This window comes from Nycticebus coucang, chromosome 3, assembly GCF_027406575.1.
Source record: "Nycticebus coucang isolate mNycCou1 chromosome 3, mNycCou1.pri, whole genome shotgun sequence".
Lineage (NCBI taxonomy): Eukaryota > Metazoa > Chordata > Mammalia > Primates > Lorisidae > Nycticebus > Nycticebus coucang.
In genome coordinates, this window is record NC_069782.1 from 62763147 (window position 1) to 62907325 (window position 144179).

The following is a 144179-nucleotide window of genomic DNA, read 5'->3' on the forward strand; positions in this document are numbered from 1 at the left end:
TTTTTCTAGAAATCTACATCTCTGTTTTTGTGCCAGTATCATGCTGTTTTGATCACTATTGATTTGTAGTATAGTCTGAGATCCGGTAGCATGATTCCTCCTGCTTTGTTTTTATTTCTGAGTAATGTCTTGGCTATTCAAGGTTTTTTCTGATTCCATATAAAATGAAGTATTATTTTTTAAGATTATCAAAGTATGACAGTAGAGATTTAATACAGATTGCATTAAAATTATATATTGCTTTGAGTATTATGGACATTTTAACAATGTTGATTCTTCCCAGCCATGAGAATGGTATGTTTTTCCATTTCTTAACATTTTCAGCTATTTCTTTTCTTAGAGTTTCATAGTTCTCTTTATAGAGACCTTTCACGTCCTTTGTTAGATAAACTCCCAAATATTTCATCTTCTTTGGCACTACTGTGAATGAAAGAGTCCTTCACTGTTTTTTCAGCTTGACTATTGTTGGTATACATAAAGGCTACTGATTTATGAGTGTTGATTTTGTAACCTGAGATGCTGCTGTATTCCTTGATCATTTCTAAGAGTTTTGTAATAGAAACGCTGGTGTTTTCAAGATATACAATTATATTATCTGCAAACAGCGAAAGTTTGATCTCTTCTGACCCTATATTGATACACTTGATCACCTTTTCTTTCCTAATTGCAATGGCTAAAACTTCCATTACAATGTTAAAGAGCAGTGGAGAGAATGGGAAGCCTTGTCTGGTTCCTGACATGAGTGGAAATGATTTCAGTTTAACTCCATTCAATATGATACTGGCTGTGGGTTTGCTGTAGATAGCCTCTATCATTTTAAGAATTGTCCCTTCTATACCAATTTTCTTAAGTGTTCTGATCATGAAGGGATGCTGGGTATTATTAAAAGCCTTTTCTCCATCAATTGAGAAAATCATATGGTCTTTGGTTTATAATTTGTTTATGTGGTGAATTATACTTATAGATTTATGTATATTGAACCAGCCTTGAGACCCTGGGATAAAACCGAGTTAATCATGATGTATAATTTGTTTGATATGTTACTGGATTCTGTTTGTTAGGATCTTGTTGAATATTTTTGCATCTATATGTATTAGTGAAATTGGTGTATAATTTTCTTTTCTTGCTGGATCTTTTCTGGGTTTGGGGATCAGGGTGATGTTTGCTTCATAGAATGTGTTGGGTAGTCTTTATTCTTTTTCTACCTTTTGGAACAGGTTGTGTAATATAGGTACTAGTTCCTCTTTAAAGGATTGGGGCAATTCTGATGTGAAGCCATCTGGTCCTGGGCTTTTCTTTTTAGGGAGATTTCATATGGTTGATGCTATTGTTCAACATTTCCACCTGATTCCGGCTAAGTCTTGGAAAGTCACATGCTACCAAGTATTGGTCAATTTCCTTCAGATTTTCATATTTCTGAGAATAAATTTTCTTGTAACATTCATTAAGGATTTTTTGAATTTCTGAGGAGTGGGTTGTGAGTTTGTCTTTGTTGTTTTTGATTGATGAGTTTAGAGATTTTTTTTTTTTTTTTAATGTTGGGGTTTCATTGAGGGTTCAATAAGCCAGTTACACTGATTGCAATTGCTAGGTAAAGTCCCCCTTGCAATCATGTCCTGCCCCCATAAAGTGTGACACACACTAAGGCCCCACCCCATTCCCTCCCTCTCTCTTTCTGCTTCCCCCCCCATAACCTTAATTGTCATTAATTGTCCTCATATCAAGATTGAGTACATAGGATTCATGCTTCTCCATTCTTGTGATGCTTTACTAAGAATAATGTCTTCCACTTCCATCCAGGTTAATACGAAGGATGTAAAGTCTCCATTTTTTTTAATGGCTGAATAGTATTCCATGGTATACATATACCACAGCTTGTTAATCCATTCCTGGGTTGGTGGGCATTTAGGCTGTTTCCACATTTTGGCGATTGTAAATTGAGCTGCAATAAACAGTCTAGTACAAGTGTCCTTATGATAAAAGGATTTTTTTCCTTCTGGGTAGATGCCCAGTAATGGGATTGCAGGATCGAATGGGAGGTCTAGGTTGAGTGCTTTGAGGTTTCTCCATACTTCCTTCCAGAAAGGTTGTACTAGTTTGCAGTCCCACCAGCAGTGTAAAAGTGTTCCCTTCTCTCCACATCCACGCCAGCATCTGCAGTTTTGAGATTTTGTGATGTGGGCCATTCTCTCTGGGGTTAGATGATATCTCAGGGATGTTTTGATTTGCATTTCTCTAATACATAGAGATGATGAACATTTTTTCATGTGTTTGTTAGCCATTCGTCTGTCGTCTTTAGAGAAAGTTCTATTCATGTCTCTTGCCCATTGATATAAGGGATTGTTGGCTTTTTTCATGTGGATTAATTTGAGTTCTCTATAGATCCTGGTTATCAAGCTTTTGTCTGATTGAAAATATGCAAATATCCTTTCCCATTGTGTGGGTTGTCTCTTTGCTTTGGTTATCGTCACCTTAGCTGTACAGAAGCTTTTCAGTTTAATGAAGTCCCATTTGTTTATTTTTGTTGTTGTTGCAATTGCCATGGCAGTCTTCTTCATGAAGTCTTCCCCCAGGCCAATATCTTCCAGTGTTTTTCCTATGCTTTCTTTGAGGATTTTTATTGTTTCGTGCCTTAAATTTAAGTCCTTTATCCATCTTGAATCAATTTTTGTGAGTGGGGAAAGGTGTGGGTCCAGTTTCAGTCTTTTACACGCAGACATCCAATTCTCCCAACACCATTTATTGAATAGGGAGTCTTTCCCCCAAGGTAAGTTCTTGTTTGGTTTATCGAAGATTAGGTGGTTGTAAGATGTTAGTTTCATTTCTTGGTGTTCAATTCGATTCCAAGTGTCTATGTCTCTGTTTTTGTGCCAGTACCAAGCTGTCTTGAGCACTATGGCTTTGTAGTACAGACTAAAATCTGGTATGCTGATGCCCCCAGCTTTATTTTTGTTACTAAGAACTGCCTTAGCTATACGGGGTTTTTTCCGGTTCCATACAAAACGCAGAATCATTTTTTCCAAATCTTGAATGTACGATGTAGGTACTTTGATAGGAATGGCATTGAATAGGTAGATTGCTTTGGGAAGTATAGACATTTTAACAATGTTGATTCTTCCCATCCATGAGCATGGTATGTTCTTCCATTTGTTAATATCCTCTGCTATTTCCTTTCTGAGGAGTTCATAGTTTTCTTTATAGAGGTCCTTCACCTCCTTCGTTAGGTATATTCCTAGGTATTTCATTTTCTTTGAAACTATGGTGAAGGGAGTTGTGTCCTTAATTAGCTTCTCCTCTTGACTGTTATTGGTGTATACAAAGGCTACTGACTTGTGGACATTGATTTTATATCCTGAAACATTACTGTATTTTTTGATGACTTCTAGGAGTCTTGTGGTTGAGTCTTTGGGGTTCTCTAAGTATAAGATCATGTCGTCAGCAAAGAGGGAGAGTTTGACCTCCTCTGCTCCCATTTGGATTCCCTTTATTTCCTTGTCTTGCCTAATTGTATTGGCTAGAACTTCCAGCACTATGTTGAATAGTAAAGGTGACAGAGGACAACCTTGTCTGGTTCCAGTTCTAAGAGGAAAAGCTTTGAGTTTTACTCCATTCAGTAAAATATTGGCTGTGGGTTTGTCATAGATAGCTTCAATCAGTTTTAGAAATGTGCCACCTATGCCTATACTCTTCAGTGTTCTAATTAGAAAAGGATGCTGGATTTTATCAAATGCTTTTTCTGCATCTATTGAGAGGATCATGTGATCTTTATTTTTGCCTCTGTTAATATGGTGGATAACGTTTATGGACTTGCGTATGTTGAACCAGCCTTGCATCCCTGGGATGAAGCCTGCTTGATCATGATGAATGACTTTTTTGATGATAAGCTGTAATCCATTGGCTAGGATTTTGTTGAGAATTTTTCCATCTATATTCATGAGTGAGATTGGTCTGAAATTCTCCTTTTTGTTTGGGTCTTTTCCTGGTTTTGGTATCAGGGTGATGTTTGCTTCATAGAATGTGTTGGGGAAGATTCCTTCTTCCTCAATTTTTTGGAATAATTTCTGCAGTACAGGAATAAGCTCTTCCTTGAAGGTTTGATAGAATTCTGGAGTGAAGCCATCTGGACCAGGGCATTTTTTAGTTGGAAGCTTTTTTATTGTTTCTTTGATCTCAGTGCTTGAAATTGGTCTGTTCAGGAGGTCTATTTCTTCCTGGCCAAGTCTAGGGAGAGGGTGTGATTCCAAATATTGATCCATTTCCTTCACATTGTCAAATTTCTGGGCATAGAGTTTCTGGTAGTATTCAGAGATGATCTCTTGTATCTCTGTGGGATCAGTTGTTATTTCCCCTTTATCATTTCTGATTGAGGTTACTAGAGATTTTACTTTTCTATTTCTAGTTAGTCTGGCCAATGGTTTATCTATTTTATTTATTTTTTCAAAAAACCAACTCCTTGTTTCATTAATTTTCTGAATGATTCTTTTGTTTTCAATTTCATTGATCTCTGATTTGATTTTGGAGATTTCTTTTCTTCTACTGAGTTTAGGCTTAGATTGTTCTTCTTTTTCCAATTCCATAAGGTCTCTTGTGAGATTGTTGATGTGCTCTCTGTCTGTTTTTCGAATGTAGGCATCTAAAGCGATGAATTTTCCTCTCAAAACTGCTTTTGCAGTATCCCACAGGTTTTGGTAGCTTGTGTCTTCATTGTTGTTATGCTTAAGGAAGTTAGTGATTTCCTGTTTGATTTCTTCCTTCACCCATCTGTTATTCAACAGAAGATTGTTTAATTTCCATGCCTTTGGATGGGGTCGAGCATTTTTGTTAGAGTTGAGTTCCACCTTTAGTGCCTTATGGTCTGAAAAGATACAAGGTAAAATTTCAATTCTTTTGATTCTGTTGATATTTGTTTTGTGTCCCAGGATATGATCAATTTTGGAGAATGTTCCATGGGGTGATGAGAAGAATGTATATTCTTTATCTTTGGGGTGGAGTGTTCTATATGCATCTATCAAGCATAATTGTTCTAGGGTCTCATTTAAATCTCTTATATCTTTGTTTAATTTCTGATTAGAGGATCTGTCCAGCTCTGTAAGAGGTGTGTTAAAGTCCCCTGTTATGATGGTATTATCAGATATCATATTGCTCAGACTGAGTAAGGTCTGTTTCAAGAATCTGGGAGCATTTAAATTTGGTGCATAGATATTTAGAATTGAAATGTCTTCTTGTTGTAGTTTTCCCTTGACCAATATAAAGTGACCATCTTTGTCTTTTTTGACTTTAGTTGCTTTAAATCCACATGTATCTGAAAATAAGATTGCAACTCCTCTTTTCTTCTGAATTCCATTTGCCTGAAAAATTGTCTTCCAACCCTTGACTCGGAGCTTTAATTTGTCTTTTGAAGCCAGGTGTGTTTCTTGCAGACAGCAAATGGATGGCTTGTGTTTTTTAATCCAGTCAGCCAATCTATGTCTCTTCAGTGGGGAATTCAAGCCATTAACATTTATGGAGATAATTGATAAGTGTGGTAGTATTCTATTCGTCTTATTTGGTGAGAGTCCATTGCTTAGTTTTATCTTTTGCATCAGTGTGGAGGTTAGGTTCTGTCCTTTGATTTCTGAGTTCTTACTTTGCTGCTGATCCATTGTGGTGATCAGTGTGCAGAACAGGTTGAAGTATTCCCTGTAGAGCTGGTCTTGTTGTGGTGAATTTCCTCAATGTTTGTATATCCGTAAATGATTTGATTTCTCCATCAATTTTGAAGCTTAGCTTAGCAGGGTACAGAATTCTGGGCTGAAAATTGTTCTGTTTAAGTAGATTAAATGTAGATGACCATTGTCTTCTTGCTTGGAAAGTTTCATTAGAGAAGTCTGAGGTCACTCTGATGGATTTGCCCCTGTAGGTCAACTGGCGCTTACTCCTGGCAGCTTGCAGAATCTTTTCTTTTGTCTTGACTTTGGACAGGTTCATCACAATGTGTCTTGGAGAAGCTCGGTTAGAGTTGAGGCGACCTGGGGTCCGATAGCCCTCTGAAAGCAGTGTGTCAGAATCTTTGGTGATGTTTGGGAAATTTTCTTTTATAATATTCTCTAGTATGGCTTCCATTCCTCTGGGGCATTCTTCTTCCCCTTCTGGAATTCCTATAACTCGTATGTTGGAATGTTTCATAAAGTCCCATAATTCTGACAGTGAACGTTCTGCTTTCTCTCTCTTCTTTTCTGCCTCTTTTACTATCTGAGTTATCTCAAAAACTTTGTCTTCTACCTCTGAAATTCTTTCTTCTGCATGGTCTAACCTGTTGCTGATACTTTCCATTGCATCTTTAAGTTCCCTGATTGACTGTTTCATTTCCTTCAGCTCTGCTATATCCTTTTTATATTGTTCATATCGTTCATCTCTGATTTGATTCTGTTTTTGGATTTCCTTTTGGTTATTTTCCACTTTATTAGCAGTTTCCTTCATTGTTTCCATCATTTCTTTCATTGTTTTCAACATGTCTATTCTAAATTCCCTTTCTGTCATTCCTAACATTTCTGTATAGGTGGAATCCTCTGCAGTAGCTACCTCATGGTCCCTTGGCGGGGTTGTTCTGGACTGGTTCTTCATGTTGCCTGGAGTTTTCTGCTGATTCTTCCTCATGAGTGATTTCTTTTATCTGTTTCCTTGCCCTAATTTTCCTTTCACTTCCTCTTGCTCTTTAAGTTCTTGTGCCTGTGGACTAAGGGTTACAGGACCAGAAGGGTGAGAAGGTTGAAGAGCAAAAAAGGGATGAAAGAAAGGATGACCGAGTGATAAGAAAAAAAAGACAGATAGAGAAAGGAGAGGGGGTAGGGATAAGGAATATTGACAAGAAGAAGAGAGGCACAGAAAGAGGGAGACAGGGCAATATAGGTGTACAGTAGGGTACTTTGACACAACCTTAAAAAACCCCACCTTCTGGGGGTTGAGTGCCCAGTTGGGTGGTTCCCTTGAGGTCAGCAGCTCTTTGCTAACCTGGTCAGACACAGTACCCCACCTCCACCAAGTAGAGAGGAAAGACAAAAATGCTATAAATCAAACCAAAACAAGCAAACAGAAAACTTTATGGCGATAAAATTCGGTGAAAAACCAAGTGATAGCGGTAGAAACACTAGCAAAAATGAAGTTGTAGTTATTAAAAAAGGCAGCAATGGGAAATTATAATTAAACTAGAAAAATTGAGAAAGAAAAAGGGATCTGTATGGAAAAGATTGAAATTAAGAAACAAAAGAACATCAACAACGTCAAAATAAACAAACAAAAAAACCCAACGAAACAAAAAAAAAAAAAAGAAAAAAAAATACACAACCAAAAACAAAGCAGTTTGTATATGTTGTTGAATATTGTCTGGGCAACACGTGGTCTTTTGGGGTATGAGATGTTAGTCACAGTTCTGATACGACTGGAGGCTGCTGATTTCTCAAACCCCAGCAGGTAGACACCCTAAATCTCTCTTCAGCCCACTTAAAAGGCACTTTGAACTTGTAAACTTGCTGAGCAGAAGCTTTCCCAGCTTTCTCGCTGGAATCACTGCTGAAGTGGCTATCCACTTACTCAGTGTGCCAAAACCGGTCTCACTCTGCCCCTGAGGGTTAGGGCTGCAAGGCGGCTCAGACCCCACCCTTAGGCTACTTGGTTGCTGGGTTACCAGCTCTCACCCGTTTCTAGCTCTGCTACCCTGAGGGCGGAGCTTGCCGGGGCAGATCCATGACAATGGATCCGTGTGACCCACCGCCAAACACTATTAGCTCCGTCTGGCTCAGCGGCTCAGACTGGGGCCCTAGACAACGGCCAAAGCTCTCCGCACTCCCACTCAGGCCTTCCCCAAGGCAGTTCAACTCAGTGCCAAGTCCAAGGACATCAAAAGAGTTCACAGGTAAGGCCTTTCTGGTTTGCAGTCTCGCTGCTACTGAACTTACAGTTGTGGGCGGGTTTAGACGGGTTGAACACACGCGACCACTTGCCGGTTTTCCACTGTTTTAGTCCTCCTCTTGGGGTCCAGAAGTCTCTCGCTGACTCCCTGTATCCTCATAGGAGTGATGTTAGGCAGTTCCCACCAGCCAGAGATGCCTGGAGTCCTATCTCCCCAGACTCATGGTGCCCAGATGCAAGGAAGCTGTTACTCGGCTGCCATCTTGCTCCACCCCCCCTGAGTTTAGAGATTTTACTCTTTTTTTCCTTGTTAGGTTAGCCAGAGGTTTATCTATTTTATTGACCTTTTCAAAAGACCAACTTTTTGATTTACTGATCTCTTGTAAAATTCTTTTGTTTTCAATTTCATTTAATTCTGTTCTAATTTTGGTTATTTCTTTTCTTCTACTTGCTTTGGTGTTGAAATGTACTTCATTTTCCAGTTGCTTGAGTGTCCCATTAAGTTGTTAACTTCCTCTCTTTCTCTTCTTTTGATGAAGGCTTGCAGAGCTATAAGTTTCCCTCTTAGGACTGCCTTTGTGCTATGCAGAGGTTCTGATAATTCATGTCTTCATTTTCACTTTGTTCCAAAAATTTGTCGATTTCCTTTTTGATCTCATCTCTGACCGAGCTATCATTCGTCATAAGGTTATTTAACTTCCATGTTTTTGTATGAGTATGCAGATTCCTGTTGTTACTGAGTTCAACTTTTATTCCATGGTGGTCCGAGAAGATGCAAGGAATAATTTCTATTCCTTTAAATTAACTGAGGTTAGACTTGTGACCTAAGATGTGATCGATATTTGAGTATGTTCCGTGGGCTGATGAGGAGTATGTGTATTCAGTTTTGTTGGGATGACATGTTCTGTAGATGTCTGCTAAATCCAAATGTTGAATGGTTAGGTTTAAACCTAAAATTTCTTTGCTCAGCTTCTTATTGGAGTATCTATCGAACACTGCCAAAGGAGTGTTGAAATCTCCGACTATTATGGAGCTGGAGGAAATCAAGTTGCTCATGTGTGTTAGAGTTTCTCTTATAAATTGAGGCACATTCTGGTTGCGTGCATAAATATTCATAATTGAAATCTCATCATATTGAGTATTACCCTTAACAAATATGAAGTTACCATTTTATCCTTCCTTAATTTTGTTGGTTTAAAGCCTACTGTGTCTGCAAATAGAATTGCAATGCCTGCTTTTTTCTGGCTACCATTTGCCTGAAATATGGATGACCATCCTTTCACCCTGAGTCTATATCTATCTTTTAAGTTAAGATGTGACTCTGTATGCAACAAATATCTGGCCTGAGATTTTTTATCCAGTCAGCTAACCTGTGCCTCTTTAGTGGACAGTTTAAGCTGTTCACATTAATGGAGAATATTGATAAGTCTGGTAAAATTTTGGCTATTGAGTTTTTAGAAACTCCAGTGGACATTTTTAATCCTTTTGCCACTGTGGAAGTTGGAGTTTGATCAAAAGTTTCTGAGCAAGTTTATTTTTGTGGTAGTGGATTGGGCTGGTCGTTATGGAGCATAGGTCTGAGAATATCCTAAAGAGTTGGTTTGGTTATGGCAAATTTCTTCAACATATGAATGTCATTAAAGTATTCAATTTCTTCATCATAAATGAAACTCAGTTTAGCTGGATAAAGGATCCGGGGTTGAAAGTTATTTTGTTTTAGGAGATTAAAACTCGATGACCATCCTGTTCTGGCTTGAAAAGTTTCAGCAGAGAGCTCTGCAGTCATTCTAATATTCTTCCATTTGTAGGTAATGGATGTCTTACTTCTGGCTGCTTTCAGAATATTCTCTTTCATATTAATACTAGTGAAGTTAATTATGATATGTCTGGGGGATGTCTTATTCAGATTGAGTTATGCTGGGGTTCTGAAACTGTCTGCTATCCGAATTTCAGAATCTCTTGGCATGTATGGAAAATTCTCTTTCATGATTGCATGGAGAAGGGCTTCTGTGCCTTGAGAGGACACTTCATCACTTTCAGGGATTCCAATGAGGCGGATATAAGACTTCTTCGAATTATCCCAGAACTTTCTGAGAGAATGATCCATTTTTGCTCTCCATTTCTCTTCCTCTTTCAGAGTTTGGGTGCGTTCAAAGGCTTTGTTTTCAAAGTCAGAAATCCTTTCTTCTGCTTGCTCCACTCTGTTACTGAGGGATTCTACTGTATTTCTCAGATCTTTGAGGGCTGCAAATTCTTGCTTCAGTGCATCAAAATCTTTGGGGGTTTTGTCTTTAAATTCATTAAATTCTTGAGACAACTTCTGAAATTCTCCTTGAATTTCTAATTCTGACTTTTGAATTGCTCTTCGAATTTCTACCTCCAAATTTTCCTCCATTCTATTAATCTTGTTTGCAATCCAAATTCTATATTTGATTTCTGACATCTTGGGCAGCTGTTTATGAATGGGGTCTTCAGTTACATCTGCTACATCTTTCTTTTCGGGGTGATCTATTCTGGTTATTCATGTTACCAAAGTTTTCCTGCAGATTCCGCCCCATGATTATTTTACACCATTTGACTTTTCTCCTGGAGCTTTGTGGAGGACCCGTACAGTGCTATGGCCTGAGAAACTGGGGACCTGTTTGGTGTGGTGGGGCTAAGTGGTTTTGTCTTGTTTTCAGCTGGTCTCTATTTGACCCTAGTGGAACAATTACTCTGGGTTGAATTCTCAGCTGTGGAGAAATATCAGCAATTATGTCACCTTGAACCCCACAGGCAACAATTCGAAAAGTAAAATTAAACCTTCCTACAACCGCACATCCAGGGCACCATTTGAATAGTCCTCAGGCAATTGTCTCAGTTCAAAAGGTCCAAATCAATTGTCTCAGTCAGCACCTGTCTCAGGTTTGAGCGTTTCAAAGGTCTGTGGGAACTGTTTTGCAGGAGTCTGGTGAAACCTCAAATATGACTTGCTCCGGTGCTCCTGGAAGTCAAGAGGACCCAACCAGCAAACAGAGTAGTCTCGGAAGGTTGATGCCTCCTCCCTCACCTTGCTCCTCTGTCACATCCACTCACTGATAGCTCCTCAGGGCTGTGACTCAGTTGCCTCCAGTGAGCAGATACTCCAGGGGTTTGCACCTGCCTGTATCACAGGAAATGTGTATCTGCTCAGCCAGGCCACTGCTCTCTGCCTCTATCCAGCAGGGGGTGGTGAGGCGTGATAACCTCGAGTGCTTGATGGAGGCTGGGGTGTTCACTCAGTTCCATTCTTACCCATGATTGATATTACTGACAGAACAGAACAACTTTGTGGGAATCTGTGTCTGTCTTTTCTAAATTCCTCTGCAGAAGAGAAGCTGTTTTGAGTTCCTAGAACCTGTGCCTCAGGCCCTATCTTTACTCCTACAGGTTTGTATTCACAGTGCAGTCAGCTCTAGCCCACTGCTTTCCTTTGTCGATAGGCTGATGATCCCCTGAGGGCTGGGTGCATCTTAAGCTCAGTAAAGTGGTCCTCTGGGTCAGCCTCACCCTGGGAATTTCCCGGTTCTGCATGTGTGTTTTCTAGTCCCTGCACTCCACCAAGGTTGGTACCGTCACAGGCAAACCCTTTACTCAGGGGGCCTGTTTTTCAATCCCAGATCTGTTCCACGGTGGTTGACATCTGAGAAGATGCCTGGCCTCCTCTGGTTGCCCAGGGAGACAGGAGTTGTGGCTTCAGAATATCCGGGGGTGGGCCCTATTGTTGCCAAAAATGGCTGTTGCTCTGCACCTCAGGGCACTGCCGTCCTGGTGTGGTTCTCTCTCAGCCAACTGTCATCTCCTCACTCTTGTGTTGCAGAATCAGCACTAACCAGCTGCAGTCAAGGCCATGTCCACACACCTCAAGAAATAACCCAAGCATCTTGTCTCCTGAGGGACAGGCCTCCAGACCTCAGAGTGAGAGTGGATGGGAGTGCTGGGAGCTCAGAATTGTAGGTTGAAACACCAAGCTCACTGAGAACAAATGAGCAAATAAACAGATAAAAAGGCTACCAGACACACAAGCCCACAGATTCACAAACGATCAGAAACAGATAGACATACAGACAACGACAAAAAATCCAACTACAATAAAAATAATGATAATCATAAAATAATTGAGAGAAAAAAAGGTAAAAAACATACAAGCAAAATGAACAAACAAAAGTAACCCTCTAGAAATCTGAGGTTAGCACTGTCAGAACCCATAAGAATGGAAGAAGAGGAAGAGGAAGAGAGAAAAAAAAGTGTTGTTCATAAAAATTTTAAAAAAGAAGAAAGAAAAAATTAAAAATAGAAAAAATTAAAAAAATATATAAAAAATAATAAAAATTAACGATAGTTACTCCAAGAAAATAATGAGGAAAACAAAGAAGAAAAAAGAGAAAAAGGCACCAACCACAAAAATATTATTCTTGTATATATTTAGAAATATGCATCTATATGTATGATGTAGCGATCAACTTTTGTAGGAATATATTTATAATGCAACGTACCTTCTGGACACCAGGTGGCACTGTGTGGTTCCCAGGCTTATACCTGAGTCACAGTTTATACTGTTACCACGGTAACCACCCCACCTGGCCGATGACCATTTTGGAGTTTCTGTAAAAGTTTTTTACCAGGAGGCAGAGCAAGATGACAGCCGAGTAACAGCTTCCTTGCATCTGGGCACCGTGAGTCTGCGGAGATAGGACTCCAGGCATCTCTGGCTGCTGGGATCTGCCTATCATCACCCCTGAGAGGATACAGGGAGTCAGCAAGAGACTTCTGGATCCCAAGAGGAGGACTAAAACAGTGGAAAACCAGCAAGTGGTCGCGTGTGTTCAATCCGTCTAAACCCGCCCGCAACTGTAAGGTCAGTAGCAGCGAGACTGCAACCCAGAAAGGCCTTACCTGTGAACTGTTTTGGTGTCTTTGGACTTGGCACTCAGCTGAACTGCCTTGGGGAGAGCCTGAGCAGGAGTGCAGAGAACTTTAGCCTTTGTCTAGGGCCCCAGTCTGAGCCGCTGAGCCAGACGGAGCTAATAGTGTTTGGCTCTGGGTCACAGGCAGCCATTGCCAGTGATCTGCCATGAAAAGCTCCGCCCTCAGGGTCGCAGGGCTGGAATTGGGTGGGAGCTGGTAACCCAGTGACAAAGTAGCCTAAGGGCGGGGTCTGAGCCGCCTTGCAGCCCTAACCCTCGGGGGCAGAGGGAGACCAGTTTTGGCACACAGGGTAAGTGGACAGCCACTTCAGCAGTGATTCCAGCGACAAGCACTTCCCTGGGAAAGCTTCTGCTCAGCAAGTGAACAAGTTCAAAGTGCCTTTTAAGTGGGCTAAAGAGAGATTTATGGTGTCTACCTGCTGGGGTTTGAGAAACTAGCAGCCTCCAGTCATATCAGAACTGTGATTAACATCTCATACCCCAGAAGACCACGTGTTGCCCAGACAATATTCCATAACATATACATACTGCTTTGTTTTTGGTTGTGTTTTTTTTTTGGGGGGTGGCGGGGTTGGGTTGGGGTTTTTTGTTTATTTTGATGTTGTTGATTGTTGTTTTGTTTTTTAAGTTCAACCTTTTCCATACAGATCCTTTTTCTTTCTCAATTTTTCTAGTTTAATTATAATTTCCCATTGCTATCTATTTCAATAATTAGAACTTCATTTTTGTTAGTGTTTCTACCGCTATTATTTGGTATTCCACCCAATTTTATCCCGTAAAGTTTTCTGTTTGCTTGTTTTGGTTTGATTTATAGCATTTTTGTCTTTCCTCTCTACTTGGTGGAAGTGGGGTACTGTGTCTGATCAGGTTAGCAAAGAGCTGCTGACCTCAAGGGAACCACCCAACTGGGCACCCCCAGAAGGTGGTTGTTTTTTAAGGTTGTATCAAAGTAGCCTACTATACACCTATATTGCTCTGTCTCAATCTTTCTGTGCCTCTCTTCTTTTTGTCAATATTCCTTTTACCCACCCCCACCCCTTTCTCTATTTTTCTTTTTTTTTCTTATCACTCGGTCCTCCTTTCTTTCATCCCTTTTTTCCTCTTCAACCTTCTCACCCTTCTGGTCCTGTAACCCTTAGTCCACAGGAACGAGAATTTAAAGAGCAAGAGGAAGTGAAAGGAAAATTAGGGCAAGGAAACAGATAAAAGAAATCACTCATGAGGAAGAATCAGCAGAAAACTCCAGGCAACATGAAGAATCAGTCCAGAACAACCCCACCAAGGGACCATGAGGTAGCTACTGCAGAGGATTCCACCTATAAAGAAATGTTAGGAATGACAGAAAGGGAATTTAGAATACACATGTTGAAAACAATGAAAGAAATGATGGAAACAATGAAGGAAACTGCTAATAAAGTGGAAAATAACCAAAAGGAAATTCAAAAACAGAATCAAATAAGAGATGAACGATATGAAGAATATAAAAAAGATATAGCAGAGCTGAAGGAACTGGAACAGTCAATTAGGGAACTTAAAGATTCAATGGAAATTATCAGCAACAGGTTAGACCATGCAGAAGAAAGAATTTCAGAGGTAGAAGACAAAGTTTTTGAGATAACTCAGATAGTAAAAGAGGCAGAAAAGAAGAGAGAGAAAGCAGAACATTCACTGTCAGAATTATGGGACTTTATGAAGTGTTCCAACATACGAGTTATAGGAATTCCAGAAGGTGAAGAAGAATGCCCCAGAGGAATGGAAGCTATACTAGAGAATATTATAAAAGAAAATTTCCCAAATATCACCAAAGATTCTGACACACTGCTTTAAGAGGGATATCGGACCCCAGGTCGCCTCAACTCTAACCAAGCTTCTCCAAGACACATTGTGATGAACCTGTCCAAAGTCAAGACAAAAGAAAAGATTCTGCAAGCTGACAGGAGTAAGCGCCAGTTAACCTACAGGGGCAAATCTATCAGAGGGACTGCAGACTTCTCTAATGAAATTTTCCAAGCAAGAAGACAATGGTCATCTACCTTTAATCTACTTAAACAGAACAATTTCCAGCCCAGAATTCTGTACCCTGCTAAGCTAAGGTTCAAAATTGACGGAGAAATCAAATCATTTACAGATATACAAACATTGAGGAAATTCGCCACAACAAGACCAGCTCTACAGGAAATACTTCAACCTGTTCTGCACACTGACCACCACAATGGGTCAGCAGCAAAGTAAGAACTCAGAAATCAAAGGACAGAACCTAACCTCCACACTGATGCAAAAGATAAAACTAAGCAATGGACTCTCACCAAATAAGACGAATAGAATACTACCACACTTATCAATTATCTCAATAAATGTTAATGGCTTGAATTCCCCACTGAAGAGACATAGATTGGTTGACTGTATTGAAAAAAACAAGCCATCCATTTGTTGTGTGCAAGAAACACACCTGGCTTCAAAAGACAAATTAAAGCTCCAAGTCAAGGGTTGGAAGACAATTTTTCAGGCAAATGGAATTCAGAAGAAAAGAGGAGTTGCAATTTTATTTTCAGATACATGTGGATTTAAAGCAACTGAAGTAAAAAAAGACAAAGATGGTCACTTTATATTGGCCAAGGGAAAAATACAACAAGAAAACATTTCAATTCTAAATATTTATGCACCCAATTTAAATGCTCCCAGATTCTTGAAACAGACCTTACTCAGTCTGAGCAATATGATATCTGATAATACCATCATAACAGGGGACTTTAACACTCCTGTTACAGAGCTGGACAGATCCTCTAAACAGAAATTAAACAAGGATATAAGAGATTTAAATGAGACCCTAGAATAACTGTGCTTGCATATAGAACACTCCATCCCAAAGATAAAAAATATACATTCTTCTCATCACCCCATGGAACATTCTCCAAAATTGATCATATCCTGGGACACAAAACAAATATCAACAGAATCAAAAGAATTGAAATTTTACCTTGTATCTTTTCAGACAATAAGGCACTAAAGGTGAACCTCAACTCTAACAAAAGCGCTCGACCCCACCCAAATGCATGGAAATTAAACAATCTTCTGTTGAATAACAGATGGGTACAGGAAGAAATAAAACAGGAAATCATTAACTTCCTTGAGCATAACAACAATGAAGACACAAGCTACCAAAACCTGTGGGATACTGCAAAAGCAGTTTTGAGAGGAAAATTCATCGCTTTAGATGCCTACATTCGAAAAACAGAAAGAGAGCACATCACCAATCTCACAAGCGATCTTATGGAATTGGGAAAAGAAGAACAATCTAAGTCTAAACTCGGTAGAAGAAAAGAAATATCCAAAATCAAATCAGAGATCAATGAAATTGAAAACAAAAGAATCATTCTGAAAATTAATGAAACAAGGAGTTGGTTTTTTGAAAAAATAAATAAAATAGATAAACCATTGGCCAACTAACGAGGAATAGAAAAGTAAAATCTCTAGTAACCTCAATCAGAAATGATAAAGGGGAAATAACAACTGATCCCACAGAGATACAAGAGATCATCTCTGAATACTACCAGAAACTCTATGCCCAGAAATTTGACAATGTGAAGGAAATGGATAAATATTTGGAATCACACCCTCTCCCTAGACTTAGCCAGGAATAAATAGAACTCCTGAACAGACAAATTTCAAGCACCGAGATCAAAGAAACAATAAAAAATCTTCCAACAAAAAAGTGCCCTGGTCCAGATGGCTTCACTCCAGAATTCTATCAAACCTTCAAGGAAGAGCTTATTCCTGTACTGCAGAAATTATTCCAAAAAACTGAGGAAGAAGGAATCTTCCCCAACACATTCTATGAAGCAAACATCACCCTGATACCAAAACCAGGAAAAGAGCCAAACAGAAAGGAGAATTTCAGACCAATCTCACTCATGAATATAGTTGCAAAAATTCTCAACAAAATCCTAGCCAATAGATTACAGCTTATCATCAAAAAAGTCATTCACCATGATCAAGTAGGCTTCATCTCAGGGATGCAAGGCTGGTTTAACATACCCAAGTGTATAAATGTTATCCACAATATTAACAGAGGCAAAAATAAAGATCACATGATCCTCTCAATAGATGCAGAAAAAGCATTTGATAAAATCCAGCATCCTTTTCTAATTAGAACACTGAAGAGTATAGTCATAGGTGGCACATTTCTAAAACTGATCGAAGCTATCTATGACAAACCCACAGCCAATATTTTACTGAATGGAGTAAAACTGAAAGCTTTTCCTCTTAGAACTGGAACCAGACAAGGTTGTCCTCTGTCACCTTTACTATTCAACATAGTGCTGGAAGTTCTAGCCAATACAATTAGGCAAGACAAGGAAATAAAGGGAATCCAAATGGGAGCAGAGGAGGTCAAACTCTCCCTCTTTGCTGACGACATGATCTTATACTTAGAGAACCCCAAAGACTCAACCACAAGACTCCTAGAAGTCATCAAAAAATACAGTAATGTTTCAGGATATAAAATCAATGTCCACAAGTCAGTAGCCTTTGTGTACACCAATAACAGTCAAGATGAGAAGCTAATTAAGGACACAACTCCCTTCACCATAGTTTCAAAGAAAATGAAATACCTAGGAATATATGTAACGAAGGAGGTGAAGGACCTCTATAAAGAAAACTATGAAATCCTCAGAAAGGAAATAGCAGGGATATAAACAAATGGAAGAACATACCATGCTCATGGATGGGAAGAATCAACATTGTTAAAATGTCTATACATCCCAAAGCAATCTACCTATTCAATGCCATTACTACCAAAATACCAACATCGTACTTTCAAGATTTGGAAAATATGCTTCTGCGTTGTGTATGGAACCGGAAAAAACCCCGTATAGCTAAGGCAGTTCTCTGCAACAAAAATAAAGCTGGGGGCATCAGCATACCAGATTTTAGTCTGTACTACAAAGCCATAATGCTCAAGACAGCATGGTACTGGCACAAAAACAGAGACATAGACACTTGGAATTGAATTGAAAACCAAGAAATGAAACTAACATTTTACAACCACCCAATTTTTGATAAACCAAACAAGAACATACCTTGGGGGAAAGACTCCGTATTCAATAAATGGTGTTGGGAGAACTGGATGTCTACATGCAAAAGACTTAAACTGGGCCCACTCACAAAAATTAATTCAAGTTGGTAAAGGACTTAAATTTAAGGCATGAAACAATAAAAATCCTCAAAGAAAGCATAGGAAAAACACTGGAAGATATTGGCCTGGGGAAAGACTTCATGAAGAAGACTGCCATGGCAATTGCAACAACAAAAATAAACAAATGGGACTTCATTAAACTGAAAAGCTTCTACAGCTAAGGAGACAATAACCAAAGCAAAGAGACAACCTACACAATGGGAAAGGATATTTGCATATTTTCAATCAGACAAAAGCTTGATAACTAGGATCTATAGAGAACTCAAATTAATCCACATGAAAAAAGCCAACAATCCCTTATATCAGTGGGCAAGAGACATGAACAGAACTTTCTCTAAAGACGACAGACGAATGGTAACAAACACATGAAAAAATGTTCATCATCTCTATATATTAGAGCAATGCAAATCAAAACAACCCTGAGATATCATCTCACCCCAGTGAGAATGGCCCACATCACAAAATCTCAAAACTGCAGATGCTTGTGTGGATTTGGAGAGAAGGGAACACTTTTACACTGCTGGTGGGACTGCAAACTAGTACAACCTTTTTGGAAGGAAGTATGGAGAATCCTCAAAGCACTCAAGCTAGACCTCCCATTTGGTCCTGCAATCCCATTACTGGGCATCTACCCAGAAGGAAAATAATCCTTTTATCATAAGGACACTTGTACTAGACTGTTTATTGCAGCTCAATTTAGAATCCCCAAAATGTGGAAACAGCCTAAATGCTCACCAACCCAGGAATGGATTAACAAGCTGTGGTATATGTATACCATGGAATACTATTCAGCCATTAAAAAAAAAATGGAGACTTTACATCGTTCGTATTAACCTGGATGGACGTGGAAGACATTATTCTTAGTAAAGCATCACAAGAATGGAGAAGCATGAATCCTATGTACTCAATTTTGATATGAGGACAATTAATGACAATTATGGTTATGGGGGGGGAAGCAGAAAGAGGGAGGGAGGGGGGTGGGGCCTTGGTGTGTGCCACACTTTATGGGGTGAAGACATGATTGCAAGAGGGACTTTACCTAATATTTGCAATCAGTGTAACCTGGCTTATTGTACCCTCAATGAATCCCCAACAATAACAAAAAAAAAATAAACTTAAGAAAAAAAAAGTTTTTCACCTAATTGTTGTGCTACATCAGCTGCTCTGTTCCAGACAGCACTCCTATCTGATCTTCCAACTCAGTGCAGGAGTCCATGCTTCACAAATCTTTCCTTTATGCTCCCATGTTCTGCAAGCTGGCAACTATAATTGGCTGTTGGGGAGGATGCTGGCTATCACTGGGTCTCTCTGCTGCAGCTGTGGCCCACGGAGACCTTATACTCAGTTTTTGTGGCTCAGAGACTCACTTTTGAATCTGGACTTTTGAGTCCAGCCCCTGCCAGTTCGCTGCACAGCCTGAACTGCCAGCCCACACCAATATTCCCCACCAGGAATGGTCCGGTCTATTTAATCACTCCTGTTGTTCTGGGGGAAGGTGTCGCCATTTTGGATAATTCAAAATGTCTGTTTCCCGGGCGGGATCCCTTCCCTTCAATTTTCCATTGGGTTGCTTAGCTCCTTGTGATTCTGAGTGGCTCCCCTTTCGGGTGCCCAACTCTGGTCAGGAATAAATTTTCATCAGTTGGGTTTTGCCAGGAATTGCAAGCTGCTGTCCTCTGTGAGGGAGGGGCCTGCTGGCCAGCATGGCCAATCAGGGAAAATCTCTACAACAGAGTCTGTGGTTTTAAATTACACCTCATATACAACAGAGTCCGTGGTTTTAAATTACACCTCATATACAGCAATCCACCAATTCACTGTACATCTCCAGCTGTCTGTCCACACCAATAATCCACATGGGGAAAATGTCTAGACCCCCCTTCCTCTCACGTGATGACTCAGGAAAGGTGGGCTACACTTCTGTCCCATCCGCCATCATGCTCCGCCTCCTGTACTGATATGTATATGTGGTGCATGTCTGGTCTATAAAAATTGGGTCAACTTAAAGAGGTGGTCAATGTATGGAGGGGGTCAGCTATGGAGGTTCTAGTGAATTAGAAAAGAAATGAAGTTAAAAATTAGTGATTGAAGTTTCCAACTGAAGAAGTTAAAGAAGGAATAAGCAAAAAGAGTATGATGAACTAGAAAACAATAACAGGATTAGTAAAGCAAAAAATTAGTCCTTTAAAAACTAACAGGAAAATAATCAAGCAAAATTCTTTAAGGACAAAAGGCAGAAAAAGAAAATATGTTGCAGAGATTAAACGAATAAGATATTAGAAATAATATTATGTCAACCAAATTTAAAACTCACGAGATAAGCTAATTGCTATGGAAATACAACTTACCAAAACTGACTACATAGGAATAAACAGAATAGTCCTATAATAATTACAAAAAAATGAACTAGATGGTGATGGCTGCATAACTTAAATACAATTAATGACATTGAATTGTACATTTAAAATGCAAATTTTACTTTATGTATTGCTACCACAATTTAAAAAAATATTGAAAAAAGATTATGAGCTGTTGCTGATCCCTTCAGAGAAAATCTAGGTCTCCCCATCCTCAATAACTTAACTGCTCAAATTCCTTAAAAATACCCCAAACTAGATGTTTAAATTTTCTACACATATATATACACAACAAAAAAAAATACACCAGGCTCAAAAGTTTTATTGTTCACTCATGCCATACAAAGAAAGAATTCCACTCTGAATGAAAATCTTTTAGAGATTAGACACATTTATGAAGACCCTGGTTACTTAAACTGTACTTCAATGTAGTTGATTACTTGGGTTTGAATTACACTAAGCATAAGTGTAGTTAATAAAAACTTATCCAATCTATAAGGCAAGAGTTAGGTATTTCAAAGGCTTAATTTAGTCTTTATGTAGAACCCCAGAATTGGGGTTCATGACTGAAAATGACTCAAAATGTTACATTTGTAGTTTTGATTATTCCATTACAGTATTACACCATTGTTCCCCCCTGTGGTAATATTGTATGTATGTATATTGTATGTGGTAATATTGTATGTATGTATTACAATACAATATTACCACAGGGGGAACAAACATGGTCACTTTTACAATAATTTCACAAAATAGTGTGGCTTTCTAAAATGATTATACTGATTAAGAGTATGAAGGGAAGAAGGTTTTTGAAATTGGCATATTGATATCAAACATGACAAAGCCATTGTAAGAAAACAAAACTAAAGGCAAATTTCAATAGACATTTAGATATTTTAAGAAAAATAAGTCCAAACAAAACACACGAATAAACAGGCAAGATAATACAACAGAATCAAGTTGGGCTTACCCCAAGAATGCAAGAGAATTACTATTAAAAAATCAATTACTATAATTTGCTTTGTTAACAGTTGCTAAAGACCACTCAATGATAGAGTAAAAATGATAATATCATGATTTCAAAAATAACTTAAATTTTTTCAACCTGAAAAATTTTAGGCTGCATTCATTAACAATTCAGCCAACTGAATTAAAAAAAGACAGTTCAAAAGACAGGGAAATGGTTTAAGTGAACATTTTCCTAAAGAAGATATGAAGGAGAAAAAAAAAAAAGAAGATATAGGGTGGCGCCTGTGACTCAAAGGAGTAGGGCGCCGGCCCCATATGCCAGAGGTGGCAGGTTCAAACCCAGCCCTGGTCAAAAACTGAAAAAAAAAAAAAAAAAAGGACATAAAGGAAAATAGCTGGGTGTTGTGTGTTGTGGAAGGCCCAGCTACTTGGGAGGCTGAGGCAAGAGAATCACTTAAGCCCAAGAGTTAGAGGTTGCTGTGAGCTGTGACACCACAGCACTTTCTACTGAGGGTGACACAATGATACTCTGTCTCAAAAAAAAAAAAGGTCTCGGTGTCTGTAGCTCAGTGGCTAGGGCACTAGCCACATACACAAGAGCTGGCAGGTTCAAACTTGGCCTGGGCCTGCCAAACAACAATGACAACTATAGCAAAAAAATAGCCAGGCATTATGGCTGGTGCCTATAGTTCCAGCTACTCAGAGGCTGAGGCAAGAGAATCACTTAAGACCAGGAGTTTGAGGTTGCTGTGAGCTGTGATGCCACAGCACTCTACCCAGGGCAACATAGTAAGACTGTCTCAAAAAAACCCAAAACAAAACAAAAAACCCACAAAGGTCAGCAGCACATGAAAAGATACTCAACACAATTAGCAATCAGAGAAATGTATATCAAAACCACAATAAGATACTTCACACCCATTAAGATGGCCATAATTAAAAAGACAAGTAAATCTTTTTTTTTTTTTTTGAGACACAAAAATTGCCTTTATTCAAGGATGCTTGGGGTACTTGGGGGTATAACTTCCTCCCTGCTTCTCAATGGTTCCGAATGGTATATTTTCTTCTTCTGCACTCACAGGTCCACACTCACCCCCTCATACCAGGAGGCATGGATTCTCCAGAATACTCCCATTTCAGTTCACAATGTGAGTTGGGTATTTCTTTAAGTGTGTGTATGTAAAATGCTTTATGATGACCAGAGAGCTCTCTCCAACAGTAGGTTGTTATTTTTTTTTATTTTTGTAGACACAGAGTCTCACTTTGTGGCCCTCAGTAGAGTGCCGTGGCCTCACACAGCTCACAGCAACCTCCAACTCCTGGGCTTAAGCGATTCTCTTGCCTCAGCCTTCCAAGTAGCTGGGACTACAGGCGCCTGCCACAACACTCAGCTATTTTTTTCCTTTTTTAAATTTTTATTAAATCATAGCTGTGTACATTAATATGATCATGGGGCACCATACACTTGGTTCACAGCTCGTTTGACACATTTTTATCACACTAGTTAACATAGCTTTCATAGCATTTTCTTAGTTATTTTACTGAGACCCTTACATTCCACATTTACTAGGATTCACATATACCCTTGTAAGGTGCACCGCAGGTGTAATCCCTTTAATCCCCCTCCCTCCACCTCCTTCCCCCCTCCCTCCCCTCCCTTTTCCCCTTCTCCCTATTCTTAGGTTGTAACTGGGTTATAGCTTTCATGTGAAGGTCCTACATTAGTTTCATAATAAGGGTGAGTACATTGGGTACTTTTTCTTCCATTCTTGAGACACTTTACTAAGAAGAATATGTTCCAGCTCCATCCATGTAAACATGAAAGAGGTAAAGTCTCCATCTTTTTTAAGGCTGCATAATATTCCATGGTGTACATATACCACAATTTATTAATCCATTCGTGGATCGATGGGCACTTGGGCTTCTTCCATGACTTAGCAATTATGAATTGGGCTTCAATAAACATTCTGGTACAAATATCTTTGTTATGGTGTGATTTTTGGTCTTCTGGGTATATGACCAGTAGGGGATTACAGGATTGAATGGCAGATTTATTTTTAGATCTCGAAGTGTTCTCCATATCTCTTTCCAAAAGGAATGTATTAATTTGCATTCCCACCAGCAGTGCAGAAGTGTTCCCTTTTCTCAACATCCATGCCAACATCTCTGGTCTTGGGATTTTGTGATATAGGCTAGTCTCACTGGAGTTAGATGATATCTCAAAGTAGTTTTGATGTGCATTTCTCTGATGATTAAAGATAATGAGCATTTTTTCATATGTCTGAAGGCCGTGCACCTGTGTTCTTCAGAGAAGTTTCTCTTCCAGTCCCTTGCCCAGCCTGCGATGGGATCCCTTGTTCTTTTCTTGCTAATGCGTTTGAGTTCTCTGTGGATTCTGGTTATTAAACCTTTGTCGGAGACATAACCTGCAAATATCTTCTCACACTCTGAGGGCTGTTTGCTTGCTTTACTTACTGTGTTCTTGGCTGTGCAGAAGCTTTTTAGTTTGATCAAGTCCCAATAGTGTATTTTTGAAGCAGCTTCAATTGCCTGGGGGGTCCTTCTCATAAAAACTCGTCCAACCCAATTTCTTCAAGGGTTTTCCCTGCACTCTCTTCTAGTTTTTTTTATAGTTTCATGTCTGAAGTTTAAATCTTCAATCCAGTAAGAGTCTATCTTAGTTAATGGTGAGAGGTGTGGGTCCAATTTCAGTCTTCTACAGGTTGCCAGCCAGTTCACCCAGTACCATTTGTTAAATAGGGAATCTTTTCCCCACTGAATGTTTTTAATTGGGTTGTCAAAGATTAAATAACGGTAATTAGCTGGATTCATCTCTTGGTTCTCTATTCTGTTCCAGACATCTACTTCCCTGTTTTTGTGACAGTACCATGCTGTTTTGATCACTATTGATTTGTACTATAGTCTGAGGTTTGGTAGCGTGATTTCTCCTGCTTTGTTTTTATTTTTGAGTAATGTCTTGGCTATTCGAGGTTTTTTTCTGATTCCATATAAAATGAAGTATTGTTTTTTCAAGATCTTTAAAGTATGACAGTGGAGCTTTAATAGGGATTGCATTGAAATTATATATTGCTTTGGGTAGTATGGATATTTTAACAATGTTGATTCTTCCCAACCATGAGCATAGTATATTTTTCCATTTGTTAACATTCTCAGCTATCTTTTTTCTTAGAGTTTCATAGTTCTCTTTATATAGATCTTTCACGTCCTTCATTAGATAAACTCCCAAGTATTTCATCTTCTTTGGCACTACTGTGAATGGGATAGAGTCCTTAATTGTTTTTTCAACTTGACTATTGTTGGTATATATAAAGGCTACCGATTTATGAATGTTGATTTTGTAACCTGAGACGCTGCTGTATTCCTTGATAACTTCTAAGAGTTTTGTAGTAGAGTCCCTAGTATTTTCCAGATATATAATCATATCATCTGCGAAGAGTGAAAGTTTGATCTCTTCTGACCCTATGTGCATACCCTTGATCGCCTTTTCTTCCCTAATTGCTGTGGCTAAAACTTCCATTACAATGTTAAAGAGCAATGGAGACAATGGGCAGCCTTGTCTGATTCCTGGTCTGAGTGGAAATGATTCCAATTCAATTCCATTCAATATGATATTGGCTGTGGGTTTTCTGTAGATGGTCTCTATCAGTTTAAGAAATGTCCCTTCTATACCAATTGTCTTAAGTGTTCTGATCATGAAGTATATTGGATGTTATCAAAAGCTTTTTTTGCATCGATTGAGAGAATCATATGGTCTTTGTTTTTTAATTTATGTGCTGAATTACATTTATAGATTTACGTATATTGAACCAGCCTTGAGATCCTGGGATAAAACTGACTTGGTCATGATGTATGATTTGTTTGATATGTTGCTGGATTCTGTTTGTTAGGATCTCGTTGAATATTTTTGCATCTATATTCATTAGTGATACTGGTCTATAATTTTCTTTTCCTGTTGGGTCTCTTCCTGCTTTGGGGATCAGGGTGATGTTTCCTTCATATAACGTGTTGGGGAGTCTTCCTTCTTTTTCTACCTTTTGGAACAGGTTGAGTAATATAGGTACTAATTCCTCTTTAAAGGTTTGGTAGAATTCTGACGTAAAACCATCTGGTCCCAGGCTTTTCTTTTGGGGGAGATTTTGTATGGTTGATGTTATTTCTGAAATTGATATGGGCCTGTTCAACATTTCCACTTGATTTTGGTTAAGTCTTGAAGGTGACATGCTTCCAAGTAATGGTCAATTTCCTTCAGATTTTCGTATTTCTGAGAGTAAAGTTTCTTGTAATATTCATTAAGGATTTTTTGGATTTCTGAGGAGTCTGTTGTTATTTCGTCTTTGTTATTTCTGACTTATGAGATTAGAGATTTTACTCTTTTTTCCTGATTAGGTTGGCCAAAGGTTTATCAATTTTGTTGACCTTTTCAAAAAACCAGCTTTTTGATTTATTGATCTGTTGTATTATTCTTTTGTTTTCAATTTCATTTAGTTCTGCTCTGATTTTGGTTGTTTCTTTTCTTCTACTGGATTTGGGGTTGGAGTGTTCTTCCATTTCCATTTTCTTGAGATGTCCCATTAAGTTGCTTACTTCCTCTCTTTCCCTTCTCCTGAGGAAGGCTTGCAGTGGTATAAATTTCCCTGTTAGAACTGCCTTTGTGGTGTCCCAGTGGTTCTGATAGTTCGTGTCTTCACTGTTGTTTTGTTCCAGAAATTTGGTAATTTCCTTCTTGATCTCATCTCTGACCCAGCTATCATTCAACATAAGGTTATTTAACTTCCATGTTTTTGCATGTGTATGCAGATTCCTGTTGTTACTCATCTCAAGTTTTATTCCATGATGGTCCGAGAAGATGCATGGAATAATTTCTATCCCTTTAAATTTACTGAGGTTAGACTTGTGACCTAAGATGTGATCGATTGTGGAGTAAGTTCCATGGGCTGATGAGAAGTATGTGTATTCAGTTTTGTTGGGAGGAAATGTTCTGTAGATGTCTGCTAAATCTAAATGCTGGATGGTTAGATTTAAATCTAGAATTTCTTTACTCAGCTTTTTGTTGGACGATCGATCTATCACTGCCAAAGGAGTGTTAAAATCTCCAACTGTTATACAGTTGGTGGAAATCAAGTTGCTCATGTCTGTTAGAGTTTCTCTATAAATTGAGGTGCATTCTGGTTGGGTGCATAGATATTAATAATTGAGATCTCATCATATTGAGTCTTACCTTAACAAATATGAAGCGAACATTCTTGTCCTTCCTTACTTTTGCTGGTTTAAAGCCTATTGTATCCACAAATAAAATTGCAACTCCTGCTTTTTTCTGGTTACCATTTGCCTGAAATATGGATGACCATCCTTTCACCCTGAGTCTGTATTTGTCTTTTAAGTTAAGATGTGACTCTTGTATGCAACAAATGTCTGGCCTGAGTTTTTGTATCCAGTCAGCTAACCTATGTCTCTTTAGAGGGCAGTTTAAGCCATTCACATTAATGGAGAGTATTGATAAGTTTGGTGAAATTTTGGATATTGAGTTTTTCGAAAGTCCAGTGGGTATTTTTAATCCTTTTGCCATTGTGGAAGTTGGAGTTTGATCAGAAGTTTCTGAGTGAGTTTACTTTTGTAGTAGAGGATTGGGTTTGTTATTATGGAGGATAGGTCTGAGAATATCCTGAAGAGCTGTTTTGGTTATCGCAAATTTCTTTAGCATATGTATGTCATTAAAGTATTTAATTTCTCCGTCGTAAATGAAACTCAGTTAAGCTGGGTACAAGATCTGGGGTTGAAAGTTATTTTGCTTGAGGAGATTAAACGTTGATGACCACCCTCTTCTGGCTTGAAAAGTTTCAGCAAAGAGATCTGCACTCATTCTAATGTTCTTCCCTTTGAAGGTAATAGATTTCTTTCGCCTGGCCGCTTTCAGAATTTTCTCCTTCATATTAACTTTAGTGAAGTTAATTATGATATGCCTGGGGGATGTCTTATTGGGGTTGAGTCGTGCTGGGGTTCTGAAGCTATCTGCTATCTGAATTTCAGGTTCTCTAGGGATGTCTGGAAAGTTCTCTTTCATAATTTCATGCAGAAGGACCTCTGCGCCCAGTGAGGCCACTTCATCTGTTTCAGGAATTTCTCTGAGATGGATATATGCCTGCTTCGAGTTATGCCAGAGCTCTCTGAGTGAGTGATCCATTTTTGCTCTCCATTTCTCTTCCTCTTTAAGAGTTTGGGAGCGTTCAAAGGCTTTATCTTCGATGTCGGAGATCCTTTCTTCTGCTTGGTCCATTCTGTTGTTAAGGGATTCTACTGTATTTATCATATGTTTGAGGGCTGCAAATTCTTGCTTCAGTGTGTCTAAGTCTTTGGTGGTTTTGTCTTTAAATTCGTTAAATTCTTGAGACAGCTTTTGAATTTCTCCACGAATTCCTAATTCCATTTTGTTAATCTTGTTTGCCATCCAAATTCTGAATTGGATTTCTGACATCTCAGCCAGTTGTTTGTGAATGAGATCTTCAATTACATCGTATCTTTCCTTGGGGGGGTTGATCTATTCTGGTTATTCATGTTACCAGAGTTTTTCCGCTGATTCTGCCCCATGATTGTTTTACTCCCTTTGATTTTCCTCTGGTGTTTTGTTGAGGACCCGTACAGTGCTGGGGCCCTGTTTGGTGTATAGGGGCTAAGTGGTTCTGTCTTGTTTTCAGCTCATTTCTATGTGACCCTAGTGAATCAGTTCCTCTGGGTTGAAGTCTCAGCTGTGGAGAAATACCAGCAATTAAGTCACCGTATCCACCACAGGCAACAAATGGAAAAGGAAAATCAAACCTTCCTACAACCACACACCCAGGGCACCACCTGGATAGTCCCCAGGTGAGTGACTCAGTTCAAAAGTTCCAAGTCAATTGCCTCAGTCAGCAGCTGCCTCGGGTGGGAGAGTTCAAGAGGTCCCTGGGAACTGGATCACAGGGGTCTGGTGATTGCTGTAAAATGGCTTGCTCCAGTGCTGCCTGGAGTCAGGAAGAGCCACCAGTAAATAGATCAGTCTGGGAAGATTGATGCCTCCTTCCCCACCTTGCAGCTCTGTCACACCCTGTCGCTGCTAGCCCCACAGGGCTGTGACCCAGTCAGTTGTCTGCAGTAAGCAGATACTCCAGGGGTTTGCACCTGCCTAAGTCACTGGGTAGTCTGTGTCTGCTCGACTAGGCTGCTATTCTCTGTCTTTATCCAGCAGAGTGTGGTGTGGCCTGTCAACCTCAGGCACATGATGGAGGCTGGAGGTGTTCACTCAGTTCCAGCCCCACCCTTACCAGCTGCAGTCCAGGTCCTGTCTACACGTCTCAAGAGTTCACCCAAGAATCTGGACTCTTGGGGGGGCAGGTCTCCAGATCACGGAGTGAGAGTGGAGGGGAGTGTTATGAGCTCAGATTTGCAGGTCGTAACACAAAGCTCATTGAGACCAAATGAACAAATAAACAGATACAAAGGTTACCAGGCACATGGGCCCATAGATACAGAGACAGACGGAGACACATAGACATACAGGCAACAGCACAAATACAGCAATATAAGAACAACTGCAATAAAAATAGTGATAATCATAAAATAATTGAAAGAAAGGAAAAAAAGAGAGAAAAAAGTGGTGTTAGAAGGAATGTTAAATGAGAAGAAAGAAGAAATTAAAATTAGAAGACATAGAAATAAAAGATACATCTATATATAAAGTAATAATAAAAAATTATTGAAATCTCCTCTAAGAAAATGGTGAGGAAAAAAGCCAAAAACAAAACAAAACAAAACCCCCCCCACGAAAACCAAACCAAACCAAAACAAAACAAAACAAAAAAAGGGCACCAACTACAAAAATATTGTTGTGTGTAGAAATATACCTATAAATATCTATATGTCTGCTGTAGGGATCAACTTTCACAGGAATATATTCATACTGCGATATACTTTCTGGACACCAGGTGGGGCTGTGAGTGGTTCGGAGACTTATACCTGATTCACAGTTTATACCGTTACCATGGTAACCACCTTCCAGGGCCAATCACCATTTTGGAGTTTCCGAAAAAGACTGTCGCCTAAGAATTGTGCAACCTCGGCTGTTCTTTTCCAGACAGCACTTGCCACCGACTTTCCCACTCAGTGCAGATGTCCACGCTTCCTAAGTCCCTCTACTCTGTTCCCAGGTTCCCCTGCAAACTGGCGACTGCAATCAGCCATAAGGGGAGTGGTGCTGAGTTAGCGCTTTTGTTGGCGGGCTCCCGGCTCTATCTCCTGTAGCTGGTTCCCGCGGTTTCAGCAGCCAAAGCCGGTCAGCGGCTTCAGTAGCTTCACGGCTCCAGAAGCTAAAGCCGGGTCCTAGGCTTCAAGCCGGTTCCCGTGGTTGGAGCGCTTGGGGGACTTATTCTGAGTTTTATGGATCAGAGTTTCCCATTTGGATGGGTGCCCGCCAGTTCGCTGGGCAGCCTGAACCGCCAGCCCCCTCCAACACCTGGGGGAAAGGTGCCCGCCCTTTTTGGTAGTTCAAAATGTCTGTTTCCCAGGCAGGATCCCTTCCCTTCAATTGTCCCAACAGTTTGCCCAGCTCCCTGTGGTTTTGAGTGGCTCTCCTTTCGGAAGCCTCCCTCAGTTCAGGATTAATTATTTGTCAATTGGATTTTGTCAGCATTTACAAGCTGCTGACCTCCGTAGGGGAGGGGCCTGCTGGCTGGCACGGCCGAGCAGGGAAGAATCTCTACAACAGAGTTTGTGATTTTAAATTACTCCTCATATATAGCAAACTGCTAGTTCGCTGGGTGTCTCCAGCTGTCTGTCCACTTCAATAATCCACACACAGGGAAGGTCCAGACCGCCTTTCCTCTCACCTGGTGGCTTGGGAGAGGTGGGCTACATGTCCGTCCTGTCTGCCATCATGCTTCGCCTCCGAGACAAGTAAATCTTGGTGAGTATGAGGGAAAATTGAAATGGTGCAGCCACTTCAGAAAGCAGGCTGGCAATTTGTTAAAAGGTTAATTACAGTTTTATGAACAAGCCATTCCACTCCTAAGTATATACTCAAGAGAAATGAAAACACATATCAACTTAAAAACTTACACAAATATGCTATGGCATCATTATTTATAACAGCCCCAAAGAGGAACCAACCCAGATGTCCATAGAATGATGAATGGATAAATAAAACATGGTACATCCATACAATGGAATATGATTTTTTTAAGCAATTATACAGAACATGTAGGTTTATTTTTAAAAATTACTTTCTTAAAAAACCAGGATTATGGATGCAGTTGATATAACAGTATCTTCTGCAAAAATAGGTTACATAGTACAGCTGCGTGGTAGTGGTGTAATCTGCAGCCTTAGCTCTGTGGGTTTCTGGCTCTAGACTTACTTTTTACCACCAAGCAATTCCAGCCTCCATTTTGAAGGCTGTTTAAGCTTTAAAAGTCTGCTGTCTAATTTTTAGAAAATAAAATCGTTCCTTGCATTTGTAAGTATTATGTAACCTATTTTTGCCTGTCGTGAAGGATCACTGCTATCCTTTCATCTTGCGCCCCTTATACATCTTGCCTGTCTGATTCTCTAAGTTCATTTCTTGGTGCAGAGGCTAATTTCTTCTGGAGTCACTGAAATTTTGGGGATACCTTTCAAAGCTTGGATCTTCTTGTTGTGTAGTAGGTAGTGCCCTTTCCCCTTCTCTTCGACCAATAAAGTGTTTCCTCCTTTCAAAAGATGAAGACTGTACTGCTTAACTTTCAGGAAACCTGGCCCTCTCTCAGTGATCAAAGTCACTAAATCTGTTCTGTTGGCCAGAGTAGTCAGATCCATGGCTGAATCATGCATCTGTATCTAGAGACAATTTTTTTCTTCTCACTCCAGGAAGAATCATCTCTCCTATGATCTACATCACCTGGGTGTATCAAAGAACTCCTTTCCTCTTGTTTATAATGAAGCTGCTGCTGTTGCCTTCTGAGTTCCTCTTGCTCTTAAGCAATCTGTTCAGCTTTCTTACAATATTCCTGTTCCATATGAATGTTTCCCTTTCCAAGGATTCATGTTCCATTCTGTCTTTCTCTAGTTTTTGCCTTTCAATTTCTAGACATGGGCTCTCTCTATATAAACGTTTACATTCTTCCCATTCATGAATTATTCTAATATCTTCTTACTCTTGACACTTTCTGCAATCTTTGTCTCTGAAGTTCCATTGTCTTTCAAAATGAACTAAATGGTGTCTCAAACTTTGTTCCTTCAACTTTTCAAAAGGTAAAATCTCTTTCCTTCTGTAGTCTTTGTTCCATTTTTGTCTAAATTAGCTCTCTCTTTTTCCTTGCTTTTCCTATGAATTTTCTCATATCTTCCTCTTCAGGGCCTACTATGATCTCCTTTAGTTTGGTCTAAAGTTACCATATACCCTAGGCTCTTTGAACTTACTCCCTTTTCCTTTTTCCATATATATATATTTTCCATATATATATTTATTATATAATAAATATATAATAAATTAATATATATATATTAATATATATATTAATTTTTAAAAACAAATGTATGATGAATACATGTTAATGTGTTAATGTGGTTGATAAACGATTCTTACAAATAAAAAATCAGCAACACTTGTCCGAAGTTCGAGCTTGCTGGGAGATGGCCTTTCATCTCAGAAAGCACACAGGGGTTTCGCAAGTAAACCTGCATCTCCTCGGCAGATATTCAGGGATCCAGTCTTCAGAACAGTCATTTCATCCTTTATGTAATTGATTCCAGAAGTTTTTGAATTTGTTATTATTTTATAAACTTGAGATTTCATTAAACCTATTGGCATCTTCATGCTTATCATACATAGCCTAGTATACTGACAACTACACAACAGGTCAATTGTTGAAATGGGCAAAGGACAATTCCCAGTATAATATGAATCACCACTCACAATATGGTTGGTCAAACTTTTTTGTCTCTCAAGAAACTGTGTTTCAGAGAAAATAAAAATGAGAAACTTGGGCAGTGCCTGTGGCTCAGTGGTTGGGGAGCTGGCCCTATATACCCAGGGTGGTGGGTTCAAACTCGGCCCTGGCCAAACTGCAACAAAACAATAGCTGGGCATTGTGGTGGGCGCCTGTAGTCCCAGCTTCTTGGGAGGCTAAGGCAAGAGAATCGCCTAAGCCCAGGAGTTGGAGGTTGCTGTGAGCAGTGTGATGCTACAGCACTCTACCGAGGGCAATAAAGTGATACTCTGTCTCTATAAATAAAATTTTTTAAAAATGAGAATCTTAGTTTTCCCCAGGACCTATTTCTCTCTTTCTGAAATTTTATGCCTTATCAAAGCATCTTGCATTGGTTCTAGCTGATTCTTCGTCCACAGACGACTTATCAGACATTCCACAAAAAAGCCATAAAATAAAAAACAGTTTTTCCACAAAATCTAGTATCTACTTAACTCAAAACCTATTACTCTCTATTGATGATTTGCTAGAAATGTTACTACAGTGATATCTCTAATCATGATAGCTATTTGACTGAGATGTAATTATCCCAACTTACAGACTAGAAAACCAAGGCTTCATGTGCTTCATAACATTCCCAAATATCTCAGTTATTTACCTACAAGCCTAAAATATTTACCATAAACAAATCTATATCACTGTTGCTATAGTGTCTACAAAATGCACTTAACAATATTTGACACTGCAGCACACTGTCTGGTCCTTGATTATTCTGACATTTTCAGGCCAAAGATCTCTTTGACTTCTCTGCAAAGCTCCTAGGAAGAGTTCAATTTCTCGTGGGCAGATTCTCAGGACACCACCATCATCTTGTCCTGGCCGGTCAAGAAGGAAAAACTGACAAAACAGCTCCAGAGATGAGACAGGACTATATATATATAAATGAGGGCATGATTTCCAACATCAAAAAACTGGATTTCTTCCATCTCAACATCCAGGAAAATTCCCACACACCCACGTCCAGGGCTTGCAGGAATCCTACTTTCTGAGATGAAGTTGGCACAGATTGCTCCTGCCTTCATGCTGATGATCTAGAAGCCATGTTCAGAGAATAAATCACTCTGCCTTCTGTCAACTGACTCCTTGCAGACACCCAGAGACCACTCCTTCACCTCTCCCACATCCACCTCCCAGTAATGTCGGCCAGTGGAGAAGCTCAGTGTACCCAGGACACAAGCCAGGTGGGTGAATCTCTTGGGATCTTCCAGCATGTACTGATGGCTCTTTGCATGCTGCACGCTCCTTAGGTCCTCGGACACAATAAGAAGGGAGCTGGCAGTGGCTGAATCCAGGCTCATATCTTCCCAGAACCACTGGAGCTCACTGCTCATGTGCTCTAGGAGGGGCCCATGCTTCTTGATGAGAGGGGTCTGCCATTCTTCCATGAGAGGTTTCTCTGTTGATGCTCAGCACATGGGGCAGATCAATTTTGAACCCTGCCTTTCTGATGCCCAACTTCAGATGCAATCAACACAGAAGGTGTGCCCACAATACAAGGAGACAGGATTGGTGAAGACATCCAGGCAAACTGGGGAGGTCACCTCTGCATACAGACTTTTGGCCATGGTTCCCAGGGGTCACTCCTTGGCAGGCAACTGAGCTGAAATGATCCTTTATGTGTTTCTTGGGAGTTCTTAGAAATCTTCAATACACAATCTAATCCTCAATATCAGGATGTAGTTGTCTGCAGACTTCCAGATGTGTTTGCTGGGACCAAAGCTTCTCCTTATGAAAGCCAAGCCCAGCTGGGTCTCTAACAGGATCTGGGAGTGAAGTTATACCCCTAATTCATACTTCTTTGAAAGTCACCTTGAGTTGGAGATTTCCAGTGGAGGTCTTGGAGATCCCAAGGCTGCAGCTCTTTGGTTCCTGGCTGGTTGTGTCTGTCTGTCTGTCTGTCTGTCTGTCTCTCCCTTTATATATGTATAAAGAATATATATATTCTTTTTTTTTAATTGAGTCTGAATTTTGGCCACTTGCTTCACTGTCATTTGTCTCATCTTTACCTTGTATTTTCTCAATATCCTTACTTTCTTTTTTTCAGATTTCTCAGACCATCTTTTCTTTTTTGACACAGGCTTGTGTCTTGCTACTTTTATCACTCATATATATATATTGTTTTCTCCAGAACTTCATGAACTACTCTTTTCATTATTTTCTTTCTTCATTTCTTTCCTAGAAAGGTTATCTTTTTCTTTCTTTCTTTTTTTTTTTTTTTTTACAGACAGAGTCTCACTTTGTTGCCTTCGGTAGAGTGCTGTGGTGTCACAGCTCATGGCAACCTCCAGCTCTTGGGCTTAGGCAATTCTCTTGCCTCAGCTTCCTAAGTAGCTGGGACTACAGGTGCCCACCACAATGCCTGGCTATTTTTTTTTTTTTGAGACAGAGCCTCAAACTGTCACCCTGGGTAGAGTGCTGTGGCATCACAGCTCACAGCAATGTCCAACTCCTTGGCTTAAGCAATTCTCTTGCCTCAGCCTCCCAAGTAGCTGTGACTTGCAGATGCCCGCCACAATGCCCAGCTGTTTTTTGGTTGTAGTTGTCATGGTTGTTTAGCAGGTCCGGGCTGGATTTGAACCCTCCAGCTCTGGTGTATGTGGCTGGTGCCTTAGCCACTTGAGCTACAGATGCCAAGCCAATGCCTGGCTATTTTTTTGTTGCAGTTTGGCTGGGGCTGGCTTTGAACCTACTACCCTTGGTATATGCCGCCCTACTCACTGAGCCACAGGCACCACCCTTTCTTTCTCTCTCTCTCTCTTTTTTTTTTTTGAGAAAGAGTCTCACTTTGTCACCCCTGGTAGAGTGCTGTGGTGTGACAGCTCACAGCAACTTCAGACTCTTGGGCTCAAGCAATTCTCTTGCCTCAGTCTCCTGAGTAGCTGGGATTACAGGCATCCCACAACATGCGGCTATTTTTAGAGGCAAGGTCTAGCTCTTGCTCAGGCTGGTCTCAAACCTGTGAGCTCAAGCCAGCCACCTGCCTCGGCCTCCCAGAGTGCTAGGATTACAGGCGTGAGTCACCGTGCCCAGCCTACCTTGTACTTTTTCAACAGAAATCAGTTGTCCATGAAGCTCAGTGTGATGAAGATATGCGATACATCTGGACACCTCTGTGCTGGAAGATATAGTTACAATGCCATAGCATTTTGCCCCAGGACTTTGAGCATCTGTAACTATCTTTGCTCTTAGAACCTTTCCATATTTACCAAAGAGGTTATTCAAATCAGCAGTTTTGGTATTAGATGAAAGTCCACTAATCCTGATATTTTTATTTATTTATTTATTTATTTTTTGACACAGAGTTTCATTATGTCACCCTTGGCAGAGTGGCGTGGTGTCACAGCTCACAGCAACCTCAAATTCTTGGGCTTAAGTGATTATCTTGCCTCAGCCTCCCTTGTAGCTGGGACTATAGGTGCCTGCCACAATGCCTGGCTACTAAAAAAAAAATACACATATCTACTTTATACTCCCAACAAGAAGTACATGAAAATTCCAGTTTCTCCACCTTGTCTTTAACACTTGGTATTGTTACTCTTTTAGCATTTAGCCATTCTGATATGTGTGCAGTGGCAGATTTAATTTTTATTTGTCTGATTGGATAAAAAAAACTTTATTTTTCATGTTTATTGTCCATTAGTACAGTTTTGTAAAGAGTTTGGTCAAGCCTCTTACTATTTTTTATTATTTTAATTTTTGGAATTAATTTATAAGAGTTTTCAATATATTCTGGATACCATAAAAACTTCTGTCAATTAATGTTTCTTCTAAGAAGAGAATGAGAAGAATTACTCATTATAAGGCTTTCTTACAGGTATGTTCTGATGAACAAATTTTCAATTTTAACCTAGTCTAGTTTATATATCTTTCTTTATAATTAGTCATAGTCATACTTATGTCTTATTTAAGAAAGTATTTCCCAACCCCTAAAGCCATGAAAATATTCTTCTATGTTATTTTAAGTTTGATTGAATCCATTTAACTTTTATGAAGGATGTGAAGTTGGGGGTCAAGTTACCTATTTGAGTAGAAAAAAATATCATTCAGTGATGTTTCCTCACTGAACTGTTGTAATATGATTGCCAAATGGTGATTTCTTAATTTCCTCACTCCTACATTTACTGGCTGGCAATCTACCCTGTTAGTTGTAGGCAATGTGAATTTTAAAAATCATATTATTATGGAGAAAGGACCCCTTTAAGTTTGTCACCCCCCCTCAGCTTTATGTTGACTCCTCAAAAGGCAAAATCAAGACCTAAATAAGACAACTTTTTCTCAAGCTGCCTGAAACAAGGACACTCATGCCTCATTCTCTGGATTGTTTACAAAGCCTGACAATTAAGTTGACAAACTTGTCCTAGAAAGAGTGCTACATACCTCACTGCTGCATGTCACTACAGTCACTTTCAAAGAACTCCCCTGGGGTGGTTATGCACCAATGCCAGCACCTAGGCCACCTTTCAAAGTAATTCTGGAACTCTTTTTCAGGAATGGCCATCAAAGCTGTTATCATATTACCCTTGATGTTCTGAATGTCATCAAAACGTCTTTCTTGTACTACTTTCTTTATCTTTAGGGAAAGAAAAAAATCACTGGGGACCAGACAAGGTGAGTAGGGAGAATGCTCCAATACAATTATTTGTTTACTGGCTAAAAACTTCCCCACAGACAGAGCTATGTGAATTGGTACATTACCATGATGCAAGAGCCATGAGTTGTTAGCCCAGATTTTCAGTAAAGATGTTGCTTTTCACGGAGGAGGCGGAGCAAGATGGCGGCCGAGTAACAGCTTCCTTGCATCTGGGCACCATGAGTCTGGGGAGATAGGACGCCAGGCATCTCTGGCTGGTGGGATCTGACTATCATCACTCCTATGAGGATACAGGGAGTCAGGAGAGACTTCTGGACCCCAAGAGGAGGACTAAAACAGTGGAAAACCGGCAAGTGGTCGCGTGTGTTCAATCCATCTAAACCCGCCCACAACTGTAAGTTCAGTAGCAGCGAGACTGCAAACCAGAAAGGCCTTACCTGTGAACTGTTTTGATGTCCTTGGACTTGGCACTGAGATGAACTGCCTTGGGGAAGGCCTGAGCGGGAGTGCAGAGAACTTTGGCTGTTGTCTAGGGCCCCATTCTGAGCCGCTGAGCCAGACGGAGCTAATAGTGTTTGGCGGTAGGTCACACGGAACCATTGTCAGTGATCTGCCCCAGCAAGCTCTGCCCTCAGGGTCACAGAGCTAGAAATGGGTGGGAGCTGGTAACCCAGCAACCAAGTAGCCTAAGGGTGGGGTCTGAGCCGCCTTGCAGCCCTAACCCTCAGGGGCAGAGTGAGACCGGTTTTGGCACACTGGGTAAGTGGATAGCCACTTCAGCAGTGATTCCAGCGAGAAAGCTGGGAAAGCTTCTGCTCAGCAAGTTTACAAGTTCAAAGTGCCTTTTAAGTAGGCTGAAGAGAGATTTAGGGTGTCTACCTGCTGGGGTTTGAGAAATCGGAAGCCTCCAGTTGTATCAGAACTGTGATTAACATCTCATACCCCAGAAGACCACGTGTTGCCCAGACAATATTCAATAACATATACAAACTGCTTTGTTTTTGGTTGTGTATTTTTTTCTTTTTTTTTGTTTGGTTGTTTTCTTTTGTTTATTTTGATGTAGTTGATTTTTTTTGTTTTTTAATTTCAATCTTTTCCATACAGATCCCTTTTTCTTTCTCAATATTTCTAGTTTAATTATAATTTCCCATTGCTGCCTTTTTTAATAACTAGAACTTCATTTTTGCTAGTGTTTCTACCGCTATCATTTGGTTTTTCACCCAATTTTATCCCCGTAAAGTTTTCTGTTTGCTTGTTTTGGTTTGATTTATACCATTTTTGTCTTTCTTCTCTACTTGGTGGAGGTGGGGTACTGTGTCTGATCAGGTAAGCAAAGAGCTGCTGACCTCAAGGGAACCACCCAACTGGGCACCCCCAGAAGGTGGGGTTTTTTAAGGTTGTGTGAAAGTACCCCCCTGTACACCTATATTGCCTTGTCTCCCTCTTTCTGTGCCTCTCTTCTTTTTGTCAATATTCCTTATACCCACCCCCTCTCCTTTCTCTATCTTTCTTTTTTTTCTTATCACTCGGTTCTCCTTTCTTTCATCCCTTTTTAGCTCTTCAACCTTCTCACCCTTCTGGTCCTGTAACCCTTAGTCCACAGGCACAAGAACTTAAAGAGCAAGAGGAAGTGAAAGGAAAATTTAGGTCAAGGAAACAGATAAAATAAATCACTCATGAGGAAGAACCAGCAGAAAACTCCAGGCAACATGAAGAACCAGTCCAGAACAACCCCGCCAAGGGACCATGAGGTAGCTACTGCAGATGATTCCACCTGTAAACAAATGTTAGGAATGACAGAAAGGGAATTTAAAATACACATGTTGAAAACAATGAAAGAAATGATGGAAACAATGAAGGAAATTGCTAATAAAGTGGAAAATAACCAAAAGGAAATCCAAAAACAGAATCAAATAAGAGATGAACGATATGAAGAATATAAAAAGGATATAGCAGAGCTGAAGGAACTGAAACAGTCAATTAGGGAACTTAAAGATGCAATGGAAAGTATCAGCAACAGGTTAGACCATGCAGAAGAAAGAATTTCACAGGTAGAAGACAAAGTTCTTGAGATAACTCAGACAGTAAAAGAGGCAGAAAAGAAGAGAGAGAAAGCAGAACGTTCACTGTCAGAATTACGGGACTTTATGAAGCGTTCCAACACACGAGTTATAGGAATTCCAGAAGGGGAAGAAGAATGCCCAAGACGAATGGAAGCCATACTAGAGAATATTATAAAAGAAAATTTCCCAAACATCATCAAAGATTCTGACACACTGCTTTCAGAGGGCTATCGGACCCCAGGTCGCCTCAACTCTAACCAAGCTTCTCCAAGACACATTGTGATGAACCTGTCCAAAGTCAAGACAAAAGAAAAGATTCTGCAAGCTGCCAGGAGTAAGTGCCAGTTGACTTACAGGGGCAAATCCATCAGAGTGACGGCAGACTTCTCTAATGAAACTTTCCAAGCAAGAAGACAATGGTCATCTACCTTTAATCTACTTAAACAGAACAATTTTCAGCCCAGAATTCTGTACCCTGCTAAGCTAAGCTTAAAAACTGATGGAGAAATCAAATCATTTACGGATATACAAACATTGAGGAAATTCGCCACAACAAGACCAGCTCTACAGGAAATACTTCAACCTGTTCTGCACACTGACCACCACAATGGATCAGCAGCAAAGTAAGAACTCAGAAATCAAAGGACAGAACCTAACCTCCACACTGATGCAAAAGATAAAACTAAGCAATGGACTCTCACCAAATAAGACGAATAGAATACTATCACACTTATCAATTATCTCAATAAATGTTAATGGCTTGAATTCCCCACTGAAGAGACATAGATTGGCTGACTGGATTAAAAAACACAAGCCATCCATTTGCTGTCTGCAAGAAACACACCTGGCTTCAAAAGACAAATTAAAGCTCCGAGTCAAGGGTTGGAAGACAATTTTTCAGGCAAATGGAATTCAGAAGAAAAGAGGAGTTGCAATCTTATTTTCAGATACATGTGGATTTAAAGCAACTAAAGTCAAAAAAGACAAAGATGGTCACTTTATATTGGTCAAGGGAAAAATACAACAAGAAGACATTTCAATTCTAAATATTTATGCACCCAATTTAAATGCTCCCAGATTCTTGAAGCAGACCTTACTCAGTCTGAGCAATATGATATCTGATAATACCATCATAACAGGGGACTTTAACACTCCTCTTACAGAGCTGGACAGATCCTCTAAACAGAAATTAAACAAAGATATAAGAGATTTAAATGAGACCCTAGAACAACTATGCTTGATAGACGCATATAGAACACTCCACCCCAAAGATAAAGAATATACATTCTTCTCATCACCCCATGGAACATTCTCCAAAATTGATCATATCCTGGGACACAAAACAAATATCAACAGAATCAAAAGAATTGAAATTTTACCTTGTATCTTTTCAGACCATAAGGCAGTAAAGGTGGAACTCAACTCTAATAAAAATGCTCAACCCCACCCAAAGGCATGGAAATTAAACAATCTTCTGTTGAATAACAGATTGGTGCAGGAAGAAATAAAACAGGAAATCATTAACTTCCTTGAGCATAACAACAATGAAGACACAAGCTACCAAAACCTGTGGGATACTGCAAAAGCAGTTTTGAGAGGAAAATTCATCGCTTTAGATGCCTACATTCGAAAAACAGAAAGAGAGCACATCAACAATCTCACAAGAGATCTTATGGAATTGGAAAAAGAGGAACAATCGAAGCCTAAACTCAGTAGAAGAAAAGAAATATCCAAAATCAAATCAGAGATCAATGAAATTGAAAACAAAAGAATCATTCAGAAAATTCATGAAACAAGGAGTTGGTTTTTTGAAAAAATAAATAAAATAGATAAACCATTGGCCAGAATAACTAGAAATAGAAAAGTAAAATCTCTAGTAACCTCAATCGGAAACGATAAATGGGAAATAACAACTGATCCCACAGAGATACAAGAGATCATCTCTGAATACTACCAGAAACTCTATGCCCAGAAATTTGACAATGTGAAGGAAATGGATCAATATTTAGAATCACACCCTCTCCCTGGACTTAGCCAGGAAGAAACAGACCTCCTGAAAAGACGAATTTTAAGCACTAAGATCAAAGAAACAATAAAAAAGCTTCCAACTAAAAAATGCCCTGGTCCAGATGGCTTGACTCCAGAATTCTATCAAACCTTCAAGGAAGAGCTTATTCCTGTACTGCAGAAATTATTCCAAAAAACTGAGGAAGAAGGAATCTTCCCCAACACATTCTATGAAGCAAACATCACCCTGATACCAAAACCAGGAAAAGACCCAACCAAAAAGGAGAATTTCAGACCAATCTCACTCATGAATATACATGGAAAAATTCTCAACAAAATCCTAGCCAATAGATTACAGCTTATCATCAAAAAAGTCATTCATCATGATCAAGGAGGCTTCATCCCAGGAATGCAAGGCTGGTTTAACATACGCAAGTCCATAAACGTTATCCACCATATTAATAGAGGCAAAAATAAAGATCACATGATCCTCTCAATAGATGCAGAAAAAGCATTTGATAAAATCTAGCATCCTTTTCTAATTAGAACACTGAAGAGTATAGGCATAGGTGGCACATTTCTAAAACTGATCGAAGCTATCTATGACAAACCCACAGCCAATATTTTACTGAATGGAGTAAAACTCAAAGCTTTTCCTCTTAGAACTGGAACCAGACAAGGTTGTCCTCTGTCACCTTTACTATTCAACATAGTGCTGGAAGTTCTAGCCAATACAATTAGGCAAGACAAGGAAATAAAGGGAATCCAAATGGGAGCAGAGGAGGTCAAACTCTCCCTCTTTGCTGATGACATGATCTTATACTTAGAGAACCCCAAAGACTCAACCACAAGACTCCTAGAAGTCATCAAAAAATACAGTAATGTCTCAGGATATAAAATCAATGTCCACAAGTCAGTAGCCTTTGTGTACACCAATAACAGTCAAGATGAGAAGCTAATTAAGGACACAACTCCCTTCCCCATAGTTTCAAAGAAAATGAAATACCTAGGAATATACCTAACGAAGGAGGTGAAGGACCTCTATAAAGAAAACTATGAAATCCTCAGAAAGGAAATAGCAGGGATATTAACAAATGGAAGAACATACCATGCTCATGGATGGGAAGAATCAACATTGTTAAAATGTCTATACTTCCCAAAGCAATCTACCTATTCAACGCCATTCCTATCAAAGTACCTACATCGTACTTTCAAGATTTGGAAAAAATGATTCTGCGTTTTGTATGGAACCGGAAAAAAACCCGTATAGCTAAGGCAGTTCTTAGTAACAAAAATAAAGCTGGGGGCATCAGCATACCAGATTTTAGTCTGTACTACAAAGCCATAGTGCTCAAGACAGCATGGTACTGGCACAAAAACAGAGACTTAGACACTTGGAATCGAATTGAACACCAAGAAATGAAACTAACATCTTACAACCACCTAATCTTCGATAAACCAAACAAGAACTTACCTTAGGGGAAAGACTCTCTATTCAATAAATGGTGTTGGGAGAACTGGATGTCTACATGTAAAAGACTGAAACTGGACCCACACCTTTCCCCACTCACAAAAATTGATTCAAGATGGATAAAGGACTTAAATTTAAGGCATGAAACAATAAAAATCCTCAAAGAAAGCATAGGAAAAACACTGGAAGATATTGGCCTGGGGGAAGACTTCATGAAGAAGACTGCCATGGCAATTGCAACAACAACAAAAATAAACAAATGGGACTTCATTAAACTGGAAAGCTTCTGTACAGCTAAGGAGACAATAACCAAAGCAAAGAGACAACCTACACAATGGGAAAGGATATTTGCATATTTTCAATCAGACAAAAGCTTGATAACTAGGATCTATAGAGAACTCAAATTAATCCACATGAAAAAAGCCAGCAATCCCATATATCAATGGGCAAGAGACATGAATAGAACTTTCTCTAAAGACGACAGACGAATGGCTAACAAACACATGAAAAAATGTTCATCATCTCTATATATTAGAGAAATGCAGATCAAAACAACCCTGAGATATCATTTAACCCCAGTGAGAATGGCCCACATCACAAAATCTCAAAACTGCAGATGCTGGCGTGGATGTGGAGAGAAGGGAACACTTTTACACTGCTGGTGGGACTGCAAACTACTACAACCTTTCTGGAAGGAAGTATGGAGAAACCTCAAAGCACTCAAGCTAGACCTCCCATTTGATCCTGCAATCCCATTACTGGGTATCTACCCAGAAGGAAAGAAATCCTTTTATCATAAGGACACTTGTACTAGACTGTTTATTGCAGCTTAATTTACAATCGCCAAAATGTGGAAACAGCCTAAATGCCCACCAACCCAGGAATGGATGAACAAGCTGTGGTATATGTATACCATGGAATACTATTCAGCCATTAAAAAAAATGGAGACTTTACATCTTTCGTATTAACCTGGATGGACGTGGAAGACATTATTCTTAGTAAAGCATCACAAGAATGGAGAAGCATGAATCCTATGTACTCAATTTTGATATGAGGACAATTAATGACAATTATGGTTATGGGGGGGAAGAAAGAGGGAAGGAGGGAGGTGGGTGGGGCCTTGGTGTGTGTCACACTTTATGGGGGCAAGACATGATTGCATGAGGGACTTTACCTAACAATTGCAATCAGTGTAACTGGCTTATTGTACCCTCAATGAATCCCGAACAATAAAAAAAAAAAAAAAAAAAAAAAAAAGATGTTGCTTTTCACTCTATTGATGTTTACTTGGTCTCTTACACTTCTCAGTCTGCTGACAATTTTGATGTATAATTTGATAAATTTTTGCAATGTTTTCATTAGTTTTGCTAGTTACTGGCTACGCTGACCTCTCTGTATCACTGACACTTTCTCTTCCCTCAGAAAAACATTTAATCCATTTGTACACTGCCATTTTCTTCATGGCATTATCCCCATAAACTTGGACGAACAGGTCCCTGATTTCACTTCCACTTTTGCCAATTTTAAGAAGAAATTTACAAATATTTGTTCATTAATATAAGTTCCACATTCTCCAAGCACACAAAAACATGGAACAAAAATGAATGACACTTAGCAAGACACTGCCAGACGCTGATATTAACACAACTATAAGACATGGATATACCAATGTTATGAAACCTGAGTTGTTTGTATGGTGCTGACAATGTAAGCACACAGTGGCAAGTTCAGGAACTTAATTGCTAGACCTCCTACTCTCTCTCCTGTTTTCACCATTTGGTCAAGACCAGGTTCTTGACATTTCTTTAAAGAGAGTTCAGCCAATTGAAAACAATTCCTTTGCTCTCAGCTATGTACCCTTAGTGGAATCATAAGACAAAGAAGAGTGCTTCAAGACTGCCTGATTTACATTTTTCTCTAACCGACCAAATGTATATATAATTAAGTACAAGACAAGGCACTGGAGTAAGGTAAGAACAGAAGTTCAGGCTTGGCAGGCTCAATGGATGTACCAATTGGCAAGCAGTATTGGGGTTTTCTTCCTCTGAAAAAAGAGCTGTTTTCTTTTTACTCAATGAAATCTATAACGTTGGACATTTAAATTTCTCTTTTAAAATTGTGGATTAATCTGATGGTACATACAATTAGGTTACATTGTTTGCATTTGTAAGGTAAATTCCAAGTTATAGCTGAGTCCTTCACCCAGGAAGTATGCCATATAACCATTAGGTGAGAACTTAATGAACCCCCTCCCTGCTTTGTGAATTTAATTGTTTTTCTCTTGTGTGGGCCTATAGTTGTTAATCTACTAGTTTCAACTTAATATTGAGTATGTGGGATGCTTGCTTATCCATTGTTGAGATACCTTGCATAGGAGAATGTTCTCCAAATCCTTCCAGGTAAATACAAAAGATGCAAAGTCTCCATTTTTTTTTTTTTTTGCAGTTTTTGGCTGGGGCTGGGTTTGAACCCACCACCTCCAGCATATGGGGCCCATGCCCTACTCCTTTGAGCCATAGGCACCAACCAAGTCTCCATCTTTTTTATGGCTGGATAGTATTCCATGGTACACATGTACCACAGTTTATTAATCCATTCATGTGTTGAAGGGGACATAGGTTGTTTTCACATCTTTGTGATTGTGAAATGAGCTGCTATAAGCATTCAAATGCAAATGTCGTTATGATAAAATGATTTTTTCTGGGCAGACACCTAGTAATGGAATTATGGGATAAAATGGAAGCTACTTTTAGCTCTTTGAGGATTCTCCATAATTCTGGCAAGCAGTATCTTGGATGTTTGACCCCAGCTAGACCCACAATTTTGTATAAGAACAAATCCAACTTGGTAAGACTGATATGACACATGAACACTTTTTTAAAGCTAAGCCTCTGAGTTTAATTCCTTGATTTTCTATATAAGAAATTGAAGTACTCTAGTTTTTTGGATCTTAAAAATTTACTTTTACTTGATTTATATCACTTTTCTGAAATCAGTTATTTTTTTCCCTATCTGTTCTATATTAAAGATTTATGTCCTCATTGTTTTCTCCTATTTCAGTAAATGGAAGTTAGTATTGAACCTGTAATTAATCCTTGATGTTCTCTCCTTCCTTCTTATATCAGAAATACAAATAACCAATAAATCAAAAGATCCATGATATTCCATATAGAACACTTCTCATACCATACCACCCTTCTCCCCAGTCTCTAGCCCATCTAGCTAATTCCTACTTCCTATATTTTTGGTCTCAGTTTATATGTCAATCCTCAGCATAACCTTTCTAGTTTTTTTCTTTTTTTTATTGTTGTTGTTCCCCTCACTCCCATTAAAAAGAAGAGAAAGACATTGTTGGATATTTACTCCTAATATTATATCCTCTTTTTCAGATTCATCATCAAATTGAAATTATAAATTTGGTGAGATGTTTTTATATTTCCTCTACTAGATTATAAACTCCCAGAGTACAAGCCCTGGTCTAATTTTTATACTATTCTTGCTGTAGTTTGAAGTTTGTGTTCCTTCAAAAATTCATGTTAATACTTAATCTCCAATGCAACCTAAGCCTTTAAGAGGCTTAGGTGATGAGGGCTTGTCCTTGTGAATGGATTAATGCTCTCATAAAATGGCTAAAGGAAAGTCCTAACCACCCACCTCCTTCTATTCTTTCCATCACATGAGGAAGCAAAGTATTCAAGACATCATCTTAGAAAAGAGTTAAGCCTTAGCCAAACACTGATCATATTGGTGCCTTAATCTTGAATTTATCAGCCTCCAGAACTGTGAAAGGTTTCTATTATTTATAAAATACCCAGTCTCAGGTATTTTGTAGCAGCACAAATGGACTAAGACAGTGCCATACTCAATCCTTAGCATAGTACTTAGGACTTATTAAGTGCTATATATATTCTAGTGAATAAAAAAAAATGAAGGAACAACTAAATTCTTTCGATTTTATCAGCTATATACCTATGCAGTCATTTCACTACAGACATTTCACATACCGCAATCCCATTACCATTAATTAATAGTAATAATTCATTAACTATCACCCAACTATAGGCTCTTATATCCCATTTTAAACTGCATAATAGGCTCCCATTTTGACACCATACTTTTCCTAAATTCTACTCTCAGGGTCAGGTGCAGTGGGTCATGCCTGTAATCCTAGCAATCCACTGAAACAGGTGGATTGATGGAACTCAGGAGTTTGAGATCAGCCTGAGCAAGAGTGAGACTCTGTCCCTACAAATTAGCCAGGTGTTGTGGCTGGTGCCTATAGTCCCAGCTACTCAGGAGGCTAAGACAAGAGGATCACTTCAGCTCACGAGTTTGAGGTTGCTGTGAGCTATGATGCCACAGCATTCTACTGAGGGCAACATAGTGAGACTGTCTCAAAAAAATAAAGAAATAAAATCTACTCTCAAACCAGAACTATCTCTCTTTAAGTCATGCATTGAATTACAACACTCTCCTACTTAAGAACACAGGCTTTCTGTGATGTGGCTTTAAAGCAGGCATCCTCAAACTTTTTAAACAGGGGGCCAATTCACTGTCCCTAAGACCGTTGGAGGGCTGGACTATAGTTTAAAAAAAAACAACAAACTATGAACAATTCCTATGCACACGGCACATATCTTATTTTGAAGTAAAAAACAAAACGGGAACAAATACAATTCACACCACTTCATGTGGCCCGCGGGCCGCAGTTTGAGGATGCCTGCTTTAGAGTATAGCCCCAATTCTTCATCCTTCTAGTCCTGACCCTCTCCCATCAGTCCTCCTTTGTTTTGTTAATCTCCGTCTTTCCTTGATTCAAAGACAACTACCCTCCCTTCTGCTCCAGGGATTTGCACTTGGGTGTTCCTACCATGTGAAATGTCATTATGTACTCAAAACCCTCAACTAAGCCCAATTCTTTGACTAGTTCAATCTTATTCATGCTTTAGTCCTCAAATTAAATACTCAGTCCTTCCCCAAAGGTCTTCCTCATTTATCCATAGTAAGACCTCCTATTACACACTTGCCATTATTCACTTAAATCTGTCTTTAAAATTAGAGTTAACTCCATGGCAGCCAGTACTATATTCCTTTCATAGCCATCATGTTCCCTATAATTGGCTTAGTACTTAGCTCACTGAAGGAATCTAATGATTTGTTCTTGAATGGCAGACAAGCTCTTATTCCCCTCAGGAATACTATAGTATATCTTAGTTAAATAAGTACATGCAGGCTGGGGGTGGCGGCTCAGGTCTGTAATCCTAGCAGGCTGCCGCAGGGATTTGCACTTGGAGTGTAATCTGGGACACTGAGGTGGGTAGATCACCAGAGCTCACAAGTTTGAGATCAGCCTGAGCAAGAGTAAGACCCCACCTCTACTAAAAATGGAACAGCTAGCTGGGCATTGTGGCAAGCACCTGTAGTCCCAGCTACTTGGGAGACTGAGGCAAGAGGATCACTTAAGCCCAAGAGTTTGAGGCTGCTGGGAGCAATGATGCCACAACAGTATACACAGGATGACAAAGTGAGACTCTGTCTCAAAAAAAAAAGAAAGTATGCAAAAATAAGTACAACGAAAATTAATAATATATAAAGTATCTGCCTGTAATACAAAATAAATCACAATACCATTTAAAAATATCCATTTAAATATTTTATAAATGCAAAACAACTTTTTGGAAACAAAAGCCTTGCTGTTAAAACTAAAATTCCTTTTTCATTTTCCTCTGGAATTATTTTTAACTTTACTCAAAATAAAAAAATACTCCAACAACATTCATAAAGGGAATTTGGTATCACATAGCAGAATTACATTTAAAAGTCCTATTTCTTTCTTTTTTTTTTTTTATTAAATCATAGCTGTGTACATTAATGTGATCATGGGGCATCATACACTAGTTTCATAGACCATTTGGTCTCCCCTGAAGGTACAACTCCACAAAAATTAAAAAAAACAAAAAATTTTTTTTTCTCATATATTCCTATTACAATATAGAACTTCTGAGAGTTGATCTCCCTTTCTTAATAAGCCACATAAGCTATGAAACCATACCTTTTAAAAACACATCAGAAGTCTGGCTCAGAGCCTGTAGCTCAGTGGTTAGGGCACCAGCCACATGCACCGAGGCTGGTGGGTATGAAACCAGCCAGGGCCTGATAAAAACAACAATGACAACAATAACAAAAAAATAGCAGGGCATTGTGGCGGGCACCCATAGTCCTAGCTACTGGGAGGCTGAGGCGAGAGAATCACTTAAGCCCATGAGTTTGAGGTTGCTGTGAGCTGTGATGCCATGGCACTCTACCGAGGGTGACATAGGGAGACTCTGTCTCCAAACAAACACAAAAACAAAACAAACAAAAAAACACATCAGAAGTCCAAGAATACAGATAAATCTAAATAATAAGCTTTTCTAAGAAAGCAGAAACCCATGATTTTTCTCAATGTTGGAGTAAGTGGTGAGAAGAGGATATGACAAAGATAAGAATGTGGAGAAATCACCATGGAACCTTACCAAAATTTAACAACAGAGTAGGGGCTGACCAAATTGAAGACATCTCAGTCACAGATGAGCCAATTACCACACTGTAACCCTGCCCTGAGCTAACCACCATGTTCTGCTTCTGTGCTTACTTGCTTGCCTGCCACATAGGACAAAGAAAGGTATAAAAATCAGCCTGCTCCTTACTTCGGGCCGCCTGCTCTTTGGGCAGCGGTCCCCTGCGCAGGTGTAATAAATCACCATCTGATTTATACCTGAAGTGGGGTCCAAGTTTTTTTTACAGGTGGCAAATGAGTACAACAGGATAATGAATTTTGTCAAATTTCTTTTGTACATCTCATAAGTGCTGTTACCTTTCTCTAGTCTAGTAATATGGTAAATTAATTGATTTACATTTGAAACTCAAGCTGGCATTTCTGGGATAAGTACTACTCTGATGTACAGTGTCTCTCTCCTGCCCTATCTAGAGAAAAAGAGAGAGGGAGAGCCTTAACTGGAGTTCTCTTAACTCTCTTGCCCTGCCCCTTCCCTTTTGGGATGACTGCCTTGGGCATGGGGAAGGTCATACACCTCAAGTGCTTCTGCCTTATGTCTTTTGTATTCTATGGTCTAACATTCAAGGAAGATTCCATGGATGGATACAAATTTACTGTGACTCTGCACACAATTTATATTCATTGTGAATTCTGTGACTGAGATGTCTTCAATTTGATCAGCCCCTACTCTGTTGGGAGGATGAATATTGTCAATTCTTTGTTCAAAAATCTCCATTTCTTGTGGTTGTCTTATTTTATCTATTCTTGATTATTTGTATTCCTTATAAGTTTACTTTGTTGTTTATGCATTGAAAGTAGCAGCTACCTCTCCTAGTCTTATTATGAACTAGTCTTGACTGGAAGATGCTTTCACCCAGCAGCAGTGCTTCATATGGACTACTCTTCAGACAGTGTACCAAGAGGCCAGTGACAAGATCCCCTTCACGTTCCTGAGGAAAAGGATTACAGTGTGGTAATTGGCTCAGGGGGTTGCAGCTGGCATGGGGACAAATTTAGGAGACTTAGTAACTTGGGAAACTCTGCTTGAGTAAGTTTTCACTATTGTTTTACCTGTGGCAAGGAGTTTTTGAGAATTCAGGGAACTTCCTTATTCTATTCTGAAACCTGTTCCCGGATTTTGCCAGGGGGTGGGGTTGAGACGTGCGGGGACTCAGGCTGAGACAGTTAGGGGCCTTTAGGAGTCTTTTTGCTGGGTCAGTTATTACAAACCATGATTTAAAAAATGAAGATCATGAAGCCTAACAAAATTTTCAACCCAATAAACAGCACATACAAAAACATCAAAGCTAACATTATACTTTGAGGTGACAAATATACCTTTTTTTTTTTTTTGAGACAGTGTCTCTCTATGGCTCTTGGTTCTCATCCTTACCAAAAAAAAAAAAAAAAAAAAAATTGAAAGCTGATTTCTTAACAAAGGAATAACAAAACCACACTGAAAGATGAAAATTAGGGGTCAGGTGCAGTGGTTCATACCTTCACTCTGGGAAGCTGAAGTAGATGGGTCACTTGAGTTCAGGAGTTTGAGACCAACATGAGCAAGAGGGAGACTGCCTCTCTACTAAAAATAAAAAAATTAGCCAGGCATTGTTGTGGTGCCTGTAGGCCAAGCTACTTGGGAGGCTAAAGCAGGAGGATTGCTTGAACCCACGAGTTTGAGGTTGCTATAAGCTGGGCTGACTCCATGGCACACTAGCCTGGGGCAAGAGTGAGACTCTGTCTCAAAAAAAGGAAAAAAAAAGATAAAAACTAATCTAAGTAAATTTGGAAAATAATATTTTAAATATATAATCTAAACCTAAAGATAAAAGAACTGGCTGGGCACAGTGGCTCATGCCTGTAATCCTAGCCCTCTGGGAGGTCGAGGGGAAGGACTGCTTCAGGCCAGGGGTTCAAGACCAGCCTGAGCAACAGTGTGATCCCATCTCTATGAAATAATAAAATAAAACATTACATGGCCATCAGCCTCATGGTACGCTGTCTGAGTGTACCCAAGAAAATCACTTGAGCCCAGGAGTTTGAGGCTGCTATAATGAGACTACTGCACTCTAGCCCGGGCACCAGAAGAAGACCCTATCTCAAAAAATAAATAAATAAATAACAGAACTGTACTTATAACTCAGTTAATAAATTTGTTTTTTCACAGAGCTCTGAATGAGCAATTTAAAACTATTTTATTTGTATTCCATGATTAATATATTTTAGAGGATATCAGCAAGATGGTAGAGTAGAAAGCCTTAGCTTTCTGTTTGTCCAGGGAAATACTAATATATTAATAACAGCAATACTGAAACTAAAATACCTTGAAGTGAAATCCAGAATTTAGCTAATAACTATTAAGAGAAGCACCCCAGAGGAGCACAAACTGAGAGCAGTTGCATTTATATGGGGTAGGAACAATTTCAGCTTACCTGCATCAGTCTCTCCACCAAAACAGCATAGCTCAGTGCCAAGAAGACTGGCCCATGATTTCTCCCACAGCAGGGAAGTAAGACTGGCTACCTGACACAATGATTTCTCAGAGTAATCTCAGAGAAGGCAGTATCTTGCCTCATACTGAGCACTGCAAAATTGAAAGAGCTCAGTCTCAAGACAAGACTGAACAAAGAAAAGGGGCAGCCATCCTCTTATAGTTGGCATGGTCTGCACGATTGAAAGAAACAGAACTGAGGCTTTTCCTCAGGAACATGAAGGGGATCTTGTCACTGGCCTCTTGGTACACTGTCTGAAGAGTAGTCCATATGAAGCACTGCTGCTGGGTGAAAGCATCTTCCAGTCAAGACTAGTTCATAATAAGACTAGGAGAGGTAGCTGCTACTTTCAATGCATAAACAACAAAGTAAACTTATAAGGAATACAAATAATCAAGAATAGATAAAATAAGACAACCACAAGAAATGGAGATTTTTGAACAAAGAATAGACAATATTCATCTTTTTTAATTTTTTAATTATTATTAAATCAAAGCTGTGTACATTAGTGCAATCAAGGGGTACAATGTGCTAGTTTCCTATACAATCTGAAATATTCTCAGGAAACTGTTCAACATAGCCTTCGTGGCATTTTCTTCTTTTTTTATTCTAGATTAGTTTTTTTTATTAATATTAAATCACAGCTGTGTACATTATGTGATCATGGGGCACCATACACTGGTTTTATAAACAGTTTGACAGATTTACATCACACTGGTTATCATAGCATTCCTGGCATTTTCTTAGTTATTGTATTAAGACAATTATATTCTACATTTACTAAGTTTAACATGTACCCTTGTAAGATGCACCACAGGTGCAATCCCATCAATAACCCTTACTCTGCCCATCCTCCCCCCTCCCTCCCCTCCCTCTCTCCCTTCTCCATATTCTTAGGTTATAACTGGATTATAGCTTTCATATGAAAGCCATAAATTAGTTTCAGAGTAGGGCTGAGTATATTGGATAGTTTTTCTTCCATTCTTGAGATACATTAGTAAGAAGAATATGTTCCAGCTCCATCCATGTAAACATGAAAGAGGTAAAGTCTCCATCTTTCTTTAAGGCTGCATAATATTCCATGGTGTACATATACAAGTTATTAATCCACTCGTGGATCGATGGGCACTCGGGCTTTTTCCATGACTTAGCAATTATGAATTGAGCTGCAATAAACATTCTGGTGCAAATATCTTTGTTATAATGTGATTTTTGGCATTCTGGGTATCTACCTAGTAGAGGAATTATAGGATTGAATGGCAGATCTATTTTTAGATCTCTAAGTGTTCTCCAAACATATTTCCAAAAGGAATGTATTAATTTGCATTCCCACTAGCAGTGTAGAAGTGTTCCCTTTTCTCCACATCCACGCCAGTATCTCTGGTCTTGAGATTTTGTGATATGGACTAATCTTACTGGAGTTAGATGGTATCTCAAGGTAGTTTTGATTTGCATTTCTCTGATGATTAAAGATGATGAGCATTATCTCATATGTCTGTAGGCCATGCGCCTGTCTTCTTCAGATAAGTTTCTCTTCAAGTCCCTTGCCCAGCCTGCGATGGGATCACTTGTTCTTTTATTGCTTATACGTTTGAGTTCTCTGTGGATTCTGGTTATTAAACCTTTGTCGGAGACATAACCTGCAAATATCTTCTCCCATTCTGATGGCTGTTTGCTTGCTTTACTTATTGTGTTCTTGACTGTGCAGAAGCTTTTTAGTTTGATCAGGTCCCAGTAGTGTATTTTTGAAGCTGCTTCAATTGCCCGGGGGGCGGGGGGGGGGCTCCTCATAAAACACTCACCCAGACCAATTTCTTCAAGGGATTTCCCTGTACTCTTTCCTAGTACTTTTATAGTTTCATGTCTGAAGTGTAAATCTTTAACCCAGTGAGAGTCTATCTTAGTTAATGGTGAAAGGTGTGGGTCCAGTTTCAGTCTTTTACAGGTTGCCAGCCAATTCACCCAGCACCATTTGTTAAATAGGGAATCCTTTCTGCACTGAGTGTTTTTAATTGGCTTGTCAAAGATCAGTAAGGATAAGTAGCTGGGTTCATCTCTTGGTTCTCTATTCTGTTCTAGACATCAACATCTGTTTTTGTGCCAGTACCATGCTGTTTTGATCACTATCGATTTATAGTATAGTCTGAGGTCTGGTAGTGTGATTCCTCCTGCTTTGTTTTTATTTCTGAGTGTTGTATTGGCTATTCGAGGTTTTTTTTTGATTCCATATAAAACGAAGTATTATTTTTTCAAGATCTTTAAAGTACGACAGTGGAGCTTTAATAGGGATTGCATTAAAATTGTATATTGCTTAGGGTAGTATGGACAATTTAACAATGTTCATTCTTCCCAGCCATGAGCATGGTATGTTCTTCCATTTGTTAACGTTTTCAGCTATTTCTTTTCTTAGAGTTCATAGTTCTGTTTATAGAGATCTTTCACATCCTTTGTTAGATAAATTCCGAAATATTTCATCTTCTTTGGCACTACTGTGAACGGGATAGAGTCCTTAACTGTTTTTTCAGCTTGACTATGGTTGGTATATACAAAAGCTACTGATTTATCAATGTTGATTTTGTAACCTGAGACACTGCTGTGTTCCTTGATCACTTCTAAGAGTTTTGTAGTAGAATCCCTGGTGTTTTCCAGATATACAATCATATCATCTTCTGAGTCTATATGGATACCCTTGATTGCCTTTTCTTCCCTAATTGTGATGGCTAAAACTTCCATTACAATGTTAAAGAGCAGTGGAGTCAATGGGCAGACTCGTCCGATTCCTGATCTGAATGGAAATGATTTCAATGTAACCCCATTCAATACGATATTAGCCGTGGGTTTGCTGTAGATGGCCTCTATCAGTTTAAGAAATGTCCCTTCTATACCAGTTTTCTTAAGTGTTCTGCTCATGAAGGGATGCTGGATATTATCAAAAGCTTTCGCTGCATCAAGTGAGAGAATCATATGGTCTTTGTTTTTTAATGTGCTGAATTATACTTATAGGTTTATGTATATTAAACAAGCCTTGAGACCCTAGGATAAAACTGAGATGTCATGATGTATAATTTGTTTGATGTGTTGGTGGATTCTGTTTGTTAGGATCTTGTTGAATATTTTTGCATCTATATTCATTAGTGATATTGGTCTATAATTTTCTTTTCTTGTTGGATCTTTTCCTGGTTTGGGGATCAGGGTGATGTTTGCTTCATAGAACGTGTTGGGTAGTCTTCCTTCTTTTTCTACATTTCAGAACAGGTTGAGTAATATAGGTACTAGTTCCTCTTTTATAGGCTTGGTAGAATTTTGACGTGAAGCCATCTGGTCCCAGTCTTTTCTTTGTGCAGATTTCATATGGTTGATGCTATTTCAGAACTTGATATTGGCCTGTTCAACATTTCCACTTGATTCTGGGTAAGTCTTGGAAGGTGACGTGCTCCCAAGTATTGGTTAATTTCCTTCAGATTTTCATATTTCTGAGAATAAAGTTTCTTGTAATAATCATTAAGGATTTTTGGAATTTCTGAGGAGTCTGTTGTTATTTAGTCTTTGTCATTTCTCATTGATGAAATTAGAGATTTTACTGTTTTTTTTCCTGCTTAGGTTGGCCAAAGGTTTATCTATTTTATTGACCTTTTCAAAAAACCAATTTTTTGATTTATTGATCTGTTGTATAATTCTTTTGTTTTCAATTTCATTTAATTCTGCTCTAATTTTGGTTACTTCTTTTCTTCTACTGGGTTTGGGGTTGGAATGTTCTTCCTTTTCCAGTTGCTTGAGATGTCCCATTAAGTTGTTAACTTCCTCTCTTTCTGTTCTCTTGAGGAAGGCTTGCAGTGCTATAAATTTCCCTGTTAGGACTGTCTTTGCAGTATCCCAGAGGTTCTGATAATTCATGTCTTCATTGTCATTTTGTTCCAAAAATTTGGCAGTATCTTTCTTGAGCTCATCTCTGACCCAGCTATCATTCAGCATAAGGTTATTTAACTTCCATGTTTTTGTATGAGTATGCAGGTTCCTGTTTTACTGAGTTCAACTTTTATTCCATGGTGGTCCAAGAGGATGCAAGGAATAATTTCTATTCCTTTAAATTAAGTGAGGTTAGACTTGTGACCTAAGATGTGATCAATTGTGGAGTATGTTCTGTGGGCTGATGAGAAGTATGTGTATTCAGTTTTTTGGGGATGAATAGTTCTGTAGATGTCTGCTAAATCCAAATGTTGGATGGTTAGGTTTAAATCTAAAATCTCTTTGCTCAGCTTCTTATTGGAGGATTTATCCAACACTGCCAAAGGAGTGTTGAAATCTCCAATGATTATGGAGCTGGAGGAAATCAAGTTGCTCATGTCTGTTAGAGTTTCTCTTATAAATTGAGGTGCATTCTGGTTGGGTGCATAAATATTCATAATTGAAATCTCATCATATTGAGTATTACCCTTAACAAATATGAAGTGACCATTCTTATCCTTCCTTTTGTTGGTTTAATGTCTATTGTGTCTGCAAATAGAACTGCAATGCCTGCTTTTTTCTGGCTACCATTTGCCTGAAATATGGACGACTATCCTATCACCCTGAGTCTATATATTTTAAGGTAAGATGTGACTCTTGTATGCAGCAAATATCTGGCCTGAATTTTTGTATCCAGTCAGCTAACCTGTGCCTTTTTAGAGGACCATTTAAGCCGTTCACATTAATGGAGAGTATTGATAAGTCTGGTAAAATTTTTGGTATTGAGTTTTTCGAAAGTCCAGTGGACATTTGTATTCCTTTCACCACTGTGGAAGTTGGAGTTTGATCAAAAGTTTCTGAGTGAGTTTATTTTTGTGGTAGAAAATTGGGATGGTCATTATGGAGGATAGGTTTGAGAATATACTGAAGAACTGGTTTGGGTATGGCAAATTTCTTCAACATATGCATGTCATTAAAGTATTTAATTTCTCCATCATAAATGAAACTCAGTTTACCTGGATAAGGAATCAGGGGTTGAAAGTTATTTTGTTTTAGGAGATCAAAACTCGATGACCATCCTTCTGGCTTGAAATGTTTCAGCAGAGAGATCTGTAGTCATTCTAATATTCTTCAATTTGTAGGTAATGGATTTCTTACATCTGGCTGCTTTCAGAATTTTCTTTCATATTAACACTAGTGAAGTTAATTATGATATGCCTGGGGGATGTCTTATTCGGATTGAGTTGTGCTGGGGTTCTGAAGCTGTCTGCTTTCTGAATTTCAGAATCTCTTGGCATGTCTGACAAATTCTCTTTCATAATTGCATGGAGAAGGGCCTCTGTGCCTTGTGAGGATCACTTTCAGGGATTCCAATGAGGCAGATATTATCCTTCTTTGAATTATCCCAGAGCTCTCTGAGAGAATGATCTGTTTTTCTCTCCATTTCTCTTCCTCTTTTAGAGTTTGGGAGTGTTCAAAAGCTTTGTCTTCAATGTCAAAAATCCTTTCTTCTGCTTGCTCCACTCTGTTACTCAGGGATTGTACTGTATTTTTCAGATCTTTCAGGGCTGCAAATTCTTGCTTCAGTGCATCAAAATCTTTGGTGGTTTTGTCTTTAAATTCATTTAATTCTTGAGACGATTTTTAAATTTCTTCTCAAATTTCCAATTCTGACTTTTGAATTGCTCTTTGAATTTCTACTTCCAAATTTTCCTCCATTCTATTAATCCTGTTTGCAATCCAAATTCTGAATTCGATTTCTGACATCTTGGCCATCTGTTTGTGAATGGGATCTTCACTTATATCTACCATATGTTTCCTTGGGGGGGGGTTGATCTCTTCTGGTTATTCATGGTACCAGAGTTTTTCTGTTGATTCCGCCCCATGATTATTTTACACCGTTTGACTTTTCCCCTGCATCTTTGTTGAGGACCCGTATAGTGCTACAGCCTGAGAACCTGGGGACCTATTTGGTGTGGTGGGGCTAAGTGGTTCTGTCTTGTTTTCAGCTGGTCTCTGTTTAGCCCTAGTGAAACAGTTACTCTGGGTTGAAGTCTCAGCTATAGAAAAATTCCAGCAATTAAGTCACCCCGCCCCCCACAGGCAACAATTAGAAAAAGAAAATCAAACCTTCCTACAACCACACACCCAGGACACCACTTGAATAGTCTTCAGGTGATTGGCTCAGTTTAAAAGGTCCCAATCAATTGTCTCAGTCAGCACCTGTCTCAGGTATTGAAGTTTCAAAGGTCTCTGGGAACCTGATCTCAGGGGTCTGGTGACAACTGAAATATGACTTTCTCCGGTGGTCTGTAAAGTCAGGAGGACCCACCCAGCAAATAAGAGTAGTCTGGGAAGTCTGATGCCTCTTTCCCCACCTTGCAGCTCTGTTACACCCAGTCACTGATAGCCCCACATGGCTGTGACTCAGTTGCCTCCTGTGAGCAGATACTCCAGGGGTTTGCACCTTCCTGAACCACAAGGAAATCTGTATGTGCTCAGCAAGGCCACTGCTCTCTGCCTCTATCCAGTAGGGGGTGTTGAGGCCTGACAACCTCGGGCACTTGATGGAGGCTGGGGGGTGTTCACTCAGTTCCATTCGCAACCGATTGATGTTACTGACAGAACAGAACAACTTTGTGGGAATTTGTTTTTGTCCCTGCTAAATTTTTCTGCAGAAGCGAAGCTGTTTTGAGTTCCCAGAACCTGTGCCTCAGGCCCTGTCTTTACTCCTGCAGGTTTGTATTCGTAGCATGGTCGGCTCTAGCCTCCTGCCTTCCTTTGTATATAGACTGATGATCCCTTTGGGGCCGGGTGCATCTTAGGCTCAGTAAAGTGGTCCTCTGGGTCAGCCCTGCCCTGGGAATTTCCTGGCTGTGCACGTGCGTTTTCTAGTCCCCGCACTCCACCTAGGCCAGTACTGCCACAGGCAAACCCTTTACTCATGGGGCCTGTATATCAGTCCCAGATCTTTTCTGTGGTGGTTGCCACCTAAGAAGATGCCCGGCCTCCTCTGGTTGCCCAGGGTGACAGGGGTTTTGGCTTCAGAATTTCCGGGGGTGGGCCGTATTGTTGCCAAAAATGGCTGCTGCTCTGCGCCTCAGGGCACTGCCGCTCCGGTGTGGTTCCCTCTCAGCCAACTGTCGTCTCCTCACTCCTGTGCCACAGAATCAGCACTGACCAGCTACAGTCCAGGTCCTGTCCAAACCCCTTGAGAATTCACCCAAGAACCTGGACTCCTGGGGGACAGGCCTCCAGACCTCAAAGTGAGAGTGGAGGGGAGTGCTGGGAGTTCAAAATTGCAGGTTGAAACACCAAACTCATTGAGACCAAATGAGCAAAGAAACAGATAAAAAGGCTACTGGACACACAAGCCCACAGATGCACAAACAATCAGAAACACATAAACAGAGAGACAACAACAACAACAAAAAAACAACTACAATAAAAATGATAATCATAAAATTGAGAAAAAAGGGAAAAAAAGGATAAGGGATATGCGCCCCGGTACAGCCATTGCGGTGTGACCAGTCTGGTTACGTCATCGCCAGTCCAGCTGGTACAGCTACAGGTGGGAGTTTTTCAAAATGGTTGTACAGGGGCACCACCCAGGCGTCGGACTGTGTCAGGGAGAACTTTTAGTGGCTTTACTGTCATCGCTGGGAGCGACGGCCTAAAGAGCCAAGCCTGATGGGCACCAAGACCGGCTGGCTGCTTGGAGCGCTGCCTCAAAGGGACTGCATGAAGGCAGCTAATCCGGGAAACACGAGCCGGGGCTTGGAAATATGGCGACCTGCATCAGGGAGAAGATCCAAGATTTTAAAGTTGGAAGTCTGCTGGGTAAAGGATCATTTACTGGTGTCTACACAGCTGAGTCCATTCACACTGGTTTGGAAGTCGCAATCAAAATGACAGATAAGAAATCCATGTACAAAGCAGGAATGTTACAGAGAGTCCAAAATGAGGTGAAAATACATTGCCAATTGAAACATCCTTCTATCTTGGAGCTTTATAACTATTTTGAAGATAACAATTATGTGTATCTGGTATTAGAAATGTGCCATAATGGAGAAATGAACAGGTATCTAAAGAACAGAATGAAACCCTTCTCAGAAAATGAAGCTTGACATTTCATACACCAAGTAATCACAGGAATGTTGTATCTTCATTCTCATGGTATATTACACCGGGACCTCACACTTTCTATTCTCTTACTTACTCGTAATATAAACATCAAGATTGCTGATTTTGGATTGGCAACTCAGTTGAAAATGCCACATGAAAAGCAGTATACGTTACATGGAAGTCCTAATTATATTTCGCTAGAAATTGCAACTCAAAGTGTGCATGAACTTGAATCTGATGTTTGGTCCTTGTGGTGTATGTTTTATACATTACTTATTGGGAGACCACCTTTTGACACTGACACAGTCAAGAACACATTAAATAAAGTAGTATTGTCAGATTATGAAATGCCAACTTTTTTGTCAAGGGAAGCCAAAGGCCTTATTCACCAGTTACTTCGTAGAAATCCAGCAGATCGTTTAAGTCTGTCTTCAATATTAGACCATCCTTTTATGTCCCAAAATTCTTCAACAAAAAGTAAGGATTTAGGAACTGTGGCAGACTCAATTGATAGGCATACCACAATTTCTACTGCAATTACAGCTTCTTCCAGTACCAGTATAAATGGTAGTTTATTTGACAGAAGAAGACTTTTGATTGGTCAGCCACTCCCAAATAAAATGACTGTATTTCCAAAGACTAAAAATTCAAGTGATTTTTCTTCTTCAGGAGAGGGAAGCAGTTTTTATAATAAGTGGGGAAATCAAGAACAAGAAATCAGTGATCGTGAAAGGGGCAGAGTAATCCAAGATGTAGAAGAAAGACCATATTCTCGTTACCTTCGTAGAGCCCATTCCTCTGATAGGTCCAGCACTTCTAACTCTTAAGCAAAAACGTGTATAATGGAAATATGTCACTCAGCTGAAGTGCTTTCAAAACCCAAAAGATCAGGAGTAGATGAAAATGAAGAGAGATACTCACCTACAAACAATATCAATGTTTCCCCCTTATTTAAAGAAAAGACATCCAATAATTCTGGATCTTTTGACAGACCTGCTAATAATCAAGCACTCTCCAATCATCTTTGACCAAGAAAAACTCCTTTTCCATTCTCAGACCAGACACCTCAGACTGAAATGTTACAACAGTGGTTTGGGAATCAACAAATAAATGCTCATTTAAGAGAAACTACTGAATGCAACAGTATTAGCTCAAAACAAGACTACTAAGGCCATCCAGATTTGCAGAAGAACATGTCAAGAAATGCTTGGATTGATATAAAACCCCGAAAGAACTCTAATGCTTCTGATAATACACATCCTGTAAAACAGCTGAATACCATGAAACATATGACTGCACTTCATAGTAAACCTGGGATAATTCAACAAGAATCTGTTTTTGGCATAGATCCTCTTTTTGAACAAAGGAAGACTAAGGGTGTGGAGCCATCATTGGGTTATCAGAAACGTACATTATGAAGCATTGCATCTCCTTTGGCTGCTCACAGGTTGACACCAATCAGACAGAAAACCAAAAAGGCTGTGGTGAGCATACTTGATTCAGAGGAGGTATTTGTGGAGCTTCTAAAGGACTATACATCTCAAGAATGTGTGAAAGAAGTTCTTCAGATATCTAGTGATAAAAATATGATCACTATTTTTTATCCAAATGATGGAAGAGGTTTTCCTCTTACTGATTGACCACCCTCACCTACTGACAACATCAGTAGGTACAGCTTTGACAATTTACCAGAAAAGTACTGGAGAAAATACCAATATGCTGCCAGATTTGTACAGCTTGTAAGATCCAAATCTCCCCAAATCACTTACTTTACAAGCTATGCTAAATGTGTTTTGATGGAGAATGCTCCTGATGTTGATTTTGAAGTTTGGTTTTATGACGGAGCAAAAATACACAAAACAGAAGATTTAATTCATGTAATTGAAAAGACTGGGAAATAATACACTTTAGAAGGTGAAAGTGAAGTTAATAGCTTGAAAGAGGAAATGAAAATATATATGGACCATGCTAATGAGGGTCATCATGTTTGTTTAATACTAGAATCCATAATTTCAGAAGAGGAAAGGAAAAGTAGGAATGATTCCTTTTTCCCAATAATTATAGGAAGAAAACATGGTTGTATTAGTTCACCCACAGCAATATCACCTCCTTCTGTGGATCCAAACTACTCAGTAAGGGATAGACCAGCTTTGAGTAGAATGATGATGAATAGTGCTGCTTCTGCAACACAAGCACCAATACTTAATCCTTCTATGGTTATAAATGAAGAACTTGGTCTTACAACTATAGCTTCTGGAACAAACATCTCTTCTACTAGTCTAAAAGATTGTCTTCCTAAATCAGCGCAACTTTTAAAATCTGTTTTTGTGAAAAATGTTGGTTGGGCTACACAGTTAACTAGTGGAGCTGTGTGGGTTTAGTTTAATGATGGGTCCCAGTTGGTTGTGCAGGCAGGAGTATCTTCTATCAGTTATACATCACCAGATGGTCAAACAACCAAGTATGGAGAAGATGAAAAATTACCAGAATACATCAAACAGAAATTACAGTGTCTTTCTTCCATCCTTCTGATGTTTTCTAATCCAACTCCTAGCTTTCATTAATTAAAACTCCTCTTGGACGTATATTTAAAAAATAACTTTTTGTTAGCTTGAAGTAAAATGACTTTTTTTATTCAATATAACTTTTTCACAAAGGCTTTCTGTGAAGGAGAATTTTAATCTATACTTAAAGAATGTATTTTGAGAGAACAAAGCAGAATGAAACTTGAATCACTTACCAAATACAGTGATCATGACGAAAAGAGAATACCTTTGTTCTTAGAACATACACCCCCAGACTTATAAATGGTATGTGGTATATTTGTGCTTTTATTGTTTTCCTTCTCAGGAATGTTAAGAATCATGGACTAAACATGCTGGAGTTTTGGAATTTTTGAACATGTAAATAATGTGTATAAGTAACATATGTAAATGTGTATATTTGTTTTATATTTATTTTTGTAGTACCAGTGTCTGATGAAACGTTTCTGCAAATACATTTTATAAAAAATAATAAATACAGTGATGTTAAAAAAAAGGTAAAAATCATACAAACAAAATGAGCAAACAAAAAACCCTCTAGAAATCTGATGTTAGCACTCTCAGAAACCATAGGAATGGAAGAAGAGGAAGAGAGAAAGGAGAAAAAATAGTGGTGCTCGTAAAAAAGTTAAAAAAGAAGAAAAAATAAAAATTAAAAAATATATAAAATAAAAATTAACCATAGTTCCTCCAAGAAAATGATGAGAGAAAAAAAAGGCACCAACCACAAAAATATTATTATTGTATATATGTAGAAATATACACCTATATGTATGATGTAGGGATCAACTTTTGTAGGAATGTATTTATAATGCAATATACTTTCTGGACACAAGGTGGCGCTGTGAGTGGTTCCCAGGCTTGTACCTGATTCACAGTTTATACTGTTACCATGGTAACCACCCTACCTGGCCGATTGCCATTTTGGAGTTTCTGTAAAAGTTTTTTTACTTAAGTGTTATGCAACCTCAGCTGCTCTGTTCCAGACAGCACTCCTATCCGACCTCCCAACTCAGTGCAGGAGTCCACGCTTCACAAATCTTTCCACTCTGCTCCTGTGTTCTCCTGGAAACTGGCAACTGCAATCGGCTGTGAAGGAGGGTGCTGGCTGCCGCTGGGTCTTGGCGGAAACCTTATACTCAGTTTTTGTGGCTCTGAGTCTCATTTTTGAATCTGGAATTTTGAGTCCAGCCACCCACCAGTTTGCCGCACAGCCTGAACTGCCAGCCCACACCAATATCCCCCACCAGGAATGGTCCGGTCTATTTAATCACTCCTGTTGTTCTGGGGGAAGGTGCCCGCCATTTTGGAAATTCAAAATGTCTGTTTCCTGGGTGGGATCCCTTCCTTTCAATTTTCCATCGGGTTGCTTAGTTCCTTGTGATTCTGAGTGGCTCCCCTTTTGGGTGCCAAACTATGCTCAGGAATAAATTTTCATCAGTTCGCATTTTCTTAGTTATTGCATGCAGACATTTGTATTCTGCATTTAGTAAGTTTTGCCTGTACCCATTCTAAGATTTACTGTAAGTGTGGCCCCACCAATTACCCTCCCTCCACCTCAAACCCCCCTCCCCTCCCTTGGCCCTTTCCCCATATTCTTGTGCTATAGTTGGGTTATAGCCTTCACATGAAAGCTATAAATTAGCTTCATAGTAGGGCTGAATATTCATCTTCATATCAGTTGAGTTAAAAGATAACATGGATAAATGCCTAAACAAAATCAGGAAAATGATACATGAACAAAATGAGAAATTTAACATAGTGATAGAAATGATAAGAACCAAACAAATACAGGAGTTGAAGAATACAACTGAACTGAAAAATTCATTAGATGGGTTCAGAAGCATATAATTGATCAAGCAAAAGAATCAACATACTCAAAGATAGATTATTGGAAATTAGCCAGAGAAGCAAAAAGAAAGAAAAATGAAAAAGAGTAAAGAAACCCTAAAGCACTATTCAAGTAGGGCCAGGTGTGGTGGCTTACACCTATAATACTAGCACTCTGGGAGGCTGAGGTGGGTGGGTTGCATGAGCTAAGGAGTTTAAGACCAGCCTGAGCAAAAACTAGACCCCATCTCTACTAAAACCAGAGCAACTAGTTGGGGGTTGTGACGGGTGCCTACAGCTCCAGTTACTTGGGAGGCTGAGGCAAAGGGGTCTCTTAAGTCCAAGAGTCAAAAGTTGTTGTGGGCTATGATGCCACAGCACTCTACCCAGGGCAACAGAATGAGACCCTGTCTCAAAAAACAAAACAAAAAACAAACAAACAAAAAACAGAAAAAGAGGAGAAAGGAGGTAGAAAGCCAATTTAAAGAAATAATAGTAGTAATTTTCAAATTTGGGGAGATACATGGAATCTAGATGAAGCCCAAAACTCACAAATAAATTGAATTTAAAGAGGTCTAAACCAAGACATATTATAATAAAAAAATTGTCAAACGTCAAAGACAAAGAGAATTTTAAAAGCAATAAGAAAAAAAATGATTTGTCATATACAAGGGAGCCTCCTTAAGACTATCAATGGGTTTTTGAGCAGAAACCTTGCAGATAAGAATAGTGGAATGACATTTTCCCAAAGTCAACAAATCACAAAGTACATGTGTGTAAAAACAAATACCATATATAATCACTAATAATTGGCAACTAAATGATGGGCACACATGGGCACAAAGACATATAAATGACAATGGAAATCAAAGAAGGAGATGAGGGTGTAAAAACTACTGGGTACAATGAATACTAAAAGCCCTGAGTTAAGTATTATACAAGGTATCCATATAATGAAAACATACGTATTCCCTTAATATTTTGAAATAAAAAAACCCATACACAAAGAAACTATAAAAACAGCCAGAAAACAACAAACAAAATTGTAATGTCCTCACCTATCAACAATTATTTTTAATGCATTAAATTCCTCAAGCAAAAGACAAAAAGCTGAATAAATACAAAAACAAGATACAACTATCTACAGTCTACAAGAAACTCACTTTAGCTTTAAGGAACATAGAATGGATGTCAAAAGTTTAAAAAACATATTTCGGCTTGGTACCTGTGGCTCAAGCAGCTAAGGCAGCTGCCACATACACCTGAGCTGGCGGGTTTGAATCCAGTCTGGGCCTGCAACCAAAAAAAAAAAAAAAAAATTGCTGGGCGTTGTGGCAGGTGTTACTTGGGAGGCAGAGGCAAAAAAATCGCGTGAGCCCAGGAGTTGGAGGTTGCTGTGAGCTGTGATGCCACAGCACTCTACCCAGGGTGACAGCTTGAGGCTCTGTCTCAAAAAAAAAAACATTCCACGCAAATGATAACTAAAGGAAGAGTGAAAGTGGCTATTGTTGTGTTAGACAAAATAGATATAAGGCAAAAAGAAGAGACAAAGAAGGTCATTATATAATAAAAGAATCAACTCATCAAGAGGATATAGCGATTATAATATATGCACCAATGTATTTAGGGAGCTCATAATAGATAAAGCAAATATCAATATATCTGAAGAAAGAAAGAGCAATCAGCAATAACAAAGGATTTCAATACTACACTTTCAACAATGGATAAATCATAAACAGAGAACATCGATAAGAAAACAGTGCATTTACAATAATACAGACCAAATGGACCTAGCAGACACATAAAGAACATATTATCCAACCGTAGCAGAATACACATTCTTTTCATGCATGCATGGAATATTCTCCAGGATAATCAGATGTTAGGCAACTAAATAAGTCTTAATGAATTTAAGAAGACTGAAATCATAACAAGCATCTTTGTTGACCACAATGGTATGAAACTAGAAATCAGTAACAGGGAAAAGTGGAAAATTCACAGGTAAGTGGAAATTAGCCAAAACTCCTAAATGATTAAAGGTCAAACAAGGAATCAAAAAGAAACTAAAAATTATCTCCAGGCAAATAAAAATAGAAACATGACATACAAAACGTAGGAGATATGGTAAAAGTAGTTCTTTTTTCTTATTTTTTTTTTTTTTCACTTTATCACCCTCGGTAGAGTGCCATGATGTCACATCTCATAGCTCTCCAGCTCTTGGGCTTAGGCAATTCTCTTGCCTTAGCCTCCCAAGTAGCTGGGACTACAGGCACTTGTCACAACGCTTGGCTATTTTTTGTTGCAGTTTGGCTGGGGCTGGGTTTGAACCCACCACCCTCGGTATATGGGGCCAGTGCCTTACTCACTGAGCCACAGGCACCACCCGGTAAAAGTAGTTCTAACAGACACTTTTATAATAATAGGTGACTGCATTAAGAAAAAAATAAATGCCTCAAAGAAACCACCTAATTTCATACCTCAAGGGACTAGAAAAAGTACAAAGCCACAAATTAGAAGTAGGGCCAGGTGTGGTGGCTTACACCTATAATCCTAGCACTCTGGGAGGCTGAGGTGGGAGGACTGCTTGAGCTCAGGAGTTTGAGATCAGCTTGAGAAAGAGCAAGACCCTCTCTCTACTAAAAATAGAAAAATCAACTGGATGTTGCGGTGGACACCTATAGTCCTAGCTACTTGGGAAGCTGACGCAGAAAGATGGCTTGAGCCTGGACAACAGAGTGAGACTCTATTTCAAAAATAGGAAAAAAACTACTAAGTAAGTAATAAAGATTAGAAAAGAACTAAATTAAATAGATATCAGGAAACAAAAGCTGGCATGCAAACTGATGTAACAGAACAAAAGCCTAGAAAAAAAAATCAATATATTTATAGATCTTCAAGAAAGTTGTCAAGAATACACAATGGGCTCAAATTAAACAATAAGAAAAGTGCAAACGACCCTCTCTGTATACAAGTGGGCAAGAGATTTGAACAGAAATTTCTCCGAGGATGACAGACAAATGGCCAAAAAACACATGAAAAAATGCTCAACTGTAATCATCAGAGAAATGCAAACCAAAACCACTCTAAGATATCACCTAATCCCCAGCAAGATTAGCCCACATCACAAAGTCCCAAAACACCACATGCTGGCATGAATGTGAAGAGAAGGGAACACAGCTACACTGCTAATGGGATTGCCAACTGATACAGCCTTTTTGGAGAGAAGTATGGAGAATCCTCAAAGATCTAAAAGTAGACCTTCCATTTGACCCTGCAATCCTCTTACTACGTATCTACTCAGAAGAACAAAAATCATTTTACCATGAAGACATTTGCAGTAGAATGTTTATTGTGGCTCAATTCATAACTGCCAAGTAGTGGAAGCAACCTAAGTGCCGATCAAACATGAATGGATCAACAAACTGTGGTATATGTTTACCATGAAATATTATTGTTCAGCCATTAAAAAAGATGGAGACTTTACATCTTTTACATTTACCTGGACAGTGCTGAAATACATTCTTCTTAGTAAAGTATCGCAAGAATGGAAAAATAAATATCCAATGTACTCCATACTAATATGAAATCAATTTATAAACAATTACATGCCCATAAGAACAAGAAAACACTAATATAGTCCAGTTCAGGGGTAGAGGGAAGCGGGAGGGGGAAGGACATTTGGCAGAAAGAAGGAAGGCAAGAGGTGGAATCTTACCTAATGTGTACATGTGAAGGTGTATAATACGCCCCCGGGTGAGGGGCTCTTCTACAAATGGAACTTTACCCTGGAAGTGAGAACAATGTAACTCTAAAAATTGTACCCTGATATTAATTTGAAAAAATAAAAAAAATACACAAAGGAGAAAGGGTAGTATGAAGCAGAATCACTGTGCACTGGTTACCACTTCGGCCCACTGCATCTTGTGCTACACTTTTACTAACTGCTTGAGTCTGGTGAGACAGAACACTCACACATAAAGCAATTTATTTCTTACAGATAAAGACAAAGGACAACGGAAGTCTACGATTCAGGGCAAGGTGATCCCCCAAGACTCAGAAAAAGCTTCTCAGGCTGGATAGAGTCTCAGTGTGTGCCCCACTTGCACTGTAACTGAGGAATCCAGAAAAGTACACCTAGGCTTCATACCATAGGGCAAAGTGACTTGCAGGGCTAAAATGTTAAAGAATACACTGTTTCTAAGAGGGACAAGAACAGAACCCAGACTAGTCATGCCAATTCCTCCTTATCTCAGGGATAAAGCATTCCCAGAATATTCAACGATTTTTTTTTTTTACACTAATCAATATAAAGCTGGAACAACAGTTATTCTTCCGAACTACAAATGAGAAAGGAAAAAACTGGGTTGGCTCAATGCCACACAGTCTCTTCAATAAACTGTGCTGTGAAAATTGGATGTCCATATACAGAAGAATAAAAATGTAGTCTTATCTCACAACATATATAAAAATCAACCTAAACGCCAGACAATGGTGGGTCATATTTGTATTAGACAATATTGCTCTAAACCCAACATCCACTTTACAAGAAATACAGGAGATAAACAAAATTGTGAAAAACAAAACAAAAAAACAAAATCATGGGATATCAACCTTGCATTAGAATGTCAGCATTTTACAAGATAACGATCCTGGACTATTCAAGAGTCAAAATTGTATTTTTTTTTTTTTTTTTTGCCAGGGCTGGGTTTGAACCAGCCACCTCTGGCATATGGGACAAGTGTCCTACCCCTTTGAGCCACAGGCACCGCCCATCAAAGTTCAAGTGAATGTACTAGGTAAAAGCACATTAAAGAGATCTAAAAACTAGATGCAATGTGCAAATCTTATTGGTTCCAAGCAACCTGACAACTATAACAGATACTTTTGGATAACTGCAAAAATTTGCTTTTCTTGGAGGGGGCACAATAAAGTTTTGTTTTCTGTTTGGTAAAAAATTATCTTTCTTCTTAGAAGGTATATGCTTAAGATTTGAAGGAGGAAGTGAATGTCTACAGTTTAATAGGCTCATCATAACAAAGTATACATACAAAACCAAAAGAAACAAATTTTAACAAGTAGAGAATATAGGTTAATAATTTTTTCTACAGGAGTTACAGACTTTTAGATAAGAATTTGTAAAGGAAAAAGAAAAATCTTATGATCCCCACCTCCCAAATTCATTATGCCAAAAGAGAGAACTGAGCCTGACAGGAGTCACACAAGCACTGCCATCCTTTTCTCAAAGTGGCCCAAGGGTCCTCTTTTAAGAAATTAAAGAGCTTAGAAAATGACTCACCTGGGTTTTTTGGTAGACAGGGTATGTATGGGAGGGAGAAAGGAGCCTGACTGGCAAAGTGGCCATGTACCCATAAGCCTCATGATAACAGCCCTCAGGGAAATGTTTTTATTTGAACCTTGAAGGAGTCAGACTCTCAGAAAACCTGTCCCAGATCAAACAGGCAGAGCCTGGCTGCATTTAACAGAGATTTTGTACAGATGCAAATTTCTCCCCCTCCTCATAGCCTTACAGAATTATTTCTGTTTGCCCAAAGGCATCTCCAAACATGTCAGATAGATCACAACTATAGCTCAGGATGAAGGAGAGAAGTGGAGGAGGAAAAGAGGGGAGGGGGAAGGTTTTGATAGAAGGAGGGTAAATGGTTGGACCACACCTATGGAGAATATTGCAAGTGTACAAGTGAAATCTTTCAAGTATAGAACATAAATGTCTTAACACAATAAGTAAATGAAGTGAAAGCCAAATTGTACAAAGAAATCAACACATTGTACCCCACAAATGCATAAGTGTATTCATGAACTATGTGTATAATGACTTAATAAAAGAAAAAAAATATATAAAATGTAGGGAAGATCCCATTAAAAAAAGTCAAATAAATGTATTTGGGGTTAAAATATTTCCTTCAGCCCTAAAAAACAAAAAATGACTTAAGATATATAGCCCGTATAAAACAAGTGTATGTCAATTTTAATCTCAGGACTGTAGCCTAAATAAAGTCTTAAATGTCTATTACAAGTTCAACTCCACAGATACAAACCAAGGAATGTTAATGCAAGTTCAGCATTTGCCCCCTGAAACCACATCATAAAAAGTGGGGTAAGTGGTTTAAGGAGAAGGAAAGACAAGTTTATTATCTTGCCAGTAAAAGAGAAAAATGGCAGGCAATGGGCTCAAATCCAAATTCCTTCCAAAGCACAGAGCTTTTAACGGTTCTGACCCCTTAATCCCATTTTGAGTTTAGATGATCTTGTGGCCTCTTCAACAGTCTATGACCTTCACCCAGATGATTCCCTTGAGATATCCCCTGTGGCACAAAGAGAAATTCTCTGTCCCTCTCCCATTGGCCTGAGGCAAGGATGCAGGTTTCAGTTATCCAAAAGTTGGGGAAACAGGAAATGTTATTATCATTTTTTTAGGCCATTCAATGCCTCTGCACACGGAGAGAGATGATGATCACTCTTCTACTCACTCTGAGAAGATCATAAAGTTGACTATTTTCTCTATCTTCTTTTTTGAATGTTCATCTTCGATAGAATTTACTGAGCACTAAATAGAACGTCACAAGAATGCCACCAATTGCCTCACTGCTCACGTCCTTCAATCCCTACTCCCTCCCCCCCCCCGTTCCCTTTAAACCGAAGTGTTCAACCTCTTCCACAGAACTTCTACAGAGAGTGAAGTCCACAACAGATACTTTGTGGGTTGTGCTCTCCCCAGGTGCATCCTTGAAGTCTCAGTTTAATAAATCTAAATTGCGTGTGACTCTCTATTTCAGTTACTTAATAAATTTAAAAACGAACAATTAGAAGTAAATTCACCTATCAAAATTTACCTGAGTATTTATTATCAATTCAATTTTAACTCGTGGTACTAACAAAAATAAGCCTGCACATCTTCCCTGAGACCACTTCATCTATTTTGAAACTCTCGGGGTTCACAAGGCTCTGAAGAGAAACTGAGGTGACTTGAGAAAAGAGCAGAGTAGTCCCGCTTTTTCTTAGGCGCTAAATATTGTTTTTATATGCATTCATTCACTCATGCATTTAATTTTATTGTTTATTGAAAAGATTTATCTTTCCACGTGAATATATAACTTGAACTTAAAGAACCAACACCCGGAGCCAGAACTGCATCATTAAGTACTCAAGGGTAGATGACAGAACGCCAGGTTGGTCAGGCCAGGAGATGCCGGGGCGAAAGTCGCCGTGATCCAGACGGCGGAAACTCTTTTCCGTGTAAAGAGATAGTACAAAACTTGCCGTGGAGGCTTTTGACAGAGGAGCCTGTGAGAGAGAGGGGCCGCCCTGATCCTTCTCCTCCCAGAGACAGACCCCCCTATAGGGCGGGGCTCGTGGGGACTCTCGCAGGAGGGGCCGCGCGGTAGGGACCGCTACCCGAGGCCAGAGCGGCTGGACTGAGCACTGGGTAAACAACATTTCATCCTGCGCCATCCCTTTGAACCCTCCCACTCCCACGTGGCGGCACCTGGACAGTACCCTACCCTGAAGACAGATGAAAACTCACCGCAGACATGAGGGGTAGCGCGCAGTTAAGATGGCCACCGGCACGCGCACACACGGACGCGCCCGTAGGCGTAATGGGCGGGGCCTGGGGGTGGGACCTCGCGGGAACAGGTTCTGCTGCTTCTAATATGGAGCTGAGGAGAAAAACCGTTTATCTCCCGGGAAGTTGCATTGTGGCTTTTCCATATGTCAAGGATTTGAATTTTAGGCATTTCCCACCCAGAGTCTAGAATACTACTCTTAATTTGGAGTTGTTTAAACGTCAGCGTGCAGGGGCGATCATGATGGCTCTTGTCTGTTATCCCAGCACTTTGGGAGCCAGGAGGGAGAATTGCATGAGGCCAGAAGTTCAAGACCAGCCTGAGCAATATAGTAAGCCTTCGTCTCTACAAAAAAAAAAAAAAAAAATTAGCCAGACATGGTGGCGCACACCTGTAGTCCCAGCTCCTGGGGAGGTTGAGTTGGGACCATCGTTTGAGCACCGCAGTTCATGGCTGCAGGGTGGTATGATGGTGGTACTGTACTCCAGCCTGTGACAGAGCAAGACTTTGTCTCAAATTGGAATTTCATAATTAAAAAAAGCAGCACTACAGAGTTTTTTGGAGGGAAGAGAATATCTGCTTGGTACCTTCATTGTGGTAGTGGTTATATGGCGTTAAAAACATTGCTATGCATGCAAAGGAGGCAGAAAGGAGATACACAAAATCCAAAGACAGTTGAAATTCTGAGGGGTTTATTTTTTTCCTTATACTTTTCCTTTAAAACTAGGTTTTCAATAATGAGAACATACTGAAAAATTAGTAAAACTTAAAAAACATAGATGATGAAATTTCAAAACTTTCTGCTGGCTTCCTACAGTACCAGTGACTGTCACTGGGAAGGTGACTGGGTGGCATTGGGACACATTGGGAAGCCACCTCCTGGCTTGCAGGTGAAACTCCCTGTGAAATTCTTTCCCCACTGGGGTGCTGGTGAAACTCTCTGAGAAGTCACCTTCCAGGATGTCAACGGCACGTCCTAGGAAGCTGCCTGGGACAGTGCTGCTGAAATTTGCTGTTAATGTTCTGGCTGAGTGTTATTGGTTGAATGGTGTTCCCCTAAAAGATATGTTGAAGTCTTAACCTCCAGTTCCTGTGAATGTGACCTTATTTATGAATAGGAACTTTGCACATGAAATCAAGTTAATGTGAGGACATACTGGATTACAACAGGCCCTATCCCAAAGGATTGGTGTTCTCATAAGAAGAGAACAAGAGTTGCAGACACAGACAAATAAGGAGAACCTCATGTGTTGATGAAGACAGAGACTGAAGTGATGCTTCTATAAGCCAAGGAATGCCCAGGATTGCCAGCTGCCATCAGAAACTAGGAGAGGCAAGGAAGGAGTCTACCCAGAATCTCAGAGGTACCTTGATATCCTTGCTGAGGTCTTGGTCTCAGACTTCCAGCCTTTAGAACTGTGATAGAATAAATTTCTTTTGTTGTAAGTCATCTGGTTTGTGGTACATTGTTATAGCAGGTGTAGGAAATTAATACACAAGGTGTTTCATGTGCTATGGAGGGTAAGAAGAGAAAAGTCCTTAATAGCAGATCTAAGTGAGACAATAGCTGAGGCATATTAGCTCTGCACAAAGGCGCCACTCCTATCTGCCATCTCTACCTTAGTTTGTTTACCTGCCATGGGACATCCTGTCTGAGTATCCTAAATCACTAGCCTGACTGTTGGGAGCTCCTCTTGCTACAACCATTATGGGGTCAAGGACTGCCTATCTTTGATGAAAAGGCACACACTCCTTCCCTTTTCCTCTATAGGCCACAGGTCTTACAATGTCCAGCTCCTGCCTAGTGGAACAGGCTGACCTTCCTTGGGCATCTCAGTGCCTCTGACCCCAAAAGTCAGTTCCAATGGCCTGGCTTCACTTAAATACCACTTGGCAAAAGCTAATGAGGCAAAAAGGAAAACTATACACACATATGAAAAAAAGTTTAAAATAGCACAGAACAATGCCAAGATAAACTGGTAAGTTGCATTTTAAATTTAAGTGGGCCAATTACATAAAACTGTCCAGGGTAGTTATGTCAATTGAGTATCCAACTGACTGAGTTGATACCCCCATCTATTTCTTGATGATCAATATCCCATTTCATCATCACTTTTAGGGGTTCCAGGGGTTTGGGGTCTGATCTAGGGAAAAGATTGTGAGAGGAAGCAATGCACAAGCTTTGTTAGGTGGTGCTGGGACAGGGCTGCATCAGAGGAGACGTCCCTCAGTGCATGAGACCCATCAGGGACTTACTAAGCAGGAACCACCATCCAGAAAGGTAAGAGGACAACAGTATGCTCAGGGGAGAGGGACATTTGAGAGGGGGTTTACATGTGTACGTGATATTGTTTAGCAGCATGGCAGGGAGTCTCTGGCACAGAGATCGCTGAAGGGTCATAGCAACCTGGGGTCTTATAACCACAGGGCTTTCTGTTATGAAAGGCCAGTAGATGATAAACGAGGTTTATGCAAAACATGGTGTCCACCTGTAATCCCTGCTACTCAGGAAGATCACTTAAGTCCAGGACTTGGAGCTCCAGTGCACTCCAGCCTGAACAACATAGTGAGACGCTATCTTTCAGAAAAAAAAAAAAAAAAAAAACTTAAAAATGTATAAAATGTGAATTTGTGGGCTTTTGAACTAATGGACTCAGCCTCAGCCTGAAGTGAAAAAATTAAGAACTTAGGAGCCAATACACAAAGGCCATCTTTAGTACATTTAATAACCTCAATTTCACATCATACCAGAATACATTCCTTGAGGAGTAAAGATTTAAATATTTTAAAAAATGATAACATTTGGGAAAAAATTAGGAAAATATTTTTATAGTCTATAGTTTGGGAAGACTTTTTATTTCCCTTTTATTGTTTGGGATTCAATGAGGGTACAAAGAATTAGGTTACACTGATTGCATTTGTTAGGTAAAGTCCCTCTTATAATTATGTCCCACCCCCAAGAGGTGTGCCATACATAGTGACCACCATCCCCCTCCCTTCTCCTTCTCCCTACTCCCTCTTCTCCCTACCCCACCCTTGTATTATCTACTGCTTTGAGTACATTAGATTCTTGCTTTCCTATTCTTGTGATGCTTTACTAAGAAGAATGTGTTCCACTTCAATCCAGGTTAATACAAAAGATGGAAAGTTTCCATCTTTTTGGGAAGACTTTTAAAAGCAAACTAGAAAACCCAGAAACCATTTCATTAAGAGTATAGATTCACTATGTAAAATTAAATATTTTACACAGATATAATACCATAAACTAAGTTAAAGGAGCAAAATTATATTATCAACTCAATAGTTGCATAAATATTTGATAGTAAACACCAAAAATTATTGATAAAAGTATGTAAGCATTTTACATTGTATATTGAAGCAGTACCCTGAACCCCAACCCCATAAAATGCATCAATGTACAAATTTATGATTTAATAAAAAATAATTACAAAAAATTAGAATTTGCTAAAAGTTTCAGAAGGGAAAGTTTTATCAATACATTATTAAAGACTCAGGTTAAGAGTTTGAACAGAATCCAACGTATAAACTTATTTTTTAAGAGAATTCAATTTTATGAAACACTTAAGTTGATTGAAAATATAGCTCTTCAGAGGGTCAAAAATGGTTTAAATCCAATAGATGATAGTCATCAAAGTGAGAAAGTATGATTGATATGCTGGGCTAATTCTGGGTATTCAGATTAGCTTCTTGATGAAAATGTAGTAGACTTATATAACTATGTATATATAAAACAATTGTACATTTTAAAAGTACAGTTTCTATTTCAGGACACATTCAACTTCTTTGTGTACATAGGAATTGTGTATGTACCACAAATAAATCAAAGTACATTTCTTCTAAAAAAAATTATTGGTAAAGTGTCTTTGTAAATTGGGCTTAAAAAGGGACTTTATTGACTTGACAAACACAATCTACAGCAAATAGCTGATTGGGAACCTTGGTACTCATCACTAACCAAGACAAGAATACTTAACTCCTTTCTGACTTAAAATACAACTTGGGAGGCCCTGCGCAAACACTAAGAAAAATGAAGTATTAGATCAAGAAAAAAATTCATAGAAAATATTATTCATATATGAAGTACCAAATAATGAACCGACAGCTACTGGAGTTTAGTAAAGTTTCCAGATAAACAGGCCTATTTAAACAACTATTAATGTCTTTCCTCTACAGGAGCAGTAACCAATAATATAGTAAAAGGGAAAACTAGAGGCCTTAAGGACTGCATGAACGGAAAGTAGAAGTTTATTTCATAGATTGCTAGGCTCAGTTGTAAGTATGTATGTTCTGCGTACAGGGCTTTATCAAAGTGGAGAAGAATAGGTATAAACACGATTGATGAGCATCCTCTGCTTGGCCCCTTGCAACTTGGATGGGAGAGCCTAATGTTTGCCCCCCTCTTAGGCCTAGTCAAATCCCGCCCCCAGCCCTCATCCCTGCCCCCTCAACCAGGTTTCACCCTAGCTCCAGCCCCAATACGCTGGCGGAGTCAACAGTCTTCCCGACTTAGTCCCGCCACAGTTCCATTTGTAGTTCTAATTCTTTACCGCCAGTCCCTGTGGAAACTAGTATTTCTCATCCACTGGCGGCCATAACCTCCTTCGCGGTCCTTGGCGTTCCCCGCACGATCCCAGCACTTCTCTGCCGCGCCACTCCGCCCCAAGTTCCCAGGCCTGTGGCCCCACCCCTTATGTTAAGGGCAGTGCGGATACCAGAATCTGCGCATGCGCGATCCGACCGCCATGTCACCTTGCACTTCAACCAGTTCCTGAGGTAATTTTTGTCTCAGTTTGCTCTCTATCCTGTCCGCCCCTACCTCGTTTATCCGCTAGAGACCGAGGGCCTGGTCTGAGGGTCTGCAAAGGGCGGCCTACTGGGCGGCCTTCGTCCCTTCTGCCCGAATTCTGCCTCTGGGGCCTCCCCTTGTCGCGCTGCCGCCTCTGAGAGCCAGGAGTCAGCTCCTCCGGCGGCCGGGTCTGGTCCCAAACTTACTGAATCAGGAACTCAAGGGCTGAGTTCCGCGGTCGGGGCGATTCCAATGCATGCTAGACTGGTGAGCCACTGTCATATTGAATTAGCCCTCCAAAAGCATCCTTTGCCCTCCAGAAAGGAAAAGCATCTATGCCATTCGGGTCACAAGGACAAGCACCTAGACCTTGTTCTCTCGGTGCTGATCTGCGGATTTCGGCCCGTCAGGTGAGCACCGGGTGACATTTGTCTCAACTTGGTCCCCAATTCTTCCCACTTGATGCCTTAGGTAGTAGTTTAGTCTTTGATGCTTTTGGGCATCAGTTTGATACATTACATTTAGGTAACTAAAAGGGAATTGTTTTTTTTTTGTTGTTGTTTGTTTGTTTTCCGCAACAAGGTCTCGCTCTGTTACCCCACTCTGGAGTGCGGTGGCGCGATCACAGCTCAAGGCTGCCTGGAACTCCTGAGCTCAGGTGACTCTCCTGTCTCAGCCTCCCAAGGTACGGGGACTATAGGTGTGAAGGTCTCGCGCCCCGCCTGTAATTGCTTTTTAAATACTTTGTTAACGCCCCCCTCCTTGCCAAATGCAGTTTGTCGTTAGTAAAGCGATACATTTGTATTTCTTTTTCTTTTTTAATTTTTTCTCCTACTTCTCGAAAACGATACATTTGAATCATTTATCTATAGAGCCATTAAATTTCACACAGAAAATGTAATTGTCCGCCAGTTTCAACTTTTCCTTTTAATTCCTTGCAGTTTACATTTCTTTTTATTTCTTTACTGTACTAACAGGACCTTCGGTTCAATGTAGAATAGCATATAATTTGCGTTTTTGCCTTGTTTCTGATCACAGATGGAACTGTTTTACTATTTCAACTTTAAATAGGATTTTTGCTGTAGGTGTTAGTAAATTTTTTTTCTGACTAATAAAACCTTTTCCCTTCTAGTCTTTTCTAATGGGCTAAATTATTATTACACATGGATATTGAAATAGATTCATCAATATTTTATGTCTAAGGTGATGAATCATATAATCTTTGTTTTCCTGTTATATTATATTATTATATTAATGATTCAGTTTTTAATCATCCTTCATGAAATGAACTTGGTTTGTAATTTACTCTTTATTCATTTTTCAACTGTACTAATATTTTTATATTATTTTGCAATTGTGTATATGAGATCTTTAATTTTTTTTTTTTTTTGAGTTGCACACTTCTGGTCTTGGAAATATTCAGGAAAACATTTTTCCCCCTACATTGGAATCCATTATGTATTTAGTGACTTTGCCTGTAAAACAGTTTGCAACTTCTATTTCCCTTGTGGACATGTTTTAATCTGGTGTTTTTCCTTTAATGACTGGATGTAATCAGATTTTGTACTTATTTTTGGTCATTTCTGGAAAGTTGTACTGCAATCTAGAAATTCATTAGTTATCTGCACTTCTTTATGTCTATGTGTATTTTAATTTTTGCTGTATTCTCCCTATGACATCTGTAGTTATGACTCATTCATAACTTTTTCTGTCTATACTCTGTTGCTCTTTGTCAGTTTCATTAATTTTTCAAAGGATACATTTTTAGCTTTTATGATTTTATTTTTTAAAATATTATTAATTTTGTCCTATTCTTTTTTTCTTTGTAAATCTTTGTGCTGTTCTTTTTTTCAACCCCACAAATCAATGGTCAGCCTATTAATACGGATTTCTTTCCCTCTGAGAGTTGGTTATGCTTATAAATATATTAATAGTTCTACTAAACCAGCTGTGGATTTCCAGTGTTATCTGAAATGGTTAATTTAAGTTTTTACTTCTACTCTGTCTATAACCAGTACTAACTTTCTTCTACTTATCCCTGTAATGTGCTGCATAGTTATACAGCATGCACTACTACTTGAAATATTTTATTTATTGTCCTCCCCTGAAAGATTATATTCCAGGTGCTTCAGGATTTCTCTATTTTGTTCTGTCTTTATTCCATGTGACTGCATGTAGTAGTGTCAGGGTAAATATTAACTGAATAAATACAAAATGGAGAAAAGGGGCCGGGCATGGTGGCTCACACTTGTAATCCTAGTATTCTGGGAGGCCGAGGCAGGTGGATTGCTTGAGCTTAGGAGTTCAAGATCAGCCTAAGCAAGAGCGAGACTCCATCTTTATTAAAAATAGAACTATCCAGGTGTTGTGGTGGGCTCTTGTAGTCTTCAGATACTTGGGAGGTTGAGGCAAGAGGATCTTTTGAGCCCAAGAATTCGAGGTTGCTGTGAGCTATGACACCAGGGCACTGTATCCAGGGGGACACAGTGAGACTCTGTCTCTAAAAAAAAAAAGAAAAGGAAAAAAGGTAAGGACCTTGAGGGAAGCATCCTTGCTCAAGACATAGGGCTTTTTCAGGAGAAGGAGCTTAGGGATAGTACATTTGAATAGAATTCTTCATTTTCTGCTCTCCATGGTGCCCAACAGGATGCTAGACTAAATCATGTTAGTAAATTAAGGTCTTAATATCAACTATAATTTAAGGCATGTACTCAGAAATGTACTCATTGGTTGTTTGTGCATTAAAGATTAATAGACTAGCATTGATATCCTGCCTCAGCAACTTTCTAATTGGGTAACACTGAGCATGTGGTTGATGGACTTTTTCTAAGATTCCTCAACTTTAAAGAGTTGTAATAATATCTGATTTGCAGAGTTTCTATGAGAAATAAATTTTCTAAAATATGGACATCACTTTGGAAAGTCATTATCACATCAGATTTGCTCAGATGGCACAAATTGTTACTAAAATATGTTGCAATTTTTTTGTTGGCTATTAAAATACTAGTTCTACTGCAGTGGAAGTAATTTGAAATTTTGTGATACCATTGCAGATACCATTCTCAGGGATGACACAAGTCAAATATTCTTATTTTATTACTACTATACTATCCAGGCAGATATTAGCTTGTGAACCACAATATCGCACTCTTTTCTGCCTCCTTATGAATAATTCGGTGGGTTGATGCTTTTTCTCAGAAACTGGATTTTTGGTAAACTCTGCAGCTTATAGACGTGGGGGCAGTGGTCAGGGAGCAGTAATGCCTGCTAGCCAGCCAAGGAATGAAATAGTTAGAAATAGTGGGAGAGGAACTCTCAGAAACTTGGTGTATAAATCAGTACACTCTTGGATTTGAGACATGGAGTGTATTATTCTATGGTTAATGGCACTCCTTGATACATTTCATGCTTTTTGTTATCATAGGAAAATTGACAGCCAAACTTTTTTGGAATTCAGTTAGCTTATAGAATAACACTTTCAACCCCTTCTTTTCTGATCCTTAAGAACCAGAGCACTGTTTTCTAGTTCTAGGGGAGATAAGGTTGGTCCACTTTCATGTAAGATTAGTGTATGCTTGGGTATCTTGGGGTATGTGTATGTGTGTGTGTTTATGTGTATTTTGAGGGGCGTTGTCACTCATTATAGATGTGCTGCAACATCTTGGTTTATGAGTGTGGGAATTGTGGGGAGATCTCATGTTACTTTTTCCTTACCCCTAACTTCTCAGTATCTTGCTTTTCTTTATGAAGGGGACATGGAGGAAGAAAGGACAGCTGCTGAGAAAAATATGGTACAGGTAAGTAACAGGTAATAATTCTCTAAGAGAATATTTCTGTTCTCCAGGTTTCCTCCTAATTATTTTAGAGCACAGGTTAATAATCAATTTCTGTATCAGACTTCATAGTAAGTATTTTAGGCTTTGAAGGCCACAGAGTTCCAGTAATACTTTAGTTATTCAAACAGGTGGCAGGTTGGATTTGGCTCATGAGCCATAGTTTGCTGACCTCTGACCTAGAATACAAGAAAATATGGTCTGCTATGGGCCTGGTTTGAAAAGCTGTGTTTCTGTGGGCTCCTGGGCCTCTAATGTTTATGAAGGGAAAAAAAGGAAAAGCTCCCATTCCCTCAGTGTTTTTATTCGTTAAAATCTTGTCTGGACTTGACTCTGCTTTTCATGTTGTGCTGATTGCTATGGTAGGAATAAGGTAGCAGGTGAAATTGTCTCTGTAATAAGGAATAGATGGTGTCAGTGTGGGAATTATTTCATTTCTAGAACATTTCTCTTATTTCTGTGATATGCTCTGGAGTTTTATGGACCATTCTAAGACTAGAATTGGTCACTGTCTGTGATATTATGAAATATACAATAAATCTCAGAATTACAAACATCTGACTTACATTCAACTCACACTTAGGAATAGAGGATATTACAGTAAGTCCCCGAGTTATGCACATCTGACTGATGTATGGCTCACAATTATGAATGGAGGCTATTATAGGTAATAGGTAAATATACCTGTTTCAACTTACATACAAATTAAACTTAAGAACCAACCTACAGAGCCTGTTTGATTTGTAACCTAGGCGACAGCCTGTATACTTGGTCTTTTTCTATTTCCTGGCACAGAGCTCCTAAAACCCTTGGACTCTTCAGAGCATTAAGACTATTTTTGTGTGCTAAGGAGATGACTGGTGGCTGGCAGTCCCTAGACAATCTCAGGATGGGGGGTGGTTCAGAAGATGGAGGCATAATTAGAAGGTTTGGATTTTCAGCTCTCTCTCCCAACCTCTGTGGAGGGGAGTGGGCTAAAGACCAGTGATTTACTAAATCATGCTTATGTAATGAAGCTTCTGTAAAAATCCAAAAGGACTGAGTTCAAGGAGTTTCTGGATGGCTGAGCACATGGTGGTTCTGGGAGGTGGTATGGTATCTCTTTGCCAGTTCTCATGTATCTTGGCCTAACCATCTCTTCATGTGGCTATTTATATATTTTAAAATATGATTTGTAATAAATTGATAAATGTGTTTCCCTGAGTTCCATGAGCCATTCCAGCAAATGAATTGAAACCAAGGAGGGTGTGCTGGTAGCCATGATTTATAGCTAGTCAATCAGAATTATATGTGATAACCTACTACTTGTTATTGGTGTCTCAATTTGGGGGCAGTTTTGTGGGTTGAGCCTTCATCTGTGGGATCTGATGCCTATCTCCAGGTATGTAGTGTCAGAGTTGAGTTGAATTATAGGGCACCCAACTGGTGTCTGCTGGAGAATTTCTTGGTGTGAGGAACACCCCAAATATCTGGATTCAGAAGCCTTCCATGCTGTATTAAGTGACTGTAAGACAGTAAGAAAAACACTGTGTTTTTTCCTGTCTCATTACTATCAAATTATTGGGGAGACAAATTTAATGTTGTAGAAATGTTAAATCTATGAGACTGGATTTGATCTGTCAGGAAGTATGTGTGGATAGAAAGGGAATGAGATCTGATGACTGAGTTGTAAAGTAGATAGTGGGAGATCATAGAATCTTCTAAACTTCCTATGCATTGGCTCTCAGTTCTCCAGTGTTGACAGCCTTATCCATCCTCTTGTGCACACTGGAGTTTTTACCTTCTGAACAGAACTTGTGGGATGTTTTAGGACTTAGTGATCTTTGACGATGTAGCTGTGAAGTTCACCCAGGAGGAGTGGGCTTTGTTGGATATTTCTCAGAAGAACCTCTACAGAGATGTGATGCTGGAAAACTTCTGGAACCTGGCCTTACTAGGTAAGAATGACAACATTCTTTCATGTAGTTGTTTAGAAAACAATTTTTTTTTTTTTTTTTTTTTTGAGACAGAGTCTCACTTTGTCACCCTCGGTAGAGTGCTGTGGTATCAGCTTACAGCAACCTCAGACTCTTGGGCTTAAGCAATTCTCTTGCCTGAGCCTCCCAAGTAGCTGGAACTACAGGTGCCCACAACAATGCCGGGCTATTTTGTTGTTGTAGTTGTCACTGTTGTTTGGTAGGCCCAGGTTGGATTTGAACCTGCCAGCTCTGATGTATGTGGCTGGCGCCCTAGCCACTGAGCTACAGGCACTGAGCCTAGAAAACAATTTTATCTTACTTATCTGCTTTTTTCTTTTTTTTTGAGACAGAATCTCATTATGTCATCCTTGGTAGAGTGCTGTAGTGTCACAGCTCACAGCAACCTTAAACTCTTTGGGTTTAAGCTATTGTCTTGCCTCAGCCACCCAAGTAGCTGGGACTACAGGCACCCACCACAATACCCAGCTCTTTTTTTGTTGCAGTTATCATTGTTGTTCAGCTGGCCTGGGCCAGGCTCGAACCCACCAGCCTTGATGTATGTGGCCAGCACTGTAACTACTGTGCTACAGGCACCGAGCTTTATTCATCTGCTTTATTCTAGGATTTGGGCTGAGAGATGAAAATATATTGGCAAATAAGATAGATATGGTCACTAACCCCAGTGAACTCACAGTCTAGTGGCTTCACCATGAAAATAAATATCTGTATATTAAACTGACTTTTTCTTGTGGTTGTAAGATTAAGGCTTAAGTATTGAGAGTGGGGGCATACACTTTAGGGGTCACTTTAGAACACAGGGAAGGATGGTTTGTGGTTTGGGACCTTTTGAGGATTTTACATCTGGTACTCTTTACCAAAAGGCTACCAGGAACGCAACTATAGTTAAGTAAATTTGGTTTATTTTTTGGTACAGCAAGGGAAAGCACATGCCTCTGTAGGATTTGTGCCTATAGGATTTGTGCTTTGGTTAGGTGATTTGGGGATGGGTCTGTGGAAAAAGGCTGCATTAATTTCCTAGGCATTTTGTAACAAAGTACCAAAAACGTGGCTAAAAACAACACAAATTTATTTTTTCACATTTCTGGAGCCAAGGAGTCTGAAATCAGGTGTCCCCAGAGCCATGTTCTTTCTGAAGGTTCTAGGGGAAAAACAAAATCCCTTATCTCTTCCTGGCTTCTGGTGGTTGCTGGCAATTTTGGCATTCCTTTGTTTATAGATGCCTTACTCCAATCACTGCCTTCATGTTCTTCCCCGCATGTTTATTTCTAAATCTCTCTGTCCCTATAAGGAAGCCAGTCATTGGATTTGGGGCCCACCCTAATTAAGTATAACCTCTTTGTGATTCTATGTACAAAGACCGTATTTCCAAATAAGGTGACATTCTGAAGTTCTGGATAGACTTTTTTTTTTTTTTTTCTTTTTTGGAAAATACAGAGATTTTCTTATAATCCCTGCTTTCCATCAGGTAATACCTCTTCCATTATCATCCCCTACTGGAGTGGTGTATTTGTTACAACTGATAAACCTACATCAATACATCATCATCACCCAGAGTCCATAGTTTACATTTAGAGTTCACTCTTGGTGTTGTATGTTCTATGGTTTTGGATAAACGTATAGTGACATGTGTCCACCTTTAGAGTATTACACAGAATAGTTTTCTGCCCTGAAAATCCTTTGTACTCCATTGATTCATTTCTCCCTTTCACTTAATCCCACAGATCTTTTTACTGTTCCTATAATTTTTCCTTTTGTAGAATGTTGTATAGTTGGAATCATGCATTGTACAGCTTTTTCAGATTGGCTTCTTTTACTTAGTAGCATGCATTTAAGTTTCCTTCATATTTTTTCATGACTTGAGAGCTCATTTCTTTTTAGCATGGAATAATATTACATTGTCTGGATGTACCATGGTTTGTTTATCCATTCATCTACTGAAAGGACATCTTGGTTGCTTCTAAGTTTTGGCAATTATGAATAAAGCTATTGTAAACATTCATTTGTAGGTTTTTTGTGGACATAAGTTTTCAGTTTCTTTTGGGTAAATACCAAGGAGCACAATTCAGTTGTTGGATTATATGATAAGAGTATGTTTTATTTTATAAGAAAACTGCCAAACTATCTTCCAAAGTGGCTGTACATTTTGCATTCCCATCAGCAACGAATGAGAGTTCCTGTTGCTCCTCATACTTACCAGTATTTGGTACTGTCAGTGTTTGGATTTTGGCCATTCTAATAGGTGTATAGTGGTGTCTTGTTTTAATTTTCCTTTCCCTGATGATATATGATATGGAGTATTCACCATCAGTATATCTTCTTTGGTTAGGTGTCTGCTAAGGTTTTTGGATCTTTTTTTGTTGTTGTTAGATTGTTTTCTTATTTTTGAAGTTTAAGAGTTATTTGTATATTTTGGGTATCAGTCTTTTTATTAGATATGTCTTTTGGGAACATTTTCTTCAAGGCTATGGTTTATCTTTTCAGTCTCTTGATACTATATTCATAGAGCAGTCTTGACATTGTCTTTCACAGAGCAGAACATTTTTAATTTTAATGAAGTCTAGTTTATCAATTCGTTGTTTCACACCTTTGGTGGTACATTTAAAAAGTCTTTGCTGCCTAGATGTGGTGGCTCATACCTGTAATCCCATCACTTTGGGAGGCTGAGGCAGGAGAATTCTTGAGCCTGAGAGCTCAAGACCAGCTTAGGCACCACAACAAGACCCTGTCTCTATGTAAAATTACAGTCTATGGTGTATGGTACCCCATAATCATACTAATGTGCACAGCTATGATTTAATAAAAAAAAAAATTAGCTGGGTGTGGTGGCCTATGCCTGCAGTAACAGCTGTTGGGGAGGCTGAGGCAGAAGGATTGCTTAAGCCCAGGCATTCAAGGCTACAGAGAGCTATGATAGTGCTACTGTACTCCAGGCTGGACAACCGAGTGAGACCTTTATTTCTTAAAAGAAAAAAAAAGTCATTGCTAACCCCACTCTCACCTAGATTTTCTCCTGCTGTTTTCTAGTTTTTCATTTTACATTTGGATATTTGATCCATTTTGAGTTAGTTTTTTTGTGAAGGGTTTAAGGCTTGTATTCTGTGATCCATTTTGAATTAATTTTGTAAATTTTGTGAAGGGCATGAGTTCTGTGTCTAGATTCATTGTTTTTTGTGTGCATACAGATGTCCAGTTGTTCCAGTACTATTTGTGGAAAAGACTACCCTCTTTAGTATTGCCTTTTCTCTTTTGTCAAAGTTGAGTCTATTGATGTGGATCTGTTTACAAGCTCTCTATTCTGTTCCACTGATCTATTTGAACATGACTTTTGGGCAGGCACTTTAGATTGGTTGCTGACCAAAAGTGAGGGCATTTCTGTGATTGAGTGTTTTGTGGGTGACATAGTGCCTTTAGAAAAATTTATGCAGTAGTCTTGTTTTGTTTCATTTCATCATGATCTCAGAGTAACTTTGTCCAAGGTTGGTATTCTGGAAGAATATTTATGTTGTATAGAAGAACAACATGCCCTGGCTGTTATTATCAAATTAGCTTGTAATAATATTGAAATGGATCTGTGAATGTTAGACTGGTTCTGTTTGTCAGAGGCTGCTTTCTTCTCCCTTCACTGCTTTTTTTTTTTTTTTAAATAAATTTTACAAACATTTTATTGTGGTTAAACTCTTATTTGCCCATCTTTAGAGTATCAGAAGACCAAAGCTTTCATCCTATCTTACAGAAATGTTTGTAGTTTTTCAATGCCTGTCTGCATGTACAGGGTATCCATTACATACATTTCATCTGGTCTCCCAGTGAGAACAAGAGGAGCACCTGCAGACAATGAAAAGAGGACTTATCCAGGACATATGTACAGTAGAGCAACAGGAAGGCAAGAATCCTTGGGAGAAACTGTCCTTTTGGGGAAAAAATTCAAATTAAAAATACTTTGTTTTATCTGAGGAGTCTGATCATCCACATATATTGCAGATTACTCTTTTGACTTTTTATCAATCCTTTCCCTTGTTCTTCATAAAGACCATCCGTATTTCCTTATTGTAAGTTAGTATTTGGTCATGTGCATTTTATTCAGTCCGTTTCTATTTTGATTTCGTAATGATGGCCTATAATAATTCTATAAAGGACATTTTATAATCTCCAATAATAACATAACTATGTTACTCTCAATATTCATAGTATTTTTCTTAGTTCATTGCTTAACATTTTAACTCTTGAGCACTTGATGCCAAAGTCCTGAAACAGCTGCTCTGCTAAAGTCCTTTGGTCACAAGTGCTTTCACTGTTTTTTTTTCAGATTTTGCAACTCAACTTAAAACTAATGAATTGGTAGTCCAACAGGATATTTGTATAGAAAAATTTTCCAATGAACAGAAAATAGTGAGATTCAAAATAAATGATTCCTGTTCTTCCATTTTACCTGAAAACTGGGAATACTATGGTATTAATGACCAAAACAAAAGCCATGAGAGAGATTTGAGGTGAGTATCATTCATAGAAGAGGAAGTAAAACCTCAGGAAAGAATTTTAAAATGCCACAAAATTTAAGAAATGTGTATATAAGCTTAGGTCAAAAATTGTGATTTCACAAAGAATTGTCACTAGGTATTTTTCTACAAATGAGATGGAGACATTGACTGGCACATAACTTCAGTTGTAAACACTTACCAGAAAAATCCCCTAAGTCAGAAACTCAGTAACAATATTATCTGTGATAGAGTCCCCTGTGAGAACTTTTGGCTATAACTTGACAGGGCAGAAGACATACACATTCACTGAAAATGGTAAAAACATATTACTAATGGCGTTTCTTTTATTTTTAAAAGAACTCATATGGCGAAGAACATCTATGAATTTAATGAAGAAAATCAACATGGACAAACCTTCAGCCAAATTCCACAACTTAATATGCTCCAGAGAACTACTGAAATAAAATCCTGTGAATGCCGTGAGTGTGGAAAGGCCTTCATGGATTATGCATCCCTTAAGAATCACATCAAGTCTCATACTAGAAGGAAACACTACCAGTGTGAGGAATGTGGGAAAGCCTTCCATTTTCTTGCTTGTTTTAAGAAGCATATGAAAACTCCTACTGAAGAGAAGCCCTATGAGTGTAAGGAATGTACCAAAGCCTTCAGTTGTGCCTCATTCTTTAGGGCACATATGAAGATTCACACTGGGAAAACAAACTATGAATGTAAAGAGTGTGGGAAAGCTTTTAGTTGTTCCTCATCCCTTATAGAACACAAAAGAATTCATAGTGGAGATAAGCCTTATGAATGTAAGGAATGTGGAAAGGCCTTTAGTTGTTCCTCCTCACTCTCCAAACACAAAAGAATTCATAGTGGAGATAAGCCATACGAATGTAAGGAATGTGGGAAAGCCTTCGGTTCTTCCTCTCACCTTATAATACATGTAAGAATTCATACTGGAGAGAAGCCTTATGAATGTAAAGAGTGTGGGAAGGCCTTCAGTGAGTCCTCAAAACTCACTGTACATGTGAGGACACATACTGGAGAGAAACCCTATAAATGTAAGGAATGTGGGAAAGCCTACAATTGTCCCTCCTCCTTAAGTATCCATATGAGAAAACACACTGGAGAGAAGCCCTATGAATGTCTAGAATGTGGAAAAGCCTTCTATCTTCCCACTTCCCTTAATACACATGTGAAAAATCAAAGTAGGGAGAAACCTTATGAATGTAAGGAATGTGGGAAGGCTTTTAGCTGTCCATCATCCTTTAGAGCCCATGTGAGAGATCACATTGGAAAGATAACTTATGAATGTAAGGAATGTGGGAAGGCCTTTAGTCGTTCCTCATCCCTCACTGAACACTTAAGAACTCACAGTGGAGAGAAGCCTTATGAATGTAAAGAATGTGGGAAAGCCTTTATTAGTTCCTCCCACCTCACAGTACATATAAGAACTCACACTGGAGAGAAACCTTATGAATGTAAGAAATGTGGAAAAGCCTTTATTTATCCCTCAGCTCTTAGGATCCACATGAGAACGCACACTGGGGAAAAACCCTATGAATGTAAAGAATGTGGGAAAGCATTTCGTCATTCTTCATATCTTACTGTACATGCAAGAATGCACACTGGAGAGAAACCTTTTGAATGTCTGGAATGTGGAAGAGCCTTCAGTTGTCCCTCATCCTTCCGAAGACATGTGAGAAGTCACACTGGAGAGAAACCTTATGAATGTAAGGAATGTGACAAAGCCTTTGTTTGTCCTGCCTACTTTCGAAGACATGTAAAAACTCATGCTAGGGCTGGGCGTTGTGGCGGGCGCCTGTAATCCCAGCTACTCGGGAGACTGAGGCAAGAGAATTGCTCCGGCCCAGGAGTTGGAGGTTGCTGTGAGCTGGGTGAGGCCACGGCACTCTACCGAGGGCCATAAAGTGAGACTCTGTCTCTACAAAAAAAAAAAAAAAAAAAAAAACTCATGCTAGAGAAAACGTCTAAATGTAAGGAATGGGAATTTCTGCAAGCCTTCTTGAAATCCTAGGCAACTTGTGATATCTCATATTATGGAGATACCCTATATATGTAAGAAAATAGGAAATTATTGCTCATCTTTTTGAAGATTTGGGGATACCTTAGAGAAACCTGTGTGTATAAACCATGCACTAAAGCCTTCATTAACATTACTTAATTGTGTATAAGAAAAGTTATACTAGAAATGAACATCAGTGCTTCATCCTTAAAGTAGACTTCTGACTTATTGATTTTCAAGGTTTATTGGTACAAACATTTAAAGTGATAAATTTACTTCTTCAGCTCTAGCCATAGTATGAGGTACTTTTATTTTGGTTTACATATCGATAATATTTACATTACACAGTCTTTTGGATCATGCTATATTTTTTCATATGGAGGCAGAGGTGTTTTTTTTTTTTATTACTGGTTTCTAATTAATGCCCATTGTTCTCTAAATGTGCAGTCATTATGGTATCACCAGTCTGGTTTTGGTTTCTTTTTGATCTTGCATAGCAGATACTGGAAATTGCCTACTCAATAATTTTCTTCCCATTCTTTTGTTTTACTAAGAGAAGTTATAATTTTTGAGATGATCAGTTTTTACTATTAAGAGCTTTTGATGCAGGGTGGTGCCTGTGGCGCAGTGAGTTGGGCGCCAGCCCCATATGTCGAGGGTGGCAGGTTCGAACCTGTCCCCAGCCAGCTAAAACATCAGTGGCAACTGCAACAAAGAATAGCATTGTGGCAGGCGCCTGTAGTCCCAGCTACTCAGGAGGCTGAGGCAAGAGAATCGCTTAAGCCCAAGAGTTGGAGGTTGCTGTCAGCTGTGACACCATGGCACTCTACTGAGGGACAGAGTGAGACTCTGTCTCAAAAAAAAAGAAAAGAGCTTTTCATGCTTACTAAGGAGTTTCAGTAGAGATTAATAAATGCAAAGGGCTTGAAAGAGGGTTGTATCATCTAATAGGCTATTTTTTTTTTTTTTGCAGTTTTTGGCCGGGGCTGGGTTTGAACCCACTACCTCCGGCATATGGGGCTGGCGCCCTACTCCTTGGAGCCACAGGCGCTGCCCTCTAATATGCTATTTTTATATTTTATTCTTTGTCCTTGTTCATGGCTGAGAATTGAATCCAATGTTTTGAGTTAAATAGTATGTTGTATTAATCCGGGTTAAAATGGCTAGGGACTATATGTCCCAGAATCACTTTTTTCCTAGTCCTAGATTATAGTTGTATAGAGTTTGTATGAGATTTGGAAGGTATAAGGGGTGAAGCCCATTATGCTACACTGAGTGTGGCCATCAGACAGGGAGACAGATGTGGAAGATGTGGGCTGTAGTTTTCATCTTGTTTTTCTGATTATTGGATCTCTTTGCTCAAAACTAAACATTAAGTGCTTGACTTCAATTTGCTCAGAGGCAGCAACTCCATGGATATCTCTATACATAGCTTCCTGGATTTTCTGGCAAGCTTTGCCATTGTCATTTTGTCAATATTGCAGTCCTTCTGGCCCAGTGTGGGGCAAGATTGTTTTCCTGTGCCCAGTCCAATACTATGATGTCACTCTGCTCAAGGGGAAAGACATCTTTGCAAGCCTAGGGTGACCTCAAAAGCAAGAATAGCTGTGGCAGTGAGGGAAATTATTCTAAGTGTAATTGAGGTAAGCATCAGACAAGGTGTCATTTTAGGGAAGGAAGATTTATATTTGATGCCTTCAAACAGGGAAGATTTTACTACTTTTTTTTTTTTTTTTTTTTTGCAGTTTATGGCCGGGGCTGGGTTTGAAAAAACCACCTCCAGCATATGGGGCCCGCGCCCTACTCCTTTGAGCCACAGGTGCCGCCCTAGATTTTACTGCTTTTTAATGTGAGAAAATAAACACCATGAGCTGCTTCAGGTACATTTACCTGTTTTCCCTTCTATTTTCCATTTATCTCTAAAAGTCTAACTGTGCTACTCCCCCTTAACCACTTTTTACTGTTTTATTAAGGTATACATGCACTAACATGCATGAAGTATGCTTACTTTCAGTGTACAGCTTGATGAAATTACATTTATGAATAAATTCTGCCAAACAGAATGTTTCTATGACTTCAGGAAGCTCATTAATCCTCCTTTTCCATAATCAATTACTCCACAGGGGCAACCACAATTTTTACTCTCATTAAAATTAATTAGGTTTGCTTATTCTTGATTTTCATATAAATGCTGAAATACAACATGTACACAGTTATATGTGTTTGGCTTTTGCTAAACATAATGTCTGGTTTGCCTCCAGAGTGCTAGGATTACAGGTGTGAGCCACTGTGCCCATGGTTTCTTTTTTATTTTTTTGAAGGATTTTCTTCTGGTAATTTGCCCTTTATTGTATGTATGTGTGTTTCTATAGATACATATATGCAAACCATGTATTATATATACACATAAAATATAATATGTATATTATATATACATATAAAATATAATATGTAGATTATATATACATATATGCAAATAGCTTTTCCCAGTTTCTTGTCCTTTTACTCTGGTTTTTTTTTTTTTTTTTTTTTTTTGAGACAGAGCCTCAAGCTGTCGCCCTGGGTAGAGTGCTGTGGCATCACAGCTTACAGCAACCTCCAACTCCTGGGCTCAAGTGATTCTTCTGCCTCCTCCCAAGTAGCTGGGAATACAGGTGCCCGCCACAAGGCCCAGCTATTTTTTGGTTGCAGCCATCATTGTTGTTTGGTGGGCCCGGGCTGGATTCCAACCTGTCAGCTCAGGTGTTATGTGGCTGGTGCCTTAGCCACTTGAGCCACAGGCGCCGAGCCTTTGTTTTTTTTTTTTTTGCAGTTTTTGGCTGGGGCTGGGTTTGAACCTACCACCTCCAGTATATGGGGCTGGCGCCCTACTCCTTTGAGCCACAGGCGCTGCCTCTCTTTTTACTCTTTAAAGGAAAGTTTTTGGTTTGATTACTAAAAAGTCTTTGGGTACAACTAGTTTCAGGCGTGGCTAGATCCTGAGGCTTAAAAGATAATTATGTTATCTATAAGAGTTTTGTCTCCATGTTTTGGGTGTGCATCCTTCTGCGTTACCTTTTTCCAAGCAAGCTATCTCTAAGTAGTTGGCCCTGGAAGCTCCAGGGTAATATCTCCCCAGGTTAAAATCTCAGGGAGAAGTGAGAGTGATTGTCTTTTTGAACAGTTCCAGTCTAATTATCTTCATTGAGTCTGATTGGCTCTGATCTGCTCACTTGCCCACCATAATCCAATCACTGTGACCAGCAAAATGTAAGACTGTGATTTGTTTAGGACTGCCGTGTTTATCCAGAAACTGGGTTAGGGTCTGCACCAATTATAGTGTCCTGGCAGTTTTGATACATGTGAAGAGGGGAAGAGGCAGCAGTGGGCAGGTGGAATCTAAAAATAGTGGTGGCAGAGTTGGGGTCTTGCTCTTGCTCAGGCTGGTATCGAATCTGTAAGCTCAGAGCAATTCACCCACCTCGGCCTCCCAGAGTGCTGGGATTACAGATGTGAGCCACCGTGCCCCAGTCTTCCAGTTGGTAAACCTGGTCCATTTACGTAAGTTGTCTTTAACTTTTCTCAGTGATATTTTATAATTGTAGAGGTCTTGAATATCTTTGTTTAATTTGTTTCTAAGTATGTGTTATATTTTGCTTTGTAAACATTATTTATTTATTTTTCACTTCTTTTGGTTACTTCACAGAATTGCTATATCTTTGTATATTGACTTCATAGCCAGTGACATTTATAAACTCAGTTATTTATTCAAATAGTTTGTGGATTGTTTTGGATTTTCTATATGTATAATCCTGTCAATAAAAGAAACTTTTCCTTAATTTCAAAACTCTTTTTTATTTATTTTTCTTGTCTTAGAGTAATGAATAGAAATGATGAAAAAGAATATCTTTCCTTGTTCTAGAACTTAGAGAAAAGTATGTAATATTTCACCATATTATGCTATGCTATAAGTATTTTTGTAGAAAATCTTTATCAGATTAAAGAAATTGTTTTATTTCCACATTGTCAGATTTTTAAAAATCATGAACAGATATTCAGTTTTATCTAGTGCCTTTTCTGCACGTCAGGGTTCTTAAAATATCCTGTCTGTTACAAGGGTACATGTGACATTTACTTAATGTAGAATATAAATGTCTTAACACAATAACTAAGAAAATGCCATGAAGGCTATGTTAACCAGTTTGATGAAAATATTTCAAATTGTATATAAAACCAGCATGTTGTACCCCATGATTGCATTAATGTACAAGCTATGATTTAATTTTAAAAAATGCTGTCAATAAGGCATATTATATATTTCTTGATTTTTCAAATGGCAAAACAACATCTAATACTGGAATAAAGCACACTTGGATATGGTATATTATAAGCCTTTTCATTTTGCTAGATTTAGCATGCCACTTTAAAAAAATTGTTTCTTTGTATGTGTTAATCAGAAGTTTGTCTTGTGATTTCTTTTGTCATAACATACTTGTCGACATATTATATCTTTTTTTTACTGTCTTATACTACGTAAAAGGAGATGGAAGCTATTCTGAAAGACTCCATAAAATTTGACTTATGTATTTCCCATATTAGAATAATTTACCAGTGAATCTATCTTTGGGTTTCTTTTCTTTTTTTTTTTTGATTTTTCCACAGGAAGATTTTGTAAGATAGTTTCACTGGTGACTTATTCCAAAAGTTGAAATAGACAAGGGAGTATTTCTACTATATTATTTATATATTTATACACTTACACGAGAACAGATTTTCTGTTCTTGTGTTAGTCTTGCTAAATTTTAGTATTTGTGTCTTCTTAGTGACATAAAGTTGTTCTTAATATCTTGTGTTTTCATTGTAATACCTGAAAATTATAATGTTATCCTGTTTCTTGTGATAGAATTTCTGTGTTCTCTTCCTTTTTCATCTTGTTAGGGATTTAGCTATTATATTATTTTTTTCAAGGAACCAACTTTTAGTTTATTTTATTCTAGTTTGTGATTCTTTAATTTCTGGTCTTATTCCCTTGTATTATATTTAGGTTTAATTTCCTCTTATTTTTCTAGCTATTTGAGATAGATGCTTATATGTAGGTACTAATGTCTGTCTTCTGCTGGGTCTAGTCTGCTTATAACCACTTAAGTCATGCCTTAATTTGATATATTGCATTTTTTTCAAAGTGTACAACAGGTCTTTTTGTCTCCTTTATGGAAATTCTCTATCTTTTAATCTGTTTTGTTCATTTCTCCACTTTTTTCCTTAAACTTATTTTATTTATTTATTTGTTTTGAGGCAGAGTCTCATGCTGTTACCCAGGCTGGAGTGCTATGGCATCAGCCTAGCTTGTGGCAGCCTCAAACTCCTGGGTTCAAGTGATCCTCCTGTCTCAGCCTCCTGAGTATCTGGGAGAACAGGTACCCTCCACCAGGACTGGATAATTTTTCTAATTTATTTTTTTAATTTTTCTACTTTTAGATGAGTCTTGCTCTCGTTCAGGCTGGTCTTGAACTCCTGAGCTCAAGTGATCCTCCTGTCTTGGCCTCCCACAGTGACAGAATTAGGGGCGTGAGCCTCTGTGTCCATCCAACGTATTTATTGTAATAGTTTATTTTAAATTCTCTTTCTGCGAACAGTTGACATCTGAATTACCTCTGGTAAATTAAATGGTGTTTTTTTCCTATATTATTTATTTTTTCTAGATTCTTTTCAATGTCTTATAATTTTTTTTTGTATACAGGCATTGAGCATAAAGGAAGCATAGAAAAGAAGTTAATGTTAATTTTTTCTAGTGAGGATTCACAATTTTCTCTGTTAAGTCTTTAAGGGCTGATCATCTTAATCCAATTAGCAGTTGATTGATTAGGGCTCTGTTGAGATGTTGGATAGGCCTAGGACCTCTAGATTTAAACGTCTCAAGAATGAGGTCAGTTGTGTATGTGTGGCTAGCACCTTCCTCTAGTAGAGCACCTTTTCTAGAAGGTTTTTCTCTTCTTTTTTGGCCCAGGCTCTTCCTTAGGAATGACCCTAACAGGCTTTCTTTTGCAAACTTCGCATTTTTCTGCCTCTTCTTTCCTTAATTTTCTAATTTTGGGGAGATTTGATCTCAGATCTTTATCTTCTTGCTAAACCAGGCAGTTCAAATATGGCAAATGTCTTGTGGTGAACTTGCCATTTTTTCAGGGCTTTAATTCTAGTGTGACTGTATTTCCTCAGCATAGTGACCCTATGGCAGATGTGCTTTTCTAGCCTAGGACTTCAGCATTCAGCAAATGACCTGTGAGGAAAATCAGCCCTATGTTTTGATACTTTAGATTCCAGTACGTCATATGAGCCCACACTATCAATAACATCTCTGCTGACTTCTTCCCATGCCTATGGCAAATCTGATATTCAGGGACATACCTAGTCTCATCAAATGCCCATAAAAAAGAAAACCAGAAATATTCTTCACCCTCTCAGGAAGGGCTGGCCCTTCTTTGGAATTTTAGTTCCTAGAAGTGTTCAATATGCAGGGTTTTTAATTTTTTTCTTTTTTACGGTTCTTGTGAGAATGATTGTTTGCCACTATGTACCTGCTTTATCTGGTAGCAGAATTCATTCTTTGTATTTAAATTACCTGTGTGTTCTCTTTGTTCATTCCCCCCCCTCCCCCTATCTTTGCTTTTTGGCTAATAGCCTTTCTCACACCATCAGCTTCAATCTTGTATAATCTTTTAGAAATGGTTGCTATTTCCAATCTTTTCTTCTCTATCACTATAAAAGTCTTTGTAGAGCCTAGCAATCAAGGGTGTCTTTTTAAACTCTTTTTTTTGGCTTCATACTTCCTCCATATATATGCTATATATATATTTGTAAATCTACATAGACATTACAATTTGATATCTTTACCCCACTGTTTTCTGGAGGAGCTAAATGTTTTATTCTGGTTTATTTTAGATGGGATTAATCATCTAATTTTCTTCCTTAAAATTCAAGGAAGAAATTCCTAAAGCAAGATATTTAGAAGAAAAATATACTATGGTGAAAAAATCAAGGATTTATAAGAAATGATTCCTTATTCTCTACATTTGGAAAAATCTTGAATTCTGTAAATTAGAAAAGCATCACAAAAGTATGAAATGTTTGTAAAGCAAGTAGCATTCATCTCAAGAGAGACTCATGAATTTGAGGAAAACTAAATGTCCTATTGATGTCACAGAGTGCTCAAGAATGTATTTCCACTAACAAGACCTAGGTTTTGAATATTTGTATCATATTTCAGTCCTGCAATTATAAACATTCTGCATGTAAGAATCCCTGGTAAAGTTATAAATAAGAATTTACAGAAGCACATTTTGCAAATCTATGAGGAGGCATGAAATTTTTCATGTCTTACAGCCCCCAGGTAATGCCTTCACCTCTGGTCTAGGGAGTTCAGGATCAAAGGTTTAAGGCAGTGCTTCTCAAACATTAATGTGCATTCATATCAATTGGAAGTCTTATTCCTCATTTCCTTTTTGGAGGTAGTCAAACAGGAAAATTGGGCTACTAGCAGTGATGACAGTGCCAAAATGTATAACTTGGAAACAAGAAGTGTAAAATATGAAATGAGGAAAATTTTAATGCATCCCATGTCCTTGAAGAGGAAAATTCAACAAAAGTAGTTCATCATCAATTAATACATATTGCAATCTCAGTCAAAACAAAAGCAAAAAACAAACTTTAAGGGGGAAAAACAGCCAGAGGACCCTAATGAAAAGAGTATAGGGATAGGGTAACCATAACGAATGTTTGAAAAATGCAAAGCTTATGTAATGAAGCAGATGGCATTGAAACATAAATAAGACCAGAGGAAAACTAGAATGCTCAGAAATGCAAATTTTGAAAGATAAAATTGACACCATAATCACTGGGATGATATTATCAGTAAACAAATTTAAAACAGTCTGCGTTTATTGATGTTAAAAACTAAAGAAAAATATACTATGTACTATGAAGGAGAATAGAGAAGACTTGGGAGACTAGAATTTTAAATTGGTTGATGCAGAAATTGAGAAAGTGAAATTTGAACTAAATCTTGGTGAATGTGAGGAAGGGAACCAGGTTGATATTGGGGAAGTGAATTATAGGTAGAATAAGCAGCAGTGGCCAGAAATGTGCCTGGTGTGATCCAAGAATTGTGATAGGAATATTTTGTGAAAATTATGTTACAAAAGTTAAAGAACTAAAAGCAACCTATGATAGTGCCTAAACTTTTAGATAAATCATTCGTTCCTCAAATATGAGACACATTAATTTGAGTAAAACCCACAGCAGTGGTTCTGAGTCATGAGTACTTTGAGAATCTGATGGCATGCATTTATCAAGAGGTCCATAATGTTTAAGGTAGGCACACATAATTGTGATTGTATTTTATGGAGGATCTCAAAGCTCCTATAATTACATACCTGGAATCAAACTTAGGAATATGGTAATATACATCTACTGAGAGACAAAATTTGGAGTGGAAAGTGTAATGATACCTGTCTTCTGCCTCTGGACAAGATAAAAGATTCTTGTTAGAACAGTGTGTATAGCAGTTCTCAACCAGTATGTACCTCCAGTTGACTTTTGGTAGTGACTGAAGACATTTTTGGATGTCACAATTGTCGGGCAAGAAAGGATGAGTGTGTGTTTGGTCTTTAGTGGTTAGAGTCCAGGGATGCTGCAAAGTGCAGGACAGATCACACAGCAAAGAACCCCAAATGGGCTCCGCACCTGTAGCTCAAGTGGCTAAGGCGCCAACCACATACACCAGAGCTAGCAGGTTCGAATCCAGCGTGGGCCTGCCAAACAACAATGACAACTACAACCAAAAAATGGTCAAGCATTAGTGGCAGGTGCCTGTGGTGCCAGCTACTTGGGAGGCTGAGGCAAGAGATTCGCTTGAGCCCAGGAGTTGGAGGTTGCTGTGAGCTGTGATGCCAACAGTACTCTACCCAGGGCGACAGCTTGAGGCTCTGTCTCAAACAAACAAACAAAAAACACAAATGTCAGCAGTTCTAGGGTCAAGAAATTCTAGTTTACAGCTAGTCTGTTTCTGTGGCAGTCTATCTCTATAAAAGTCTGGTATCTGAGTATTTCTAAGGGAAACCCTGAGCTGTATTGCTAGAATGTCTTCATTATTATATGCCAGGGAATAGCAAGAGTCCTGGATATCCAGTGATTAAAGCTAACAACCTGTATATTAATCAACAATTTTTGAATGTTCAATTATGACCACTCTGTTGACATATACTTTTTCTTCTTCAGCAACTGGTTTCATTTTGTGGTCTATGTACCACAACTTTCACTACCATGTTCCAGAAGATTAATGGCACAGTTCTTTTCATATATTTCATGCCTTTTTCTCTGTGACTTGTTTTAGACAATGAAATGTTAGCTAGTGAGGTATGACCACAGGCTTTAAATCTGTTTGTATAGTTGGGCTTACTAATGTTAGCACATCCATTATTGCCACACACGAGTAGTTAAATGGCCCGGTGGAGCACAATGCCAATCAGCCAACTCACAGATTTGAGAGCTAAATAAATACTTAATCATGTTTTGTCTCTGGTATTTCTTTTTTTTTTTCTTTATTAAATCATAGCTGTGTACATTGATGCAATCATATACTGGTTTTATATATAAATCATGTACTGGTTTTATATATATATATATAAAACCACATGCTGGTTTGAAATGTTTTCATCAAACTGGTTAACATACCCTTCGTGGCATTTTCTCAGTTATTGTGTTAAGAGATTTATATTCTACACCTAGTAAATTTCACATGTACCTTTGTGAGATGCACCTAAGGTGTGGTCCCACCAGTTACTCTCCCTCCACCCATTCTCTCCCCTCACCTTCATCTCCTCTTCCCTTTCCCCTTCTTCTTGGGCTACAATTGAGTTATAGCTTTCATAGTAAGACTGAGTACATTGGATACTTTTTCTTCCATTCTTGAGATACTTTGCTAAGAGAAATATGTTCCAGCTCCATTCATGTAAAGACGTAAACTTTCAATTTTTCTTTAAGGCTGCATAATATTCCATGGTGTACATATACCACCATTTATTGATCCATTCATGGATGGATGGGCACTTGGGCTTCTTCCATGACTTAGCAATTATGAATTGGGCTGCAATAAACATTCTGGTATACATATCTTTGTTATAATGTGATTTTTTGTCTTCTGGATATACACCTAATAGAGGAATTGTAGGATCAAATGACAGGCCTATTTTTAGATCTCTAAGTGTTCGCCAAACATTTTCCCAAAAGGAACGTATTAGTTTGCATTCCCACCAGCAATGTAGAAGTGTTGCCTTTTCTCCACATCCACACCAACATCTCTGGTTTGGGGATTTTGTGATGTGGGCTAATCTTACTGGAGTTAGATGATATCTCAAAGTAGTTTTGATTTGCATTTCTCTGATGATTAAGGATGATGAGTATTTTTTCATGTGTCTGTTGTCCCTGGGATTTCTATGGTCATTTGTTATTCAGCATATTATGGTAATAGCTGACTGATATGTATAGGCTAACAGCCCTCAAATTACGATTCCTGATTCAGTCCCTTCCTGAGCTCCAAACATGTATTTGGATGTCTAATGGTCATCTTAAAAATAACATATCCTAAATGGAACTCTTCTTTAGTAAGCCACCTTATCACACCTGTTCCATCCTTAGAAATGACATCCTTCATCTCAGTAGTTCAAACTCAAATTTATGACTAGTCCTTATGGGAAAGAAATCCTTATGGCAGTGACAGGCGTACACCCATTTTGGGAAATAGCTGGTTGAAAAAAGGCCAGAAACCAAACTGCATGATCACAGCAAAGCCCCTGCCCACTCTCTGAAATGCTTCAAGGCCAGTGTATCTGGGAAACAATGAAACAGTAATTTTTACTGTGGCCCCAGCTTGTGGCCAGTTAAATAACTCCCAGATTTGCTCTGAGTGCAAAAATTACTTCCTGTGCAGAAGGGATGATGGCCTCTGGAAACTCCCCTCCCACATTCAACCCTATCAGAAGGGATAATAAAAGCCTATTGATTTATGGTATAGTCTGAGGTCTGGTAGCGTAATTCCTCCTGCTTTGTTTTTATTTCTGAGTAATGTCTTGGCTATTCGAGGTTTTTTCTGATTCTATATAAAATAATGTATTATTTTTTGAGATCTTTAAAGTATGACAATGGAGCTTTAATAGGGATTGCATTAAAATTGTATATTGCTTTGGGTAGTATAGACATTTTGAAAATGTTGATTTTTCCCAGCCATTAGCATGGTATATTTTTTTCATTTGTTAACATCTTCAGCTATTTCTTTTCTTAGAGTTTCATAGTTCTCTTTATAGAGATCTTTCATGTTCTTTGTCAGAGAAACTCCCAAATATTTCATCTGCTTTGGCACTACTGTGAATGGAATAGTCCTTGATTGTTTTTTCAGCTTGGCTATTGCTGGTATATTAAAAGGCTACAGATTTATGGGTATTGATTTTGTATCCTGAGACATTTTTGCTGTATTCCTTGATCACTTCTAAGAGTTTTGTAGTAGAATCCCTGGTGTTTCCCAAATATACAATCATATCATCTGCGAAGAGTGAAAGTTTGATCTCTTCTGACCCTATATGGTCACCTTGATCACCTTTTCTTCCCTAATTGCCATGGCTAAAACTTCCATTACAATGTTAAAGAGCAATGGAGACAATAGGCAACCTTGCCTGGTTCCTAATCTGAGTGGAAATGGTTTCAATTTAACTCCATTCAATACAATATTGGCTGTAGGTTTGTTGTAGATGGTCTCTATTAGTTTAAGAAATGTCCTTTCTGTACCCATTTTCTTAAGTGTTCTGATCATGAAGGGATGCTGGATATTATCAAAAGCTTTTTCTGCATCAATTGAGAGAATCATATGGTCTTTGTTTTTTAATTTGTTTATGTGCTGAATTATATTTATAGATTTACATATATTGAACCAGCCTTGAGACCCTGGGATAAAAACCCACTTGGTCGTGGTGTATAATTTGTTTGATGTGTTGCTGGATTCTGTTGCTAGGATCTTGTTGAATATTTTTGCATCAATAAATTCATTAGTGATATTGGTCTATAATTTTCTGGTCTTGTTGGGTCTTTTCCTGGTTTGGGGATCAAGGTGATGTTTGCTTCATAGAATGTGTTGGGTAGTATTCCTTCTTTTTCTATATTTTGGAAAAGTTTGAGTAATATAGGTACTAGTTCCTCTTTAAAAAATTGGTATAATTCTGATGTGAAGCCATCTGGACCTGGGCTCTTCTTTTTAGGGAGATTTTGTATAGTTGATGCTATTTCAGAAATTGATATAGGCCTGTTCCACATTTCCACCTCACTCTGGCTAAGTCTTGGGAGGTGACGTGCTTCCAAGTATTTGTCAATTTCATTCAGGAATTACGCTACCAGACCTCAGACTATACTATAAATCAATAGTGATCAAAACAGCATGGTACTGGCACAAAAACAGAGAGGTATATAAATGGAACAGAATAGAGAACCAAGAAATGAACCCAGCTACTTACCGTTATTTGATATTTGACAAGCCACTTAAAAACATTCAATGGGGAAAAGATTCCCTATTTAACAAATGGTGCTGGGTGAACTGGCTGGCGACCTGTAGAAGACTGAAACTAAACCCACACCTTTCACCTTTAACTAAGATAGACTCTCACTGGATTAAAGATTTAAACTTAAGACATGAAACTATAAAAATACTAGAAAAAGTGCAGGGAAAACTCCTGAAGGAATTGGCCTTGGTGAATATTTTTTGAGGAGGACCCCCCCCCACCCCGGGCAAATGAAGCTAAATCAAAAATACACTACTGGGACCTGATAAAACTAAAAAGTTTCTGCATAGCCAAGAACACAGTAAGTAGAGCAAGCAGACAGCCCTCAGAAGGGGAGAAGATATTTGGAGGATATGTCTCCAACAAAGGTTTAATAACCAGAATCCACAGTGAACTCAAATGTATTAGCAAGAAAAGAACAAGTGATCCCATCTCAGGCTGGGCAAGGGACTTGAAGAGAAACTTCTCTGAAGACAGGTGCACGGCATACAGACACATGAAAAAAATGCTCATCATCCTTAACCATCAGAGAAATGCAGATCAAAACTACTTTGAGATATCATCTAACTCCAGTAAGATTAGCCCACATCACAAAATCCCAAAACCAGAGATGTTGGCACGGATGTGGAGAAAAGGGAACACTTCTGCACTGCTGGTGGGAATGCAAACTAATATGGTCCTTTTGGAAAGATGTTTGGAGAATGCTTAGAGATCTAAAAGTAGATCTGCCATTCAATCCTATAATTCCTCAGCTAGGTATATATCCAGAAGACAAAAAATCACACTATAACAAAGATATTTGTACCAGAATCTTTATTGCAGCCCAATTCATAATTGCTAAGTCATGGAAAAAACCCAAGTGCCCATTGACTCATGAATGGATTAATAAATTGTGGTATTTGTACACCATGGAATATTATGCAGCTGTAAAGAAAGATGGTGACTATACCTCCTTCATGTTTACATGGATGGTGCTGGAAAATATTTGTCTTAGCAAGGTTTCCAAAGAATGGAAGAAAAAGTACCCAGTGTACTCAGCCCTAATATGAAACTAATTTATAGCTTTCATACAAAGGCTACAACCCAATCTAAGTACAAGAATATGGGGAAGGGGGCAAGGGGGGGAAGGGAGGGGGAGGTAGGGTGGAGGGAGGATGATAGGTGGGTCCACACCTAGGGTGCATCTTGGAAGGGTGCAGGTGAAGTTTACTAAGTGTAGAGTATAAGGGTTTGAACACAATAATTAAGAAAATGCCATGAAGGCTATGTTAACCAGTTTGGTGAAAATACTTCAGACTGTATATGGAACCAGCACATTGTACCTCATGATTGCATTATTGTACATAGCTATGATTTAATAAAAAAAAAAAATGAGAAAAAAACAGCCTATTGAAACTGTGTGAAAGTGAGCTGGCTCCTGCTCAGACTCCACTGTGTTCTTTTTCTCCTTTCTCTGCTAAGAAAGCCTTTCTAATCCCTGGACTGGCCTCTCCTTCTTACGGACCCTCCTCCCAACTCTACCCCTAAAACCCTTAATCCTGGATTCCTTTCTTTCCTTTGCAGTTCCTAATGGCTCAAACATTTGTACAATGAATGAATACATTTACCTGTGTGTTCTGCTATTAGGAAATACGGGACCCAGTGTTCTGATCAGATCTGTTCAGAGATTCATCTTACACACTATCTTTCTGAATCCTGTGAAATACCAGAAACCTAGCACCTTTTTCTGAGAGACCATAATACCAGGAGATGCTTTTAAATGAGTTGTGTTTCCATTATCTTCCTCAATCATATGTTTTTTGGCCAATATGTAAAAAACAAACAACCTCTCCCCATTTATAAGGTGTTAATAAACAAGAAATAGTCTGTGTTTAGTTTAAGGCAGATCAATGATCAATATTAGACACAAATTAAATTGAAGCTCTTCAGTACCCAGCAGAAATACGTACAGGAGGCACTACCAGAGTGGCTGAGTGAAAGAAGCCACCCATATCCTTTCTGTGGGATCAGAAACACTTCTTTTGCTATCCTAAGTTTTTAGACAGTGAAAGAATGTAGGGGGACCAAAATGTGCTTCAGAGCAGGCTTTGAAGAGAAAGAATTTGCTTGGTTCTAAGGACAAAAGAAAGGAGAGAAAATAAAATATTTAATTTTTTTTTTTTTTTCAGTTTTTGGCTGGGGCTGGGATTGAACCCGCCACCTCCAGCATATGGGGCTGGTGCCCTACTCCTTTGAGCCACAGGTGCTGCCCCAGAAAATATTTAAATTTTAATGAGTTTTTACTCTGTGTCATTCACTGCTTAAAGTATTTTTTAATTAAGTCATATATACATAGATCATGAATACATTTATGCCTTTGTGGGATTCAATGTGTTGATTATTTGTAGAAATTGGAGAGCTTACATCCTACTAATTAACATAGCTTTCACCTCATTTACTTAATCACAGTGTTAAGACATTTGTGTTCTATACTTGATAGATTTGACTTGTACCCTTATAATATGCTCCATAGGTGTGGTCCACCATTCATCCTCCCTCTATCTAACCTCCCCCTCCCTTCCCATCCCTCTCTCCTTTCCTCCTTCGTCCTGGGCTATAGTTGTAATTCATCTTTCATATGAAAGTGTGAGTGATTATAAATTGGTTTCATAATAGTACTGAGTACATTGGATATTTTTCTACCATTCCTGAGATACTTTATTAAGAAGAATATTTTCTAGCTCCATCCATGTAAACATAAAAGAGGTAAAGTCTCCATCTTTATTTAATGCTGCATAGTATTCCATGGTATACATATACCATAATTTATTAATCCATTCATAAGTCAGTGGGCACTTGGGCTTCTTCCATGATTTGGCAATTATGAATTGAGCTGCAATAAACAATATAGTGCAAATATCTTTGTTATAAAGTAGTTTTTGGTCTTTTGGATATACACCTAGTAGAGGAATTTCAGGATCAAACAGTAGGTCTACATTTAGATACCTGAGTGTTCTCCAAACTTCTTTCCAAAAGGAACATACTAGCTTGCATTCCCACCAGCAGTGCAAAAGTGTTCCCTTCTCTCCACATCCACGTCAACATCTGTAGTTTTGGGATTTCGTGATGTGGGCTACTCTTACTGAAGTTTATGATAACTCAAAGTAGTTTTGATTTGCATTTCTCTGATGATTAAAGATGAGCATTTTTTCATGGGTCTGTAGACCATGAGCCTATCTTCTTCAGAGAAGCTTCTGCTCGTGTCTCTTGCCCACGATGAAATAGGATCATGTGTTCTTTTCATATTAATAAGTTTGAGTTCTCTGTGGATTCTGGTCAGAAATATAACCTGAAAAAATCCTCTCCCATTCTGAGGGCTCTCTACTTGCTTTACTTACTGTGTTCTTGGCAGTGCAAAAGCTTTTTAGTTTGATCAGATCCCAGTAATGTATTTTTGATGTTGCTTCAATTGCCAGGGGTGTCTTCCTCATGAAGTATTCTCCAAGGCCAATTTTTTCAAGTGTTTCCCCTGCACTCTCTCCAAGAATTTTATAATTTCATGTCTTAAGTTTAAGTCATTTAACCAGTGAGAGTCAATTTTTGTTAGAGGAGAAAGGTGCGGGTCCAGTTTCAGTCTTCTACAAGTCACCAGCCAATTCACCCAGCACCATTTGTTAAATAGGGAATCTTTACCCCAATTTATATTTTTGATAGGCTTATCAAAGATCAAATGATAATAAGTTTCTGGGTTCATCTTTTGGTTTTCAATTCTGTTCCATACATCTGCTATGTATTTTTGTGTCAGTACCATGCTGTTTTGATCACTATAGATTTATAGTATAATATGAAGTCTGGTAGCGTGATACCTCCTGATTTGTTTTTATTTCTGAATAATGTTTCGCTGTTTGAGGTTTTATCTGTTTCCATATGAAATGAAGTACTAATTTTTCCAGATCTTTAAAGTATGACAGAGGTGCTTTAATGGGATTGCATTAAATGTGTAGATTGATTTGGGAAGTATAGACATTTTAACAATGTTGATTCTTCCCAGCCATGAGCATGGTATATTTTTCCATTTGTTAATATCTTCATCTATTTCTTTTCTCAGTGTTTCATAGTTCTCTTAGTAGAGATCGTCATGTCCTTTGTTAGGTACACTCCCAGATAGTTCATCTTCTTTGGCACTATTGTAAAGGGAATAGAGTCCTTGATTTTTTTTATTAATTTTAAATCATAGCTGTGTACATTAATGCAATCATGGGGCACCATACATTAGTTTTATAAGCAGTTTGACACATTTTCATCACACTGGTTAATATGGCCTTCCTGGCATTTTCTTAGTTATTGTGTTAAGACAGTTATATTCTACATTTACTAAGTTTCACATGTACCCTTGTAAGATGCACCACAGGTGTAATCCCACCTATCACCCTCCCTCTGCCCATCCTGCCCCCTTCCTCCCCATTCCCCAAATTCTTAGGTTATAACTGGGTTATAGCTTTCATATGAAAGCCAAAAATTAGTTTCATAGTAGGGCTGAGTACATTGAATACCTTTTCTTCCATTCTTGAGATACTTTACTAAGAAGAATATGTTCCAGCTTGTTGGTATATGTAAAGGCTACAGATTTGTGAGTATTGATTTTTATCCTGAGATGCTGCTGTATTCCTCAATCACTTCTAGGAGTTTTATAGTTGAGTCCCTAGAGTTTTCCACATATACGATCATATCATCTGTGAAGAGTGAAAGTTTGATCTCCTCCAATCCTATTTGGATACCTTGATTGCCTTCTCTTGCCTGATTGTGATGGCTAAGACTTCCATTATGATGTTAAAAAGCAGTGGAGACAATGGGCAACCTTGCCTGGTTCCTATCTGAGTGGAAATGATCTCAATTTTACTCCATTCAATATAATATTTGCTGTAGGTTTGCTGTAGATGGCCTCTATCAGTTTAAGAAATGTCCCTTCTATACCTAATTTCTTAACATTCTGATCAAGAAAGGATGATGGATATTATCAAAAGCTTTTTCAGCATCAATCAAGAGAATCATATGGTCTTTCTTTCTTCTTTTGTTTATGTGATGTATTGTATTTATAGATTTACATATATTGAACCAGCAGTGAGAGTCTGGGATAAAACCCACTTGGTCATGGTGTATAATTTGTTTGATGTGTTGCTGGATTTTGTTTGATAGGATTCCATTGAATATTTTTCCATCAATATTCATTAGAAATATTGGTCTTCAATTTTATTTTCTTGTTGGGTCTTTTCCTGTTTGGGGGATCAAGGTGATATTTGCTTTCCAGAATGTGTTGGGAAGTATTCCTTCTTTTTCTATGTTTTGGAAAAGGTTAAGTAATATAGTACTAGTTCCTCTTTAAAGGTTTGGTATTCTGATGGGAAGCCATCTGGTCCTGGGCTTTTCTTTTTGGGAAGATTTGTTATAGTTGATGCTATTTAATGACTTGATATAGGCTTGTTCAGCATTTCCACTTTTTTTCTGGCTAAGTGTAGGAAGGTGGTGTGTTTCCAAGTATTGCTCTATTTCCTTCAGATTTTCATACTTATGAGAATATGGTTTTTTGTAATAGTCATTAAGGATCTTTTGAATTTCTTTTCTTTTTTTTTTTTTGTAGTTTTTTGTTTGTTTGTTTGGCCAGGGCCAGGTTTGAACCCACCAACTCTGGTATATGGGGCAGGCTCCCTTCTCCTTTGAGCCACAGGTGCCTCTCTGATGTTTTGAATTTCCGAGGAGTCTGTTGTTATTTTGCCTTTATCATTTCTGATTGATGAAATTAAAGATTTTTATTCTCATTTCTGATGAGGTTAGCCAAAGTTTTATCTATTGACCTTTTCTTTCTTTCTTTCTTTTTTTTTTTTTTTTTGCAGTTTTTGGCCAGGGCTGGGTTTGAACCCGCCACCTCTGGCATATGGGGCTGGCACCCTACTCCTTTGAGCCACAGGTGCTGCTCTATCTATTGACCTTTTCAAAAACCAACTTTTTGATTCATTGATCTGTTGTATAATTCTTTTGTTTTCAATTTCATTAATTCTTCTCTAATTTTAGTTCTTTTCTTCTTCTGGGTTTGGGGTTGGAATGTTCTTCCTTTTCTAGTTGCTTGAGATATCCCATTGAGTTGTTGACTTCCTCATTTTCCATTCTCTTGAGGAAGGCTTGTAGTGCTATAAATTTCTCTCTTAGGACTGCCTTTGCAGTATCCCAGAGGTACTGGTAATTTGTGTCTTCATTATCCAAAAATTTGGTAATTTCCTTCTTAAGCTCATCTATGACCCAGCTATCATTCAGCATGAGGTTATTTAGTTTCCATGTTTTTGTATAAGTATGCAGATTCCTGTTGTCACTGAGTTAAACTTTTATTCCATGATGGTGCAAAACAATACAAGGAATAATTTCTCTCTTTTCAATTTTCTGAGGTTACACTTGTGATCTAAGATGTGATTAATTTTGGAGTATGTTCCATGGGCTTATGAGAAGAATATGCATTCAATTTTGTTAGGATGAAATGTTCTGTAGATGTCTGTTAAATCAAATTGTTGAATGGTTAAGTTTATGTCCAAAATTTCTTTGCTTAGTTCTTTGATTTTTTTTTTTAATTTTTTTATTCAATCATAACTGTATACAATGATATGATTATGGGGCATCATACACTCACTTCATAAACCATTTGACACATTTTTATCACAGTGGTTAACATAGCCTTTCCGGCGTTATCTCAGTTACTGTGCCAAAACATTTACATTCTACATTTACCAAGTTTCGCAAATACCCCTGTAATATGCACCACAGGTGTGATCCCACCGATTCCCCTCCCTCTACTCACCTCCCCCCCTTTCCCACTTCCCCCTATTGTTAAGTTGTAGCTGGGTTATAGCTTTCATGTGAGATCTATCCAACACTGCCGAAGGGGTATTAAAATCTCCAACTATTATGGTGCTGGAGGAAATCAAGTTGCTCATGTCAGAGTCTCTTTTATAAATTGAGGAGCATTCTGGTTGAGTGCGTAAATGTTAATAATTGAAATCTCATCATGTTGACTGTTTCCCTTAACAAATATGAAGTGACCGTCCTTATCTTTTCTTATTTTTGTTGGTTTAGAGCCTAATGTGTCTGTGAATAAAATTGCAACACCTGCTTTTCTTTGATTTCCATTTGCCTGAACTATAATGACCATCCCTTCACCCTGATTCTATATTTATCTCTTAAGGTATGATCAGATTCTTATATGCAGCAGGTATCTGGCCTGAATTTTTGTATCCAGTCAGTCAACCTGTGCCTCTTTAGAGGACAATTTAAGCCATTCACATTAATTGAGAGTATTGATAAGCCTGGTAGTATTTTGGGCATCAAGTTTTTCAAAAGTTCAGTGGACATTTTTAATCCTTTCACCACTGTGGAATTTGGAGTTTGATCAAAAGTTTCTGAGTGAGTTTACTTTGGTGGTAGAGCATTGTGCTGGTTATTGTGAAGGATGGGTCTAAGAATATACTGGAGAGCTGGTTTAATTATGGCAAATTTCTTCAATGTGTGAATGTTATTAAAGTATTTAATTTCTCCATTATAAATAAAACTCAGTTTAGGTGGATACAGGATCCTAGGCTGAAAGTTATTTTGTTTTAGGAGGTTAAAGGTCGATGACCATCCTGTTATAGCTTGAAAATTTTCAGCAGAGAGATTTTCAGTCATTGTTATTATTTTTCCCCTTGTAGGTTATAATTTTCTTACGTCTGGCTGCTTGCAGAATTTTGTTCTTCATATTAACTTTGGTGAAGTTAATTATAATATGTCTAGGAGTGTTATATTTGGATTGAGTTGTGTTGGGGTTCTGAAACTGTCTGCTATCTGGATTTCAGAATCTCTTGCCCATGTTTGGGAAGTTCTCCTCGATTATCTCTTGGAGTAGAGCATCCGGGCTTTTTGAAGCAACCTTTTCTCCTTCAGGGTTTCCTATAAGGTGAATGTTTGCTCTTTTGGAGTGATCCCACAGTTCTCTCAGGGAATGGTCTATTTTTGCTCTCTACTTCTCTTCCTCTTTGAGCATTTGGGATCATTCAAAATCATTGTCTTCAATATCAGAGATCCTTTCTTCTGCCTGCTCCATTCTGTTACTGAAGGATTCTGGATCTCTCAGATCTTTGAGGGCTGCAAGTTCTTGCCTCAATCTGTCAAAATCTTTGGTGATTTTGTCTTTGAATTCATTGAGTTCTTGACACAACTTTTGAATTACTCCTTGAAATTCTAATTGCATCTTTACCTCCTTTTTGTTGATCTTATTTGCCATCGAAATTCTGAACTTGATTTCTGATATCTCAGCCATTTGTTTGTGAATGGGATCATCTGGTGTGTCTGTTTTGTCATTTCTTGGGGGAGTTTATCTGCTCTGATTATTCATGTTTCCAGAATTTTTCTGCTGTTTCTGTCCCATGATTGTTTTTTACTGTTTGGCTAGATGGGTAGGTAAGGTAAAATTGGATTGGGGGCTCCTGGAGTAGTGGTTAACTATCCCTTTGCCAAGGATTTTGGACTGGTGACTGTAGCTTTTTACCCCTACAGCTTTTCAAAGGACCTGTACAGTATTATAATCAGAGGCTCTGGGGACCTGCTTGGTGTGGTGGGGTTAGGTGGCTCTGTCTTGTATTCAACTGGTCTTTGTCCAGTCCTAGTGGACCAATGACTCTGGGTTGAAGTCTCAGCTGTGGAGAAATATAAGCAACTAAGATACCTTCTCTCCATGGGCAACAACTGGAAGAGGAAAATCAACCCTTCCCATTATCACACAAGCAAGGTACCACTGAGAGGGTCCTTGGGTGATTGGCCCAGGTTAGGAGTTCCAAACCAATTGACCCAATAAGTGCCAACTCTCAAGTGGGAGACTTCAAAATGTCTCCAGCAACTAGATAGCAGAGGTCTACTGGCAGCTCAATTGTGTCTTGCTCCCATGCTCTGTGGTGTCAGAAAGGCCCACCCAGTAGCAGAGTTGTACCAGGGTACTGGTTTCTGTTTCCCCACCTTGCACCTCTTTCACACCCAGTTACTGGTAACCCCATGGGCCTGTGGTCCTACTCCCTCCAAAAAGCAGATGTTCCAGGGATTTGCACCTGCCAGAGTCAAAGGAAAGTCAATGCCCCTCGGCCTGGCCACCACCCTCTGCCAGCAGTTGGCTGGGGGAGCTGAGGTCTGCCTGCCTCAGGTACTCAATGCCAACTGGGAAGTGTTCCACCTGAGCTCAGTCCAAACCTGAGGATAACAAGTCAGCAAATGATTTTCTTCCTCAGCCACTGCACCTTTGCCCCAGCTGCTCTGCATCACTGATATCTCTATAAGGTGAGGTATGGCTTCCTCTGGCAGTCCTCAGAGTTGGGGAAGTGTCTCTCCAAGATTAGACCCTGGTGGGATCACTCTACTGTTGTTGAATCTTTGTGTGATGTGTCCCTGTGTAGCTCCCAGGCAGATCCCACAGCCAGAGAGGTGGCTGTAGTGATGGCTTTGGGAGTGCAGGGCATGCGGATCCAGCAGCAGGGTGGGGCACACACCATGGGCTGTGAGGCTCCAGCAGGGTGGGCATGAGGCTTCAGTTGTGGCAGGGCTGGGTGCGTGGCTTGCAAGCCTCCTTCCATAGCTGGTTTGCACTTTTGCAGAACCAAGCCCGACAGCCTCCCCTCCTTTGTCTGCACCACTTCTGGGCTCACTGTTACACTGCAGCTTTTCTACCACAGCTCTTGCAGTGCCCAGACCTAGCAATGAACAGCAGACATTCTGGTCTCTGCAGGGTTTAGGCTTCTGGACCATCAGGTGAGGGGAAGAGGTGGACTGTAAGTTCAAAATGGCAGGGAAAATGTTAGTTCAACTTTCATGCCTGGCAGGAGAGTGCTCATGGTCACAGCAGGGTCCCTGTGGAGAAGTAGTCCCCACTTCCTGCAACTCTCTCCTGTGGGGTGAGACAAGAGGTCCTCAGTTCACTGCTCACCTGTAGAAAACCTACAGCGAGAAAAAAACAAAAAAACTCTCTTGGGGAGGGGATGGGCACTTTTCATTTGAGATGAGTTTTGTACCTGAAATTTGCTTTCTTGGAGTCGCAGCTTGCCTCAGCAGAGGTGATGTGCAGTTCTCACTCTTCTCTCTTAGCTCAATTCCCAGTCTTCAGCTTTATTGAGTACTTTCTGGTCATTGTCCTTCCCTCTCAACAGAAACTTCTGTCAAAAGCCAGCTCCATTTGCCATCTTGCCCCTCCTTCCCCGAGGCAGATGATTATTATCCCCACAAGGCAGATAATAAAACAGAGGCACAAATGAATTCAGGTAATTGACCAAGTGTGCATATCTATCATGTGATGAAATTGTGTCTTAATGCAAAACCCATGCTTTTTACTACACTTATCTACAAATAGAAACCAAAGAATTCCTAAGAACCAGTTAGAACAGGAAGGCATATGTACAGTTGCTTAGACAGAAAGCTACTGGGGTCAGCTGAGACTGAGTCTGGTGTAACCCTCACTTGGCCTCTTTTAGGCAAGCACCAGATATCTTTGGAACCATTCACATCATCTGGGCTCCTTATGTTACAGAAGGAGTGTGGTTACAAAAGAAGGAGGGAATCCAGTCAATAAAGTATGGGAAACCAGGATTGCTTTATTTTTGAATATATTTGGCATGTTAGCATTATTTAAATTTTAATAGTTTGCATCAACCCAAACAGCTAAGGTTCACTTAATGATTATTCTCATGTCAGGCACTGTTTTGGGCCCTTTATAGTTATGATGCGTGATAACTTTTAGATAGATGGTGTTATTATCAACATTTTATAGATGGGGAAAATGAGGCATAGAAACTCATTTCTATGGAAAGCTCTAAGGGAGCTTTCCCAAGTTCACAAACATAGCTAGTAAGAGGCCAAATCTGCTTGGATTCATAACTCACACTTTTAACTATACCACATTTTAACCTAAAAGGTAATTGGTGGAAACAGTATCCTCTTTGTTTCATAGCAGTAAATGCTGATATTCCATGGTTCTAATTTCTAACTCAAAGTGGATGTCTGAAGAGTAATTTTCTTTTTTTCTAGAGACAGGTTCTCATTCTGTTGTTGGTGCTAGAGTGTGGTGGTATGATCATAGGTCACTGTAGCCTTAAACTCCTGGGTTGAAGTAATCCTTCTGCCTCAGCCTCCTCAGTAGTTGAGTGTATAGGTGCCCATCGCCATGTCTGGCTAATATTTTTTTATGTTTTTAAAGAGTTAATGCTATATTTCCCAGGCTGGCTGGCTAGTTTTGAACTCCTGGCCTTAAGTGATCTTCCCACCTCAACCTCCCAAGTAGCAGGCACCTGGCTCTGAATTTTATATACTCTGTGAAACAGAGTCTCACTCTGTTGCCTGGGCTAGAGTGCTGTGGCACATGGAATCCTTCTTCACTTTGGCTTTCAAGGTTCTTGTTTGAATATTTGCTAGTATCACCAAGCTCTGCACCTGAGGTGGCTCCATCCAGGCCCACAGCCTATGCTTCAAGGCTCACTGGAGTGGCCCTCCTACTTATCACAGAGTAGACTGCCAGTGAATGCTCCAGCACCCTAGCTCACAGCAACCTTAAACTCCTGGGCTTTAGCAATCCTCTTGCCCCAGCCTCCCAAATAGCTGGAATTACAGGTGCCCACCACAGTGCTTGGCTAATTTTTTAACTTTTTAAATAGAGATGGGTCTTCCTCTTGCTCAGGCTGGTAATCCCTAAGCTCAAGCAATCCTTTCCCCTTGTCTTCCCACAGAACTAGGATCACCATGCTTGGCATGAATCATAATTTTTAATAGTTAACATTTATTTATTTATTTATTTTATTGTTGGGGATTCATTGAGGGTACAATAAGCCAGGTTATACTGATTGCAATTGTTAGGTAAAGTCCCTCTTGCAATCATGCCTTGCCCCCATAAAGTGTGACACACACCAAGGCCCCACCCCCCTCCCTCCGTCCCTCTTTCTGCTTCCCCCCCCATAACCTTAATTGTCATTAATTGTCCTCATATAAAAATTGAGAACATAGGATTCATGCTTCTCCATTCTTGTGATGCTTTACTAAGAATAATGTCTTCCACTTCCATCCAGGTTAATACGAAGGATGTGAAGTCTCCATTTTTTTTAATGGCTGAATAGTATTCCATGGTATACATATACCACAGCTTGTTAATCCATTCTTGGGTTGGTGGGCATTTAGGCTATTTCCACATTTTGGCGATTGTAAATTGAGTTGCAATAAACAGTCTAGTACAAGTGTCCTTATGATAAAAGGATTTTTTCCCTTCTGGGTAGATGCCCAGTAATGTGATTGCAGGATCAAATGGGAGGTCTAGCTTGAGTGCTTTGAGGTTTCTCCATACTTCCTTCCAGAAAGGTTGTACTAGTTTTCAGTCCCACCAGCAGTGTAAAAGTGTTCCCTTCTCTCCACATCCACGCCAGCATCTGCAGTTTTGAGATTTTGAGATGTGGGCCATTCTCACTGGGGTTAGATGATATCTCAGGGTTGTTTTGATTTGCATTTCTTGAATATATAGAGATGATGAACATTTTTTTATTTGTTTGTTAGCCATTCATCTGTCATCTTTAGAGAAAGTTCTATTCATTTCTCTTGCCCATTGATATATGGGATTATTGGCTTTTTTCATGTGGATTAATTTGAGTTCTCTATAGATCCTAGTTATCAAGCTTTTGTCTGATTGAAAATATGCAAATATCCTTTCCCATTGTTTAGGTTGTCTCTTTCCTTTAGTTATTGTCTCCTTAGCTGTACAGAAGCTTTTCAGTTTGATGAAGTCCCATTTGTTTATTTTTGTTGTTGTTGCAATTGCCATGGCAGTCTTCTTCATGAAGTCTTTCCCCAGGCCAATATCTGCCAGTGTTTTTCCTATGCTTTCTTTGAGGATTTTTATTGTTTCATGCCTTAAATTTAAGTCCTTTATCCATTTTGAATCAATTTTTGTGAGTGGCGAAAGGTGTGGGTCCAGTTTCAGTCTTTTACATGTAGACACCCAGTCCTCCCAACACCATTTATTGAATAGGGAATCTTCCCCCCAAAGTATGTTCTTGTTTGGTTTATCGAAGATTAGGTGGTTGTAAGATGTTAGTTTCATTTCTTGGTTTTCAATTCGATTCCAAGTGTCTATGTCTCTGTTTTTGTGCCAGTACCATGCTGTCTTGAGCACTATGGCTTTGTAGTACAGACTAAAATCTGGTATGCTGATGCCCCCAGCTTTATTTTTGTTACTAAGAACTGCCTTAGCTGTATGGGTTTTTTTCCGGTTCCATACAAAATGCAGAATCATTTTTTCCAAATCTTGAAAGTACGATGTTGGTATTTCGATAGGAATGGCATTGAATAGGTAGATTGCTTTGGGAAGTATAGACATTTTAACAATGTTGATTCTTCCCATCCATGAGCATGGTATGTTCTTCCATTTGTTAATATCCTCTGCTATTTCCTTTCTGAGGATTTCATAGTTTTCTTTATAGAGGTCCTTCACCTCCTTCGTTAGGTATATTCCTAGGTATTTCATTTTCTTTGAGACTATGGTGAAGGGAGTTGTGTCCTTAATTAGCTTCTCATCTTGACTGTTATTGGTGTACACAAGGCTACTGACTTGTGGACATTGATTTTCTATCCTGAAACATTACTGTATTTTTGATGACTTCTAGGAGTGGTTGAGCCTTTGGGGTTCTCTAAGTATAAGATCATGTCGTCAGCAAAGAGGGAGAGTTTGACCTCCTCTGCTCCCATTTGGATTCCCTTTATTTCCTTGTCTTGCCTAATTGTATTGGCTAGAACTTCCAGCACTACGTTGAATAGTAAAGGTGACAGAGGACAACCTTGTCTGGTTCCAGTTCTAAGAGGAAAAGCTTTGAGTTTTACTCCATTCAGCAAAATATTGGCTGTGGGTTTGTCATAGATAGCTTCGATCAGTTTTAGAAATGTGCCACCTATGCCTATACTCTTCAGTGTTCTAATTAGAAAAGGATGCTGGATTTTATCAAATGCTTTTTCTGCATCTATTGAGAGGATCATGTGATCTTTATTTTTGCCCCTGTTAATATGGTGGATAACGTTTATGGACGTGCGCATGTTAAACCAGCCTTGCATCCCTGGGATGAAGCCTACTTGATCATGATGAATGACTTTTTTGATGATAAGCTGTAATCTATTGGCTAGGATTTTGTTGAGGATTTTTGCATCTATGTTCATGAGTGAGATTGGTCTGAAATTCTCCTTTCTGTTTGGCTCTTTTCCTGGTTTTGGTATCAGGGTGATGTTTGCTTCATAGAATGTGTTGGGGAAGATTCCTTCTTCCTCAGTTTTTTGGAATAATTTCTGCAGTACAGGAATAAGCTCTTCCTTGAAGGTTTGATAGAATTCTGGAGTGAAGCCATCTGGACCAGGGCACTTTTTTGTTGGAAGATTTTTTATTGTTTCTTTGATCTCGGTGCTTGAAATTTGTCTGTTCAGGAGCTCTATTTCTTCCTGGCTAAGTCTAGGGAGAGGGTGTGATTCCAAATATTGATCCATTTCCTTCACATTGTCAAATTTCTGGGCATAGAGTTTCTGATAGTATTCAGAGATGATCTCTTGTATCTCTGTGGGATCAGTTGTTATTTCCCCTTTATCATTTCTGGTTGAGGTTACTAGAGATTTTACTTTTCTATTCCTCGTTAGTTGGCCAATGGTTTATCTATTTTATTTATTTTTTCAAAAAACCAACTCCTTGTTTCATTAATTTTCTGAATGATTCTTTTGTTTTCAATTTCATTGATCTCTGATTTGATTTTGGATATTTCTTTTCTTCTACTGAGTTTAGGCTTAGATTGTTCTTCTTTTTCCAATTCCATAAGATTGCTTGTGAGATTGTTGATGTGCTCTCTTTCTGTTTTTCGAATGTAGGCATCTAAAGCGATGAATTTTCCTCTCAAAACTGCTTTTGCAGTATCCCACAGGTTTTGGTAGCTTGTGTCTTCATTGTTGTTATGCTCAAGGAAGTTAATGATTTCCTGTTTTATTTCTTCCTGCACCCATCTGTTATTCAACAGTAGATTGTTTAATTTCCATGTCTTTGGGTGGGGTCGAGCATTTTTGTTAGAGTTGAGTTCCACCTTTAGTGCCTTATGGTCTGAGAAGATACAAGGTAAAATTTCAATTCTTTTGATTCTGTTGATATTTGTTTTGTGTCCCAGGATATGATAAATTTTGGAGAATGTTCCATGGGGTGATGAGAAGAATGTACATTCTTTATCTTTGGGATGGAGTGTTCTATATGTGTCTGTGAAGCACAGTTGTTCTAGGGTCTCATTTAAATCTCTTATATCCTTGTTTAATTTCTGTTTAGAGGATCTGTCCAGCTCTGTAAGAGGAGTGTTAAAGTCCCCTGTTATGATGGTATTATCAGATATCATATTGCTCAGACTGAGTAAGGTCTGCTTCAAGAATCTGGGAGCATTTAAATTGTGTGCATAGATATTTAGAATTGAAATGTCTTCTTGTTGTATTTTTCCCTTGACCAATATAAAGTGACCATCTTTGTCTTTTTTTGATTTAGTTGCTTTAAATCCACATGTATCTGAAAATACGATCGCAACTCCTCTTTTCTTCTGAATTCCATTTGCCTGAAAAATTGTCTTCCAACCCTTGACTTGGAGCTTTAATTTGTCTTTTGAAGCCAGATGTGTTTCTTGCAGACAGCAAATAGATGGCTTGTGTTTTTTTAATCCAGTCAGGCAGTCTATGTCTCTTTAGTGGGGAATTCAAGCCATTAACATTTATTGAGATAATTGATAAGTGTGGTAGTATTCTATTCGTCTTATTTGGTGAGAGTCCATTGCTTAGTTTTATCTTTTGCATCAGTGTGAAGGTTAGGTTCTGTCCTTTAATTTCTGAGTTCTTACTTTGCTGCTGATCCATTGTGGTGGTCAGTGTGCAGAACAAGTTGAAGTATTTCCTGTAGATCTGGTCTTGTTGTGGTGAATTTCCTCAGTGTTTGTATATCCGTAAATGATTTGATTTCTCCGTCAATTTTGAAGCTTAGCTTAGCAGGGTACAGAATTCTGGGCTGGAAATTGTTTTGTTTAAGTAGATTAAAGGTAGATGACCATTGTCTTCTGGCTTGGAAAGTTTCATTAGAGAAGTCTGCAGTCACTCTGATGGATTTGCCCCTGTAGGTCAACTGGCGCTTACTCCTGGCAGCTTGCAGAATCTTTTCTTTTGTCTTGAGTTTGGACAGGTTCATCACAATGTGTCTTGGAGAAGCTTGGTTAGAGTTGAGGCGACCTAGGGTCCTCCGATATCCCTCTGAAAGCAGTGTGTCAGAATCTTTGGTGATATTTGGGAAATTTTCTTTTATAATATTCTCTAGTATGGCTTCCATTCCTCTGGGGCATTCTTTTTCCCCTTCTGGAATTCCTATAACTCGTATGTTGGAACGCTTCATAAAGTCCCATAGTTCTGACAGTGAATGTTCTGCTTTCTCTCTCTTCTTTTCTGCCTCTTTTACTATATGAGTTATCTCAAGAACTTTGTCTTCTCCCTCTGAAATTCTTTCTTCTGCATGGTCCAACCTGTTGCTGATACTTTCCATTGCATCTTTAAGTTCCCTAATTGACTGTTTCAGTTCCTTCAGCTCTGCTATATCCTTTTTATATTCTTCATATCATTCATCTCTTATTTGATTCTGTTTTTGGATTTCGTTTTGGTTATTTTCCACTTTATTAGCCGTTTCCTTCATTGTTTCCAACATTTCTTTCATTGTTTTCAATATGTGTATTCTAAATTCCCTTTCTGTCATTCCTAACATTTCTTCATAGGTGGAATGATCTGCAGTAGCTACCTTATGGTCCATTGGCGGGGTTGTTCTGGACTGGTCTTCATGTTGCCTGGAGTTTTCTGCTGATTCTTCCTCATGAGTGGTTTCTTTTATCTGTTTCCTTGCCCTAATTTTCCTTTCACTTCCTCTTGCTCTTCTAGTTCTCGTACCTGTGGAAGTTGCGGGCGGGTTTAGACTGATTGAACACACGCGACCACTTGCCGGTTTTCCACTGTTTTAGTCCTCCTCTTGGGGTCCAGAAGTCTCTCGCTGACTACCTGTATCTGCGCAGGGGTGATGATAGGCAGATCCCACCAGCCAGAGATGCCCGGAGTTCTATCTCCCCAGACTCACGGTGCCCAGATGCAAGAATGCTGTTACTCAGCTGCCATCTTGCTCCGCCTCCCCCATTTTTTTTTTTTTGTAGAGACAAAGTCTCACTGTACCGCCCTCTGGTAGAGTGCCATGACGTCACATGGCTCACAGCAACCTCTAACTCTTGGGCTTATGCGATTCTCCTGCCTCAGCCTCCCAAGCAGCTGGGACTACAGGCACCTGCCACAACGCCCGGCTATTTTTTGTTGTTGTTGTTGCTGTTTATAGTTAACATTTATTAAACAACATTTATTTTGTTCCAGGCACTCGCAAATCATTTTATGTACATCACTTCATTCAGTCCTCACCACAAACTCTCAAAGGTAGGGATTACTGTTCATATTTCAAAGAAAAGGAAGCTGAGGGTCAGGGGATAAATGAACTTATTCTGGTAAGTGTGGAGCCAGAATGGGCAGCCATCTGGGTCTGGCTCAGGTACACCTGCCTTTGAGCACCTCACCTATATTTCTTTAAAGTCAGAAGGACTAACATTTACCATCCTGGTACTTGATAATTGGGAAAGAACATTTCCTGGAGAGTGAAGTAGGTCATTCAAATCTCCAACAAATGATAGCTCCTTATGATCACTTGTGGTTTTAATTACATTAGTGGAAAAGTCTGAGTTCCATGTGGTACACTGACTAATAGAGATCATGTGGTACACTGACTAATACAGATGATGTATCTGTATTTCCAAAAGTCTAAGTTACAGCCATTGACTCATGCTAATTCATCAAAGAAATGTCAGCTTGTGAGAGATCTTATGCTAATTGGTCACCAAACTTCCCTCTAGGGATAATCTATTTTGATTCTTCAAAATGCTGTTAGCTGGAGTGATTAATACTGTATGATTAAAACAATGCATGAAGAAAATCTTGAAGAAAATATGTCTGAATGTCTGCAGTGGCTGTCTATGAGAGATGTGGTTGTGGCTGATGTGGGGAAGGCAACACAAGGCAATGAAAGGTTATGTGCTGTGAAACCAACTCTTAACCCAATCCTATGTCAACAGATGGTGGCAGCTTTGGTACATCAACACACCTCTCTAAGCCTCAGATTCCTAACAGTGAGTCATGATTATTTGCACTTATCTTCCAAGATGGGCGGCCAGATTTAGCAGGTAAAAAGACATCTAGTTAAGTTAGAATTTCAAAGGGGTCAACTAAAACTTGAACTTTAGCTAATAAAAGCAAAAACAACCTAAGCATCTGTACCCTCACATTAATCTCAATTTTTTTTTTTTTTTGTAGAGACAGAGTTTACCAAGCCTCACATATACCCTTGTAAGATGCACCACAGGTGTGATCCTTTCAATGCCCCTCCTTCTACCCACCTCCCCCCTCCCTCCCCACCCTTTCTCCCTTCCCCCTATTCTTAGGTTGTAACTGGGTTATAGCTTTCATGTGAAGGTCCTAAATTAGTTTCATAGTAGGGTTGAGTACATTGGATACTTTTTCTTGAATTCTCGAGATACTTTTCTGAGAATATGTTCCAGCTCCATCCATGTAAACATGAAAGAGATAAAGTCTCCATCTTTCTTCAAGGCTGCATAGTATTCCATGGTGTACATATACCACAATTTATTAATCCAGTTCTATTTTGTCCATTTATAGTTTTTAGAGCTAATGTTTCTTTCTGTTCTTTCTGTTCTTTGTTTTTCTTTTCTTTTCTTTTTTTTTTTGCAGTTTTTGGCTCAGGGCTGGGTTTAATCCCTCCAACTCTGGCATATGGGCTGGTGCCCTACTCCTTTGAACCACAGGTGCTGCCTGACAATGCCTATTTCTGTTGCATGAGCTACAGTGCAGTGGTGCATTCATAGTTCACTGCAGCCTCAAACTCCTAGGCTCAAGTGATCCTCCTGCCTCAGCCTCCTGAGTAGCTGAGACTATATACAGGTGCCAGCCCCTGTGACTGGCTCTGGGCTTTTCTTTGATAGGAGATTTTTGATTGTTTATTAAATCTCCATTCTCATTATTGGCATTCATATTTCGCGTTTCTTCATAATTGAGTCTCGGTAGGTTTGTCTTTATAGGAATTTATTAATTTCTTCTAGGTTATTCAATTCATTGTTGTGTAATTTTTCACAGAAATCTCCTATGATCCTTTACATTTCTATAGTATTATTTGTAATGTCTCCTCTTTCATTTCTGATTTTATTTGAGTCCTTTGCTTTTCTCTTAGCCTAGCTAAAGATTCATCAGTATTTTTGATCTTAAAAAGAAAACCTTTGTTTTCTTGATCTTTTCTATTGTTTTTCTAGTCTCATTTCATTTATATTTTCTCTAATATTTATTATTTTTTCCTTCTACTAACTTTGGGCTTAGTTTGTGCTTTTTCCATTTTTTTTGAGCTGTAACAGGATGTTTATTTGACATTGTTCCTTTTTTTTTTTTCCTTTTGCAGTTTTTGGCCAGGGCTGGGTTTGAACCCACCACCTCTGTTATATGGGGCCAGTGCCCTACTCCTTTGAGCCACAGGTGCTGCCCGAAATCTTTCCCTTTTTTAAAGTACATTATTTTTATTTTTATATTTATTTATTTATTTATTTTTAATGTAGAATTTTAATGCTATAATCCCTGTTAGAACTGTGGGTATAGCAGCCTATAAATTTTAGTATGTTGTGATTCCATTTCCATTTATCTCAAAATGCTTTTCAATTTACCCTTCTATTTCTTTTTTAACCCACTGGTTATTTAGGAGGGTCTTAATTTCCATGTTTAAAAATTGTCCATTTTTTTCCATATTGATTTTATACTATTGTGATTGTGATTATACTATTCTATTTTTTAAATACTATTGTTGTTGGGGAGCATGCCTGATGTGACTTCAATCTTCTAAACTTTAAGATTTGTTTTGTGCCTTCATATATGATCTATTCTAGAGACTGTTCCATGTGTTTTTGATAAGAACACATATTCTGCTGTTGTAGGAGGTAGTGTTCTGGATATGTCTATTAGGTCCCTTTGGCTTGAAGTGTAGTTCAAATTAAATGTTTTCTTATTGATTTTCTGTGTTGATGATTTATGCATTGTTAAAAGTTGGGTATTGAAATCTCTTACTGGGGGGCAGAGCATGATGGCGGACAGGACGGATGTGTAGCCCACCTCTCCCAAGCCATCAGGTGAGAGGAAAGGTTGTCTGGACCTTCCCTGTGTGGATTATTGGAGTGGACAGACAGCTGGAGATGCCCAGTGAACTGGCAGATGGCTATATATGAGGGGTAATTTAAAATCACAGACTCTGTTATAGAGATTCTTTCCTGCTCGGCCGTGCCGGCCAGCACGCCCCTCCCCTACAGAGGTCAGCAACTTGTAAATGCTGACAAAACCCAATTGACAAATAATTATTCCTAAACTGAGGGAGTCATCCGAAAGGAGAGCCACTCAAAACCACGGGGAGCTGGGCAAACTGTTGGACAATTGAAGGGAAGGGATCCTGCCCAGGAAACAGACATTTTGAACTACCCAAAAGGGTGGGCACCTTTCCCCCAGGTGTTGGAGGGGGCTGGCGATTTAGGCTGCACGGTGAACTGGCGGGCGCCAATCCAAAAGGGAAACTCTGAACCATAAAACCCAGAATAAGTCACCTGAACGCTCCAACCCTGGGACCCGGCTTGAAGCTGTGGACCCGGGTTTGGCTGCTAAAGCCAGGAAGCTACTGAAGCCGCGGACCCAGCTTTGGCTGCTGAGGCACGAACTTGGCTTCAGCCCCGGGAGCCAGCTACAACAGATAAAACCGCAAGCCCGCCAACGACCGCGCGAACTCAGCACCACTTCCCCTACAGCTGATTGCAGTCACCAACCTGGGAACAGAGTGGAAAGACTTGAGAAGCGTGGACACCTGCACTGAGTGAGAAGGTCGGTAGCAAGTGCTGTCTGTAAAAGAACAGCCGAGGTTACACAATTCTTAGGTGACAAACTTTTGCAGAAATTCCAAAATGGCTATCAGCCATGGAAGGTGGTTACCATGGTAACAGTATAAACTGTAAATCAGGTATAAGCCTCGGAACCACTCACAGCGCCACCTGGTGTCCAGAAAGCATATTGCAGTATGAACATATTCCTACGAAAGTTGATCCCTACAGCAGACATATAGATAAATATAGGTATATTTCTACACTCAAGAATATTTTTGTAGTTGGTGCCTTTTTTTTTGTGGTTTTCATGTTTTGTGTGTTTGTTTGTTTTGCTTTTGTCTGTTTTTTCCTCACCATTTTCTTAGAGGAGATTTCGATAATTTTTTATTATTACATTTTATATAAATATATATTTTATTTCTATGTCTTCTAATTTTAATTTCTTCTTTCTTCTCATTTAACATTACTAATAACACCACTTTTTTCTATCTTTTTTCCCTTTCTTTCAATTATGTTACGATTATCGCTCTTTTTATTGCAGTTGTTCTTATATTGCTGTTGTCGTGGCTGTTACCTGTATGTCTATGTGTTTCCGTCTGTCTCCGTATCTATGGGCCTGTGTGCCTGGTAACCTTTGTATCTGTTTATTTGTTCATTTGGTCTCAATGAGCTTGGTGTTACCTGCAACTCTGAACTCCTAACACTCCCCTCCATTCTCACTCCATGATCTGGAGACCTGCCCCCCCCAGGAGTCCAGATTCTTGGGTGAACTCTCGAGAGGTGCAGACAGGACCTGGACTGCAGCTGGCCAGTGCTGACTCTGTAGCAAAGGAGTGAGAAGACAACGGTCAGCTAAGAGGGAATTACACTGGAACGCTGGTGCCCCGAGGTGCAGAGCAACAGCCATCTTCAGCAATAACAAAGCTCACCCCCAGATATCCTATAGCCTCTTCTCCTATCTTCTTGGGCAACCAGATGAGGCTGAACATCTTCTCAGATGGCAACCACCATGGAACAGACCTGAGACTGAAACACAGGCCCCATGAGTAAAGGGTTTGCTTGAGGCGGCACTGACCTGGGTGAAACCCGGGGACTAGAAAACACACCCACAGAGCTGGGAAACTCCCAAGGTGGGGCTGATCCAGAGGACTGCTTTACTGAGCCTAAGACGCACCTGGCCCTCAGGGGAACACGAGCCTATAGACAAAGGAGGCCAAGAGGCTGCAGCTGACAAGTGATCGTACTGTGAATACAAACCCACAGGACTAAAGACAGGCCCTGAGGCACAGGTTCTGGGAACTCAAATCAGCCACTCCTCTGCAGAAGAATATAGCAGGGTTAGAAACAAACTCCCACAGGGTTGCTCCGTTCACCCAGTAACATAAACTAAGTGTGGGGCTGGAACTGAGTGAACACCTCCAGCCTCCATCAAGTGCCCAAGATTGAAAGGCCACACCACCCCCTGCCAGATAAAGACAGAGAGTAGTGGCCTAGACGAGCAGACACAGACTACCCTGCGACTTTGGCAGGTGCAAATACCTGGAGTATCTGCTTACTGCAGAAAATTGACTGGGTCACAGCCCTGTGGGGATAGCAGCGACTGGGTGTGACAGAGCTGCAAGGTGGGGAAGGTGGCATCAATCTTCCCAGACTGATCTATTTACTGGGTGGCTCCTCCTGACTCCATGCAGCACTGGAGCAAGCCATATTAGAGCAGTCACCAGACCCCACTGATGCAGTTCCCAGGGACCTCTTGAACTCTCCCACCAGAGGCAGCTGCTGACTGAGACAATTGATTTGGACCTTTTGAACTGAGCCACTTACCTGGGGACTATTCAGGTGGTGCCCTGAGTGTGTGGTTGTAGGAAGGTTTGATTTTCCTTTTCCATTTGTTGCCTGTGGTGGGTGGGGTGACTTAATTGCTGGTATTTCTTCACAGCTGAGACTTCAAACCAGAGGAACTGTTTCACTAAGGTCAAATAGAAACCAGCTGAAAACAAGACAGAACCACTTAGCCCCTCTACACCAAACAGGGCCCCAGTTTCTCAGGCCACAGCACTGTATGGGTCCTTGACAAAACACCAGGGGAGAAATCAAAGGGAGTAAAACAATCATCTGGCGGAATCAGTGGAAAAACTCTGGTAACATGAATAACCACAATAGATCAATCCCCCCAAGGAAAAATACAGCAGATGTAATTGAAGATCCCATTCACAAACAACTGGCTGAGATGTCAGAAATCGAATTCAGAATTTGGATGGCAAACAAGATTAACAAAATGGAACTAGGAATTCTTGGAGAAATTCAAAAGCTGTCTCAAGAATTTAACAAATTTAAAGACAAACCACCAAAGACTTAGACACACTGAAGCAAGAATTTGCAGCCCTCAAAGATATGAAAAATCAGTAGAATCTCTTAGCAACAGAATGGACCAAGCAGAAGAAAGGATCTCTGACATCAAAGAAAAAGCCTTTGAATGCTCCCAAACTCTCAAAGAGGAAGAGAAATGGAGAGCAAAAATGGATCACTCTCTCAGAGAGCTCTGGAATAACTCAAAGAAGGCAAATATCCAACTCATAGGAATTCCTGAAACAGATGAAGTGACCTCACTGGGCACAGAGGCCCTTCTGCATGAAATTATGAAAGAGAATTTTCCAGACATGGCTAGAGAACCTGAAATTCAGATAGCAGATAGCTTCAGAACCCCAGCACGACTCAACCCCAATAAGACATCCCCCAGGCATATCATAATTAACTTCACTAAAGTTAATATGAAGGAGAAAATCCTTAAAGCGGCCAGACAAAAGAGAACTATTACCTTCCAAGGGAAGAACATTAGAATGACTGCAGAACTCTCTGCTGAAACTTTTCAAGCCAGAACAGGGTGGTATTCCACGTTTAATCTCCTAAGCAAAATAACTTTCAACCTCGGATCTTGTACCCAGCTAAACTGAGTTTCATTTATGATGGAGAAATTAAATATCAATGACAATCATATGCTGAAGAAATTTGCCATAAACAAATCAGCTCTTCAGGATATTCTCAGACCTATCCTCCATAATAACCAACCCAATCCTCTACTACAAAAGTAAACTCACTCAGAAACTTCTGATCAAACTCCAACTTCCACAATGGCAAAAGGATTAAAAATGCCCACTGGACTTTCGAAAAACTCAATACCCCAAATTTCACCAAACTTATCAATACTCTCCATTAATGTGAATGGCTTAAACTGCCCTCTAAAGAGACATAGGTTAGCTATGTCTAATAGCCACAAAAACTCAGGCCAGACATTTGTTGCATACAAGAGTCACATCTTAACTTAAAAGACAAATACAGACTCAGGGTGAAAGGATGGTCATCCACATTTCAGGCAAATGGTAACCAGAAAAAAGCAGGTGTTGCAATTTTATTTGTGGATACAATAGGCTTTAAACCAACAAAAGCAAGGAAGGACAAAAATGGTCATTTCATATTTGTTAAGGGTAAGACTCAATATGATGAGATTTCAATTATTAATATCTATGCACCCAACCAGAATGCACCTTAATTTATAAGAGAAACTCTAACAGACATGAGTAACTTGATTTCCTCCAACTCTATAATAGTCGGAGATTTTAACACTCCTTTGGCAGTGATGGATTGATCCTCCAATAAAAAGCTGAGTAAAGAAATTCTAGATTTAAATCTAACCATCCAGCATTTAGACTTAGCAGATATCTACAGAACATTTCATCCCAACAAAACTGAATACACATACTTCTCATCAGCCCACGGAATTTACTCCAAAATCGATCACATCTTAGGTCACAAGTCTAACCTCAGTAAATTTAAAAGAATAGAAATTATTCCATGCATCTTCTCGGACCATCATGGAGTAAAACTTGAGATGAGTAAGAACAGGAATCTGCATACTCATACAAAAACATGGAAGTTAAATAAACTTATGCTGAATAATAGCTGGGTCAGAGATGAGATCAAGAAGGAAATTGCCAAATTTCTGGAACAAAACGACTTTGAAGACATAAACTATCAGAACCTCTGAGACACCGCAAAGGCAGTTCTAAGAGGGAAATTTATAGCACTGCAAGCCTTCCTCAGGAGAACAGAAAGAGAAGAAGTAAGCAACTTAATGGGACATCTCAAGAGACTGGAAATGGAAGAACACTCCAACCCCAAATCCAGTAGAAGAAAAGAAATAACCAAAATCAGAGCAGAACTAAATGAAATTGAAAACAAAAAAATAATAAAACAGATCAATAAATAAAAAGCTGTTTTTTTGAAAAGGTCAATAAATAGATAAACCTTTGGCCAACCTAATCAGGAAAAAAAGAGTAAAATCACTAATCTCATCAATCAGAAATAACAAAGACGAAATAACAACAGACTCCTCATAAATCCAAAAAATCCTTGATGAATATTACAAGAAACTTTATTCTCAGAAATATGAAAATCTGAAGGAAATTGACTGTTACTTGGAAGCACGTCACCTTCCAAGACTTAACCAAAATCAGGTGGAAATGTTGAACAGGCCCGTATCAAGATCGGAAATAGCATCAACCATACAAAATCTCCCCAAAAAAAAAGCCCGGGGCCAGATTGTTATTCGTCAGAATTCTACCAAACCTTTAAAGAGGAATTAGTACCTATATTACTCAACATGTTCCGAAAGGTAGAAAAAGAAGGAAGATTACCCAACACGTTCTATGAAGCAAACTACACCCTGATCCCCAAACCAGGAAAAGACCCAACAAGAAAAGAAAATTATAGACCAATATCACTAATGAATATAGATGCAAAAATATTCAACAAGATTCTAACAAACAGAATCCAGCAACATATCAAACAAATCATACATCATGACCAAGTTGGTTTTATCCCAGGGTCTCAAGGCTGGTTCAATATACGTAAATCTATAAATGTAATTCAGCACATAAACAAATTAAAAAACAAAGTCCATATGATTCTCTCAATCGATGCAAAAAAAGCTTTTGATAACATCCAACATCCCTTCATAATCAGAACACTTAAGAAAATTGGTATAGAAAGGACATTTCTTAAACTGATAGATGCCATCTACAGCAAACCCACAGCCAATATCATATCGAATGGAGTTAAATTGGAATCATTTCCACTCAGATCTGGAACCAGACAAGGCTGCCCATTGTCTCCATTGCTCTTTAACATTGTAATGGAAGTTTTAGCCACCGCAATTAGGGAAGAAAAGGCTATCAAGGGTATCCACATAGGGTCAGAAGAGATCAAACTTTCGCTCTTCGCAGATGATATGATTATATATTTGGAAAATACTAGGGACTCTACTACAAAACTCTTAGAATTGATCAAGGAATACAGCAGCGTTTCAGGTTACAAAATCAACATTCATAAATCGGTAGCCTTTATATATACCAACAATAGTTAAGTTGAAAAAAGAATTAAGGACTCTATCTCATTCACAGTAGTGCCAAAGAAGATGAAATACTTGGGAGTTTATCTAACAAAGGACGTGAAAGATCTATATAAAGAGAACTATGAAACTCTAAGAAAAGAGACAGCTGAGAATGTTAAGAAATGGAAAAATATACCATGCTCATGGTTGGGAAGAATCAACATTGTTAAAATGTCCATACTACACAAAGCAGTATGTAATTTCAATGCAATCCCCATTAAAGCTCCACTGTCATACTTTAAAGATCTTAAAAAAACAATACTTCATTTTATATGGAATCAGAAAAAACCTCGAATAGCCAAGACCTCACTCAAAAATAAAAACGAAGCAGGAGGCATCACGCTACCAGACCTCACACTACACTACAAATCGATAGTGATCAAAACAGCATGGTACTGACACAAAAAAAGAGAAGTAGACGTCTGAAACAGAATAGAGAACAAGAGATGAATCCAGCTAATTACCGTTATTTAATCTTTGAAAGGCCAATTAAAAACATTCAATGGGGAAAATATTCCCTATTTAACAAATGGTGCTGGGTGAACTGGCTGGCAACCTGTAGAAGACTGAAACTGGACCCACAGCTCTCATCATTAACAAAGATAGACTCTCACTGGATTAAAGATTTAAGCCTAAGACATGAAACTATAAAAATACTAGAAGAGAGTGCAGGGAAAACCCTTGAAGAAATTGGGTTGGGCGAGTTTTTCATGAGAAGGACCCCCTGGGCAATTGAAGCTGCTTCAAAAATACACTATTGGGACTTGATCAAACTAAAAAGCTTCTGCACAGCAAGAACACAGTAAGTAAAGCAAGCAAATAGCCCTCAGAACGGGAAAAGATATTTGCAGGTTATGTCTCCGACAAAGGTTTGATAACCAGAATCCACAGAGAACTCAAATGCATTAGCAAGAAAAGAACAAGGGATCCCATCGCAGGGTGGGCAAAGGACTTGAAGAGAAACTTCTCTGAAGAAGACAGGCGCACGGCCTTCAGACATATGAAAGAATGCTCATCGTCTTTAATCATCAGAGAAATGCAAATCAAAACTACTTTGAGATATCATCTAACTCCATTGAGACTAGCCTACATCACAAAATCCCAAGACCAGAGATGTTGGTGTGGATGTGGAGAAAAGGGAACACTTTTGCACTGGTGGTGGGAATGCAAATTAATACATTCCTTTTAGAAAGAGATATGGAGAACACTTAGAGATCTAAAAATAGATCTGCCATTCAATCCTGTAATCCCCCTACTGGGCATATACCCAGAAGACCAAAAATCACATCATAATAAAGATATTTGTATTAGAATATTTATTGCAGCCCTATTCATAATTGCTAAGTCATGGAAAAAGCCCAAGTGCCCATGGATCCACGAATGGATTAATAAACTGTGGTATATGTACACCATGGAATATTATGCAGCCTTAAAGAAAGATGGAGACTTTACCTCTTTCATGTTTACATGGATGGAGCTGGAACATATTCTTCTTAGTAAAGTGTCTCAAGAATGGAAGAAAAAGTACCCAATGTACTCACCCTTATTATGAAACTAATGTAGGACCTTCACATGAAAGCTATAACCCAGTTACAACCTAACAATAGGGAGAAGGTGGAAAGGGAGGGGAGGGAGGGAGAAGTTGGTCGAGGGAGGGGGATTAATGGGATTACACCTGTGGTGCATCTTACAAGGGAATATGTGAATCCTATTAAAAGTGCAATGTAAAGGTCTTAGCAAAATAAGTAAGAAAATGCCACGAAAGCTATGTTAACTAGTGTGATGAAAATGTGTCGAACAGTCTATGAACCAAGTGTATGGTGCCCCATGATTATACTAATGTACAGAGCTATGATTTAATAAAAAATAAATAAATAAATAAATCTCTTACTATTTATATGATAATTCAAAATACCCTGGATATCTAAAGCAAAATACCCTGAATATCTAAAGCAATATCTAAAGTTGTGGAAAGTGGATAGCGAAGTAACCCGCCCCACACACAACAAAGCCCAAACCCAAAAACCTTCCAAAGATGAAAGAAATTTGACTTTCCCCTTACGCCATACATAAAAATCAATCCAAAGTGGAAGATTTATATGTAAGACTTGAAACTGTAAACTTTCTCAAGAAATCCAAACCAAAACAATAGCAAAAACAAACAAACAAAAAAAACAGAGGAAGAGCCCCTTGACATTGGCCTTAGCAATGATTTTTTTTATTTGATCCCCCAAATGACACCGTTGAACTTTAAAAATGTTTATGTTAAGTGAAAGAAACCAGATATGAAATAATAAATATTGTATGGTTGCACTCAGATGAGGGACCTAGAATAGGGAATTCAAGTGCAATAGAGGTTGCCCGGGGCTGGAAGTAGAGAAAAATGGGGTGTTATTATTTGGATAATTATGCAGCTTTCATTATCTTTAGGATGATGAAAAAGAGTAGGAAATAGTACACAACATTGTAAAAGTACATAATGCCAACACATTGTACACTTAAAAATGGTAAAAATGATAGATTTTATTATAGACATTTCCCCACAATAAAACATAAATACAAATAAAAAAACTGTTATAATTAAAAAGTAGATTCTTAACTCTTTCCCTAGAGATACTGACAACATAAGTCTTGGATAGAGTTGGAAGCTATAATATTAACAAGATTTCCAGTTGATATTTTTGGTAAAACCAAATTTGTGAAACACTGTCCCAGGACAGTGGTTCTCAAATAATTGTCTGGAGGAACATCAAATCTGGAGCATGCCCCAAATGCAAATTATAATTCACATTTAGATCTACTGAATCAGAAACCTGGGGGTGAGTCTTAGCAATCTGTGTTTAAACAAGCCCTTTAGATAGTTCTAGTGCAGGGTCATGTTTGAGAATCACTCCCTTTGTGAATCCTGAGCCCCATTTACTACTAAACCATGTGCCTGATTAGCAAACTGTAAGTCAGAAAATGCTGTCACTTGTCATCAAGAGGTGATACCATCAAGACTAGAGTGATTCTTCCCAGAGGACAGAACAGAGGAGAGAGGAATCACAGCTGGCTCCACTGATAAGTCTTGAGGATAAGGAATTGGTAGTTCAGATATCCTTCCTATGTAGTCCCTGCCCTCGAGAAGCCAAACTGATCAGCAAATGAACTTGCTGTTGATCAATTTGTCTAACAAGCTTCAGAGGGAGATACAGTCTCCAGGGCACACAAAGCTTCACCAGGCACCCAAGATGTTCATGCTTTTCTCCAGGAGAAATGATTCCAACCTCACACCACATGCTTGCCTCTGTCTCCCTGCTCTTTTGAGGGGAAGACCTTCTGTCTTTATCACCCATTTCTGTAAGACTACAAGATTCTGGAGAATTGGTCCTTGCAGTGGGTCCACATTGCCAAACTTGCACAGCCCATTATGTGTTGAGTACAACAGGGACCATGGTGGTTGAGGACAAAGGGCATTGACTATTGTTAGTTTAAAGGCAGGGGAAACCTTACAATGTCCATGGAGAAGAAGTTATTGAGGCCTTGAAGGGAGGATGGCTAGACTACTTGCTGAAAGTTGTCATTGCACAGTGAGCATTTATTTTGGCTTTAGATCACTTGGGTTGATGGTCGATGGAGATTATAGGGAGAGCTTACTGTTTGTTGGTCCTCTCAAGGCACTCCTCTTTGCCATCATGAACACATTGTCTAATGATACTATTATCAGCCTGAGCTGTACAAATGGATTCCTCCAAGGTATTGATAGAGCTGTAGGTCCTTTACAGTGAATTCTTGGTCTACTCTAGTTCCCTTCTCCTATCACCCGATCCAACAACTCTAGAGCCTCAGCCTAGACCAATTCTGAATTCTAAATTCTTCTCTATCACTGTCACTTGCCTGGGAACATCTACTTCTCCAGAAAGACTTCTGTCTCCTTCTTCACTGTTAAAACATAGATCTTATTAGACACCTTCAGGAGAAGAGAACGCGTTCATTGGTATCACAGTTCCTTGGAGCTGTGGTGTGTAAAGACTGGGGTGGGGAGGATGAGAGAGGGGAAAATGAAGGCTGCAGGCAAGTCTAACATTGAGTCCCCTCTTGATACATACCCTTTTGCTCTGGGGACATTAGGGAAACATTGAAACCCACACATGTCCCTTTTCATAATTCCCCTTGATTTCACTTAAGTGTCAAGTCTCACCCCTAAGATGAGACAATGAAAGAGGCATTGACATCATTCCTTTACCTCTCCTAGCCTCTGTTTCTCTTCTGTAAAATAATTCTTGAGTTGGTCACTTCAATTATAATGGTGTGAGGATTTCTGATCTCTGTTCCCTTGCACTATGTTTTTCCTGCCTTACATCTATCTTTCACTCTCAGCACCAGGGAAAATTGTAATCCACGTCATATTACTCATTTGGTTGCAGTTCCTCCACAATCCCATCCTCTATGGATATCTGAATTCCTGGATATCTATGGATATCCTGAATTCCTGGGCTCCAGTGATTCTCCTGCCTGGGCCTCTGTAATACCTGGGACTACAGGCATGCACCACCACACCTGGCTAATTTTTCTAATTTTTATAGAGATAGGATATCACACTTGCTCAGACTTGTCTCAACTCATGGTCTCAAGCAATCTTCCTGTCTCAGACTCCCAAAGTGTTGGGATTATAAGTGTGATCCACCCCACTGGGTCATGAATATCCTTTTCATGGTTCTCAGAGATGTCGTCTCTGCCCACCTTTCCAACATCATCTTCATCATTCTCATCCATCACTTTGTGCATAAGCAACAGCATACACTATTTCCTGTGCCGTTTCTTGCTTCTGGATCTTTCTTCTTATCTCTGCCAGAAAAGTCCCTACTCCACCATTTCACTGGTTGATGCCTTACCCAGGTATCCCTTCCTTTAGAAATCCTTTCCTGACACCATTTTTCCAGGATGGCTTTAGGGCTCCTCTCTCTTGCCCACTCAACAAATAGCCTTTATTTTTAGCATTTAATTCACTATATTACAATGACCTATTTCTCTATCTATCCTCTGGAAGGTGAAACCATGAGAACAACAGCCACACCATTAATCTTTGTATCCCCAACCACTGACACTTAGCTAGTCCTTGCAGAAATAGCTTCCAGGACTTTTTCAATGACTGATAGCCTTATTCAATTCTTCCAGCAAGGTTCAACAAAATTGCCCACTAAGACTAGACATTAGAAACAGAATAGGACATGTTTATTTGGTATATGGGAAAAGGGAATAAATGTCAAATTATGTTATCTTCCCAACCTCTAAATAAAAAAAATTTTTAATTGTACATTTATATCTCACAGTTTCTATCAGCTTCTACTTTCTAACTCCTCATCCTATGGCAGCGAGTTCCTAAAGTGTAGGCAACATTTTCTTGAGATGAATGTTATTATTCATAACATTGTGACCCATTTGAATCTGAATTTGGCTGCTTCTGCTGCTGTCCAGGTGGGACTTTATGGAATAAATAATCATTGAATTGGATGTGATTTCAAAGAACTTCTGGGATGCAGCAGCAAGAAATTCTGCTTTGCACCTTAGAACAAGGTTGATTCTCTTGAGTTACTCTTCTTTGTTTCCATTATATTTTTTATAGAACATTTTCCACTGCTTAAAGCTTTTTATTTGGCTTGAAGAAGGAATATTTGACTACCCTAGCAGTAAGACCAGGTCTCTGGTGGAGTAACTACTTACTTTCATCAAATCACTTACTTTCTAAAATCTGAATGTTTTAGAAATATGTAGACTACATATCTCTCATATGCAACTGGGAACATATTCCAGTTTCAGAGGCTTCACTAACCATTCCTTAAATTAGCAGCTGGGTCTGGTGGCTCATGCCTATAATCCTAGCACTTTGGGAAGCTAGGGTAGGAGGATCATTTGAGGCCAGTCTGAGCAAGAGCAAGACCCTGTATCTACAAAAAATAGAAAAGTTACTCAGGTATGGTGGTGTGTACCTCCAGTCGCAGCTACTCACAAGGCTGAGGCAGGAGGACCTCTTGAGTTGGAAGAGAATCTCCTAGGAATTTAAGGTTGCAGTGAGCTATGATGATACCACTGCACTCTAGCTTGGGAGATAAAGCAAGATTCTGTTTCAGAGAACAAAAATAAAACAAAACAAAAAACCTCCAAAGATACTATTTGCTTTGGCCTTTTATAACTTTGAAGACTGATAGTGATGACAGCTAATAGCTGTCTTTCTCCCTTGTCATTTGGGTCATTCCAGAGGAGCACGTTTGCAAAAATATTTATGACCAGACAAAATAAAACACTGGAAATAATTTTATCATCTTTTTCTATTCCTTGTGCATGATTGTAGGATCTGGACTTTCTCTGCCTCTGGGTACTGGAACCTCAGGACCTGGATGGGATGAAACAGAGGGTAAGTGGACATCAGGTAATTTCCTCTATCTTCCTAGGGTCATTCTAGGCATCATGATCTTAATGTGAGTCCATCACTAACTGTCATCCTTTCAGGCTCATACATAAACATCCTGGTTCAATTTCTCTCTTCTGCCAGTATTTAATGAGCACCCTAGAGGATATTACTCACAATTCTCTTTGTGACCTTCGTAGTGCCTTATGTCGTGGTATTGAAATGGTTTAAACCTTGACATCCATTCTTTCCTTGAACTATTTAAAAAATCTGTTAATTTCACAGGTGAGGGGCATTTTATAATATGATGAATGTCCAGTAAGCACTGTTTTTGCAGAACACGGATAGTTCCTTATACACTATGCATTAAGCATTTGGTAAAGTGCTTTGTTATTTGGTGAAAACATTCCTTTTTTCCTTCTTTCCTTCCTTCCTTCCCTTCCTCCCTCCCTCTTTCCTTCCTTCCTCCTTTTGTCCCTCTCTCCCTCTCTTCCTCCTTCTTTCTTTCCTTCCTTTCCTGGGGAAGTAAACCTAAATTTCTTTATCCTGCAATACTTTGTCTATATATAATCCATTCTCTCCAATTTTCTTATTGCTGAGATATATTTATCTAACCTCTTCTGAGCCGCAGTTGTGCCTTAGACAAGGAAGATGATTTACTTAGTTTACTTAGTTTCACTGGGCATCATGTACGTTACATTGGTTGTGGACCATTTTATCTCTAAGGTGTTAAGTTGCTCTTAAATTCATAGATTTCATAAGTATAAGCCAGAGATAAAGGAACGGATAAATCATCCAGAGACCAATGAACAGAGGTTGTTCAACATTATGAAATCTTGCTTATAACACATGACAGAATGCAAGAGTCCTACACTTTGTAACATATAAAGCTTTTATGCCCAATCTATCATCTCAAGGAATTAAAAATTCCCAGAGTTTGGAGTCTGTTCAGTGTCTATTTCATGTTCTTTCCCTTCTATAATTGTCTAGATGATATGTCAGCAACTTGGGCCCAGGGAATGAAACAAGTATTTTAGGATTTTTACTCTTGGGTTTTTTTTTAATTATTATTATTAAATCATAGCTGTACATTAATGCAGTAATGGGAGACCTTACACTGGTTTTATAGACCATATAGGTTATAACTGGGTTATAGCTTTCCTATGAAAGCCATAAATTAGTTTCATAGTAAGGCTGAGTACATTGGATACATTTTCTTCCATTCTTGAGATACTTTACTAAGAAGAATATGTTCCAGCTCTATCCATGTAAACATGAAAGAGGTAAAGTCTCCATTTTTCTTTAAGGCTGCATAATATTCCATGGTGTACATATACCACAATTTATTTACTTTTTTATATTTTTTATTTTTGGAAATTGATGTTTTATTATTTCTTTTTTCTTTTTTACTGGAATGTTTAGTTTATATTTATTATAATTAATGAAATAATTTGATTTATTTCTATCATTTTGTATTTTCTTTTTTTTTTATTAGTATTAGATCATAGCTGTGTACATTAATGCGATCATGGGGCACCATGCACTGATTTCATAAACAGTTCGACATATTTTCATCACACTGGTTAACATAGCATTCCTGGCATTTTCTTAGTTATTGTGTTAAGACAATCATATTCTGCATTCGCTGAGTTTCATATGTACCCTTGTAAGATGCACCACAGGTGTAATCCCACCAATCACTCTCCCTCTGCCCATCCCCCCTCCATCCCCTCCCCCTTCCCCATATTCTTAGGTTTAACTGGGTTATAGCTTTCCTATAAAAGCCATAAATTAGTTTCATATTAGGGCTGAGTACATTGGATACCTTTTCTTCATTTCTTGAGATACTTTACTAAGAAGAATATGTTCCAGCTCCATCCATGTAAACATGAAAGAGGTAAGGTCTCCATCTTTCTTTAAAGCTGCGTAATATTCCATGATGTACATATACCACAACTTATTGATCCATTCGTGGATCGATGGGCACCTGGGCTTCTTCCATGACTTAGCCATTGTGAATTGGGCTGCTATAAACATTCTGGTACAGATATCTTTGTTATAATGTGATTTTTGGTCTTCTGGGTATATACCTAGTAGAGGAATTATAGGATTGAATGGCAGATCTATTTTTAGATCTCTAAGTGTTCTCCGAACATCTTTCCAAAAGGAATGTATTAATTTGCATTCCCACCAGCAGTGTAGAAGTGTTCCCTTTTCTCCACATCCACGCCAGCATCTCTGGTCTTGGGATTTTGTGATATGGACTAATCTTACTGGAGTTAGATGGTATCTCAAGGTAGTTTTGATTTGCATTTCTCTGATGATTAAAGATGATGAGAATTTTTTCATATGTCTGTAGGCCGTGCACCTGTCTTCTTCAGATAAGTTTCTCTTCAAGTCCCTTGCCCAGCCTGCGATGGGACCACTTGTTCTTTTATTGCTTATACGTTTGAGTTCTCTGTGGATTCTGGTTATTAAACCTTTGTCGGAGACATAACCTGCAAATATCTTCTCCCATTCTGATGGCTGTTTGCTTGCTTTACTTACTGTGTTCTTGGCTGTGCAGAAGCTTTTTAGTTTGATCAGGTCCCAGTAGTGTATTTTTTGAAGCTGCTTCAATTGCCTGGGGGTCCTCCTCATAAAATATTCACCCAGACCAATTTCTTCAAGGGTTTTCCCTGCACTCTCTTCTAGTATTTTTATAGTTTCATGTCTTAAGTTTAAATCTTTGATCCAGTGAGAGTCTATCTTAGTTAATGGTGAAAGGTGTGGGTCGAGTTTGAGTCTTCTACAGGTGGCCAGCCAGTTCACCCAGCACCATTTGTTAAATAGGGAATCTTTTCCCCACTGAATGTTTTTAATTGGCTTGTCAAAGATCAAATAACGGTCAGTAGCTGGGTTCATCTCTTGGTTCTCTATTCTGTTCCATACATCTACTTCTCTGTTTTTGTGCCAGTACCATACTGTTTTGATCACTATCAATTTATAGTATAGTCTGAGGTCTGGTAGCATGATTCCTTCTGCTTCATTTTTATTTCTGAGTAATGTCTTGGCTATTTGAGGTTTTTTCTGATTCCATATAAAATGAAGTATTATTTTTTAAAAATATTTAAAGTATGACAGTGGATATTTAATAGGAATTGCATTAAAATTGTATATTGCTTAGGGTAGTATGGACAATTTAACAATGTTGATTCTTCTGAGCCACGAGCATAGTATGTTTTTCCATTTGTTAACATTTTCAGCTATTTCTTTTCTTAGTTCTCCTTATAGAGAGCCTTATAGAGATCTTTCTAGTTCTCCTTATAGAGATCTTTCACATCCTTTGTTAGATAAACTCCCAAATAGTTCATCTTCTTTGGCACTACTGTGAATGGAATAGACTCCTTAACTGTTTTTTCAGCTGAACTATCATTGGTATATATAAAGGCCACCAATTTATGAATGTTGATTTTGTAACCTGAGACGCTGCTGTATTCCTTGATCACTTTTAAGAGTTTGGTAGTAGAATCCCTGGTGTTTTCCAGATATATAATCATATCATCAGTGAAGAGTGAAAGTTTGATCTCTTCTGACCCTATTTGGATACCCTTGATCGCCTTTTCTTCCTGAATTGCGATGGCTAAAACTTCAATTACATTGTTAAAGAGCAATGGAGACAATGGGCAACCTTGTGTGGTTCCTGATCTGAGTGGAAATGATTTCAATTTAAGTCCATTCAATATGATATTGGCTGTAGGTTTGCTGTATATGGCCTATATCAGTTTAAGAAATGTCCCTTTTATCCCAATTTTCTTAAGTGTTCTGATCATGAAGGGATGGCTGGATATTATCAAAAGCTCTTTCTGCATCAATTGAGAGAATCATATGTTCTTTGTTTTTTAATTTGTTTATGTGGTGAATTATATTTATAGATTTATGTATATTGAACCAGCCTTGAGACCCTGGGATAAAACCGACTTGGTCATAATGTATAATTTATTTGATGTGTTGCTGGATTCTGTTTGTTAGGATCTTGTTGAATATTTTTGCATCTATATTCATTAGTGATATTGGTCTATAATTTTCTTTTCTTGTTGGGTCTTTTCCTGGTTTGGGGATCAGGGTGATATTTGCTTCATAGAATATGTTGGGTAGTCTTACTTCTTTATCTATATTTTGGAACAGGTTGAGTAATATAGGTACTAGTTCCACTTTTAAGGTTTGGTAGAATTTAGATGTGAAGCCATCTGGTCCCGGGCTTTTCTTTTTAGGGAGATTTCGTATAGTTGATGCTATGTCAGAACTTGATATTGGCCTGTTCAACATTTGCACTTGATTCTGGTTAAGTCTTGGAAGGTTATGTGCTTCCACTATTGGTCAATTTCTTTCAGATTTTCATATTTCTGAGAATAAAGTTTCTTGTAATATTCATTAAGGATTTTTTGAATTTCTGAGGAGTCTTTTGTTATATTGTCTTTGTCATTTCTGATTGATGAGATTAGAGATTTTCCTTTTTTTCCTGGTTAGGTTAGCCAAAGGTTTATCTATTTTATTGACCTTTTCAAAAGAGCAACTTTTTGATTTATCAATCTGTTGTACAATCCTTTCATTTTCAATTTCATTTAATTCTACTCTAATTTTGGTTATTTCTTTTCTTCTACTGGATTTGGGGTTAGAATGTTCTTCCTTTTCCAGTTGCTTGAGATGTCCCACTAAGTTGTTAACTTTCTCTCTTTCCATTCTCTTGAGGAAGGCTTGCAGTGCTATGAATTTCCCTCTTAGGACTGCCTTTGAGTTATCCCAGAGGTTCTGATAATTCGTGTCTTCACTGTCATTTTGTTCCAAAAATTTGGCAATTTCCTTCTTAATCTCATCTATGACCCAGTTATCCTTCAGCATAAGATTATTTAACTTCCATGTTTTTGTATGAGTATGCAGATTCCTGTTGTTACTGAGTTCAACTTTTATTCTATGGTGGTCCGAGAAGATGCAAGGAATAATTTCTTTTCCTTTAAATTAACTGAGGATAGACTTGTGACCAAAAGATGTTATCGATTTTGGAGTATGTTCCATGGGCTGATGAAAAGTATGTGTATTCAGTTTTGTTGGGATGACATGTTCTGTAGATGTCTGCTAAATCCAAATGTTGGATGGTTAGGTTTAAATCTAAAATTTCTTTGCTCAGCTTCTTTTTTTTTAAATATAATTTTATTTTTTTATTAAGTATTTTGTACATAGATCATAAATGTATTTATTCCCATTTCAGTGTGTTGATTATTTGTACAGATTTCAGTGCTTACATCATACTAATCAGTATAGCTTTTTTCTCATTTACCCAATTATAGCATTAGGACATTTGTATTCTACACATGATAGAACCAACTTTTACTTGCAATGTGCTCCATAGTTGTGGTCCCCCTACTCTCCCCTAATATCCCTCCCACCCCGTTCCCATATGTCCCCCTCCCCTTTCCTCCTTCATCATAGCCTAAAGTTGTGTTTCATTTTTCATATGCAAGTGTGAGTTATTATAAATTGGTTTCACTGTAGTGCTGAGTACATTGGATACATTTTTTGCCATTCCTGAGATAGTTTGCTAAGAAGAATATTTTCCAGACTGTCTTCTTCAGTCTACATTTTTTTTTTACTGCTGCATAATATCCCATGGTATACATATACCACAATGTATTAATCCATTCATGGGTCAATGGGCACTTGGGCTTCTTCCATGACTTGGCAATTATGAATTGAGCTGCAATGAACAATCTGGTGCAAATATTTTTATTGGCAAATGATTTTTAGTCCTTTGGGTACACACCTAGTAGAGGAATTGCAGGATCAAATAGCAGGTCTACATTTAGATCCCTGAGTATTCTCCAAACTTTCTTCCAGAAGGAATGCACTAGCTTACATTCCCACCGGCACTGTAGAAGTGTTCCCTTTTCTCCACATCCACACCAACATCTATTGTTTTGGGATTTTGTGATGTGGGCTACTCTTACGGGAGTTAGATGGTATCTCAGAGTAGTGTTGGTTTGCATTTCTCTGATGCTTAAGATGATGAGCATTTTTTCATGTGTCTGTAGACCATGCGCCTGTCTTCTTCAGAGAAGCTTCTGTTCATGTCTTTTGCCCATAATGAAATGGGATCACTTGTTTTTTGCTTAGTGATAAGTTTGAGTTCTCTGTAGATTCTGGTTATTAGACCTTTGTCGGTAGCATAACTTGCAAAAATCCTCTCCCATTCTGAGGGCTGTCTATTTGCTTTACTTAGTGTGTTCTTGGCAGAGCAGAAGCTTTTTAATTTGATCATATCCCATTAATGTATTTTTGATGTTGCTTCAATTGCCGGGTGTGTCTTCCTCATGAAGTATTCTCCCAGGCCAATTTTCTCAAGAGTTTCCCCTGCACTTTCTCTAAGAATATTTATAGTTTCATGACTCTCACTGGTCATTTAACTGGTTAACTCTCTCGTTTAACCAGTGAGAGTCAATTTTTGTTAGAGGAGAAAGGTGTGGGTCCATTTTCAGTCTTCCACAAGTTTCCAGCCATTTCATCCAGCACCATTTATTGAATAGGGAATTTTTCTCCCAATTTATATTTTTAATAGGCTTATCTAAAATCAAATGACAATAAGTGTCTGGGTTCACCTCTTGGTCTTCAATTCTGTTCCATACATCTACCTCTCTGTTTCTGTGCCAGTACCATGCTGTTTTGATCACTATTGATTTATAATAAAGTCTGAACTCTGGAAGCATGATTCCTCCTGATTTGTTTTTATTTCTACGTAATGTGTTGGCTATTCGAGGATTTTTCTGTTTCCATATGAAAGGATGTACTAATTTTTCCAGGTCTTTAAAATATGAGAGAGGTGCTTTAATAGGAATCACATTAAATCTGTAAATTGCTTTAGGTAGTATAGACATTTTAACAATGTTGATTCTTCCCAGTCATGAGCATGGTATATTTTTCCATTTGTTGACATCTTCAGCTATTTATTTTCTCAGAGTTTCATAGTTCTCTTCATAGAGATCTTTCACATCCTTAGTTAGATACACTCCTAGATATTTCATCTTCTTTGGAACTATTGTAAAGGGAATAGAATCTTTGATTGTTTTTTCCCCTTGACTATTGTTGGCGCATATAAAGGCTACAGATTTATAAGTGTTAATTTTGTATCCTGAAACGTTGCTATATTCCTTGATCACTTCTAGGAGTTTTGTAGTTGATTCCCTGGTGTTTTTCAGATATATAATCATATCGTCTGCGAAGAGTGATAATTTGGTCTCCTCTGGTCCTATTTGGATCCCCTTGATTGCCTTTTCTTGCCTGATTGTGGTGGCTTAGACTTTCATTACAATGTTAAAAAGCAGTGGAGACAGTGGGCATCCTTGCCTGATTCCTGATGTGAGTGGAAACGTTTTCTTTTATTTTTTTTTGGCCGGGGCTAGGTTTGAACCCGCCACCTCCGGCATATGGGACCGGCGCCCTACTCCTTGAGCCACAGGCGCCGCCCTGAGTGGAAACATTTTCAATTTTACTCCATTCACTATGATATTGGTTGTGGGTTGGCTGTAGATGGCCTCTATCAGTTTAAGAAATGTTCCTTCTAAGCCTATTTTCTTAAGTGTTCTGGATCAAGAAAGGATGCTGGATATTGTCAAAAGCTTTTTCTGCATCAATTGAGAGAATCATACGGTCTTTGTTTTTTAAATTTGTTTATGTGATGTATTATAATTATGGATTTACGTATATTGAACCATCCTTGGGACCCTGGGATGAAACCCACCTGGTCGTAGTGTATAATTTGTTTGATGTGTTGTTGGATTCTGTTTGCTAGGATCTTATTGAATATTTTCGCATCAATATTCATTAGAGACATTGGTCTATAATTTTCTTTTCTTGTTGGGTCTTTTCCTGGTTTGGGTATCAGGGTGATATTTGCTTCATAGAATGAGTTGGGAAGTATTTCTTCTTTTTATATGTTTTGGAAAAGATTAAGTAATATAGGTACTAGTTCCTCTTTAAAGGTTTTGTAGCATTCTGTTGTGAAGCCATTTGGTCCTGGGCTTTTATTTTTGGGGAGATTTTTTATAGTTGATGCTATTACAAAGCTTGCTATAGGCTTGTTCAACATTTCCACTTCTTTCTGGCTAAGTCTGGAAGGGTGACATGTTTCCTAGTATTGATCTATTTCCTTCAGATTTTCGTACTTCTGAGAGTAGAGTTTTATGTAGTATTCATTAAGGATTTACTGAATTTCTGAGGAGACCGTTGTTATTTGGCCTTTATCACTTCTGATTGATGAAATTAGGGATTTTACTCTTCTACTTCTGGTTAGGTTAGCTAATGGTTTATCTATTTTATTGACCTTTTCAAAAAACAACTCTTTGGTTGATTGGTTGATCTCTTGTATGATTCTTTTGTTTTCAATTTCATTAAGTTCTGCTCAAATTTTATTTATTTATTTATTTTTATTAAACCATAGCTGTGTACATTAGTATGATCGTGGGGCACCATACACTTGGTTCATAGATCATTTGACACATTTTCATCACATTAGTTAACATAGCTTTTGTAGCATTTTCTTAGTTATTTTTGTGGAGAGACCTGTAAGACGATGACGGCCGCTGGCCTAAAATGGTGGAGGGATGGGAAAAACCTAACCTGTAGAGATAGCTGCTCCCCAGAAACAGATGACGCGCTAACTGCTTGTACTACATTAGGCAACCTATAATGGAGCCCCTTCCCTAAGCCCGGGGGCCCCCTCCTCAGCTGGTGAGACTCAGTACAGAGGCGTCCCTCCAGGAGGGTTTTAGACTCTGTAGGGAAGATGAGACAATTAGGCTTTCTTGCCTGAGGGCCACGAGGACCCAGATTATTTTGAGTAAGGATGATTAGTCAGGCAGGTGTCCATGCTTTCTTAAGTAATGGTCATTAGGCGTGATTCAGAGCCACTGTTGTTCTGGCCACTACTTAAGGCTTTCCACCCGGGGGGACGCTTCGGCGCTTGCTCACCTGTCCTTCACAAGCTGCCTGCAGGGTGCCCCACGGGTCTGTCCGAATCCTGTGTGAACCTTCCTGCCTCAAACCCTGGCAGTACAGATTCCATTTCAGGAGAAAGAAGAGGAAGGAAGAGGAGAGCTTGCTTTTTTCTGAGCTGTATCATTTCTACAATAAAGTGCCCTTGATCCTTCCGTTGGTGTCCTCGTCCCTGCTGGTCAGCGGCCCTGCGACACCAAGTGGTGCCGAAACCCGGGAATCTTCTTCCTCTCCTCTTCTTGTAGACGTCTAAAGGTAAGTGCCTGCGACAAAAGCAGGGGGCGGCCCCATAACTAAGACAGGGGGCCGGAGTCCGCGACCAAAGCGGGGACCGCATTCAAAAGCGGGGGTGTGCACACATCATTTGCCACGACAATAGTGGCGGGATCATTTGCTGCGATCACAGCAGCGGGATAGGTTAAGTGTCTTGTCTTGTATTGTGTGTTTTTCGTTTTGTCTCATGATAATTGTCGGAAATGGGTAATGAAATGTATCGAGTGCGGCTCCAAGCCCCTCTTCAAGAATTGTTAAAACGCAATGGGACCCCATTGAAGGATAGGACTGCCAAGGTTTTTGTTAAGATGGTGGCAGAGGCTTCCCCTTGGTTTTTGGAACGGGGCCAACTCACCCCCGGTGACTGGGAGCGCCTAGGCCAAGACCTGAGGCGTCAGGAACAATTCGAGCCCCTTCCCAAACATACTACAGCAGATGTCTTTTAAACTTACATCAGATACTTTCTATAGCGACACTGCCCAAAGGCTTATGATAAAGGCAGGCTACTCAGGAGAGGGAGGCATTGGAAAAACCCAGGAGGAAAGAGCACAGCCTATCCATGTTGAGCATCGTCCCGATAGAGGGCTGGGAGGCCCAGGATTGGGTTTTTCCTAGGGGCCACTGAAAACTCTTGCGAGGGGAGACAACTGTCTCAAAAAACCCCCCTCCAGATTCCATGGAAAACGGATAAACCTGTGTGGGTAGCTCAGTGGCCCCTCTCTAAAGAAAAA

The 144179-nt window shown here is 39.0% G+C and overlaps 1 protein-coding gene and 2 pseudogenes across 5 annotated transcripts; 2 read left to right on the forward strand and 1 right to left on the reverse strand.

Annotated features, from left to right (window-relative positions):
* Positions 1-30871: 30871 nt before the first annotated feature.
* LOC128580975 (SAFB-like transcription modulator) lies at positions 30872-59018 on the reverse strand (annotated as a pseudogene).
* A 240-nt stretch (positions 59019-59258) lies between these two features.
* LOC128581644 (serine/threonine-protein kinase PLK4-like) lies at positions 59259-62162 on the forward strand (annotated as a pseudogene).
* A 14156-nt stretch (positions 62163-76318) lies between these two features.
* ZNF699 (zinc finger protein 699) lies at positions 76319-93033 on the forward strand. Of its 5 annotated transcripts, XM_053585302.1 has the most exons (8): positions 76319-76348; positions 76682-76771; positions 76944-77046; positions 80112-80158; positions 82005-82131; positions 86480-86663; positions 87009-88387; positions 90426-93033. In XM_053585302.1, exons 2-8 carry the CDS (start codon positions 76697-76699, stop codon positions 90446-90448), a joined length of 1938 nt encoding a protein of 645 aa, XP_053441277.1. In that variant the 5' UTR covers positions 76319-76348; positions 76682-76696; the 3' UTR covers positions 90449-93033. The 5 variants fall into 5 exon arrangements, with proteins under 5 accessions (XP_053441277.1, XP_053441276.1, XP_053441278.1 ...); XM_053585301.1 differs by having other exon boundaries at positions 87009-93033; XM_053585303.1 differs by lacking the exon at positions 76682-76771 and having other exon boundaries at positions 87009-93033.
* Positions 93034-144179: the final 51146 nt, after the last annotated feature.

What these genes read in the sequence shown, in the direction of transcription:
- ZNF699 (XM_053585301.1), top strand. Translation starts at nt 76,697, where the DNA reads ATGCCATTCGGGTCACAAGGACAAGCACCTAGACCTTGTTCTCTCGGT. An exon ending in TGCGGATTTCGGCCCGTCAG is followed by an intron (nt 76,772 to 76,943) that starts GTGAGCACCGGG and finishes TTCCGCAACAAG; the next exon opens with GTCTCGCTCTGTTACCCCAC. An exon ending in TCCTGTCTCAGCCTCCCAAG is followed by an intron (nt 77,047 to 80,111) that starts GTACGGGGACTA and finishes TTCTTTATGAAG; the next exon opens with GGGACATGGAGGAAGAAAGG.